The sequence below is a fragment of the Mobula birostris genome, chromosome 11 (genome assembly GCF_030028105.1).
Source record: "Mobula birostris isolate sMobBir1 chromosome 11, sMobBir1.hap1, whole genome shotgun sequence".
In the NCBI taxonomy this organism is placed as follows: domain Eukaryota; kingdom Metazoa; phylum Chordata; class Chondrichthyes; order Myliobatiformes; family Myliobatidae; genus Mobula; species Mobula birostris.
In genome coordinates this window covers 62,217,593-62,342,411 of record NC_092380.1, presented here as the reverse complement: position 1 = coordinate 62,342,411, position 124,819 = coordinate 62,217,593, and the positions used below count along the sequence as shown (strand labels likewise).

Sequence of the window (124,819 nt, the reverse complement as noted above, 5' to 3'; positions counted from 1 at the left end):
ACTCCTAACCGTCAGGCTCTTGGATAAAAGGGGATAACTACACTCATTCTATTTTGGTGTTCCCACAACCAATGGTCTCACTTTAACAACTCTTTATTTTGTTATTTCATACTTACTATTTATTGCTATTCATTTATATTTGCATTTGCACAATTTATTGTTCATTGAACCAGTTTACAGTTACTATTGTATAGATTTGTTAAGTGTGCCCATAGGAAAATGAATCTCAGGGTTGTATGTGGTGACATGTATGTACTCTTATAATAAATTTTACTTTGAACTTTTGAACTTTTTAAACTTTTGAGTGTTGCTGACAAAACTTTTTGACCAGTTGAATGTTCAAAGTTAAAAGTAAATTTATTATCAAAGTATGTATATGTTATACAACCTTGAGATTCGTCTGATTATGATGAGGTAGTCATAAAACAGGAAGCCAAAATGAACCCATTTTTAAGAATCCAACAATTACCCAATGTGAAGATAGAGAGAAAAAAGAAACCGTGCAAACAATAAAAGCAAGTATATAGTATTCAGAACAAAAGGGAGTCCATAGACACAAAGCCCGAAGCAGGCCCACGCCCGCAGCCTCAGTTCAGCACATAGCGAAGTAAACATCGCAGAGCCCAAAGACACAGAGCAGGCCCACAGACTTGGCCTCAGTTCAGCACGTAGCGAAGTAAACATCGCAAAGCCCACAGACACAGAGTAGGCCCACAGTCTCAGCCTCAGTTCAGCATGTAGCGAAGTAAATATCGCAAAGCCCAGAGACAGAGCAGGCCCACAGCCTCAGCCTCAGTTCAGCACGTAGCGAAGTAAACGTCACAGAGCCCATAGACACAGAGCAGGCCCACAGCCTCAGCTTCAGTTCAGCACATAGCGAAGTAAACGTCACAGAGCCCATAGGCACAGAGCAGACCCACAGCCTCAGCTTCAGTTCAGCACATAGCGAAGTAAATGTCGCAAAGTCCACAGACACAGAGCAGGCCCATCGCAGAGCCCAGAGACACAGAGCAGGCCCACAGACTTGGCTTCAGTTCAGCACGTAGTGAAGTAAACATCGCAAAGCCCACAGACACAGAGCAGGCCCATCGCAGAGCCCAGAGACACAGAGCAGGCCCACAGCCTCAGCTTCAGTTCAGCACATAGCGAAGTAAACGTCACAAAGTCCACAGACACAGAGCAGGCCCACGCCCGCAGCCTCAGTTCAGCATGTAGCAAAGTAAACATCGCAGAGCCCACAGCCTCAGTGCAGCAGAGAGTGGAGTGAACATCATGGAGCAGCAAGCTGAACTGGCCCGAACCTCAGCTCCGGTCTCAACATCTTGCCTTTTCAATCCATCCAGCCCGGTGTTGAAATAGTCTAAAAAAGGGTCATTCTTCACTTGAAGAACCGGGTCCTGTCACATCGATACACTCTGGCTCTGGTTCTGGACCCTGCCACCACGTTTTGGCCCGGACCTGACCTTTCCAAATCAGCCTGGTGCTTCGACCAATCAAACCTCGCTCTGGGTTTTGGTGGATGGGTTCCGATCCTCCAATCCGCACCCCCAACTCCATCTCCGATTCTGACTCTGTAGCGAACGCGCCCCGATCTCACTCCGACCACTTCTCCTTGACATGCCTCAACCTCGCTCGCACCCTCGAGTCAGCCTCGCCTTTGCTTGCCTCTTCATCGTTTGCCGTGATCATTTACCATAATTTTTTTACAGAAAAAGTGTTCTTAATAAAGTATTTAGTAGTATTTCTTGCTTTGAAAACAGCCAGTAAGTTGCCGTAAACACGAATTCTGCAGATGCTGGAAATTCGAGCAACACACATCAAAGTTGCTGGTGAACGCAGCAGGTCAGGCAGCATCTCTAGGAATAGGTACAGTCGACGTTTTGGGCCGAGACCCTTCGTCAGGACAAACTGAAGGAAGAGCTAGTAAGAGATTTGAAAGTGGGAGGGGGAGATCCGAAATGATAGGAGAAGACAGGAGGGGGAGGGATGGAGCCAAGAGCTGGACAGGTGATTGGCAAAAGGGATATGACAGGATCATGGGACAGGAGTCCCAGGGAGAAGGAAAAGGTGGGGGGGAACCCAGAGGATGGGCAAGGGGTAAAGTCAGAGGGACAGAGGGGGAAAAAGGAGAGGGAGAGAAAGAATGTGTGTATATAAATAACAGATGGGGTATGAGGGGGAGGTGGGGCATTAGCGGAAGTTAGAGAAGTCAGTGTTCATGCCATCAGGTTGGAGGCTACCCAGACAGAATATAAGGTGTTGTTCCTCCAAGCTGAGTGTGGCTTCATCTTTACAGTAGAGGAGGCAGTGGATAGACATGTCAGCAACACACATCAAAGTTGCTGGTGAATGCAGCAGGTCAGGCAGCATCCCCAGGAAGAGGTACAGTCGACGTTTCAGGCCGGGACCCTTCGTCCGGACTGTCCTGACGAAGGATCTCGGCCTGAAACGTCGACTGTACCTCTTCTTAGGGATGTTGCCTGGCCTGCTGCGTTCACCAACAACTTTGATGTGTGTTGCTTGAATTTCCAGCATCTGCAGAATTTCTTGTATGCGATAGACATGTCAGAATGGGAATGGGATGTGGAATTAAAATGTGTGGCCACTGGGAGATCCTGCTTTCTCTGGCGGACAGAGCGTAGGTGTTCAGCAGAACGATTTCCCAGTCTGCATCGGGTCTCGCCAATATATAGAAGGCCACATCGGGAGCACCGGACGCAGTATATCACCCCAGCCGACTCACAGGTGAAGTGTCGCCTCACCTGGAAGGACTGTGTGGGGCCCTGAATGGTGGTAAGGTTGGAAGTGTAAGGGCATGTGTAGCACTTGTTCCGCTTACACGTATAAGTGCCAGGAAGGAGATCAGTGGGGAGGGATGGGTGGGGACGAATGGACAAGGGAGTCGCGTAGGGAGCGATCCCTGCAAAAAGCAGAGAGAGGGGGGAGGGAAAGATGTGCTTAGTGGTGGGATCCCGTTGGAGGTGGCGGAAGTTACGGAGAATAATATGTTGGACCCGGAGGCTGGTGGGGTGGTAGGTGAGGACCGGGGAACCCTATTCCTAGTGGGGTGGCGGGAGGATGGAGTGAGAGCAGATGTGCGTGAAATGGGGGAGGTGTGTTTGAGAGCAGAGTTGATGGTGGAGGGAGGGAAGCCCCTTTCTTTAAAAAAGGAGGACATCTCCCTCATCCTGAAATGAAAAGCCTCATCCTGACAGCAGATGCGGCGGAGACGGAGTAATTGCGAGAAGGGGATGGCATTTTTGCAAGAGGCAGGGTGAGAAGAGATCCAGATAGCTGTGAGAGTCAGTAGGTTTATAGTAGACATCAGTAGATAAGCTGTCTCCAGAGATAGAGACAGAAAGATCGAGAAAGGGGAGAGAGGTGTCGGAAATGGACCAGGTAAACTTGAGGGCAGGGTGAAAGTTGAAGGCAAAGTTAATAAAGTCAACGAGGTCGATGTAGCGAAGGAAAAGTGGGGGACAGATACCCGAATAGGTTCGGAACATAGATTGTTCCACAAAGCCAACAAAAAGGCAGGCATAGCTAGGACCCATGCGGATGCCCATAGTTACACCTTTAGTTTGGAGGAAGTGGGAGGAGCCAAAGGAGAAATTTATTAGGAGTAAGGACTAATTCCGCTAGACGGAGCAGAGTGGTGGTGGAGGGGAACTGATAGGTCTGGAATCCAAATAGAAGTGGAGGGCTTTGAGACCTTCCTGATGGGGGATGGAAGTATATAGGGACTGGACATCCATGGTGAAAATAAAGCGGTGGGGGCCAGGGAACTTAAAATCATCGAAAAGTTTAAGAGCGTGAGAAGTGTCACGAACATAGGTAGGAAGGGATTGAACAAGGGGGGGATAAAACCGTGTCGAGGTATGCAGAAACGAGTTTGGTAGGGCAGGAGCAAGCTGAGACAATAGGTCTGCCAGGACAGGCAGGTTTGTGGATCTTGGGTAGGAGGGAGAAACGGGAAGTGCGAGGTGTGGGAACTATAAGGTTGGTAGCAGTGGATGGGAGGTCCCCTGAACGGATAAAGTCGGTGATGGTGTGGGAGACACTGGCCTGGTGCTCCTTAGTGGGGTCACGATCGAAGGGTAAATAAGAGGAGGTGTCCGCGAGTTGTCGCTGTGCCTCGGCAAGGTAGAGGTCAGTGCGCCAGACTACAACAGCACCTCCCTTAGTTGTCGTCTACCTTCAGCAGTGCCATCGCAAACCAGGATGTGCAGACGTTCATTGATGCCAAAGTAAAAAAATTCTTGACTGGAAAACCAATACCAGTAACTTGGTGTCTTTTCTCTCCAAAAGAAGTATAGCTGAAACTCTTTTCCTTTAACATGCATTCACCAGCATGTTTTGTCTCACTGAGAGCATCAATGGTATTGTACCTTTCGAGTTCTTAGGCAACAGTTGTCGTACTTCACGTTTCGTCTTTCAGTCTAGCAAGGTACAGAGGTTCCAAGTTACAAGGAGCATTTTTGTTTTGACTGCACTGGAAGTAAACCTGTTGGATGCTGTCCGGTCATTCGGTCAGCAATGCTTGAGGCATCTTTTCTAGCTGCTTCCATGCACATAGGGTGTGGTGGGATTCCGACAAAGGCCGTCTCATTTGTCGCCATAGCTCCTGATAAACCCCATCCAGCCCAATCCATGGGCCACAGGGCAGCCACAACTAGATGTGAGGGTGTATAGTGGACTGTCCAATTTATGTCAATGTCTTTTCCCTCCAAGACTTTAGGTAGAATGGGGAAATAAAAGGTTTCCTGGGAAGGAGTCCTGCATGTGAGTAGTTCAACACGAGGGGATCTGTGAACACAAGGAGTCAGGTGAGTCAGGTTTAACATAGGTGAATTAAACACATACAGTCTGATAAAACTGAGCACAGATCACCATAGAAGTCCAGAATTAAAAGCATTACACAATGGATGAAGCTAACATAACTTGACGGTCACAAGGTGGATTTTTTTTCGCATTGAAAGAGGTAAAGGGCTGAAGAGGAAGGAATCTGATAGGAGAGGAGAGTAGGCCATGGGAGAAAGAGAAGGAGGAGGATCAAAAGGATGAAGTGATGGCCAGGTGAAGAAGAGACAAGGAGGGGTAAGAGGGGAGCTGGAATGGGAATAAAAGAGAAAAGGGGAGGGGCAAGATATTACCAGAAGTTAGAGACTTTGTGTTGATGCTGTCAGGTTGGAAGCCGCCCAGATTGAGTAAGAGGTGTTGCTCCTCCAACCTGAGAGTGGCCTCAGCAGGACTGACATGTCGGAATGAGAATGGGAAGTAAAGTGAAAGAAGTTGGCCACAGGGAAATTCTGCCTTTTGTAGCAGATGAAGCAAGGCACTCGACAAAGTGCCTCCCCCCCCCTCAATTCATGTCAGGTCTTGTAGATGTGAGGAAACCACACTGAGAGCAGCAGATAGATAACCCCAACAGACTCGCAGGTAAAGTGATGCCTCACCTGGCAGGACAGTTTGGAGCCCTGAATGGTGGCGAGAGAGGCGGTGCTAGGGGCGGGTGTAGAACTTTTTCCATTTGTAGGGTTAAGGGCCGGGGAGATCAGTAGGGAAGGATGAGAGTGGATGTTACACAAGCTGTTATTGCAGCTTGAAAACTGCACCAGTTGCCAATTTGCTGGTCATCGTGTATTAGGGAAGAAGCAATCGAGACAACGAGGACAGACAGAAGCAAGTGATGAAGACCACACTGAATTCTGGCTATAAATTGGTACCATGCTGGCTCATGATGTGAAGGTGAAAGTACAGTGGAGGTACAGTGTTACCACTGAGAACAGGACTGCCACTGTTTGCTACGTGATTCTTCTTTTCTTGTTGCATAGTTAGAGCAGTGGGAACGCCAGGCAGGATAATTGAATGCTCCTCTTATGGGACGTGGGAAGGCAGGGAGACTCCAAGTATCCCTGTAAGGATAATAATAGGATGCTTGGTGGCTGATGAACTGCAGGAAGTGCATCCAGCTGCAGCTTCTTTCAGACCGTGTTAAGGAAATGGAGCCAAAACTGGATGAACTCTAGACCATTCGGGAGGCTGAAGGATTGATGGACCAGGCATACAGGGAGGTTGCTACACACAAGGTGCAGGATACAGGTAACTGAGTAACTGTCAGGAGGGAGAAAGAGGATAGACAGCCTGTACAAAGTACTCCTATGGTTGTTCCCCTCAACAACAAGAAAGTTTTGGATACTGTTGGGGTTGGGGGGGGGGGGAATGTCCAAGCAGAGGAAAGCCACAGTAGTCATGTCTCTGGGACTTAGTCTGGTTCTGTGGCTCAGAAGAGGAGGGGGAAGAAGAGGAGTGCAGTGATGATAGGACATTCCATAGAGGAGCAGACAGGAGATCCTGTGTATGTGATAAAGACACCCAGATTGTATGTGGTCTCCCAGGTGCCAGGGTCAGGGACATCTTAGATTGAGTCCACAGCATTCTAAAGGGGGAGAGTGAGCAGCGGGAAGTTGTGGTACATATTGGTACCAACAACATGGGTAGAAAAATGGAGGAGTTCCTGAAGAGAAGATATAGGGAGTTGGGTAGAAAGCTGAAAAGCAGGATCTCCTGGGTAGTATTCTGATTGCTGCCTGTGCCACACGCCAGTAAGGGTAATAATGGGATGATCTGGCTGATGAATTGGTGTAGAGCGCAGGGTTTCAGATTTCTGGATCATTGGAATCTCTTCTGGTGAAGGTATCACCTGTACCAAAAGGACAGTTTGCTTCTGAACTCAAGGAGGACCAACATCTCTGAGGGTAGGTTTGCTCGAGGTGTTGGGGAGAGCTGAGGATGGGGCAGTTGGTATACAAGTAGATGGAGTGTGTAGTGAGACTGTGAGGAAGGACAGGCAGATGACAGGACAAAATTGCAGTCAGTGAGATGGGTTGAAGTGTAACATGGGAACAAAATTGAAAACAGTGAATACAGGACTGAAGATGTTATATTTGAATGCAGGTAGTATACAGAATAAGTAGATGATCTTATAGCAGAGTTGGAGATTGGAAGATGTGGCTTAACCGGAGATCATACCTGGACCTCTTGTAACTTCCTTGGCCACCAAAGTTGAATTCCTCTGACCTGGTCCTCAAGAGATTGAGGATTTCATGGGCCATTCCAGGGCTTCCAGTTGGGGAAGACTCTGATTGATTTTGTGGGGACACACTCGTTTACAACTGTTTTTATAAAGTTCATGTATTCATTCAGTTCCACAGATGAGTTCTTGAACACGGCCCAGTCCACAGACTCGAATCAATCCTGTAAGTGCTCCTCTGCCTCCAGTAACCTCCCCTTTGTTGTCCTAACCTCTGGAGCTTTGCTCTTTAGCCTCTGCCTGTATGCAGGTAGGAGAAGGGCAGCAAACTGATCAGGTTTCCCGAAATGCGGTCTGGGCATGAAACGATAGATGTTCTTCGGATAATAGTGATCTAGTGTGTTGGGACCTCTGATGTTACAGATCGTCTGCTGATGGTAGTTAGGCGGGGATTTTTTTTTCAAACAAACCTGGCTGAAGTCTCTGATTATGATTTACAATATGTCAGGATGGATTGTTTCTTTGGAGTATCTCACGTGCTTGATTATAGTCGGCTGCTGGTGGTATGTAAATTCCAGTGAGTGTTGCAGATGAGGTCTCTCTAGAACAGATCGTTCTATGTTCAGGGTCGGGGAATATGAATTTGACAAAACCGCCACATCAAAGCACCACTGAGAGCTTATCATAAAATAGGCAGCTCTGCCTTTTGCCTTCTCCGAATTTGCAGTTCAGTATCTCCTGTGAATTGAGAATCCTTCAGGCCTGATGGCTGTATCTGGCGTGCTTGGCAGTAAGATGTGTCTCAGTTGAGTCGGGGGTGAGGATGGCAAATGCATTGTTAGCATTGATCTCAAGGGGACTAGAATATAAAAGCAAGGATGTAATGCTGAGGTTTTATAAGGCATTGCTTAGAGCACACTTGAAGTATTGTTAGCAGTTTTGGGCCCTTTGCCCAAGAACAGATGTACTGGCATTGGAGAGGGTCCAGAGGAGGTTTATGAGAATGATTCTGGGAATGAAAGGGTTAATACTTCAGGAACATTTGATGGCTTTGGGCCTGTGCTAGTCAGAGTTTAGAAGAATGGTGGAGGGGTGGGGGAAGAATCTCATTGACACTCTTAAATATTGTGGAGAGGGTGTTCCCCATGTTGGGGAAACCAGAGGGCACAGTCTCTGAATAGAAGGATGACTATTTAGAACAGAGATGAGAAGGATCATTCTTTAGCCAGATGGCTGTGAACCTGTGGAATTCATTACCACGGATGGTTGTGGAGGTCAAGTCATTGGATATACAGTTTTGTGCAAAGGTTTTAGGCACGTATAAAAAAATTCTGTAAAGTGGAGATGCTTCTGAAAATAATGAAATGTTTCTAAATATTAAAAAATTCTATATAGAACATTAAGCAATAAAAAATAAATCAATATTTTGTGTGTGATCACCCTTTGCCTTTAAAACTGCATCAGTTCTCCTAGGTATACTGTTGTGTAGTTGTGTAAGAAAAACGGCAGGTAGGTTGATCCAAGCATCTTGGAGAACTTGCCACAGTTATTCTGCAGAATTTGGCTGTCTCGCTTGCTTCTGCCTTCCAGTTAGTCCCGGACAGCCTGAAGATGTTGAGATCAGAGCTCTGTGGAGGCCATACCATCTTGTGCAGAACTCCTTGTAGAAGAAAGGGAAGGAGAAGGGGACCCAGGAGGATGTGTTAAAATGCTTGGCCACCTTGAAGTTCCACTTTTGGCCACTTTGTTGAGCACTTCATAGAAACATAGAAACATAGAAAATAGGTGCAGGAGTAGGCCATTCGGCCCTTCGAGCCTGCACCGCCATTTATTATGATCATGGCTGATCATCCAACTCAGAACACCACCCCAGCCTTCCCTCCATACCCCCTGACCCCCGTAGCCACAAGGGCCATATCTAACTCCCTCTTAAATATAGCCAATGAACTGGCCTCAACTGTTTCCTGTGGCAGAGAATTCCACAGATTCACCACTCTCTGTGTGAAGAAGTTTTTCCTAATCTCGGTCCTAAAAGGCTTCCCCTCTATCCTCAAACTGTGACCCCTTGTTCTGGACTTCCCCAACATCGGGAACAATCTTCCTGCATCTAGCCTGTCCAATCCCTTTAGGATCTTATACGTTTCAATCAGATCCCCCCTCAATCTTCTAAATTCCAACGAGTACAAGCCCAGTTCATCCATTCTTTCTTCATATGAAAGTCCTGCCATCTCAGGAATCAATCTGGTGAACCTTCTCTGTACTCCCTCTATGGCAAGGATGTCTTTCCTCAGATTAGGGGACCAAAACTGCACACAATACTCCAGGTGCGGTCTCACCAAGGCCTTGTACAACTGCAGTAGTACCTCCCTGCTCCTGTACTCAAATCGTCTTGCTATAAATGCCAGCATACCATTTGCCTTTTTCACCGCCTGCTGTACCTGCATGCCCACTTTCAATGACTGGTGTATAATGACACCCAGGTCACGTTGCACCTCCCCTTTTCCTAATCGGCCACCATTCAGATAATAATCTGTTTTCCTATTTTTGCTACCAAAGTGGATAACTTCACATTTATCCACATTAAATTGCATCTGCCATGAATTTGCCCACTCACCCAACCTATCCAAGTCACCCTGCATCCTCTTAGCATCCTCCTCACAGCTAACACTGCCACCCAGCTTCGTGTCATCCGCAAACTTGGAGATGCTGCATTTAATTCCCTCATCCAAGTCATTAATATATATTGTAAACAACTGGGGTCCCAGCACTGAGCCTTGCGGTACCCCACTAGTCACCGCCTGCCATTCTGAAAAGGTCCTGTTTATTCCCACTCTTTGCTTCCTGTCTGCTAACCAACTCTCCACCCACACCAATACCTTACCCCCAATACCGTGTGCTTTAAGTTTGCACACTAATCTCCTGTGTGGGACCTTGCCAAAAGCCTTCTGAAAATCCAAATATACCACATCCACTGGTTCTCCCCTATCCACTCTACTAGTTACATCCTCAAAAAATTCTATGAGATTCGCCAGACATGATTTTCCTTTCACAAATCCATGCTGACTTTGTCTGATCATTTCACCACTTTCCAAATGTGCTGTAATCACATCCTTGATAACTGACTCCAGCAGTTTCCCCACCACCGACGTTAGGCTAACCGGTCTATAATTCCCCGGTTTCTCTCTCCCTCCTTTTTTAAAAAGTGGAGTTACATTAGCCACCCTCCAATCCTCAGGAACTAGTCCAGAATCTAACGAGTTTTGGAGTTCCACTCCATTCATCAAAAGCGGAACTTCCCAGTGGCCAAACATTTTAATTCTCATTCTCATTCTTGCTCCAACATGTTGGTCCATGACTTCCTCTCGCAACAAGATGAGGCTACCCTCAGGGTGGAGGAGCAACATCCTTTATTCCATCTGGGTAGCCTCCATCCTGATTGCATGCATATCGATTTTTCCTACTAGTTAAAAAATTCCCTCCTACCTCACCTCTTCCTCTATTCCCCACTCTGGCCTTTTACCTCTTCTCACCTGCCTATCACCTCCCCCTGGGTCCACTCCCCCTGCCCTTTCTCCTATGGTCTCTCTCTTCTATCAGATTCCTTCTTCTCCGGCCTGAACCTTTCTCACCCACTTGGCTTTATCTATCACCTTCCAGCTAGCCTCCTTCCCCCTCACCCCCCCCCCGCCCTTTTATTCTGGCATCTTCCCTCTTCCTTTTTAGTCCTGAATAAAGATCTCGGCCTGAAATGTCGACTGTTTATTCATTTCCATGGATACTGCCTGACCTGCTGGGTTCTCCCAGCACGTTGTGTTTGTTGCTTTGGATTTTCAGCGTCTGCAGACTTTCTTGTGTTTAAATCTTAAACCTCCTGTCTGCCACAAAATTTCTACCTGGAAGAGACCTTGCTGGTGCAGGATGACCACCTTGTGTCTTGTTGCTATGGTCACTCTTACCATAGTATAAGAATTGACGATTTGAAGGTTAAACTGTTACACCTGCCACACCCTCACCTTTTAGTCTGGTTGGAGTTTGCCAACATCACTGTGTCTCTCCCAGACGAGCTAAATCTTCTTTACAGTTCAATGTTGCCAACACTGATGAGCCCCTGAGCAGACCTACAGCTGATGCGACCTGCAGCTCGGTCATCTCTGAGGCTGAAGGTGCAGGTGTTTCCAATGAGTGGACAGTCGCAAGGCTGCCGGACCGGGTGGCATCCCAGGGTGGGTACTCAGGATGTGCGCGGCACAACTGGCAGGTGTGTTTACAGACATTTTTAATCTTTCCCTCTCCCAGTGTAGAGTGCCCTCCTGCTTCAAAACATCCACCATTGCTCTGGTACCTAAAGAGACCAAGGTAACATGTCTGAACGACTGGCGGCCTGTTGCACTCACTTCAATAACAAGCAGATGCTTTGAAAGGCTGGTCGAGGACTACATCTGCAGCATGCTGCCACCCACACTGGACCCCCTACAATTTGCCTACTGAAACAACCGATTGACAGATGACACAATAGCCACAGCTCTACACACCATCCTTACGCATCTGGAGAAGAAGGATGATAACGTGAGAATGCTATTCTTGGACTATAGTTCAGCATTCAACACCATATTTCCCTCCAGGCTCAACAAGAATCTCAGAGACCTTGGCCTTCATCCTGCCCATCAGATCGCCAGCAGGTGGTAAGACTGGGCTCCTTCACGTCTGCCCCTCTGACCCTCAACACAGGAGCCCCTTTGGGCTGTGTACTAAGCCCCCTCCTTTTCTCTCTGTATGGCCATGACTGTGTCACCACCCACAGCTCCAATCTGCTAATTAAATTTGCTGACAATACTACACTGATTGGCCAAATCTCAAATAATAATAATGAGGCAGCCTACAGAGAAGAAGTCATCGCCCTGACACGGTGGTGTCAAGAAAACAACCTCTCCCTCAATGTCGCAAAAGCAAAAGAGCTGGTGGTGGACTACAGGAGGAAAGAATGACAGTGGAACCACAATGGCAGGTATTTCTGGGAATAATACAGAAGGTGCAGGATCAGTTCGTTCCAAAGAGGAAGAAAGATTCTAAGGGGAGTAAGGGGCGACCATGGCGACAAGGGAAGTCAAGGACAGTATAAAAATAAAAGAGAAGTATGGCATAGCAAAGATGAGCGGGAAGCCAGAGGACTGGGAAACTTTTAAAGAGCAACATAAGTTAAATTAAAGGGCAATACGGGGAGAAAAGATGAGATACGAAGGCAAGCTAGCCAAGAATATAAAGGAGGATAGTAAAAGCTTCTTTAGGTATGTGAAGAGGAAAAAATTAGTTAAGACCAAAGTTGGGCCCTTGAAGACAGAGACGGGTGAACTTATTATGGGGAACAAGGAATTGACAGACGAGTTGAACAGGTACTTTGGATCTGTCTTCACTAGGGAGGACACAATCTCCCAGATGTAATAGTGGTCGGAGGACCTAGGGTAACGGAGGAACTGAAGGAGATTCACATTAGGCGGAAAATGGTGTTGGATAGACTGATGGGACTTAAGGCTGATAAATCCCCGGGCCTGACGGTCTGCACCCCAGAGTACTTAAGGAGGTGGCTCTAGAAATCGTGGATGCATTGGTAATTATTTTCCAATGTTCTATAGATTCAGGATCAGTTCCTGAGAACTGGAGGGTAGCTAATTTTATCCCACTTTTTAAAAAAGGAGGGAGAGAGAAAACAGGGAATTATAGACCAGTTAGCCTGACATCAGTGGAGCGGAAGATGCTGGAGTCAATTATAAAGGATAAAATAGCGGAACATTTGGATAGCAGGAACAGGATCGGTCTGAGTCAGCATGGATTTATGAAGGGGAAATCATGCTTGACTAATCTGCTGGAATTTTTGGAGGATGTAACTATGAAAATGGACAAGGGAGAGCCAGTGGATGTAGTGTACCTGGACTTTCAGAAAGCTTTTGATAAGGTCCCACATAGGAGATTAGTGGGCAAAATTAGAGCACATGGTATTGGGGGTAGGGTACTGACATGGATAGAAAATTGGTTGGCAGACAGGAAACAAAGATTAGAGATTAATGGGTCCCTTTCAGAATGGCAGGCGGTGACTAGTGGGGTACTGCAAGGCTCAGTGCTGGGACCGCAGCTATTTACAATATACATTAATGATTTAGATGAAGGAATTAAAAGTAACATTAGCAAATTTGCAGGTGACACAAAGCTGGGTGGCAGTGTGAAATGTGTGGAGGGTGTTGAGATAATGCAGGATGACTTGGACAGGTTGGGTGAGTGGGCAGATGCATGGCAGATGCAGTTCAATGTGGATAAATGTGAAGTTATCCACTTTAGTGGCAAGAACAGGAAGGCAGATTACTATTTGGTGTCAAGTTAGGAAAAGGGGAAGTACAATGAGATCTTGGTGTCCTTGTTCATCAGTCACTGAAAGTAAGCATGCAGGTACAGCAGGCAGTGAAGAAAGCTAATGGCATGTTGGCCTTCATAACAAGGGGAGTTGAGTATAGGAGCAAAGAGGTCCTTCTGCAGTTGTACAGAGCCCTGGTGAGACCACACCTGGAGAATTGTGTACAGTTTTGGTCTCCAAATTTGATGAAGGACATTATTGCTATTGAGGGAGTGTAGCGGAGGTTCACGAGGTTAATTCCTGGGATGGCGGGTCTGTCATATGTCGAAAGATTGGAGCAACTGGGCTCGTATACACTGGAATTTAGAAGGATGAGAGGGGATCTGATTGAAACATATAAGATTATTAAGGGATTGGACACGCTAGAGGCAGGAAACATGTTCCCGATGTTGGGGTAGTCCAGAACCAGAGGCCACAATTTGAGAATAAGGGGTAGGCCATTTAGAATGGAGTTGAGGAAAAACTTTTTCACCCAGAGAGTTGTGGATCTGTGGAATGCTCTTCCTCAGAAGGCAGTGGAGGCCAGTTCTCTGGATTCTTTCAAGAAAGAGTTAGATAGACCTCTTAATGATAGCAGAGTCAAGGGATATGGGGAGAAGGCAGGTACGGGGTACTGATTGTGGATGATCAGCCATGATCACAGTGAATGGCGATGCTGGCTCGAAGGGCCAAATGGCCCACTCCTGCACCTATTGTCTATTGTCTATTGAATGGAGACAGGCAAGCCCTATTGACATCAATGGATCTGGGGTTGAGAGGGTGAACAGCTTTAAGTTGCTCAGCATAAACATCACCGAAGATCTCACGTGGCCTGTACATAATGGCTCCATGGTGAAAAAAGCACAACTGCACCTCTTTCACCCAGCCGGTTGAAGGAGTTTGGTGTGGGGCCCCCAAATCCTAAGAACTTTTTACAGGGGTACAATTGAGAACATCCTGACTGGCTGCATGATTGCCTGGTATGGGAATTGTACTTGCCTCATCGCAGGACTCTGCAGAGAGTGGTGCGGACAGCCCAGCGCGTCTGTAGATGTGAACTTCCCACTATTCAGGACGTTTACACGGACAGGTGTGTAAAAAGGGCCTGAAGGATCATTGGGGACCTGAGTCACCCCAACCACAAACTGTTTCATCTGCTACCAACTGGGAAACAGTACTGCAGCATAAAAGCCAGGACCAACAGGCTCCAGGACAGATTCTTCCACTAGTCCATCAGACTACGTAACTCATGATGACACAACTGTATTTCTAGGTTATGCTGACTATCCTGTTGTGCGTACTATTTATTATAAGTTACTATAAATTGTACATTTAGACAGAGATGTAATGTAAAGATTTTTACTCCTTGTATATGAAGGATGTAAGTCATAAAGTCAATTCAATTCAATTGTCCTTCACCCAGTTTAATTTCTCCTACACCCGTTTCTATTTCAGTTAATCAGTTTAGTTCGTTCAACTCATTATGTCATTGATCCTTAGCACCTGTTTGTTATCTTTGTTTAATCATGCACTGGGCTATGTATATACCTATAAAGTAATCAAGACTTTATTTGGAAAGTGGTCTATTACTTAATATGATACTTTATTTAAATAAATACAAAAAAGCATTTAATTTTTTGGGAAATGAATGTTTGGAAATCCAGAATTTGCTCTTTTCTACTGACACATTAATGCAGAAGACAAAAAATAAACATCTTAAACAAAATTTATATTTTAAAAAAATCGAGGGTGCCTAAGATTTTTGCACAATACTGTATTTAAAGTGGAGGTTGACAGGTTCTTGATTTGTCAGTGCATCAAAGGTTATGGGAAGAAGGCAGGAAAATGGGGTTGAGAGGAATAATAAATTAGGCACGATGAAAAAGTGGAACAGACATGATGGGACTTGAATGGCCCAATTCTGCTCCTATGTCTTTTGGTCTGAATTTGTTACTTTCTCCCTGAGCTGATGGCGTGTGATAAGGTAAATTGTCATTAGTTAGCAAGCGATGCTGAGAGTTGAATGTAAATTGGTGCCAGGATCTTGGCCTGACTGTTTACTTTATACTTTATAGTCGCCAAACTATTGGTACTAGAACATACAATCATCACAGCGATATTTGATTCTGCGCTTCACACTCCCTGAATTACAAATATTAAATATTAAAAATAATTATAATTAGTAAATATTAAAAATTTAAATTATAAATCATAAATAGGAAATAGAAAATTGGGAAGTAAGGTAGTGCAAAAAAACCGAGAGGCAGGTCCGGATATTTGGAGGGTACGGCCCAGATCCCGGTCAGGATCTGTTCAGCAGTTTTATCACAGTTGGAAAGAAGCTGTTCCCAAATCTGGCCGTACGAGTCTTCAAGCTCCTGAAGCTTCTCCCAGAGGGAAGAGGGACGAAAAGTCTGTTGGCTGGGTGGGTCGTGTCCTTGATTATCCTGGCAGCACCGCTCCGACAGCGTGTGGTGTAAAGTGAGTCCACGGACGGATAGTTTATTCCCCATCATAGATGTTGTCTGACTTGCTGGGTTCCTGCAGTATTTTAAGTGGGTTGCTCAAGACTTCCAGTATCTGTAGAACCTCTTGGGTTTGTGAGCATAGTGTAAACTTTTTACCAGCTTGGTCATATTGCTAACATTGTAAATTTAACTAAATTAGACTGATTTTGTTGACCGTTCCCTTAGTGGTGAGTTCTGGGACACATCAGCCAACTTTCACCTCTGCCAGTTGGTGGGTGATAATGCAGCAGGTGGCGTTGAGGATGTCACATTTTTCATCTCTCATGTTGCTTAAATCTATCATCCCTTTCAAGGACTGTCTTGTGCTATCTGCAGTCTCCACAGAATCAGAATTGGGTTTATTGTCACTGACATGCGTACGTCATGAAATTTGTTGTTTTGTTACAACAATACAGAGCAAGACATAAAAACTTCCATCAATAAATAAGTATTGCAAAAGAGGAAGAATGAGGTGTCAACATCTGAGGCTCTATCCTGGGCCCAATATACTGATGCAATTATAAAGAATGCACGGAAGTGTCTATATTACATTAGGACTTTGAGGAGACCTTGTACGTTACCAAAGGCTCTTAGCAATTTTCTACAGATGCACCATGGAGAGTATTTAACTGGTTGCATCACTGGCTGGTTCGGAGAAGCCACTGCACAGGAGACTGGGAGAAGAAGCTGCAGAGAGTTACACACTCAGCCAGGTCCATCATGGACACGAGCCTCCCCTGCACTGAGAACATCTTTAAAAGATGATACCTCAAAAAGACTGCAGCCATCATTAAGGACCTCCATCACCCAGAACGTGCCCTCTTCTCATTGCTACCATGGTGGAAGAGATACAGGAGCCTGAAGACATAAATTGCTTTCTTTTTGCACTAATTTATTTTAATTTGTAGTTTATTATTATTATGTATTGCACTGTACTGCTACCACAAAACCATTCTCATCCTCAACAATTTTAATTTTTCCTCCACACTTTAATTAGCTTGGAGTAATGGAGCCAACTACAGGTTCATGCCTTACCGTCAGGCATGAATGCGGCATCCATCCCCAGCGATGGACGGCACGTCCATACCTGCACTCTCGAGAGTCCAGTTCGCCAAATCCCCAGGGGATTGCAAAAGTGCCACATCATTTGGTCAGCTCAAGAGTACATTCTTAAAAAGAGAAATTACTGATGCCAGATTGCAGTGATCACAGCTCACAGGTATATCTAGAAGACAAAGCATATCTAGTAGTTTTGTGAGCTAGCTACAACGTGTTGCTGTTGGTCGCTGGCACCATATGTACAACATATGCCCGTGATATTAAACCTGATTCTGATAGTGTTCATTTTGCATCGATTGACCGTTCAGAAATATTGCATTAATTATTGGTGTAGAAAGTACCAGAAGCAGTGTAGCCTCATATAGTAATTTGTTTAGTCACAAAATGCCATAGGTAATTTAATGACCAAATAAGTCCTTTTTTTTTGGTGGTGTGGGGAGGGAGGCAAACAAGGAAACACAACATGGTCTTTTTTTCCTCAGCGAGGGGTTACTAAAAACAGGAGGACATCGGTTTAAGGTCATAAGTAAATGATTTAAAAGGGACATCAAGGGCAGCTTCTTTGCCTATTAAATGTGGTGTATTTGGGATGAACCGCCAGAAATAGTGGATGAGGCAGGCACATAGCGCATGGACAGGAGAGACGTGGAGTGCTATGGGCTGATGGGACTCGCTCACTGGGCAACACAGTCTATGGAAAGGCCTGTAACTGGAGGGAGGGTGCGGACTCCACGGCGATACCGAGGGGCGTCAATCAGGCGGGAAGCGCGGGAGGGGGAGGGTGCGGAGCGACGCCGGTCAGGCCAGGCGGGAGGAGCGTCCGGAGCGACGCCGATCCGGCAGGCGGCGCCGTGGAGGGAGGGTGCGGAGCGACGCCGATCCGGCAGGCGGCGCCGTGGAGGGAGGGTGAGACAAATTGCTGCTGGGTATCCACCGGAGAGTGGACTGATTCTTTTTATGTATATATTGCTTACGGTTAAAACGAAGATGAGAAGGATTTAGGATTCAGTCTGTGGTGAGTTTGATTCCACGCAGTCGGTGTGTGAGCGATCCTGTGCAATTGCCGCTCACCGTTGCCTCGCTCGACGGGAAGCCGGCGGTGACAAGCTGGAGGACCAACAGGCGGCCGTCTCCGCAGCCACGGCCCCGAGCCCTGTCCCTCTTCAGCCCGGCTGTGTGCAATGGGGCTGAGCCACGTGAAGTGTCAGCCCGCCGTAGCAAATTCGGTTGGTCTTTGAGCTGGACAACTCTGTACTTGGTCAAAGCTCGTCGGATTTGCCCCCGAAACCTGCGGTTCTTCCACCTGTCTCCGAATGACTGCATGTCAGGAATAACGTGGGTGCTGGTTGTTAGAAAGATGAGTTTAAATCGCGCAACTTTAAATTGTTGGAACCCAGTTAAGTTTTCACTTCCCACAGGCAATGTTAGAGACCGGTAGATCATAAACACAAGAGATCCCACAGAGGCTGGAAATCCAGAGTAACACTCAAAATGCCGGAGAAATTAGCCATTAAATATGGGGAGGAATAAAGAGTCGACGTTTCTGGGCAAGATTCTTCCTCTGGTTTTGGCCCGAAATATCGACTTTTTATTCCTTCGATGTCTGACGGCCCGAGTTCCTTCAGCATTTTGTGTTAGAAGACCGGTGATGGATTTCTGCACTCTGGAAACCCATGCAACCGGTTAAAATTTGATTAGATCCTGATGAATTTTAAAAAGGCGGTTAATATTTGCTTCGACAGAGGCTTCTTCTGGTCAGGTGATCTGTATGCTTGCTATGTGGGGCTGTTGTTCTTTATGGCAGCCGAGGTTAGGCATGATGTTCAATATGTGTAGACTCTCTTCCTGCATATAATAACCACCTTATTAATACGCCTTCCCTATGCTTCCTTTGGCAGGATTGTTTGAGCGTTTAAAGTACTGAGATGGATCGCAATCCATCCCCACCACCGAGTGATGAAAGTGACAGTGAGACCACTGGAGCCGATGCAATTGGAAACACAGTTTATAGCAAACACTGGTTGTTTAGCACACTCATGCAACTAATCAAGGTAACATTTGCGTCATGCCCTTGAATGGGGTGCATAATAATGCAACAGATAATATGGCATCAGAATAGATTTCTGTAGTTGGTTCTTGTTTGGAGACTAGGGTGCCAAATTAATATAGTGTTGTTTTCCAAGCCAACCCACAGCCTAAATCCAGAGGACTTGTAATTTTTTAAATGTATATCACTCCAACTTAAACCATGCATACACAAGTTGGGTCCTATTCTTTTAGTTCCCCAACTCATAATGCATTTAATAAGGCTAAGTATTTTATTAGTGAGGTGTTGGACCAGTCTTTTGGAACTCAATCTGAACCTAGCATGTGTTTTCACATGCTTGGGTCATTGTCATCTTCTAAGTGGGAAATGTTGAAAGTTCTGGGTTTTGAGAAAAAGCAATGTATGTTGTGTGGACACCAGAATAAGGTGATTATAATGTTCAGCATAATAGTGTCCTTTAGGAAGGAAACATATGAACAACTTAGTGAGGGAGCAGAAGAGCTTTACAAATTTCTGTCAGGCCAGAGAAACTTCAATTATTTGGAGAGAATAAAGAAATTGGGATTGTTCTAAGGAACAATCAAATAAAACGGAAAGTTCACTCTAAGTAAGTTTGTTATCAAAGTACATCTATGTCGCCATATACAACCCTGACATTCATTTTCTTGCGGGTGTACTCAATAAATCTAATAATCATAATAGAATCAGTGAAAGACCGCACTAACAGGGCAGACAACCTGTGTGAAATAGACAAGAAACTGCAAATACAAAAAGAAAGGGAAAAAAATATCGAGAGCATGAGATGAAGGGTCCTTGAAAGTGAGTCTACAGGTTGTGGGAACAGGCAGCGATGGGGTAAGTGACGTTATCCCCTTTGGTTCAAGAGCTGATGGTTGAGGAGTAATAACTGTTCCTGAACCTGATGTAAGCCCTGAAGCTTCTGTACCTTCCTCCTGATGGCAGCAGTGAGAAGAGAGCAAGTCCTGGGTGGTGGGGGTCCCTGATGATGGATGCTGCTTTCCTGTGATAACGCTCTGAGTAGATGCGCTCAATGATGGGGAGGGCTAGACCCATGATAAACTGGGCTAAATCTACTACTTTTTGTAAGATTTTCCGTTCAAGGGCATTGGTGTTCATATCAGGCTGTGATACAGCCAGGCAGTGTACTCTCCACCACACATCTATAGAAGTTTATCTATGGAAATGCACATTAGTATCAGTAAAGCAGAGGTTAAGTGTGTAATCTGGGAAAAAGTCAACCGAATGTGGCAAGAAAGATGGGACAGGGAGGGGAAAGGGAGGCATTTATATCAAATACAAATAGGGTAGGTAATGGAAACAAGAAGAGAGGAAATTGTGTGGACTAGGTTAAGGCTGGGGTATTGTGCATTAAACAAAACATTGAACATGATAGGGAAACACCAGACAGGATTGTGTGAGGAATGTCAGGAAGAGGAGTCAGTAGAACATGTAGTTTTGTGTTGCAGGAAGTATGGGATACAGAGAGAGATGATGCGAAATAAATTAAGGGAGTTGGGGATGCAGGAATTCACATTAAAAGGGTTGCTCGGCATGGGTGAGAGAGCACAAGTCCAGGTATTTTTAGTGTTTTTAAGGGGTACAGGGGTTTTTTTTTATAGGATATGATGAATAAACAGGAATAGGATACTAGGATGGTCAAAGATGGGAGGGTGAAGTGTAGGTTCGTGTGTGTGTGTGATTGGGTGAAGGGATTTAGAATGAATGTCTAGTGCACATCCCGGAGCAGAGGGTGGCGGTAATGCACCATTAAGCTGGATGCCAACCGCCGAAAAACAAGATACAGACAGACAGAAGTTTATCTAAGTTTTAGTTGTCATGCTGAACCTTCACAATTTCCTAAGGAGGTGGAGGCGCTGCCGTGCTTTCTTCGTAATTGTACTTGTGCACTGGGCCCAGGACAGGTCCACTGAAATGATTACACGAGGGATTTAAAGTTGCTGACCCTCTCCACTTCTGATCCCCCGAAGAGGACTGGCTCATCGATCTCCCGTTTTCTTCTCCTGAAGTCAATAACCAACCTCTTGGTCTTGCTGACATTGAGTGGGAGGTTTTTGTTGTGGCACCACTCAGCCAGAGTTTCAGTCTTCCTCCTGCATGCCGATTCGTCACCACCTTTGATTCGGCCCTCAAAAATGGTGTTGTCAGCAAACGTAAATAATGTATTGGAGCGGTGCTTAGCCATGTGTAAAGTGAGTAGAGTAGGCTGAACACACGGCTTGGTGGTGTATCTGTGCTGATGGAGATTGTGGAGGAGATATTATTGCCAACTGACTGGGGTCTGCAAGTGAGGAAATCGAGGAGCCAATTGCACAAAGAGGTAATGAGGCCAAGGTCTTGAAGCTTTTTGATTAGTTATGCGGGGTGATGGTATTGAATGCTGAGCTGTAGTTGATAAAGAGCATCTTGATGTATACGCACTGGGATCTGTTCCAGGGTGGAGTGAAGAGTCAATGAAATTGCATTTGCTGTGGACTTGTTGCTTTGATAGGGAAATTAGAGCAGATCCAATTTTCTTCTCAGGCAGGAGTTGATGTGTTTCATCACCGACCTCTCAGAACACTTCATCACTGTGCTACTGTACAGTAGTCATTGAGGAAGGTCACCACGTTCTTCTTGGGCACTGGTATGCTTGAAGCAGGTGGGTACCTTACACTGCGGAAGTGAAAGGTTAAAGATCTCAGTGAACACTCGGGCCAGTAGATCAGCACAGATCTTTAGTACTTGGCCAGGTACCCTGTCCGGGCCGGATGCTTTCTGTGAGTTTACCCTCTTGAAGAATGCTTGCACGTCAGCCTCAGAGACTGAAATCACAGGATCCTTGGGGGCTGTAGGAGTTTGTAATGGTTCCTCCCTGTTTCAGTGGTCAAAGCGAGCATAGAAGGCATTGAGCTCAGCAGGAAGTAAAGCCCTGTTGTCACCTATGTTGCTTAAATTCATTTTGTAAGAGCTGATAGCATTGAAGCCCTGCCACAGCTGTCGAGCATCCTTATTGAGCAAGATCTGAATTCTGATCTGAAGTGCTATGAAAAGAGTCATAAATGATAAATGATACAGCACAGAAGTTAATCATTTGGCCCAGTGTGTCTGTGTCAACCCACCTCATTTCCTGCTTTCTTTACCTTGTGCACTACAAATTAGTTTTCCTTTGTGACAATTCATTTCCCCTTTTTAAAGCCCTGATTGACTTACTTACTATCCCGAAAGGGAGAGGTGTTAGATTATTCCACACTCAAAAAAAAAGTGCCTTTCATTCCCTCTATATATTCATTATCACTTTATATATCCTATGATCAAATTTGTAGTATCTCCTTTTAAAAATAATTGTAAATCTGCATGGGGGATAAAAGAGAAAGGTCAAAGGAACATGCAAGGAAGGGACCTAATCACACTGCTTGTTCTATCAGAGAGATAATGCCAAATTTGCCATTTGGTGTTGTCAGCTGAAATTCGTCAAACAAATCATTTTCTGAGCTTGATTGCAGTTTCCTGTGATGATCAAATGTTCATTGAGGCTGATTTGTCATTTTTATTGAGTGAAACTAAGTAAACTATTCTCTTTATTGGCATATGAGTTTGTACAAAAAGGGAACTGACCCACGAAGGTTTGATCTCTTTGTATTGAGATAATAGATGCCAGTAAGGATAACATTTGAGGGGCAGTGTGCGTGCTGATTACTGAATTGCCCTAAGTAAGGGGAGGAAAATCAGCTTAGCTTTATTTTCTCATTGACTGTTCACCTAATCTCTCTTTTGAACATCCCCTCTGGTTAAAATGAATTGGTTAATTCTTACTAGCTCCTGCCTGATCTTGGTGAGCAAGTGCAGAGGATGCAGTTTTGCATAATTTTGCTGTTCTATTTTGATATAAACAGAAACCTAGAAAGTAGTAACAGGAATAGGCCTCTAACTCTGACTCCTCATCTTGTTTTCTCCAGTCCTGCTGAAGGGTCTCGGCCCAAAAAGTCATCTATACTCTTTTCTGTAGATGCTGTCTGGCCTGCTGGGTTCCTCCAGCATTTTCTGTGTGTTGCTTGGATTTTCAGCGTCTGCAGATTTTCTCTTGTTTGTGGCAGGAATAGGCCATTTAGCATGGTCAGTGCATATTCTCTAATTCAGTACCATATTCCTCAGCTCTTCCCTTGAGCCATCAGTGTTTAAAAATATTTTTACCTCTTCCTTAAACGTATTTAGTGACTTGGCCTTCTGTGGGAGAGAAGCCATAGTTCAGTTCAACTGAACTGATTTCACCACCCATGGACTCGCTTTCAAAGACTCTACAACTCATGTTCTCAGTATTATTTATTATTTGTTGTTTTTCTATTTGCACAGTTTGTTGTCCTTCACATATTGGCTGTCAGTCTTTGTGTATGTGTAGTTTTTCATTGATTCTACTACTTTTTTTGTTTCTGTAAATGCCCGCAAGAAAACAAATCCCAGGGTTGTATATGGTGACATATAAGTAGTTTGATAATAAATTTACTTTCAACTTTGTTTTCAAGTAGCCATTCCAGAAGATGAAAATGTTAATGCTTTAATTAGAATCCATTACAAATATTAAATATTAAAAATATTAAAAATAGTTAAAATCAGAAAATATTAAAAATTAAAATTATAAATCATAAATAGAAAATAGAAAAATGGAAAGTAAGGTAGTGCAAAAAAAAACGAGAGGCAGGTCCAGATATTTGGAGGGTACGGCCCAGATCTGGGTCAGGATCTGTTCAGTAGTCTTATCACAGCTGGAAAGAAGCTGTTCCCAAATCTGGCCGTACGAGTCTTCAAGCTCCTGAACCTTCTCCCGGAGGGAAGAGGGACGAAAAGTGTGTTGGCTGGGTGGGTCATGTCCTTGATTATCCTGGCAGCACTGCTCCGATAGCGTGTGGTGTAAAGTGAGTCCACAGACGGAAGATTAATTTGTGTGATGTGCTGCGCCGTGTTCACGATCTTCTGCAGCTTCCTTCGGTCTTGGACAGGACAACTTCCATACCAGGTTGTGATGCACCCTAGAAGAATACTTTCTACGGTGCATCTATAAAAATTAGGGAGGGTTTTAGGGGACAGGGCAAATTTCTTTAGTTTTCTCAGGAAGTAAAGGTGCTGGTGGGCCTTCTTGGCAGTGAACTCTGCTTGGTTGGACCAAGTCAGGTCATTTGTAATATTGACCTTGAAGAACTTAAAGCTTTTGACCTGTTCCACTTGCGCGCCACCGATGCAAGTTGGGTCGTGTGGTCCGCTACTCCTTCTGAAGTCAACAACCAATTCCTTTGTCTTGCTGACGTTGAGGGATAGATTATTGTCTTCGCACCATGCCACCAGGTTCTTAATTTCCTCTCTGTACTCAAACTCATCATTACCCGAGATACGGCCTACAATTGTTGTGTCATCAGCAAACTTATATATTGAGTTTGATAGAAATTTGGCTACACAATCATGGGTGTATAGTGAGTACAGCAGGGGGCTGAGTACACAGCCTTGTGGGGCACCGATGCTCAGAGTGATTGTAGAAGAGAGCAGGGTAACTTGTTTTAAAAAAAAAATGCATATATAAAGCCTAATGTCAAGTGCCACATAAATTAATTATCCCATTTTACTTTCTTAGTTTGTCTCTGCGGAGGATGAAAAGGCAGAACTTTTGAAAGCAGACACACAGCTGGATGAGGATCTGGAGAATGAGATCTGTAAAGTCTGGGACATGTCTATGGATGAGGTAACTAAAGAACAATGTGGAGCTTGAAGGCAATGTTGATTAACATCTGTTTGTTGATGGTTAGTGTTGGAGGCATTGTTCATCTAAAATGCAACCAGACCATCAGCTGTGTGTGGTTGTCCACTTAGAATCACAAATGTTTTGCTACAGGTTGCTCCATCTCTACAACTTCCTTTCATACTCCACATCACATCACTGAGAGAACCAGAATCTCATTTTGTATCAAGCAACACACATCAAAGTTGCTGGTGCACGCAGCAGGCCAGGCAGCATCCCTAGGAAGAGGTACAGTTGACGTTTCAGGCCGAGACCCTTCGTCAGGACTAACTGAAGAAAGAGCTAGTAAGAGATTTAAAAGGGGGAGGGTGAGATCCAAAATGATAGGAGAAGACAGGAGGGGGAGGGATAGAGCCAAGAGCTCGGCAGGTGATTGGCAAAAGGGGTATGAGAGGATCATGAGACAGGAGGTCCAGGGAGAAGGAAAAGGGGGAGGGCGGTGAAAAGCCCAGAGGATGGGCAAGAGGTATAGTCAGAGGGACAGAGGGAGAAAAAGGAGAGAGAGAGAGAGAGAGAGAATGTGTGTATATAAATAAATAACGGATGGGGTACGGGGGGGAGGTGGGGCATTAGCGGAAGTTAGAGAAGTCACTGTTCATGCCATCAGGTTGGAGGCTACCCAGATGGAATATAAGATAAAGATGAAGCCGCACTCCAACCTGAGTGTTGCTTCACCTTTACAGTAGAGGAGGCCGTGGATAGACATGTCAGAATGGGATGTGGAATTAAAATGTGTGGCCACTGGGAGATCCTGCTTTCTCTGGCGGACAGAGTGTAGGTGTTCAGCGAAACGATCTCCCAGTCTGCATCGGGTCTCGCCAATATATAGAAGGCCACATCGGGTGCACCGGACGCAGTATATCACCCCAGCCGACTCACAGGTGAAGTGTCGCCTCACCTGGAAGGACTGTCTGGGGCCCTGAATGGTGGTAAGAGAGGAAGTGTAAGGGCATGTGTAGCACTTGTTCCACTTACAAGGATAAGTGCCAGGAGGGAGATCAGTGGGGAGGGATGGGGGGGACGAATGGACAAGGGAGTCGCGTAGGGAGTGATCCCTGTGGAATGCGGGGGGGGGGCGGGGGGGGGGAAGATGTGCTTAGTGGTGGGATCCCGTTGGAGGTGGCGGAAGTTACGGAGAATAATATGTTGGACCCGGAGGCTGGTGGGGTGGTAGGTGAGGACCAGGGGAACACTATTCCTAGTGGGGTGGCGGGAGGATGGAGTGGGAGCAGATGTGCGTGAAATGGGGGAGATGCGTTTGAGAGCAGGGTTGATGGTGGGGGAAGGGAAGCCCCTTTCTTTAAAAAAGTAGGACATCTCCCTCGTCCTAGAATGAAAAGCCACATCCTGAGAGCAGATGCGGCGGAGACGGAGGAATTGCGAGAAGGGGATGGCATTTTTGCAAGAGACAGGGTGAGAAGAGGAATAGTCCAGATAGCTGTGAGAGTCAGTAGGCTTATAGTAGACATCAGTAGATAAGCTGTCTCCAGAGATAGAGACAGAAAGATCTAGGAAGGGGAGGGAGGTGTCGGAAACGGACCAGGTAAACTTGAGGGCAGGGTGAAAGTTGGAGGCAAAGTTAATAAAGTCAACGAGCTCAGCATGCCTGCAGGAAGCAGTGCCAATGCAGTCATCGATGTAGCAAAGGAAAAGTGGGGGACAGATACCAGAATAGGTACGGAACATAGATTACCAGAATAGGTACGGAACATAGATTATCTTGCTTCAGAGGTGAATAATAACATTACATACTTAAAACACCTGATTTGCACCTGATTTTTTAATTTTCATGTTTTTTTAGATTCCCTGTAGAAAGGGGATCTCAAGAATTTGTATTTTTCTCTCAGTAATGTAGCACAATGAAATGTCAAGGAGTTTTATTCTGAATGCAGCAGTAATGTAGAAAGTTTATTCTGCTATTGCAGCACACTTTTCATTCAAGCAAAGTTTAATGGCCGCTAAGTTGAGTTTTCCAATTGTATGTCTTCAGTGCCTCTGACTTTTTATGAAGTGTAATTAATGCTAGCAAAATGTGCTGCAAAATCTGCCTCAGCAAGGACCTGGACCCACTGCAATTTGCCTGTTGCCACACTAGGTCAAAGGGAGACGCAATCTCAATGGCTCTTCACACGGCCTTAGACCACCTGGACAATACAGACACCTTTGTCAGGATGCTGTTCATCGACTATAGCTCAGTATTTAACACCAGCATTTCCACAATCCTGATTGATAAGTTACAGAACCTAGGCCTCTGTACTTCCCTCTGCAATTGGACTCTCGACTTCCTAACCGGAAGACCACAATCTGTGCGGATTGGTGACAACATCTCCTCCTAGCTGACGATCAACACTGGTGCACCTCGGGTGTGTGCTTAGCCCACTGCTCTACTCTCTTTATACCCATGACTATGTGGTTAGGCATAGCTCAAATGCCATCTATAATTTACTGATAATACAACCATTGTTGGTGGAATCTCAGATGGTGGCGAGAAGGTGTACAGGAGTGAAATATACCAACGAACAGAATGGTGTTGCAGCATCAACCTTGCACTCAACGTCAGTAAGCCGAAAGAGCTGATTGTGGACTTCAGGAAGGGTAAGACGAAGGAAAACATACCAATCCTCATAGAGGGATCAGGATTGGAGAGAGTGAGCAGTTTCAAGTTCCTGGGTGTCAAGATCTCTGAAGACTTAACCTGGTCTCAACTTACCGATGCAACTATAATGGAGGCAAGACAGCGACTATACTTCATTATGAGTTTGAAGACATCTGGTATGTCAACAAAAACACTCAAAAACTTCTATAGGTGTACCGTAGAAAGCGTTCTACAGGCTGCATCACTGTCTGGTATGGGGGTGGGGAAAACACTGCACAGGACCGAAAGAAGCTACAGAGGGTTGTAAATTTAGTCAGCTCCATCTTGGGTACTAGCCTACAAAGTACCCATAACATCTTCAAGGAACGGTGTCTCAGAAAAGCAGCATCCATTATCTAAGGGCCCCAGCAACCAGGGCATGCCCTTTTCTTATTGTTACCACCAGGGAGGAGGTACAGAAGCCTGAAGGCACACACTCAGCAATTCAGGAACAGCTTCTTCCCCTCTGCCATCCGATTCCTAAAAAGACATTGAACCCATGAACACTACCTCACTTTTTAAATATATATTGTATCTGTTTTTGTACGATTTTTAATCTGTTCAATATACATATACTGTAATTGATTTACTTTATTTGTTCTTCTATATTATGTATTGCATTGAACTGCTGTTGCCAAGTTAACATATTTCACAACACGTGCTGGTGATAATAAACCCAATTCTGATTCTGGCCCTTGTTATATTAGTCTGGCTATTTAGACAGAAAAGCATCAAGCGTAGTTGTCACACTGTTTCACGTTGTATAATTGCTTACTGATTTTTGAGTGTGTGGTCATCTACATTTCAATGTTGGACACTGGAAGACTACTGACATGGATAGATAGTGGATTCTGGTTAATTGAGACTTTATCGGGACCAGTACATTTTGGCCCAATTAAGTGGCTGTTCAAATTAGCCAAAGTTTCATGCAAATAGTCAAAAACATATAAAAATGACAAGCTACTGTTTAACTGAGTAACTAATTGTGTATTTAAATGAAATACAGAACAAATTGGAGCACTAACGTTATTACTACAGTACTATAAAACTGTTGTTCCTAATTGACAGAGAAATTCATCCAGTGTATACTGCCATGTTCTTTTGATTAACTGCAAACGAACAAAATCAATTCAGACACCTAGTGGACTGATTACGCAATGTTTTTAGAGTCATAGGGTTATAGAAAAGTACAGCACAGAAACAGGCCCTTTGGCCTATCTAATCCATGCTGAACCATTTAAACCGCTTAGTTTTACTATACCCAGACCATAGCCGTCCATACCCCCACTATCCATGTACCTATCCAAACTGCTCTTAAACATTGAAATTGAGCTCACCTGCACCACCTACACTGGCAGCTTGTTCCATGCTCTCATAACCCTCTGAGTGAAGAGGTTTCCCCTCATGTTCCCCTTAAACTTTTCAGCTTTCACCCTTAACCCATGACCTCTAGTTGTACTCCCACTCAGCATTAGTGGAAAAAGCCTGCTTGCATTTACTCTATCTATACCCTTCATAATTTTGCATACTTCTGTCAAATTTCTCCTCAGTCTTCTATGTTCCAAGGAATAAAGTCCTAACCTACTCAATCTTTCCTTATAACTCAGTCCTCCAGACCTGCAACATCATTGTAAATTTTCTCTGTACTTTTTCAACCTTACTTGCATCTTTCCAGTAGGTAGGTGACCAAAATTACACACAATACTTTAGGTTAGGCCTCACCAATGTCTTACACAACTTTAATATAACATCCCGTCTCCTGTTCTCAGTACTTTGAATTATGAAGCCCAATGTGCCAGAAGCATTTTTTATGACCCTATCTACCTGTGCTGCCACTTACAGTGAATTATGGACCTGTACTCCCTGAACCCTTTGTTCTGCTGCACTCCATAATACCCTACCTTTCACTGTGTAAGACCTACTCTGGTTGGTCCTACTAAAGTGCAACACCTTGCATTTGTCTGCATTTAATTTCATCCGCTATTTTTCAGCTTACATTTTCGTCTGGTCCAGATCCTGCTGCAAGCTCTGACAGTCTTCCTTGTTGTCCATTGCACTGCCAATCTTGGTGTCATTCACAAGTTTGCTGATCCAATTAACCACATTATCATCCAGATCATTGATCTAGATGACAAACAACAATGGACACAGCACCAATCCACATAGCACTCCACTAGTCACAGGCCTCCAGTCAGTGAGGCAACCGTCTATTACCACTTCTCCCACAAAGCCAATGTCTAATTCATTTTACTACCTCATCTTGAATGGAAAATGACTGAACTTTCCTGACCAACCTCCCATGCAGGAACTTGTTAAATGCCTTGCTAGTGTCCACGTAGACAACATCCACTGCCTTGTTCCATCACTTTCCTGGTAACTTCCTTGAAAAAATCTACATGATTGGTTAGATATGATCTACCATGCACAAAGACATGCTGACTATCCCTAATCAGTCCCTGTCTCTCCAAATACTTGTATATCCATTCCCTGAGAGTACCTTTCAGTAACTTTTCCACTACTGATGTCAGGCTTACTAGTTTATAACTTCCTAGCTTATTCTTAGAGCCCTTCTTAAACAGCGGAACAACATTAGCTATCTTCCAGTACTCTGTTGCTAAGGATGATTTAAATATTTCTGCAAGGACCCCTACGTTTCTGCACTTGCCTCCCTCAGGGTCGGAGAGAACACTTTGTCAGGCCTTCTGAATCTAACCACTCTAATTTGCCTCAAGACAACAAACACCACCTCTGTAATCTGTATAGGGTCCATGACCTCACTGCTTCTGTGCCTCACTTCTAAAGACTCTGTGTCCATCTCCCTAGTAAATAAAGGAGCAAAAAATCCATTTAAGATCTCCCCCGACCTATCTCTTTTCACTCCGTGCATAGGTTACCATTCTGATCTTCCAGAGGACTAATTTTGCTCTTTAACGTAATGGTAGAAGCCCTTCACCTTGTCTGCTAGAGCAACCTCATGGCGCCTTTTACCCCTACTGATTTCATTCTTAAGTGTTCTCTTGCATTTCTCATACTCAAGTACTTCATTTGCTCCTACCTGCCAATACCTGCTATGCACCTCCTTTTATTTCTTAACCAGGACCTCAATATCTCTTGAAAACAAAGGTTCCCTAAACCTCAAAGTTGCTGGTGAAAGCAACAGGCCAGGCAGCATCTCTAGGAAGAGGTACAGTCCTGACGAAGGGTCTCGGCCTGAAACGTCGACTGTACCTCTTCCTAGAGATGCTGCCTGGCCTGCTGCGTTCACCAGCAACTTTGATGTGTGTTGCTTGAATTTCCAGCATCTGCAGAATTTCTGTTGTTTGCGTTCCCTAAACCTATTATCTTTACCATTTATTCTGAAAGGCACATACAAGCTATGTACTCTGAAAATTTCACTTTTGAAGGCCTCCACTTACTAAGCATATCTGTGCCAGAAAACAGCCTGTCCCAATCCACACTTGCCAGATCCTTTCTGATATCATCAAAATTGCCCTTTCTCCAATTTAGAATCACAACCCACAGACCAGACCTATCCTTTTCCATATTTACTTTGAAACTAAAGGCATTATGATGCAAAGTGTTCCTTGACACAAACTTCTGTCACCTGCCCTTTCTCATTCCCTAATAGCAGATCTAGTATTGAGCACACTCTTGTTGGGATTTCTACGTACTGGTTAAGGAGACTTTTCTGAACATATTGGACCAACTGTATCCCATCTAGTCCTTTTACAGTATGGGAGTCCCGGTCAATATGTGGAAAGTTAAATCATCTACTATAACAACCTTCAGTTTCTTGCAACAGTCTACGATCTCTCTACAGATTTGTTCTTCTAAATCCCGAGGGCTGTTAGGTGGTCCATAATATAGGCCCATTTTGATGATTGCACCCTCCAGTTCTTCATTTTCATTATAACATTCAAGATGATTGTCGATACCTTCAAATTCTTCATGGTCCCGAGCTTGTTGAAGTAGTGTAATTGTTTCATTTTCACTCATGGCCATTTCCAGCATCTCCCAAACCTGAATGCTTAAAACCACAGTTAGCAAAGCAGTTCCAAGTTGACTTACTGCTTATTTCTTGCCAACTGTTGGTGAGAAAAATCACTGCTTTTTGAACACAAACACACACAACTGGTGCTAATTAAAAACTTTGCAGTAAGCACAGTATGGCTTTTAATGGCCACACAAGTGCACACAACTGACGCTAGTTAGAAACTTCTGCAGCAGTCTTCTCTTCCATTTAAATGCCATAGTGTCCCAAAGAAGCGAAAGGAATCTTGACTATTTTTTGATTGGATTTTAATTTTTAAGTGTTGTCCCAAATAAGTGGCTGCCCCGATTAACCGATGGCCCTATTAACCAGAATCCATTGTGTTTCACTACAGCCTGCTAATGTAAAATTTGTTGTTGTGTTGCAGGAGGTTGCTCTATTTCTTCAGGAATTCAATGTTACAGGCATCTTATTAGGGATCATTGGTAAATCTAAGTGTCCTCGATTGACGGTAAGTGAATTGTATAGAAGGTTCACGGTTAATCCCAGCGTTGTATCTTGCTCTATTACAACCTTACACTGAATTCTGTAGGCAATTGTGCACACTCACATTATTGGGTTTGTTATAGTTTTGTCAGTTTTGCTGTGGCTGAGTAGGTGACTTGGCAATTAAAATACAGTAATGAAGGTAGCTATTATACTATTACTCACAGCATTGTGATGTAGTTTATAATGATACTCACTCCAATCATGTTAGTAATAATTATCATTTAAGGGTACAGGTTTCTACTTTATAATAAGATGTAATTCCCATTTCACTGTTCCATGATTAGCTAATTGGCTGATGCAAAATGACAAATTGGTGTTCAGGATCAGAAAGAAGTCTGGTTTGCCCTTATCATGGAAGCGTTCAGAGGGCAATCTTGGCTGATGCATGATGAGCACCTCTTCAAGTTCTTTCAGTAAGCAGATAGTTATGGGCAGAATAATGTCCACTGTAACTATCTTACTGTCAAAGTATCTTCTCTCTGTAACAATCTTGTCCTTTAAAATATTGATAGGATTATATCCATAAGTGACTCATTAAAAGATCTGGATATAAACTGAATGCCTGTCAGTCTCATAGCATTTCAATGGAGTAGGCTCCCAGAAGAAAAAGCTGCTTAAAATGAGTCACACGTTTATCTCATTGGGAAAATAATTAATGATATTGGGCAAATATTGTATGGGTATTCTGTTTTTGGTGATACTGAAGGTAGATGGTATTGCCTGAATTTTGTACTATTGCCTAAATTTGACTTAAGGTGACCTGTGTCTCAGTTATGTCCCCTGTGGTAACACTTATCTTTTATAGTGAAACACCCAGTGTTTTCGGGGCTTTGCTATTAAAGCTGTCCTATGTATCAAAGTAGTTTGTGAGCAGTGTGGTGATGAAACCTGAGGCCTTGCCGTGGGCAGCCCTGAAGGCCCTCTGACAGTTCATGCTGATGAAGAATTTTTCAGTTGCCTCTAAATATGCCTGATATCAAAGGTGTTCTGAAACATTTGAAATACATATAATTGCAAGTAAATACTTTACAAATACATTAAACTGCTTTAAATTAAAATGAAAATAAAAGAAGTCCCAAATCACTTAACTTTTGAATGGGTTTGTGACTAGATAGGAATTCTGACCCTGACCCCTCAGCCCAGGATGATGCACAATCAATTTTGAACTTGGTGGTGTGCTCAGTGTGTTCCATACCTCTGCAAAGTAATGCGCAACTATTGAAGTTACAAATGTGCTGATTTGCAGAAGGACATAGCTGACCTCTTGAAACAGCTAGCTAAGATAGGTAAGTATGACTTGCCCCATTGTCTTTACTGCATTTATACAGATTTTTTTCTTCAGAGATAAATGGTGGAAAAAGTTGTACGTATTCTGTAGAAAGAACGGCTATCAACTAAATGGCCATGTCATACTTACTTTTTATCAGTAGTACTGTGAAATTTGATAATATGACTTTTCTTTGAGATTAGGAGATCTGTGTTGGTATCCTGGGCAACATGGTTTGTTACAAGGAAACTTGTCAGTCAGTCACCAACAATGATAATCTTGTGTAAGTACTGGTAGGCTTACAGTGCTGCATTTTATTGCAACACATCACTAATATTATTAATCCTTGCTGTCATAATGGGGTTTTGGGGAAACTGGATAAATCCTCATTTTAGTGCATCCAATTCCTTTCCTGTGTTCCTGTCTCCTTGTATACAAAGTAGATCATAGGTATTTCTGATAAATGGAAGCCTCATGGAATGATTGATTGTACACCAAATAAATTGTTCTTTACTTTTCAGCAGTCATATACAAGTCACTTTATGAAGTAACATGAACTGCATGGAGTTGTATTCCACATATCCACCCAAAAAATGCCTTCTACATTATGGATAGACTGTGCATCAATAAATTCTGCTACTGTTGTCCAGTTGAAAAATGTCATTAAATTTGGTTGCGTTGTAAGGATTTCCTTCATAGTTATGTTATTTAAAACAAAACTACTTTGTGAAAGCAACATAACATGTAAATACCTTTTTAAAACTCAACTTGTCCACTTTTGGGACAAAACTTCATTTCTAGCCCAGATAGGATAAATTTTTTGTGGCATTCTTTGCCTTTAGAGATTGAGTTGTCGAAATCCATTTACTGGTAGGTATGTTGTGCAGAATAAAAAATGCACAAGCAATTTAGCATGGGCTTGGGAAGACCCATATCTGCGTGAATGTTGTGACACAATGTTGGGATGGAATAGGAGGATCTGTAGTCCTAATTTATTTCTTTTGTCACATCTGGGAGTTCCTGGTGGCTAGTGTATAGTGACAATTGCATGTAATTGGTTGATTTTGAAGAGTACAGAAGTATTAATAGTGACTATTTTAGTGTGTGGTATGACACTGAAATAGACTCGATGAGCTTAATGATTGAGCGTGTACCATATTAAATTCAATGAATCTACATAATCTTACAGGATTATGGCATATTAACCTAGTCAGGCTGGCGTTCTATAATATTGCACTTCCAGTTTGAGAAATGATGCATAGAAGCACTGCATTTTGTACGTAGTTGATAAAACTTTGTGACTTGGTGTTTCAACTTGATGGGATGACTGTTCTGCACAGGCAGGAACTCCCTTTCGGAGAAATGCAAAGGAGATGAAATCTGTGTGTACTGTACATTAACAAAGGTTGATGCACAAACTCTTGAATGCTGGCCACATTATCTGCTCAGGGAGTTTACTGTTGTGTTCATCACCACTGTCTACATACATACCCGCCGAGCTCGAGTCCCAAGGATGCATTGGAAGTGCTTTACATTATCATCATCTTTTTACAAAACAAGCAACTAGACAGTCTCTTCATAATTGAAGGAGATTTCAATCATGTTAACCGGCAGGCCATTTTACCCAAATTCCACCAATATGTTACCATGGCCACTAGGGGATCAGACTGGACCATGTTTATACAAACACACACGGTACTTACAAAGCCATCCCACACTCTTATCTTGGCCTCTCTGACCACATCTCCATAATGTTAATCCCAGCATACTGACTGCTGCTGAAAATGAAGAAACTAATCAACCAATCACTGTATGGCCTAATGAGGCAATCTCTATGCTTCAGGATCACTTTGAACGGATCATCTGGCAGATGTTTGAGGTATGCAAGACAGCGTCTGCCACGAAAGCTACCTCTCTCGCAGGTGAACAACCTCCAATCTGTCACAGCTGTAGATGTGAAAAGGAATCCGCAGAGAGTAAACTCAAATAAGGCAGCTGGGCCAGACAACATCCCAGACAGAGTACTCAGGGAGTGTACACAGCAACTCACTGACACCTTCACAGACATCTTCAACACTTCACTCATTCAGGCTGCTTGAAATCAGCCACTATTATCCCTGTACCAAAGAACCCTACACATTCAGAACTAAATGACTTATGACCAATGGCACTGATGTCAATCATCCTGAAGTACTTAAGATGGTTGATAATGGCACTTACCAAAACATCCGTTCCTGCCTCATTGGACACTCACCGATATGCTTATTGGCAAGACCACTCTACTACAGATGGCATAGCATCTGTCATTCATCTGGTCCTGACACATCTAGGAAACAAGAAAACTTGTGTCAGAATGTTGTTTCTGGATTTTAATTTGGCATTCAACACTATTTTCCCACAGTTCCAGGTGAACAAACTCCTACTCGTCTGTCTATACACACAAGTGGGTGTTGGGCTTCCTAACCAACGGATCTCAGATAGTCAGGATGTAGAACTGCTCCTCTCTCCCCATGATTCTCAACATGGGTGCCCCCCCCCCCCCAGGACTGTGTACTGAGCCCATTGCTGTACACTTTCTTCACACTTGACTGCATGGCCAAACACCCAAGCAGTCACATCGTCATTGAGCATATCTATATGAAACATTGCTGTAGAAAAGCAGCATCCATTGCCGAAGATCGTCACCACCCAGCCATGCTTGTTTCTCGTTGCTGCCATCAGATAGAAGGTATAAGTGCTTCAGGACTTGCACCACCAAGTTCAAGAACAGTTGCTACCCTTCAAGCATCAGGCTCTTGAACAAAATAGGATAACTACACTCATTCTACTTCTGGCGTTCCCACAACCAGTGATCACACTTTAAGGCGTCTTTATCTTGTTACTTCATGCTCGTTATTTATTTATATCAGCATTTACCCAGTTTGATGGCCATTGATCCTGTTGACAGTTACTGTTCTATAGATTTGCTAAGAAAAAGAATCTCAGTGTTGTATGTGGTGACATGTATGGACTCAGATAATAAATTTTACTTTGAGCTTTGAAATTTACTGATGACATGACTGTAGCTCTTCACCAACAATGAGGAGGGAGCCTACAGAGAGGAGGTGGAAGAACTTGAGGCCTGGGGCCAGGCAAATAATCACTTCCTTATTGTCAACAAGACAAAGGAGATGGTTATCGACTTCAGGAGGACTCGCACCCCTCTTTACCTTGGAGACGTAGCAATAGAAACTGCAAGCACTTTCAAACTCCTGGGAATTAACACCACATTCAACCTTGCATGGTCCCAGAACACATCCTATGCAGTCAGGACAGCTCACCAACACCTCTACTTTCTGAGGGGGCTGAGAGAGCTGGACTTTGCACATCCATACTTGTGTCATTTACAGATGCACAGTGGAGAGCATCCTAACAAGCTGCGTCACTGTTTGGTAATGGAAACTGAACTGTGGAGGACAGGAAGGCTCTGCAGTGGTTAGTCAAACCTGCACAATACATCACTGGCACCAGCCTACCTGCCATCGAAGATGCTGGGAAAGGGCCAGTAACATCATGAAGGATCCGGCACACCCTGCTCATGACTGTTTGTCCCACTCTCATCTGGGGGGAGGCTATGTAGCATCCATGCCAGGACCACCAGACTTAAAAACAGTTATTTTCCCCAAGCCATAAGACAGATCAACACCTCCACTCAATAACTCGACCACTACTTTATTATTTCCTATCAGTCACCTTATGTACAGTCTAGTGTCACTTTATAGACATAGAATCAATCTATGTATATAATCTATCTTATGTATTTATATTTATTGTGGTTTTTTTTTAGTATTATTGTGTTCTTTATCTTCCGTTTTTTTTGTGCTGCATTGGATCAGGAGTAATAATTATTTTGTTCTCCTTACACTTGTGGATAGGAAATTACATTAAACAATCTTGAATCTTGTTTATTTTGAAGCTGCCTCTTTGCTGCTTTGGATCTGAATTGGTTTTTGTAATCATGAAGCCAAGGTAGCAAAATAAGCCTAGCATTGCCTTTGATGTTAAATTCATTTATGGAAAATTATATGCTCCTTTGATTTGAGGTTAAGGGGTCTGAACTGGTGGTCTGTTTCTTACATGTCACAGAGAGGTACTACTGTTGCTACTGGGAGATTCTGACCCACCAACTCTCTTGGAGACCAGCAGGTAAGTAGCTATATGTTGCTGTATTATTCTGAGTATTAGAGTTACAGAAATTGTATGTTGCTTAATTACTTCATAGCTGAATAATTTTTTACAAACAAGAGAAAATCTGCCTCTCCCCCCATCCCCCACTTTCTGCTTTCCACAGGGATTGCTTCCTACATGACTCCCTTGTCCATTCATCCCTCCCCACTGATCTCCCTCCTGGCACTTATCCTGGTAAGTAGAACAAGTACTACACCTGCCCGTACACTACCTCCCTACACACCATGCAGGGCTCCAAACAGTCCTTCCAGGTGAGGCAACACTTCACCTGTGAGTCTGTTGCAGTGATATACTGTGTCTGGTGCTCCTGGTGTGGCCTCCTGTATATCGGTGAGACTCAAGGTAGATTGGGAGACAGCTTCGCCAAGCACCTATGTTGGTCATATTGGTCAATGGCCACCTCTTCCCAGCTCTTTACTTCACCCCTTCTTCAGATTTCACCTATTACCTTGTGTTTCTTCCTCCCCTCCCTCCACCTCCTGACTCTGACTCCTCATCTCTTTTTTTCCAGTCCTAATGAAAGGTCTTGTTCTTTTCCATAGATGCTGCCTAGCGTGCTGCGTTCCTCCAGCATTTTGTGTGTGTGTTACTTGAATCATTTCTTAATTTACCTTTGCACATTGGATCCAGTGTCTGACTGTTCTGAACCTGTTTGCCAGTTGTTTTATACGTTCAGTTTCAGGATCTGGGTATTGCAGGCAAGACCAGAATTTATTCCCCACCGCTAATTGCTTTTGGTAGTTGGTAGTGAGCGCTGATCTTGAATCACTGCAGTCCTCCTGGCAAAGGTACTTCCACAATGCTGTAGGTAGGGAGTTCCAGGATTTAAACCCAGTGACAATGAAGGGCTGGGGGTATTTCCAAATCAGGAGGTGTATGTCTTAGAGAGAACTTGGAGGAAGTGGTGTTTTCATGTGCCTCCAGCCTTTGTCCTTAATCGGATTCAGATTTAATCACCACATGTACATCAAAACAAATGACAGTGAAATGTGTCGCTTGTGTGTTAACAGCACACAGGATGTGCTGGTGTGGGTAGCCCGCACATTCTGGCACCAACATAGCATGACGTTGATGTCCAGCAGAACAACGCAACCAACACGTTTGTGGGTTGGGAGGTACTGTTGAAGTACCCCGGGCATTTTGTAAGTGATAAACTCTGCAGCCACTTTTGACCAGAGGTGAAGGGAATAAATGTTTAGAGTTGATGGGATACCATTCACAGGCTGCTTTGCCCTGAATGTCAAATTACTTGAGAGTAGCATACTCATTTTACCAAGTGGAGGATATTCTGTCACACTTCTGAATTGTTCCTTGTTGATCATGGAAAGGCCTTTGGGTGTTAGGAGGTTAGTCACTCGACGCAGGTCTCTGACCTGTTCTTAAGCCTTTGTATTTATGTGACTGGTGCAGCTGAGTATCTGATTAATGGGACCTGCCCCCTCGCCCTCCCCAGGATATTAAAGATAGGGTATTTGGCAATGCCATTGCCAGTATGCTTTTCAACTTGTGGCAGCTGCCGTGATTTATTCATTGCAAGTGGTTGATGGTTTTTATTGATAGTGGTTCACACAAAAATTCTATGAAATGTAAAAGTGACTGCACTGTTAATTGTTATACACAAAAACAGTGAAATTAAATTCCTTCCTTTCAATAGATGGTCCGCACCTTTGAGCTTTGCAGGGAGTGGTGATATTTACACATTTACCATTAATTACAGTAGGCTGAAATAGTAGGGTGCATTGACAGAAAAAGTGGCTTTTCCACGATGGTAAATAGTAAGGTAACCATTTCTCTTTGGCAGGTTAATACTAACCTGTCTTTCTCAGCCAGATGTTGCCACCATCTGGGTTGACCGAATCCGTAAGCAACCTGCTGTTCAGGACAATGTATGCTTCATAATGCAGAGCTCCACAAATGGTAAGTGGTTGTTATTACTTGCACACAAACTAGCAAGAAAGAATGCAAAGGAAGAATTTGTTATCATTAGTCTTGTTTTTAGTTTCTCACAGCTTAAGAAAGAATATACACCCTTGGCTGAGATTTTCAGAGTGGGGTGGTAAAATAGTTGTTCAGTAGGAGAATATGATGCATTATTTGGATGCATCTGAAATTGTAAAATGGAGAAGGATGGTCTAATGCAACTTTTGCTTGAGAAATTCCCAGCATCAGTGAGCTGTAGTTCAATGATATTGCCCAATCACTATTATGTTTACATTTTAATCCACAGACCACAAAATCTAAGCTGACATTTTAGTGCAGTGCAATGTTAGAGTGATTTCTTTTGAAAGTTGTATTTAAATCCAAGCTGCCTCCTCACATGAAACACAGCGAGGGAATTCTGCCAAGTGTCCCTCAGGCAGTACCTGGAGGTCATCATTGTATGTGAGACTTCTTATGGGCAATCAAATTGATGCAGTTCTTACATTACATCAGTTATGTGATTCTTGCACTTCATCATTGACTGAATTTCAGAAGTACTTCACTGGCAAAGTGTTTGGGATGTCCTATGAAAGATATTGTTTAGGTTCAAGTTTTTCCTGAGTGTTTGGGTAAAAGAATGATGAATGGAGTTTAATGTGGGGAAGTGTGAGGTTCTGCACATTGGTAACAGAATTCAAAAGGTACATTATTACATAGGTGGAGAGAAGCTGCAAGTGAGTGAAGTATAGAGGGTTTTAGTGCTTGAGTCACGAAAAGCTAACAGGCAGGTCCAAGTAGTTCAACCCATCTCAACCCCATTCTCCTGCCTTCTACCTGTAACTTTTGGCACCCTTAACCTTTGAGTTAAGCATTTTGACTTGTTTTATTGCTGATGTAAAGCATTGTTGAAGCATCTCCTGGCATGCTGCTTTCAGTTTGGGTACTCCCTTTTAAAAAAGATACAGTAACATTGGAGGCTGTACAAAATGGTTTCACCAGGGATAACATGTAGTTGGACCTGGATTCCTTGGTGTTTAAAAGAATGAGGGACAACCCAGTTCAAACACGGAAGATCTTCAGGGGGCTTGACAAGGTCAATGTTATGAATTTTTCAGTATTGGGATAGCTAGAACAAGAGGCCATTACTACAAGATAAGGGCCAGCTATTTAAAACTATGTAGAAATCTCTTCTTGCAGAGGATGATGGATCGCTAGAATTCTCTGCTCAGCACTGGTGGAAGCTAGTTCTTTGAAAGTGTTTAAAGTGGAGGTGGATAAATACTTCTTGCATCAAAGGATGGAGGGGTATGGGACAGAAGAGGAGCTGAGACCGCTATCTACCAGTCACAATCATAGTAAATAGTGGAGCAGCTTTGAAGGGCCTAATAGTTTATTTCTGCTTCTATTTCTCTGAAGATGTAGAATCCTTATGGGTAGAGTTAAGAAACTGCAAGGGTTTAAAAAAAAAACCTTGATGGGAGTTATATACAGGCTTCCTAGCAGTAGCCTGGACGTGGGATACAAATTACAACAGGAGATTGAAAAGACATGTAAAAAGGGCAATGTTACAATAGTCATGGGGGATTTCAATATGCAAGTAGTTGGAGAAGATTGAGAAGATCAAGAAACCTGAATCCCAAGAGAAGGAATTAGAGTTGACTTTTTCAAGCAGCTTGAGGTTGAGCCTACTAGGGGAAAGACAATTCTGGATTGGTTGTTGTATAATGAACCAGATTTGATTAGGGAGGTTAAGGTAAAGGAACCCTTAGAAGGCAGTGATCATAATACAATAGAATTCACCCTGCAGTTTAAGGGGGAGGAGATAAATTAATTTAGTAATACAGTGGAGTAAAGGGAATTACCAAGGCGTGAGAAAGAATCTGGCCAAAGTTGATTGGAAGGCTACACTAACAGGGATGATGGCAGAGCTGCAATGCTGAAGTTCTAGGAGCAATTTGGAAGGCACATGATGATATATCCCAAAGACGAAGTATTATCCTAAAGGGAGGATGAGCAACTGGCTGACAAGCAAAGCCAAACGATAGTATAAAAGCAAAATACAGGGCATATCATTTTGCTAAAATTAGTGGGAAGTTGGAGAATTGTAAAGCTTTTCAAAACCAGCAGAAGGCAACCAAAAAAACATTAAGGAGAAAAAAGATGTAATATGAAGGTAAGCAAGCCAGTAATACAAAGGAAGATGCCAAAAGTTTTTCTCAGGTATATAAAGAGTAAAAGAGAGGCAAGAGTGGGTATTGGACCACTGGAAAAGGACACTGGAGGCAGGGGGAATTTTAGGCCAGTTAGCATGACTTCAATGATTAAGAAGATGTTGGAGTCCGTTATTAAGGATGAGGTTTCAGGATACTTGAAGAAACATGAAATAGGCTGAAGTCGGAAGGGGAAATTTTGCCTTACAAATCTGTTGGAATTCTTTTGGAACTAACAGTCCGGAAAGACAAGGGAGAGTCAGTGGATGTTGTTTACTTGAATTTTCAGGCGGCCTTTGACAGGGTGGTGCACATGAGACTGCTAAACAAGATAAGAGCCAATGGTATAACAGGAAAGATACTAGTATGGATAGAAGATTGGCTGACTGGTAATGAGTAAAGAGTGTGAATAAGGGAGGCCTTTTCTGTTTGGATACCTGTGACTGGTGATGTTCTGCAGAAGTCAGTGCTAGTACTGTTTCTTTTCAAGTTATATGTCAGTGATCTGTCTGATGCAATTGATTACTATTGTGGCTAAGTTTGTAGACAATACAATAATCGGTGGAGGGGCAGGTGGTGTTGAAGCAGAGAGTCTGCAGAAGGACTAGGGCAGATTAGGAGAATGGGCAAAGAAGTGGGAGATGGAATAGAGTGCAGGAAGGTGTATGGTGATGCACTTCATAGACAGAGTAAAGGTGTAGACTATTTTCTAAATGGAGCGAATTCAGAAATCAGGTGTACAAATAGACTTTGGAGTCCTTGTATCAGATTCCCTAAAGGTTAACTTGCAGCTGATTTTGTGATAAGGAAGGCAAAGACAATGTTGGCATTCATTTCAAGAGGACTAGAATATAAAAGCAAGGATGTAGTAATGAAGCTTTATAAGGCATTGGTCAGACTGCACTTGGAATATTGTGAGCATGTTTGGGCTCCTTATCTAAGAAAGAATGTGCTGGCACTGGAAAGCGTCCAGAAGAGGTTCACAAGAATGATCCCTGGCATGAAATGGTTAACGTATGAGGAGTATTTAATGGCTCTGGACCTGTACTTGCTGGAGTTTAGAAGAATGAGAGAGGGATCTCATTGAAACCTACTGAATATCGAAAGGCCTAGGTAAAGTAAATGTGGAGAGGTTATTTCCTATAGTGGGGAAATCTAGGACCTGAGGGCACAGCCTCAGAATCCAAGGACATCCCTTGTTATTGAGTATGTTCAGAGCAGAGATTTAAATGTATCTCTGATTGATAGGTTCTTGATTAGTAAGGATGTCAAAGGTAGAAGGCGAGAGAATGAGGTTGGGAGGAATAGTAAATCAGCTATGATGGAATAGTGGAGCGGGCTTGATGGACCAAATGGCGTAATTCTGCTGCCACATTGTATGTTCTTATAGGCTTGTGTTCTTCTCTGTACAGTGGTGGTATCACACACGGTCTAGTGTGTGATACTCAGATCTTAACATTTCTAGGTTATCATTACCATATGTTGACCAAGACTGTGTTGAGTGTAGTTACAATGGAGTAATTTGACTCACAAAGTTTTGTAAAACTCATGTTTTTTGATTTTGTTTTGTGGTCAGCTGACTTATTGGGAAAGATCGGTGAGGTGGTTGATAAACTCTTTGACTTAGACAAGGAGCTCATGCTGAGCTGGATCACAGAGTCAAAGGAGTTGCCTGATGCACAAACAACAGAGCAGGAAAAAACAGCTCAGATTTCATTGGTCCCTTGTTTACTGGAGGCAGCCAGACAAGTCAGGTAAGTCTTCAGAATATGAATTTATCCCCTAGAGCATAGTTGGTTCATTTGCACACTTAGGGTAAGTACCCATTTAATTAAATGGTGAGTCCCAAATTGGAGACTTGCAAGGTGGAGACAAAAATTTGAAAAAGAAACAGACATTGTTGGAAACATTACAGGGTGACAACATTTGTTGACTGTTGCCAGGCATCGTTAGAGGCGAGGAAACAAAGTGAACACTTTGGGTTGATGACCTTTACCAGAACTGAGAAAAGTTTAAAAGAAAACCAAGAGAAATTTCAAGGTGCAAAGAAGGGGAACATGTGGAGAGAACAAAGGGAGTTTTGCAATAGGATGAAGACCAAGAAACATTGGACATTCTGTGTCTTTCAATGAGGGAAGTGTCTCGTAGGACATACCCAAGGCAACAAAATTTATTGACTGTTGCCAAGCCAGATATTGGGGAAGAAGCATTGCAATGCCCTTTGTCTACATTTTTTTTCTCACTTAGAGTGAGAAAATAATGTGCTACAGACCTGAGAAAGAAGGTCCCCGTGTGAGCATTGATCTTCTATCTGCATAAATAGTGCATTATCATCAGCATGAAGGATGTCTCTTGACAAGGTTTTCATTCTGAACACATTGATAAACTTTGCTTCATCTTATATGAAGATAGATCTGCCCATATCTGCAGAGAAATTCAGAACCAGAGGAAAAAAAAGCGTGAGTCTGGACTGTGTTGTTGTTGTTGTTCGTCCTTCATAGTCGAAGATGACCATGGCTTCAAAGTCAAATGGGAGATTGGTGGCTGTGGGTCCGGAGGTGACTGATGAGGCCAATCCGGGCCTTGAAGGCTCGCCCACATGTGGGACACAAGTGGGTGGGTGCTGTCGTGGCAGTGGATGCTGCTCAGGCCTTGCGCACAGCACGCTTTCGTTGCGCCTCGATGATGCGCCTGACTTCAGCTGCACGGGCTCCTGTGGTGATCTTGCTGCGCCAAGCTGGACGGTCGAGGGCAAGCGTCTCCCACATGTTGATGTCGACACCCAGGCCTTTGAGGGACACTTTGAGGCAGTATTTGTAACGTTTCTTCTGCCCCCCGACTGTGCGCTTGCCCTGACACAGTTCTCCGTACAGCAACTGCTTAGGCAATCGGCTGTCTGGCATTCTGACCACATGTCCAGCCCACCTGGCTTGGGCTTTCAGCAGGAGGGTGTAGACCTTGCAGAGCCCAGCTCGTTCCAGGATTTCCGTATCGGGGACTTTGTCCTGCCACCTGATGTGGAGGAGTCTGTGGAGACAGCTCAGATGAAAGTGGTTGAGCTGTTTGGTGTGTCTGCTGTAGACAGTCCAGGTCTCGCTGGCGTAAAGGAGGGTGGTAAGGACCACTGCACAGTAGACCTTCAGCTTGGTGGTAAGGCTGAGTCCTCTCCGCTCCCAGACGTTCTCACGGAGTCTCCCAAAGGCGGCTCTGGCTTTGGCAATCCTGTTGTTGACCTCAGTGTCGTATGTTCACTGCGCGAGCGAGTATGCTGCCCAGGTAGGTGAAGTTGTCGACTGCCTGGAGGTTCTGGCCCTTCACCGTGATGCGTGGCTCCTGGTATGGCTTTCCTGGGGCAGGCTGGTACATAACTTGGGTCTTTTTAGTGCTGATAGTGAGACCGAAGTTGTCGCAGGCTTGTGAGAAGCAGTCCATTTCACGCTGCATCTCCTGCTCTGTGCTGGTGTTGAGTGCGCAGTCATCAGCAAACAAGAAGTCTCTGATGACAGTCTTTTGCACCTTTGTAACTTCCTGAAGGCGCCTAAGGTTGAACAACCTGCCGTCAGTCCTGTATCTGACATGGATTCCTTCTTCATAGTTACGGAAGGCATCTGTCAGCATGGCAGAGAATACCATACTGAACAGAGTCGGGGCAAGAACGCAGCCTTGTTTGACGCCATTTGTCACTGGGAAGGCCTCCGACTCGTCGCCATCATCCAGAACTTTCACCATCATACCGTCGTGGAACTGCCAGACGATTGTGATGAACTTGCTGGGGCAGCCAAACTTCTCCATGATCTTCCACAAGCCTTCTCTGCTGACCGTATCGAAAGCCTTGGTTAGATCGACATAGGTCACGAAGAGGTTGCTGTGTTGCTCCTGGCATTTTTCCTGGAGTTGGTGCGCAGCAAAAATCATGTCCGCGGTCCCACATTCAGCACGGAAGCCGCACTGGCTTTCTGGGAGCAGACCTTGCTCAAGATGTTGGAGAAGGCGGTTGAGCAGGACGCGGGCCAGAATCTTCCCCGCAATGGACAAGAGGGAGATGCCTCAGTGGTTGTCACAAGACTGGCGGTTGCCTTTCCTCTTGTAGATGTGGACTATGCTGGCATCTTTCAGCTGTTGCGGGACCTGTCCCTTTTTTCACATGGACTGGAAGAGTACAGTCAGCTTTTGCATTGTGACAGGGCCTCCTGCTTTGTATACCTCAGCAGGGATTGCATCGGGTCCTGGTGCTTTGCCACAGAAGAGTTGCTTCACTGCCTTCCTGACTTCATCTACTGTGGGGAGGGTGTCGAGGTTCTTGTTGATCTCTACCTGGGGCAGGCGGGCAATGGCCTCGTCGTTGATGTCGGCAGGGCGGTTAAGGACGTTGTTAAAGTGCTCAGCCCACCGATCCAGAATCTGCTTCTTCTCTGTCAGCAGCTGCGCCTCATCTGCGTTGAGGAGGGGTGAGGAGCCGGAGGACTGGGGTCCGTATACAGCCTTAAGTGCATCATAGAAGCGCTTTATGTCGTGGCTGTCTTCATAGCCCTGGATTTCATCGGCCTTCTTGCTGAACCAGCTGTCCTGCATCTCGCGAAGTTTTTTCTGCACCTTTCTTCTTGCGTTGGTAAAGGCATCTTTCTTGGCTAGCGACGTGAGGTCGTTCTGATGCGCTCTGTAATGTTGATGTTTCTCCGTTAGTAGTGCCTGTATTTCTTCATCATTCTCATCGAACCAGTCTTGGTTTCTTCGGGTTGCTGGTCCGAGATGTTCGAGGGCGGTAGTGTAGACAGCGTCTCTGAAGGCCGTCCACTGTTCCTCAATGCTGGTCCCGTCATCCTGTGGTGTGTCTGGCAGTCTGCCTTCAAGGTCATCGACGAATTCTGCTGCAACCCTGCTGCTTTTCAGCTTGGAGACATTCAGCCTCTTTGCAGTCTTCTGCCCTTGGGGTCTTCTCATGGGCAGAATGCGAAGCCTGAACTTGGACACAATGAGACGGTGGTTGGTCCGGCAGTCGGCGCCACACATGGCTCTCGTCACTCTGACATCCATCCTGTCCCTCTTCCTGGTGATGATGTAGTCAATCAGATGCCAGTGCTTCGAGCGTGGGTGCATCCATGACGTCTTCTTACGGGTGGGTAGGTGGAACAGGGTGTTGGTGATGACAAGGTCGTGTGTGGCACACGTCTTGAGGAGCAGAAGGCCGTAGTTGTTACACTTGCCAGTGCCGTGTCTTCCAATGATCCCTTCCCAGGTTTGGTAGTCTGTCCCTACTCTGGCATTGAAGTCCCCGAGAACGATGAGCTTCTCTGACTGTGGGATTGCTGAGATGAGGGCGTCGAGTTCTTCATAGAACTTGTCTTTAATGTCATCTGGGTTGGTCATGGTGGGAGCGTAGGCACTAATCAGCGTAGCACTCTTGTTTGCAAGAAAAAACATAGCTCGATTTCACTCCATTCTTTATCGCAAAACTCTATGAAGCTGTGCATTTTGCCATGGGTATACTACATGAGATTTCTGTGGATTTTTGCCATTGTTACCCAATACAATTTAACCCTTAATTCTAAAAGAAATGTAAGATGTAAAGCTGGCAAAGGCAATTGAATGTGATCTAGTAATTCATTAGATTATTCCTGTAACTTCAGATTACTTGTTACAATAGAACAGGGGTCCCCAACCTTTATTGCACCATGGACTGGTTTAATATTGACAATATTCTTGCAGACCAGCTGATTGACGGGGGGGGAGGCGGTGTTCAAGTAGGGTTGCCAACTTTCTCACTCCCAAATAAGGGACAAAAGTAGCAGTCAAATACGGGACACTTGTGTTTGCCTCGAGAAAGACTACCATGACCATGAAGCTTTGCGTGGGCACCTGTGTGCGCATGCGTGTACGTGCCGATTTTTTTTATTTCTACAAATCGGTTTTGGCTTAATCTTCCCGATTCTGTTAAGTGAAACTCACTGTACATACATTATTTCTACTTTATATAGGCTGTGTATTTATCATATCATTCCTGCTTTTTCTATATGTTATTTGGTATGAGTTAGTAGGTTATTTCAAGTTCAACAGTGCGTGACAGGGAATGAGTAAAGGTGCAGCTAACTCATATCGTTTCATATCGCCAAATCATATCGTTTCCTCACGGCCTGGTACCACATGCTTTGCGGCCCGGTGGTTGGGGACCACTGCAATAGTAATCACTGCATGATCCTAAGATAACACTTGGCCCTGCCATTACTAAAATTACACCTCAGCAATCTGCAGATGGTGAAGTACCTACTGGACAGAGCAATCAAATGAGTTACTGGGTAAAACACTTCTCTAAGCTATACATGCATGTGATGTATCTCTCACAGTTTGTGCTTGATGCTTTTCCTGCAATTATGTGTCATGGATGAACTTGTCTCACCTTCTGCTCTTGAGCTTGGAACTACTATGGATTTGTTTGCTGATATGAAGGTACTTACCAAAGATAAAATCTTAACTGATGCTTTTTAAGATAGAGAAAATCTTCACTGGAGAGTGTTCCAGAACATCTTCAATCTCTCATTGTTGTAATTACTTCTAAAGAAGAGCAGGGTGAGCTGCCTCATCAACTATCACCTGATAGCATTCACATTTACTGTGATGAAATACTTTGAAAGTTGGTCATAGTTAGAATTAACTCTTCCCTGAGCAAGGACTTGGTCATAGTTAGAATTAACTCTTCCCTGAGCAAGGACTTGGACCCACTGCAGTTTGCCTCTACGGTGGACACAATTTCACTGGCTCTCCGTTTGGTTTTGGAGCACCAAGACAACAGAAATACGTATGTCAGATTGTTGTTTATCAATTACAGCTCAGCATTCGACACCCATCATATCATTATTCCCTCAAAGCCTGGGCTTGTGTACCTCTCTCTTAACAGGATCACTGACTTAACCATTGGGAGACTGCAGTCAGTGCGTATTGGTAATAACTTCACCTCCTCACTGACATTCAGCACAGGCACATCTCTAAGGATGCATGCTCAGCCCACTGTTCTATCCTGTCTATGCTCATAACTTTGTGGCTAGGCACAACTCAAACAGTATCTATAAATTCACTGATGATACAGTTGTTAACAGAATCTCAGAAGGTGTCAAGGAGGCATATACGAGCAAGATAGATCGGTTGCTTGAGTAGTCTCGCAACAACAATCTCTCACTCAACATCAGATTGACTAATAAAGGCGAAGTCAGGTGAACACATCTAGTCTCAGGGGTCAGCAGTGGAAAGCATAAGCAGCTTCAACTTCAACAGGTCAGAGTATCACATTAATGTAATTACAAAGAAGGCATGCCAGCGGCTCCACTTCATTAGGAGTTTGAGGAGATTTGGTATGTCTAGACTTGGAAATTTTCACAGATGTACTGTATGGTGGAGAGCATTCTGACTGGTTGCATCACCGTCTGCTTTAAAGGCATCAATTCACAGGATCAGAAGAGGCTGTGGAGGGATGCAGACTCAGCCATTCCATCATGGGCACGAGTTTCCTCAACATCGAGGAATCTTCACTATCCTGATCATGCCCTCTTTGTATTACTACCATCATGGAGGAGGTGCAGAAGCCTGAAGACCTATTATTTTAAGAACAGCTTCTCTCTGCCATCAGATTTCTGAAAGATCCGTGAACCTATGAGCACTACCATCTTTTGAATGATTTTTATTGTAAATTTTGTAAATTTTAAGTCCCGCATTGCACTGCTGCTGCAAAACAACACGTTTCACCATATATGTCAGTTATAATAAATTTGATTCGGATTGCTACTTTCCACAGGAAGAAATTGAAGGAAACTCTTTTAAGTTGGGGTCTTTTAAGAGACTTTTGGATAGGTACATGGAACTTAGAAAAATAGAGGGCTATGGGTAACCCTAGTAATTTCTAAGGCAGGGACATGTTTGGCACAACTTTGTGGGCCGAAGAGCTTGTATTGTGCTGTAGGTTTTCTATGTTTCTATGTTTTCAAACATCATGTTGTATAAAACCAAGATTACTTAGGAAGATTCACATCAATTACTCCTTGATGTCACCGTGAAAAGAATTTAAAAAGTCTCCTAATAGAATACTTAATTGACATTGTTACCATTGAAAATGGTTAAGTATATTTTGTGAAATTGGCCTCGGGTTGGACTGTTGCAATTTTACACTGAATCTATCCTGTGTGAGATCTGGGAGTTTTGTGATAATGCTTGAAATGGAAAGCATTCCATTTCCCAGGACCAACATTATAGATTTTTTTTTTCTTGGTATCCATCAAGATGAGTAAAGAGCTGAAAGTTGCAGTTGGTAGGAGAACAAAATTTCACAGGGCTTATGGCAGTCCATTTATCAGTTCTGAGAGATCTTGGAAGATCAGTAGCTGGTAAGTTTGGAAAACTGCAAGTTGGGAAGTTGCATGTTGAATGTGAAATTTGGTTGGGTGTGTAATGAATGTTTTGGGTAATAGAATAATAATCTTTCAATCCATTTACAAACTTTGTGGTTTCTGCAAAATGTATCAGGTACAGGCCAGCATTGTTTGACCTCATTGCATTTTCCTTTTGTTTAGGTCAGACAGTCTTGAGGGGTTTGAGGTTTACATTCATATATTGCAGCTTCTTACTACAGTGGATGAAGGAATTCAGGCAATAGGTAAATAGCTTATTTTGTACATACTTAACTGTAATTCTTCTGCAGTCCAATATTTAGAATTTTGAAAAAAGCAATGAAATTTCACTTTATATTGAAGGTGCATCATGATCTTCCCTTTGACACTAAATGATGTGCATACTTCCTATTCAGCCTGTTATGGTATACAAGTTTGTCCAGTCTCTTGTTATAGCTACGCCTTTCACTTGAGATTACAAGAATGAGAAGGAATCTCAGAAACTCATAGAGGTTGCCTTCTACAATTTGAGACCATAAGACATAGGAGCAGAATTAGACCATTTGGTTCTTTGAGTCTGCTCCGCCATTCCATCGTGGCTGATTTATTATTCCCCTCAGCCCCTTTCACTTACCTTCTCACCGTAACCACTGACACCCTTATTAATCGAGAAACTATCAACCTGAGTTTAAATATACCCAATGACTTGGCCTCCACAGAAGTCTATGCCAATGACTTCCACAGATTCAACACATTGTGGCTAAAGAAATTCCTCATCTCTGTTCTAAAGGGACATCCTTGTATTCTGAGTTTGTGGCCTCTAGTCCTAAACTCCCCCACTACAAGATATATTCTCTCCATGTTCAGCAGGTCTAGGCCTTTCTCTATTAAATAGGTTTCAGTGGGATCTCCCATCATTCTTCTAACCTCCAGCATGTATAGGCCCAGAGCAGAGCCATCAGTCTCTTCTCATATGTTAACTTCTATTCCTGGGATTATTCTCATGAACCTCTTCTGGGCAATCTCCAATGCCAGCACATCCTTTCTCAGATAAAGAGAACCAGAACTACTCACTATATTCCATGCATTTTGACCAATGCTTTATAAAGGCTCAGAATTTCATCTTGATTTTGATGGAAGATAGAACTTAGTTATTTTTTAAAGAGGACACTTCAAGCAAGATGTTTGTTTAAAAAAAAGTGGGTATTTGGAAAAATTACTGGACAGATTTTACTTTCCAAATTATGTCTGAAGCAGAATTCTATTTGCTAATTGCATTATTGTGAATCTTTCTTGTAGTTAAACCTCCAGACAAGGGAGAAGCTACCTGGACCCTACTGAATGATATAATTTGCACTGACCTTTGCCAGGATGATGACCCATCGATTTTCATAGAGGAGCAGGCAAGTGTGCTGTCCTCTGCTCTGGCTATCTTATCAGCGTTATTTGCTTCACACGTAGAGAAATACAGCGAGATTGAGCAAAGTGAGTACAACAACTTCTGGGAATGATTGAGGTTGGGATCCAACCCTTGTATCTTGTGAGCATTTATGATATTGTTCATTGAGATTGCCAAGCATTAATTAAAGTGAAAATGTAGGCTTATTATTTCAGAACAAACCAATATTACTTCGTTCACTTAAATACAGTTTCCTCCTGAATCCTTATAAACTCTTGCAGCTACCTGAAATTCTAATTGGTATGGGTTTAACAATCACATGCGGGGCATCCAAAAGTGAGTTAATTGCTCTAATGTAACTATATCATTTTGATAAATTTAGATCGATTGGGACAAGTCCAATTAGTTGTGAATGCTTATTTCAACAGGCTAAAGAGACTTTGCCTGAAGTACGATACCAACGTATGAATAGACAACAGTGAGCAATTTGTCTATAGAATATTCTTATCAAATTACATTTAATATATTACCTGGGTTGGTAGGTGGCTGAGCATAGATTAAAACATTTCATTTTAATTATTTCATTGTCATGCCACCTAATTAAAATCATTCAATGGGTTTGTTCAAATGTACTCTGATATGAATGTTCTTTTAAAAAAAAGCAATAAACATAGGAAATAACTTCACAGATGGTTGTATATTAAGACCACATGCTTCATTGTGTTGGATTCTGATGTTTTTGATCAAGGTTTCTTTCAGAAGTCAAGAAAAAAAGCATGAAATGTGTTTCTTCACAATCGTTTGTTATGTTCTAAGTGAAGAAAGCAATTGGTAATGTAGAATAGCAAAAGTCTAGTATCTAAGAACAAGGAAACGGAAAAACTAAAGATGGTGGGCCAACGTGCTCAGCCCTTCTTATACCATAGATGAGATTGTATACCATGATATCTATACCACAGCTAATTCCATTCAAATTTGTAGATTAGAGTTCACCAATCAAGTAGCCCATACTCATATAATGGGACTCCAAAGAAGCATTCAGGATGCAACAACTAATTGTAACCACTAGGGGGACACACTGAACAATTGCATGTATGTAGGTAATTATACAAGTAGGCATAAAAGTTAAACTGCAAAGAAAATAACATTTATGTGCTCTAATCCAACATCCCCCCTTGGATTCTAAATCAATTTGGAATCATTATTAAAAAATTCAGAGGAATAAAAACTTGTGTTATTGACATTAAGTATAAAATAATCAAACACTACCTAAGTTATGGAAATATCAAAAGGTATTCATGGGATTATATCATTGTTAGTTTGAACTACTCTAATAATGATCACCTTTAAGCAAGTAAAGAAGCTGTAAGTTTTGTTAAAGCGTATCAGGACAAATATTAGTACTCATTGTAAGTAGGGATAATTGGCAAAAATATAATAACAACAACAATAACTAATATTAGAGTAAACTTTATAATGTCCGGTAGCTGTCAACTCTGCTTGAAGTCTTCTGGCTGGTTAGTAATTTGCTCACTGTAGCCCAGCAGCATAGGCAATGAGTCAGAGGTTACCAGCACAGTAACCACAGTGCTTGTTGTCTTTGTCATATACCCCTTTAGATTTCTTGCAGTGGCTGGAATGTATTCACTTATTTTTATCTTCTACTTTCACTGCTGAGTTAGTAATTAGCAGCCCTTGATAAGGACCTTCCCATCAAGCTGCAGTGCTCCTTTTGCAGATTCTTAATAAGGACCCACTCACCAGGAATCAGGGTGTGTCCTCCCTCTGTTGGATCACTCCAAGCAACAGAAACCTGTTGAGAAGCAGACTGGGCAGCTTGGGTTCACTTCACACAATAGTTAACTAAACTGTCTATCATAATGTGTACATCAGTCTCACTGAGATGGAGGGCTCAGAGTGACATCCCTGTATCACCACGAAAGGACTTAATTTAGTTTTCTTGTTTGGGGTTGCTCTGATGCTACACAAAACCATGGTATGCCTTCTTCATGGTGCTTCATCAGTCATTGTTCGATATTTCTATTAATCCGTTCAACTTTTCCTGATGACTGGGTGATATAGACAGTGAAAAGGCCATTCAATGTTCATCAGTCGACATATTTCCTGATAAACACTCCCACTGAAATGTGTACCTTGATGTGACATGGCAATCCCCATCTGAGATAGTCCTTGACCAGAGTTTTTGCTATGTGTGGCAGTGGCTTTTTTTGCTCGAATAGCTTCCACCCATCCTGAAAACTTGTCCACTATTACCCATACATCTGAGTATCCTTGACACTCTGGAAAAGTAATGTGGTCCACCTGTATGTGCAGAAATTAGACCATATGCGGGAGCACTTAATTATGGTAGCTTTTCCACTGCTCAAGAATTTATTTTCTAGCATGTCATACATCTTTCAAATGTTTGTCAAGCTTGGGTCCTGAACTTTGGATTCCATCACCAATGGGAAAATCTGTTAATTATCTTTTCCACTCCAAGGGAGTGTCCTAGGGAATGTATCTGCTGTGTCAGTTAAGGAAGCAATATAATTGGAGCTGCTGGGCTATGAATAGTGCCATATTTCCATGCCCCATCGCACCATTCTCCATCGAAAACTACTTTTCCTGGTTAGAGCATTGAGCTTGCATCTCTCAAATATCTTGTATGTTCATCTGTGATACAGAGTACAACTTTGTTTCAATAACTGCATTTGTCGGTTCTCTGCCCATGGTCTTGAAACTTACTTTAATTTCTGACTTTTTTTTTGCTTCTTTCATTTCTTTGACCCCATTCCCCTGCTGCCTTTTCGCAGTTTCATCCTGAATGCATTTCCATGGCTTTCCATTATAGTCATTTTAGAGTGGCTTTTACATTTTAATACAGCACCTTCTGACAGCAATTGTATCTTGTACACGAGTTCCTGTACTAGTTGGCCATACTTGTTTGGGTTTCCTACAGCCGCAAGAAATCACCTTTGTCTCCATAGGTTTCCAAAATCATGAACAACTCAAATCACATTGAAAATCAATGGAAGTATTAGCTGATCTTCTTTCTGCCAACTTACAGACTTCAATCAGAGCTTTCAGTTCTGGCTGTTGTGCAGAGGGACCAGGGGTCATGCTTCCTGATGCTAGCTCTTTAGTTTCAGAAACAACGGCCCATCCAGTCATCTGAATTCCTCACAAAATGCTGGTGGAACGCAGCAGGCCAGGCAGCATCTATAGGAAGAGGTACAGTTGACGTTTCGGGCCGAGACCCTTAGTCAGGACAAACTGAAAGAAGAGATAGTAAGGGATTTGAGAGGGGGAGGGGGAGATCCAAAATGATAGGAGAAGACAGGAGGGGGAGGGAAGGAGCTAAGAGCTGGAAAGTTGATTGGCAAAAGGGATACAAGACTGGAGAAGGGAGAGGATCATGGGACAGGAAGCCTAGGGAGAAAGAAAGGGGGAGGGGAGCCCAGAGGGTGGAGAGCAGGCAAGGAGTTATAGTGAGAGTGACAGAAGGAGAAAAATGAGAGAGAGAGAAAAAAAAGGGGGGGAATAATAAATAAATAAGGGATGGGGTACAAAGGGGAGGAGGGGTATTAACGAAAGTTAGAGAAGTCAGTGTTCACACTATCAGGTTGGAGGCTACTCTGATGGAATATAAGGTGTTGTTCCTCCAACCTGAGTGTGGCTTCATCTTTACAGTAGAGGCTGTGGATAGACATGTCAGAATGGGAACTAAAATGTGTGGCCACTGGGAGATCCTGCCTTCTCTGGCGGACAGAGCGTAGGTGTTCACCTGCGTTGGGTCTCGCCAATATATAGAAGTCCACACCAGGAGCACCGGACGCAGTATGTCACCCCAGCTGACTCACAGGTGAAGTGTCGCCTCACCTGGAAGGACTGTCTGGGGTGCTGAATGGTGGTGAGGGAGGAAGTGTAAGGGCATGTGTAGCACTTGTTCCGTTTACAAGGATAAGTGCCAGCAGGGAGATCAGTGGGAAAGGATCGGGGGGACAAATGGACAAGGGAATCGCGTAGGGAGTGATCCCTGCAGAAAGCAGAGGAAGCGGGGGAGGGAAAGATGTGCTTAGTGGTGGGATCCCGCTGAAGGTGACGAAAGTTATGGAGAATTATATGTTGGACCCGGAGGCTGGTGGGGTGGTAGGTGAGGACAAAGGGAACCTTATTCCTAGTGGGGTGGCGGGAGGATGGCGTGAGAGCAGATGTGTGTGAAATGGGAGAGATGCGTTTGAGAGCAGAGTTGATGGTGGAGGAAGGGAAGCCTCTTTCTTTAAAAAAGGAAGACATCTCCTTCGTCCTGGAATGGAAAGCCTCATCCTGAGAGCAGATGCGGTGGAGACGGAGGAATTGCGAGAAGGGGATGGCATTTTTGCAAGCAACAGGGTAGGAAATGGAATAGTCCAGGTAGCTGTGAGAGTCAGTAGGCTTATAGTAGACATCAGTAGTTAAGCTGTCTCCAGAGACAGAGACAGAAAGGTCAAGAAAGTGGAGGGAGGTGTCGGAAATGGATCAGGTAAAGTTGAGGGCAGGGTGAAAGTTGGAGGCAAAGTTAATGAAGTCAACGAGCTCAGCATGCGTGCAGGAAGCAGCACCAATGCAGTCTCGTCAATGTCGCGAAGGAAAAGTGGGGGACAGATACCAGTATAAGCTTGGAACTTGGATTGTTCCACAAAGCCAACAAAAAGGCAGGCATAGCTGGGACCCATATGGGTGCCCATTCACCTGTGAGTCGGCTGGGGTGATATACTGTGTCCGGTGGTCCTGGTGCGGCCTTCTATATATTGGCGAGACCTGACGCAGGCTGGGAGACAATTTCGCTGAACACCTACGCTCTGTCCGCCAGAGAAAGTAGGATCTCCCAGTGGCCACACATTTTAATTCCACGTCCCATTCCCATTCTGATATGGCTATCCATGGCCTCCTCTACTGTCAAGATGAAGCTACAATCAGGTTGGAGGAACCACACCTTATATTCCATCTGGGTAGCCTCCAACCTGATGGCATGAACATTGACTTCTCTAACTTCCATTAATGCCCCTCCTCCTCTTCGTACCCCATCCCTTATTTATTTATTTATTCCCCCCTTTTTTCTCTCTCTCTCTTTTTTCTCCCTCTGGCCCTCTCAGCATAAACTCCTTGCCTGTTCTCCATCCTCTGGGCTCTCCTCCACCTTTCTTTCTCCCTAGGCTTCCCGTCCCATGATCCTCTCCCTTCTCCAGCCTTGTATCCCTTTTGCCAATCAACTTTCCAGCCATCCCTCCCCCTCCTGTCTTCTCCTATCATTTCCCCCTCCCCCTCCAAATCTCTTTCAAATCTCTTACTATCTCTTCTTTCAGTTAGTCCTGACGAAGGGTCTCAGTCCGAAATGTCGACTGTACCTCTTCCTATAGATGTTGCCTGGCCTGCTGCATTCCACCAGCATTTTGTGTGTGTGTGTGTGTGTGTGTGTGTGTGTGTGTATGTATTGCTTGAATTTCCAGCATCTGCAGATTTCGTTGTGCTTGCGTATCTGAATTCCTCCCTCAGTTATTGAGGAGCCATCAGTGTACAGAATCAGATCTGGGTTCAATACAAGCATTTCTTTGTAATAAACTGCTTCTTCATGGCACATTATTATTCTGGCACAGTCATGGTCATCATAGTCTTCCATATCTGACGGTAACAGTTTGCTGAACTCGCTCATGGAATGATGATATCAGGGGTCTCAAGATCTGTAGACCACTTGGATCACCGGGCAGTTGTTACTTGAGCATTTCCATTCAGCCAATAAAATGTGTACTGACTGTAGACATCAAACATTTAAAACTTGATCAAGCAAGATGCTGGAAACAACTGTGACTGCCTGCACTACTCGTAAACATGAACCCCATCCTAATGCTACATTATCCAGTTTAGCAGAGTAATTGACAACAGGGCACTGTCGCTTTCCATGCTCTTGAGTTATCTGTGTCAAGAATTCCTAAGGCAGGTGCAGTGCACAATTTCAACTTTAAAGTTTGAAACACTTTCACTTGTTCGTCTTTAAGAGTCACGGGGTCATCTGAATGCTTACTGTCCTTCAGCAGATTGTTCATTGGCAGTTTCAGCATATGAATGAACTCATGCTCTTTTGTAGTTACACAAACCCAGAAATGATTGGAGTTGCTGGACTGTTGTAGGTGGTTTTGCTAACATAGCGGCCTTTGCACGATCTTCAGTTTACCCTGGGAAATTTCTGTCCCAAGTAAATCACTTCTTTTTGCAATTGTGCCTCGTCTAGATTTACTTTGTGACTGTTGAAGGATAGATAATTGAGCAAATAAATCACATCATATTCATGCTAGTCTGCAGCTTCAGATGCTATCAGGATATCACCCACATATGGTATGTTAGTCGAATCAGTGGCTGGTAAGTCCTTCAGATGTCTCAAAGCCATGTGATAGACAGTGGAACTGTTGTGGAGTCCTTGTGATAGCCTTGTCCACTGGTATTGTTGACCATCAACTGAAAGCCAACCATGGCTGACATTCAGGTGCCAGTGGTCGTATCAATTGGCAGACATCAATAACTAGAAACCACTTGTGTGATGGTTTCACGGCATTGAAGATAATCGATGGATCTGCCACTAGAGATGTTAGCTTGTTAATACATTGATTGACAACCCAGTAAGTAGCTAGAAAAAGTAATCACATACCTGCTATCTCCAGTTTCTAGCCATACCTTGTCTGCCGGGGAGCTCAGAGGCACCAGGGCTCACCCAGGAATTCCTTAGACTTCTTGTACTTCTTTACACTTTTCTCAGTATGTTTATTTTCGGAGCCTTTGTCAGTGGATTGGCAGGCCTTGAGCTTGTGTTCCTTCTCTTTGGTATGGCGCTGGTAGCCTTTGTACATTTACTTTCATTACTACCCATTTCTTACCTGTTAGTTTCAGGTCAACCTGTAATCATATTTAGTTAGTTTTCAATCACAATACAATTCTCTTACCCTTTTCTGGTCAGAATATATATCCCAGTCTTCAAAGTCCCTTTCTTTAATTTGATTATGCAGACTCCCTGTGGGTTTTGGACCATGTCTTCCATTCGCCATCTTGCCCCTTTCCAGGAGCTCACCGTTGGTCACCATCCGGGCGGGCACCTTGTCTGCACTGACCTTGTCCCTCCCAGAGCCTCACAGCGGCTCAGTCAAGCATTCCTCACGATTTCCTTGTCTACTGGTCTTGTTCACTGATCTAGCAGCTCAGGTTCACAGTAACGGTTCATTGGAGCCTGTATATATATATATATATAAAAAAAGTCCCATCAGGGTAGCCAAATTTGTTATGGAAATTAATTTGCTAAGGAAATTCAATTAAAGTTAGTCACAAGTAAATTGGACACAGACTTTGAAGTGGCTAGAAAATACCTTTATTCCTGAAAATGGGAAGAGTGACTTGCTAACAGTGCAGTTGGAAGTTTTCCAAAAAGCAATAGTCATAGCTTCTTTATACATGCACACAGAAAGTCAATTACATCAGCCAAAGTTTAAAAAACAAATCAATCCTGTGTAACTTATCACAGTTTACAATTCTCAGAATCGGCCTGTTATTCATCCTTGAAACTTGCTGAGAACCCAAGGCCAAATGGTGAATCTTTCTTTATGATATTATGGAAAGTTCATTAAATCCTTAAAGTAGAAAGGTATAAGTTGTTTTACATGTCAATACCTGACATGTGAAGGGAAATCAGGACACCCCTTAACAGTTCGAGACTTGACAACCCCCAGAGTCCTCCCCACAATGTATGAACTTCACTGTCTTTGTCTTGTTTTTGCAGCTGAGTTGTGCACTAACACAACTTAGAAGCTTCTAGGTAGATAGTTTGTTAATTGAAGTAAGGTGTAGGGTGTTAGCAGCTCAGATATTTTAACCCTTTATTCAGAATTTTCTTCTGCATGTGGTCATTTCATAGTCAGTCTAGAGATAACAACATTTTATCGATAACAATTAACCTAATTAATGGCCAGATTCAAGTGGCATGAGACCTGCTGCAGAAAAAACAGAATCTTTTAGAGGCTATAATACAATTTCTAGAAAATTTACTGAACAATTACATGTATATAGGTGATTATATAAAAATCATAAGCATAGGAAAGTTAAAGCTACTAGGAAAATACAGGAAAAATAACAATTTTACACTCTAATCCAACACTGTGCAGTGTGACTTCCCAGTAGTGCGCATTGTGAGCACAGCCTTTCCTAAATCATACAAATTATTTCACACTGTCAGAAGGAATGTGAGGAACATAATGATGCATATTTTATAAAACTGAAGCATTACATCAAGTTCTGGGTGCTGCACTTCAGGGAAACCCTAAGCTTTTAAATAAGGTGCATATGAGATTTCATACCGGCAGTACCAAAGATCAGGATTGAGACTGAACAACCATACCTGCTACACTACTGTCCCACGCAGCATGTAATTTAATTAAAATTTTCAAAGGATTTTGATAGAACACAAAATGACAAGCGACTACAATTGGTGGTGAAGTTGGTAACCTATTTAGTGTTAATAAGGGAAGAGCCAGAATTGGAATTTTATCATTTTAGCATAATGATGTAGGTAATATAGATTGTATTAAAAGACAGAAATGCAAAGCAATGGAAAAAGAACAGATGATCTGGACTACTGTCGTTTCAATTTTGTTGCATTACGCTGTTAAGAATTTCCTGAACATCTACGTACTTTTTGGGCCAGATCTTTGAGAGTCTTACTCAGTGTCTCCTTTTGCTTGGTTTGCTTTTTCTTTTGGTCTCTTTCTCTTGCATGCTGTAAACTTTTTCTTCCCATCATGGTAATGACCTTTAATTAATTAGACAGTATTATGTATGACTGAGAACTGCAATTTCAGCTTACTGTTGATTTCCAGGTTGACAAGTGTTAGACATCCAAACTGATTGTTGTATCTGTGGTGGTAGGTCAATATCCTCTCCGACAGATATATACAGTACTGTTCAAAAGTCTTAGGCACATATATGTAGCTTAGGTGCCTAAGATTTTTGCACAGTACTGTATTTGTCAATGTGGAGCTGAGAGCGAGTTTGTAGATCTGTCAGGAGCAAAGGATGTTGGGAATTCAGGGTGGACCGCATGGAAGGGATGTGGGATGGGTGGCAGAGAAGGAGTGCTGGGGACATGGGTGGAGCAGGTGCAGATACACCCAGCCCTGAGTCACCAGGCAACGTCACTTGATTCCAAATAATTGGTTTATTGATCATTACGGAATGTAGTCTCTGGTGTTTCCTGCTCCTTCCCCTCTCTCTTACCCTTTTCTCAACCATGATTCCCCCCTCCCTGCCCCTTCCACTTAGTCCACACTAGAGACCGTATCAGAATCAGGTTTGTATATATAATGCTTAAGACTTCTGCACAGTACTGTATATTCAGCTCAATTCATTTAGCCGTTGCATTCTTTGCTCTACTTTCTTTTGGGTGCAGATCTTCCTTTGCTTGGTATGTTGCTACGAGTTCTGTTCTATGCAGAAGGTGGTCAGAAGAAACCAGCAGAAGGAACAAGAAGACCCAGTGCAGACAAATGGTCTGCCCCATCTCCAGCAGGTGCTCAGAAAGGGAAAAGACAGGAGCGAGACTTCCCATTGAAAATTCTACTGAATATCTGTTGTGAATTCCTCTCTGAAATTTTTATGGACATTTCTGAGGTATAACTATAAATGGGGAACATCCTAATGATGAAGGATAAGTGATCATTTTATTTTGATTGGAGAGAGGGGGAATCAAAGTCATTAAGATTCCTCATGGAGAATGAAAATTTATTCGGGGTTCAATAATTTAATGGAGGCAGTGAGGTGTTGATATGCAAGAAAATGGTAGAAGTTGCTGCTGAAATAGGTTTGTTGGGTAGGCAAGAACCATACGGAAGCTAATGAAGGAGTACATGTTTAGAGTATCTTTTCTAAGAATTGCTCATTAACCAATGACTGACCTTAGTATAGCTGATATTAACTTGCTTAGGCTTGATTCGGATTTAATCATGGTGCACTTTGTTAACTATCATTCTCTCTGCTGTAGGAGCTTGTGTCAAAAAGCTTTAAAGAAGGTTATTTAAATCAGGAGATGTTAATTTGTGCTGTTCATCACCTTTTCCCTCTGTATACCTCTACGGTGAGTATTTTTGTTCTCTCCCCTGAGATTCCTGTGAACTTTTAGCTTCAGGCTGGGAACTTAGGCATAATAAACCTTAATTCACACTCACAAGTTCACCAGACAGAAAAAGAAGAATTAAAATTTCAATCTTGAATCTTTATCTGGAGGGGTCTTGCTACCTCAGCTAGATTTTAGGCTTCATAGAATCTCAAACATGCTTTAGCATGTCAGATGACAATCCTTCATCAGATTGACATTTGAGCATGTCTGCCCTCTTTCAGAAGTTGTCATAGTTGTATTTTCCAACATTAAGTGGTTTTTCTTATGACTGATCAGTAATATGTGAGTTAGTACATTTACTGGTTAGGTCAAGATTTTTTCACCTCACTGAAAATAGCTGTTCTTAAAGAGATTGAAATTAGTAAAATGAGATGAATGTGATGGGTGGAGGAGAGATACCATCTTAAATCTGGCACTGATGAGCAATGTTACTCTAATAAATCTATCTGACTTTATAATAGAAGGGTTAATAGAGCATTTTCGAACAAACTTCAATCAGCTTTCAACTGTATTGCATCAAGCTTGGGAATTTGCTTATGTCTATGAAGGAAGATGTTCCAATTCCCAGGAACAATATTCCTCAACGTAAATTGTACATTTTCATCCAATTCTATGTTGTCACAACTGATGAATTAATTTTACTTTCTTTCAGGTTAAAAGGTTCCATGATATCTTAAAAGAAGTGCAACCAGAAACTGCAGAACAATTACAACTGAAGTTCCCTAGTCTCAGTTCCTGACTGAGAATTGTTACCAATACTGAGAGGAAAACTATTGTTCTGGAGCTTTGCTGATGGGGAGCAGATGTTCAAGGGTTACTAAAACTCTGGCTCCATAAGTGCTTATTTCTTTTGATGGAGCATAAGCTGGTGACTGACAGAAGGCTTGTCAGTTTGAGACATACAAAATGTATGGAATTGCATTTACATATAATATTAACCTCAGTTGTTAGGACCACTGATGCCCATAGTTGAAGTAAGACTTTTCTATTGAAATATATCTGAATTTTTTTCTGTTAGTGTCAAACATGTGGGAGACTAGCAGTCACTGAAGTTTCTTGACAGGATATCTCTTTAGCCTTTGGAGATGTGATGGTGGAACAGAAACTTCATCTTGTACTTTTGATGGGCATGGCATGGTAACAGGGCTAGAAACTAAAATAGGAAGGTTGTAGCTTCCATCTGTCCCCAACATTTCTGAAGAAGGGGCACATTATTGAGCTAGGTAGTTGCACTAGTAGCAGCAGTTTGTGAATGATTGTACCTATGGTATACTGATAGACATTACATAAAGCACAGAGCAGTGTTGCACCCCCACTTCTGCCTAATAAATATTTTCAGTCCTGTTTGATTAGTGTTTCCTATATATAAGTTATAAGAGTATTTTTATCTCGATGTATCTCAATGAGCATAAGTAGTTGAGAATAGTTTAAGAAAACAACCGGCTTCCATCTACATCAAGGTTGTTTTACTATGGGTAAGGATATGAAGGCAAAGAGATCAGAAGCTTCCAATATCCAACCCTTGTCACTTATTAGACAACTGATCTCAGGCAGACAAGTATATGAATTACTACATTTGGCTTAGCACTTTGGGTTAAATGGGCCAAAAACCTGCTTAATTTTTCCCCCTTGGGACTCTTCAATTATTTGGTTTAAGGAACTTTTGTTTAAATAACAGTTAAGAATGTGGTTGTACTTACCAATGATGCACGCAATAATAAATAATTTGGTGGTAATTTGACTTTTTAAAGATTTATCTCTTTTTAATATTTATGGAACACACCTTAAGATGTGCTTCTAAATTTTTGTTTTCCTCATTGATAAATCTTGATGCTGCTAGTATGTAGAATTTAAATTTAATTAATTAGTTTTAATGATGCTGTATGCTAGATTACCATACATGTCAATTTTGTAATTTCAGTTCAGTTGTATTTTACAAAGGCCAAATTTATTGCATGTTTTTATAACTAAAGCGTTCAGAAAGAAAAATCCTTTAATCATACCAAAACTAAAAATGGAAAAATGCAAGTCCAACTTGTGAAAATGATTCAGAAAGGGAAAGAAGTATATTCCTAGCTTATGCTGATTATAATGTGTACCTAAAGACAGTAAGGCATGGTAATGTGGACAAGTATACAAGATATGTCAGAGCCTGCTCTCTCCAATGGAGTACATCAAAAGTGAGATCTCCAGTTCCATTTACAATTTTTGTTGGTGTGGTTCATTTCAGACTTAAAAGGAACAAATTCTGAGGCATCCGCATGATAAATCATTTTTTATTTTTGGATGTATTTTTAGAATGTACAGTACCTGCCAGTTCTTTGCTGGTTCTTCCTTCTGCAGACTCCTGGTTTCCTCAGCACTACCTGCGCCTTCACCTACCTTCGTATTGTCCATAAACTTTGCCACAGAGTCACCAATTCTGTCATCCAAATCATTGATGTGACATGAAAAGAAGCAGTCCCAACCCTGACCCCTGTGGAACACCATTAGTCACTGGCAGCCAACCAGAAAAGGCCTCCTTTATTCCCACTCTTTGTACCCTGCCAGTCAGCCAATCTTCTATTCATGCTTTTATCTTTCCTGCAATACCATGGGCTCTTATTTTGTTCAACAGCCTCATGTGCAGCACCATGTTGATCCAAGTAAACAACATCCACTGACTCTCCTTCGTCTATCCTGCTTGATATTTCCTCAAAGAATTCCAACAGATTTGTCAGGAAAGATTTCCTCTTAGGCCATACTTACTTTGGCCTATTTTATCATGTGCCTCCAAGTATCCTGAAACCTCATCCTTAATAATGGACCCCAACATCTTCCCAATCATTGAAGTTAGGCCAACTGGTCTATAATTTCCTTTCTTCTGCTGTCTGCCTTCTTAAAGAGTGGAATAACATTTGCAATTTTCCAATCCTCTGGAACCATTCCAGAATCTAGTGATTCATGAAAGATCATTACTAATGCCTCCACATCTCTTCAGCTCCCTCTTTCAGAACCCTGGGGTGTAGTCCATCTACTTCAGGTGACTTATTTATCTTAAGACCTTTCAGCTCTCAGAGCACATTCTCCTTAGAAATAGCAACTACACTCCATTCTGCCCCTGACACTCAAATTTCTGGCATTGTGTCTTTCACAGTGAAGACTGATGCAAAATACTTAATAAATTCATCCACCATTTCTTTGTTCCCCATTGCTACCTCTCCAGCATAACTTTCCAGCGGTCTGATATCAAAGGTTCAAAGGTACAATTTAATGTCAGAGAAATGTGTACAATATACATCCTGAAATGCTTTTTCTTCACAACCATCCACGAAAGCAGGAGTGCCCCAAGAATGAACGACAGTTAAATGTTAGAACTCCAAGGTTCCCCCCCCAGCTCCCCTCCCTCCCACGCGTAAGCGGCAGCGAGCAACAATGCCCCTCCCCCTGTCCACTTTCGTCTTCCTTTTGCTCTTTATATATCTGAAAGACATCTTTTTTCTATCCTCTGATATTAATGGCCAACTTACCTTATACTGTATTTCATTTTTTCTCTATATATGGCTTCTTTATAGAAGGTCCAAATTCACTCTTGCCTCTCTTTTATTCTGTATATCTGAGAAAAAGCTATTGATATTCTCTTTGATATTGTTGGCTAGCTTACCTTCATATTTCATCTTTTCACTCCTTATGGCTTTTTTGGTTTTTAAAAGTTCCACAGTCTTCTAATTCCCCACTAATTTTTGCTATAATATATGTTCTCTTTTCCTTCTATGCTGTCTTTGACTTCCCTTGACAGCCATGGTTGTCTCATTTCCTTTTAAAATACTTCTCCATCTTTAGAATGTATCTATCCTACGCCTTCTGTATTACACACTGTATCTAGTTGTATACTAACTGCCCGATCTTCAGTCCTATCACTATGCTTTCCACCTCCCTACCAAATTAAATTAAACCCTTCCCAGCAGCTCTAGCAAACCTGCCTACAAAGATACGGGTTCCTCTTGGTTTTGGATGTAACCCCTCCTTCCCCAAAGAGATCCCAATGATTCAGAAATCTGGAATCCTACCCTCTGCACTAGTTGCTCAGCCACTCATTCATCTTTACTATCATCCTATTCCTGCCCTGACAAGCATAAGAGATTACTATCTTGGAGATCCTGCTCTTCAGCATCTTCCATAACTCCCTGTATTCACTTAGTAGGACCTCTTTACCTTTTCTACTTAAGTTATGAGTTCCAAAGTGCACCACGACCTCTGAGTGCTCTCTCTCCCTCTTGAGTATATTCTCTAGCTGCTCTGAGACTTCCTCGACCTTGGCACCTGGGAGGCAACAATCATCCTGGTATCTCTTGCAGTCACAGAATCTCCTGCCTTACCCCCTTGCTATTGAGTCTCCTATCACTTATCGCTCTACATGACTTTACCCTTCCCTGTTGAGTCTCAAGAGCCGACCATAGTGCCATTGGCTTGGCTACTGCTGCCATGATCTGATGGGTCACCCCTCCCAGCAGTATCCAAAGGGGTATACTTATAGCTGAGGGGAATGGCCACAGGGAGCCCTGTGCCACCTACTTACCCTCCCCCCCTCCAACTTAAAATGCTCATATGTAGCCTGGTGAATTTGCACCTGAAGTAACGACATTACTCCCTGGAATTTAGAAGATAAAAAGGTGATGGTATACTGAACTGATAAAAGATGGATTTATTTTTCTAGTGGTTTGAGGATCCAGAACTGGAGATATTGTATAAATATTAGAGCTGAATTCTTCATGAGTGATATTAGCAATTACTTTTACATGTAGACATTGGCAATACTTTTGAACACACATTCACAAATGACAATGCAAAGTCATTTATTTATTTTAAATGCTAATACTGAAATTGATATGGAGAAAAAAGTGGATTTTGCTCACAGATCAGCCATGTCATCGGACTGCTGACAGGGCTTGAGGAAATCATTTACCTAGTCCAGTACCTAGGAATTCGGTTTATACTGGGTCTGCAGATTTCATAGTTATGGTAGTTGGGGTCATCTTGGGCAATCCCGCAGACTCAAGAATAACTTTGCTTCTGCTCCAGTTCATAGGAGTGAAAAATAGCCATGCATGAAGTCTTTCAATATGGTGTGGCTGTTGCATACCAGCTGCCACATGGCCTTGACAGAGCAAGCCCTAACAGCAGGAAGGTTTAAGAAAACTGGAGGCATGTTGAATATGAACAGAATTGGTGTGTGCGCACATGCGCACACACACACACACATACACACATACACACACACACACACACACACACACACACACACACACACACACACACACACACACACACACACACACATTAAGTAAAGAGATATACTATGGCCATGCACACATGCATGAGGACAGCCACATCATCTACCCCGACCTGTTTCCAATCCTTCTCCTCCCTCACATAATCTCGACCATACCATGGAGATGGGATCACAATGTACATTGTACTTTGATAAAGTGGTTTTGAAAGTATTGCAACCCATTGTCAGAGATAAAATTGAATGTAGTTGGGGTATCTATTCCTCTACATTCTCATACTCACATTATAGCAACTCAATTAATTCAATTATCCTCAATGTGAGCCATATTTTTGGTCATAAAGGTTCTGCTTTAGTATCTTTTCATATTATGTCATTTTATAAATCCTGTTGTATTCAGTTAGCTTCAGTGTTGTTCTGGGAATGAAATATTATGTAGGATCCTATTTCTTGTTATAACTTAGGCACTTAAATTCCTCACCAGGGTGACTGGAAAACTAATATTGCAGCCTTAACCCATTTGTACTGATTTGTCAGCCACAGTCTCGATATTTTACTGCACTGGCCACTTTTACCTCGGCATTCATGACCCTTACTACAAAGTTTGAGGCTAACGTGCCACTTGGGGGCAGTATAAGTACAAAACATTTATATGTAACTGGAATACTGTGTGTCACCAGCCAATTTTGTTTGTACATTGGTACTGAATTGTGAGTTGCATTTCTGCCACACATTCTTTTTTCTTGTTCAGTTTTTTCCTTGAAGAAATTGTGCTGCAATCAAGAGCTGTTGAAAATAAACAGAGAATTGTCATATTCCTAGTTTGACTTATGAAATTGGTACCAATGCCATATCACGACTTAAACAGATGGCATTCAGTTTATCATCTTTTGAAAAACTGCCCATAAGCCCAACTTCTCTGTTGTTTCAGTAAAAGCCAGCATTTTGCTTATTCCATGTAATGTCCAATTTGGTTTACTACAGAAGTCCAATTCCCATCCAGACCATACACCTCTTATCTATTATGATTCATTCCAGCAGGATGGGCTCTTTGCATGGGGACCAGGTAAGTATGTGTTTGGGAGCGCTGCAAGTGGTGATCCCATGTTGGTGGCAGGTAGTGGGGGAGGGGACAGGAACCAAATGAGCAAGAACTGTCCCAATTTGTAGCTCAAGTATTGGGAGCACATCACTTGATTCTGGTTGAATCTGCTCAGTGCACCTAGTTCTCTCTGGAGGATTGTTGATCATTTTCATGTGCAGCCACTTTTCTGAAAGTTCAGCAGTGTCATGTTCAGGGGGTAAAGAGTGCTTTAGAACATAGAATATTACAGCACAGGAGCAGGCCTTTTGGCCCACAACGTTTGATGAATGAAATAAATTAGTAATCAAATGGCCAACTAAACTGATATCTCATGCCTACACCATGTCCACATCTCAACATTTTCCTCACATTCATGTGCCTATCTAAACATCTCTTTAAAAGTCCCTAACATATCTGTCTCTACCACCACCACAGGTGCAGCGCATTCTAGGAACCCACTTTTTTGGTGTTTTTAAAAAAAATATTGCCTCATGTCTCCTTTAAAATGACTTCCCTCACCTTAAATGTATGCCCTCTGGTATTAGACATTTCAACTCTGAGAAAAAGATATTGTCTGTTTATGCTTTTCTTAATCTTATAAACTATCAGATCTCCTCTCAGCCTCCGCCACTTCAAAGAAAACAACCAAGTTTGTCCCTCATTATAGCACACGCCCTCTAATTCAGGCTGCATCCTGGTGAACCATTTCTGCAACTTCTCCAAAACACAACAACCTTCCTATAACTGGTTGACCAAAACTGTAGCAATACTCTACATGTGGTCTAACTAGAGTTTTATAAAGCTGCAACAGCATAACTTCCTGAATTTTGAACTCAATGCCTCAACTAATAAAGGCAAACATGCCATATGTCATCTCAACCACCCTATCAACTTGTGTAGCTACTTTCAGGAAGCTATGAACTTGAACACTAAAATTTCTCTGCTCATCAACTCTGTTTAGAGTCTTGCCCTTAACAATGTACAGTCTTTTTTCATTTGGCCTGAGAAGGTGCAACAGCTAACATTTGGTCAAATTAAACTTCATCTACCATTTCTCCACCCATATCAGTAACTGATCTATATCCCACTGTATTCTTTGCTAGTCATATATGCTATCCATAGCACCACCAATCTTTAGGTCATCTGTAAACTTACTAACCAACCAATCTGCATTTTCATCTGGCTCATTTACATACATCATAAATAGCAGAGGTCCCAGTTCAAATCCCTGCAGGACACCACTAATCACAGACCTCCAGCTAGAATAAGTCCCTTCAACCACTACCCTCTGTCTTCTATAGGCAAGCCAGTTTTGAATCCAAACGACCAATTCAGTATTGATCCCATGTATCTTAATCTTCTGGATGAGCCTCCCATGAGGGACCTTGTCAAGTGCCTTACTAAAATCCATGTAGACAACATATACAATTCAACCTTTATCAATCACCCTCATCACCTCATCAAAAAAAACTCAAGTCAGTAAGACACGACTTGCCCTGCACAAAGCTATGCTGGCTCTCCCTAATTAGACCATGATTTTCCAAATGCTCAAAAATCCTATCTCTAGAAATTCTCTTCAGTAACTTCCCTACCACTAATGTGAGACTCACTGTTCTATAATTTCCAGGATTATCCCTGATTTCCTTCTTGAATGATGGAACAACATTAGCTACTTGCCAGTCCTGGTTAGAGAAGGCTCAAGTATATTGTCAAAGGCCCAGCAATCACTTCACTTGCTTCTATCAATAACCTGGCTTATATCCCATCAGGCCCTGGGGACTTATCTACCTTAATACTCTTTAAGAGACCCAACACCACCTCCTGTTTTACTTTGAAATGCCCTAGCATACTAATACTCTAGGCACTCATCTCTCTATCCTCCACGTTCTCCTTCTTGGTGATTACTTATGTACTCAATAAGGACCTCATGCACATTCTTTGCATCTATACAAATGTTCGCCATTTGGTCCCATCTTCTCCCTAGTTATCTTCTTGCTCCTGATCTATATATAGAAGGCTTTGGGATTCTCTTTAATCCCACCTGTCAAGGGTGGTGAATTTGTGGAATTTGTTACCACAGGCAGCTGCAGAGGCCAGGTCGTTGGGTGTATTTAAGGTAAAGCTTGATAGGTTTTTGATTGACAGGGCATCAAAGTTTACAAGGAGAATGTCGGGGAGTGGGGCTGAGGAGGGGAAAAAAGATCAGCCATGATTGAATGGCAGAGCAGACTGGATGGGCCAAATAGTCTAATTTTGCTCCTATGTCTTATGGTTTAATGGACTTTTCATGGCTCCTTTTGACTTTCCTAATCCCCTTCAGTTCTTTATATTCTGTGAGTTTTCTGATTCTAGCCTCCTAAGCTTTGCAATCTTCTTGACTAAATTCATCACTTCCCTTGACATCTAAGGTTCTCTTAACTTGCCATCCTTGTCCTTCCTCCTGATTGGAACACACCTGTCCTATTTTCTGTGTAGTTGGACCTTAAACATCCTCCACATGTCTGAAGTGGACGTCCAAAAACAGCTGTTCCCAAATAACTCGCCCTAGTTCCTGCCTAATGCTCCCGTAATTTCCCCTGCTTGTTTAATACTCTCCTGCAAGGTCCATGCTCATCCATATCTATAGCTATTTTAAAGCTTAATGATTCGTGGTCACTGTTGCCTAACTGCCCGCCCACTGAAAGGTCGGTCACCTGGCCAGCTTATTACCCAATGCCAGATCAAGTACAGTCCCTCATTTTGTTGGATTATATAAATATGGATTTAATAAATCCTCCTGGAAGCACCGAAAAATTACTTCCCCAACAAGACCACTTGCACTAAGAAGGTTCCAGTTTATATTAGGGAAGTCCACCATGACAGCAACCCTATTGTTTTTACACCTTCCTTAGTCTACTTGCACATTTGTTCCTTAATGTCCTGCTGACTACTGTGGGCTCTGCAGTGCGATTCCATCAGAGTGATTGCATCCTTCCTATTTTTGAGTTCTACCCATACAGGCTCAGAGGATGAGCCTTCTACTATGTCTCCTCAGACTGCAGCTGTGATATTGTCCCTGATTAGTCGTGAAACTTCCCACTTTAACTCCCCCCACTTTCTAAAACATCAAACCCTAGCACACTAAGGACACATTCCTGTCCCTCTCTCAACTAAGTCTCTGTAATGGCCCCAACATTATAGTTCTATACTCTGAGGTAATCAACTTTATCCATAATACTCTAGCATTAGAATACACACACTTCAAACTATCCATCCTATCATATCTATTCCTTTGCTCCTACCTGTTTTACTGGCCCTGACAACTATCTTCCTCCATCCCTGCACTTTCAGTCCGGGTCCTCTGGTTCCCATCTCCCTGCCAAATTAGTTTAAACTCTCCTGAGTAGTATTAGTGAACCTCCCGGGCAGGATACCGGTTCCTTTCCAGTTTAGGTGCAGTCTGTCCCTCTTGTACAAGACACCCAGGACAGATTCCAATGATCCAAGAACCTGAAACCCTGCCCCGTGCACCAGTTTATCAGCCACTTATTCATTTGTACGATCATCCTATTTCTGCCCTGACTAGTATATGGCACTGGGAGGAATCCAGAGATAACTACCTTGGAGGTCCTGCTCCTCAGCCTCTTTAACTCTCTACACTCTGCACAGGGGCTCTTCCTGCTTTCTACCCATTCATTTGTGCCAAAGTGCACCATGACCTCTGGCTGCTCAACCTCCTTGAGAATATTTGGCAGCTACTCTGAAACATAGTAGACCCTAGCACCTGGAGGCAACACACCATCTCGCTGTGTCTGTCACAGCCACGGAATCTCCTGTCCATCCCCCTATCGACCCTCCTATCACTATCACTCTGCCTGACTTTACCCTTCCCTGCTGAGCCTCAAAGCCAGCCAGAGTGCCATGTCTGACTGCTGGCACTGTGCCCTGTTAGGTCAGCGCTACCATATTACCCAAAGGGATATACTTGTTGCTGAGGGGAATGGCCACAGGGGAACCCTCCACTGACTGCTCACTCCCATTACTTCTCCTAGTGGTCAGCCATCTCCTATGCGAATCCTGCACTCTGGATGTGACCACCTCAGTAAAAGTCTCATCTATGTGGTTTTCATCCTCCTGGCTGATCCTGAGTATATCCCAACCTTGTCAGGCAGGAGCTGAAGTTGGTTGCACTTCTTGCAGATGTAGTCATCAGGAAGATTGTTGGGTACCCTGAAATATTGCACAAGGTCAGTGAAATATTGCACCTTATGTCCCTACAGTACTGACAGGTATTACAGTAAATAAGTACTGACCTATCCTCACAGGAGGGGATCCTCACAACCATCCTGCCTACATTGAACTAAAGTTTAAGGATTTGCGGATGGTTGAAAACTTGCCTGTTCTTTCCTGTGCCTTTTCCCTGTAACCTCTGAGTTCTGCACTCACCTAGGTCACTTACTCAGAATCTTCTTGCCAAGCTTGTTATACAGTCGGCTCCAAATTCTTAATCAAAAAAAAAATGTAGCAAATGGCTCAGCAGCCTTAGCCGCCATCTGTTCTTGCTGAAGGTTGTTGAACCCAAATCTGACCAGTCTAACACTGGCACACACCCTCAATGGCTGCTCCACTTTCATGTACACCACACTTCTTTGTATTGGCTCAAATAAAACTCCTGATGAGATTTGTTCTTTTCAAATGTGTCCCATCCTGCAATGATGTTTTCTTTGGATAGATACTGTATAAATATATGTGATTATGTGCCTATAAAAAGTATTCCCTTCCCTTGGAATTTTTCATGTTTTATTGTTTTACAACCTTTATTTAATTTGACACTGATCAACAGAAAAAGACCAGCATGCCAAAGTGAAAACAGATCTCTACAAAGTGATCTAAATTAATTACAAATATAAAGCACAAAATCATTGATGCATAAGGATTCACTCCATTTAAGTCAGTACTTAGTAGTTGCAACTTTGGCAGCAATTACAGTCTTGATACTGTGTGGATAGGTCTCTATCAGCTTTGCACATCTGGACACTACAATTTTTCCCCATTCTTCTTTACAAAACTGCTGAAGCTTATCAGATTGCATGGGGATCACGAGTGAACAGCCCTTTTCAAGTACAGCCATAGTCCTCAATTGGACTGACATATGGACCCTGACTTGGCCACACCAGGACACTAACTTTGTTGTTTTTAAGCCATTCCTGTGTAGCTTTGGCTTTATGTTTGGCTTCATTGTCTTGCTGGAAAACCAATGTTCTCCCAAGTCGCAGTTCTCTTGCAGACTGCATCAGGTTTTCCTCCAGGATTTCCCTGTATTTTACTGCAGTCATTTTACCCTCAACCTTCACAAGTCTTCCAGAGTCTGCTGCAGTAAAGCATCCTCACAGCATGATGCAGCCACCACCATGCTTCATGGTAGGCATGGTGTGCTTTTAATGAAGTGTGGTGTTTGGCTTATGCCATACATAGCAATTAGTCAAAAAGCTCAATTTTGGTTTCTTCTGACCATAGAACCTTCTTCCAGCTGACTTTGGAGTCTCCCACATGCGTTCTAGCTGATATTTCATGAGTGGCAAAGAGTGGCTTTCTCTTTGCCACTCACCTATAAAGTTGTGACTGATGAAGCACCCAGGCAACAGTTATTACATGCATAGTCTCTCCCATCCCAGCCACTGAAGATTTCAACTCCTCCAGAATTGTCATTGGTCTCTTGGTGGCCTCACTAATCCCTTTCTTGCATGGTCACTCAGTTTTTGAGGACAGCCTGCTCTAGGCAGATTTACAGCTGTGCTATATTCTTTCCTTTTCTTGATGATTGACTTAACTGTACTCAAAGGGATATTCAGTGACTTGGAAATTTTCTTGTATCCATCTCCTGACTTGTGCTTTTCAATAACCTTTTCACAGAATTGTTTGGTGTGTTCTTTTGTCTTCTTGGTGTAGTTTTTGCCAGAATACTGATGCACCAGCAGTATCCTCCCAGATACAGGTGAATTTTTACTACAATCAATTGAAATATCTTGACTGCAGAAAGATGATCTCCATTTAACAAATTATGTGACTTCTAAAACCAATTGGCTGCACTAGCGATTATTTGGTGTGTCATATTAAAGGGGGTGAATATTTATTCAATCAATTATTTTGTGTTTTGTATTTGTAATTAATTTAGATCACTTTGTAGAGATCTGTTTTCATTTTGACATGAAAGAATCTTTTTATGTTTATCAGTGTCAAAAAAGCCAAATTAAATCCATTGTGATTCAATGTTATAAAACAATAAAACATGAAAACTTCCAAGGGTGTGTAAATACTTTTTATAGGCACTGTATATTATGTCAAGGTTTTATGTGCAGATGCATACAATCAGAAGTGCCATATATTTTATTCAAGCTACAAACTGGTAATAGCTCCAATCCCAGTGTTAATGAAAAATTTGCTCTGCTCCAAATTGGAGCTGTGATGATGTCAGAGCAGTTGTTCTTTAGTAAATCACTTTTCTCGTTCTCAATCATGAGAAAACTTTTCTATTACATCGTGATCAAAGGTAGGAATACAAAAACTCAGACATTTTGGCTATGATTACCTTGTGAGATGATGCTAGACCAGTGTGCTGGAATGTTGCTGTGAAGCTTTGGATAGACTGAATATGAAAGAGGAACTGTAAATATAAACTGGGTAGCTATTAGCAGTGCATCTGAACAGTAATTTGATTGTTGTTAACTGGTTGAACAGATTCATGAAGTGCAGATTCCCAATGGACCACCTTGTCAGTGAAATATTGCAATCTATGTCCCTACACTACTAGCAGGTATTACTGTATATAAGTACTGACCTTCCCTCTGTGTATCTATTGATTATAGATGTATCTTCTTTGGTTGTCCATCGAAATCCGATGATGACATCCACTCCTTTAATGATGAGATCTTTGATGACTATACAGTTCTATCCTGCACCCACAAGCTCTATTGCAGGTGGGACAGATATATGTAGCAGTGGTGGCAACCATGGCTGCATTTCTCCTGGCTCTCTTCTGCTGTCTTCTGGTTGTTCTTTCCATCTCCAGAACACGAACCCCGTCCCTACACAGCTGTCGCCAAGTGGTACGGTCAGCAGCAACATCCTCCAGGTCCTCTGTTCTGATCTTGCACTTCCTTAAAGCATTCTTCATCTGATCCTTATAGCGCTTCTTCGACCCTCCAGCTGTGCGTCAGCCATGATGTAGCTGGCCGTATAACACTCTGCAGGGTAGCTGACATGGGGGCATCCTTATCACGTGCCCCAGCCACTGCAGCTGACGTTGGGTGATCATGGCCTCAATACTTCTGCAGTTGGTCTTTACAAGTATTTCAGTGTGAGGTACCCGCTCACGCCAGGTAATTCCCAGGATGCGCTGGAGGTAGCTTATGTGGAAGAGCTCCAAGGACTTGATGTGATGGCTGTAGGCTACCCAAGCTTCACAGTTATAAAGGAGGGTGGTGACACAGACCGCTTGGTACACGGTGACCTTTGTGGAGGGATGAAGGCTCCTGTTCTGAAAGACTCTACGCCAAAGTCTCCCAAAGGCAGCTGATGCCTGTTTAATGCGGCTCTGGATGTCGTTGTCAATGCCGCTATCCTCAGAGAGAATGCTCCCCAGATATTTGAAAGATGGCACTACTGACAGCTCTTCATCACCAACAGTGAAGGCAGGTAGAGTGGGTGGGACACTGGTACTCCATTGGCAAACCACTTCTGTCTATACACACACACACACACACACACCTTCCTTACAGGCTTTTTCATTGTAGTTTATGAATATTCAGGGTACCACAGAAGATAACACAGGGAATTTGATCATTGCAAATCATTCACTTAAGTACCCTGTTTCTACCTTCTCCCCATATCTCCCCTTTAGCATGAAGATTTTTTTTCCTAATTACTTGAAGATATTTCATTACTTGGCCTCCACTGTTTTCTCTGGTAAAGTGCACCATTGATTCACCAATATCTGGATGAAGACAATTCTCCTGATTTATGTTCCAAATGGGATACTCCCTATTCTGGATTCCCCAGCCCTAGCAAGTCTTTTATACTGCTAGAGATGTGTATGTTTCTGTGAGATCCCCTCTCATCTAAATTTGAGTGACTATAGGTCTAATTGATATGATTTCTCTTCACAGATCAGTCTTTCCATTTCAGTAATCTGTTCAGTTGTGCTCCCTCACTCCATGGGAAGGATATCCAACTGTACACAATACTCCAGATGAGGTCTCACCAAGGTTTTGAACACTTGCAGCAAAACATTCTTGCTCTTTTATTCAAAGCCTCTAGCAATGAAAACCAACTACTATTTGCCATCTTACCCGCTCACTGTACTTGAACACTTCCTTTCTGCAACTTGGGTACACGGTCGCTTCGCACCTTTTTCCTTCCAAACTGTCACCACTCAGATAATAATATCTTGATATTTTCAGACCAAAGCGAATGACCACACATCCACATTTTATTGCATCTACCCACTCGCCGATTTGTCTAAGCCACCTTGGAGCATCTTTGCATTCTTCCCACACCGTGCTAAAAGCCACCTTCTCCTCCCCTCCCCTGCACCTTTATGTCAATCTTGAAACACTGTATTCATTTCCCTCCCCCAAATGATTGATGTATGGCATCCATTACTGGGGTGCAATTTCTGATTACCGTGGACCCTACCCAGAGAAAGACGAGCGGGATCGTAAGAGATGAAGCTGAGGATTTTGCTGAGGGCTGATAGTTCAGGATCAGTAGGGCATAATGGGCGAGACAGGAAGAATGAGGAAAACATGGTAGGGGGTTAGAACTGGTAGAGAGATGGGATGGAAGGAAAGATGAGAAGGGCACTGGATCCAAGAGTTGTTGAAATTTGTGATCTTTGATGTATGAAAGGAAGAATAAAGTTTTCCATTTATTCCTGTTCTATTTTTTTCTCTGTCAACCAATGCTCAATCCTTGCCCATTATAATACTCCCAATCAAACATGCCTAAATTTCGCACTCTTGCCTAAATACTTGAACATAAACAGAAGGAAAAGGAGTAGACCAGTTGGCCTCTTGAGTCCTTTTTGTTATGCCTGTCATCTATCACAAGCACCATTTTCTTAGCCTATCGCTTAATTCCATTAATATCCAGAAATTACCATTCTGCTTTAAATACAATTAACAGCCAAGCCTCTGGAATTCCATGGGGTTGAGAATTCCAAGGAGTCAGCACCCTCTAAATGAAGGAAATTTTCACCAGTCCTAAATGGCCTAGTGACTCCCTTGTTCTAGTGTCCTTATCCAGGGGTGAATGTTCTCCCTACACGTACCCTATCAAGTTTTCTAAGAATTTTGTACATTGCAGTGAAGACAACTCTCATTTTCCAAATAATATCTCTACCTCCTGTTTATATATTCATTTGAGGGATATGGAATTTGCAGGCACCACAGAACTGCTGAGTGCTTTCATCATTGTTTTCATTTTTGCCATCCCAGAAACCACTGTGATGAATCCTCAGTACAAATTGTATCTTTATTCAGCAAAGCGGATGACACTCAGCTTGTCCAATATCCTGTATAATTCTAAATGGTGTTTAACTTGCAGAGCTGATAATGGAAGAATTTAACTGGCGGTGCTGGCAGTGTAAACTTGCAAGAATCCGCCTGATAATTAAGTACATTGATGGAAAAATTCATTACTTTGTTAAAGCTATCTCACAAAGTACAGAGCCAGCACTCTAAAGACACCTTCACAGCATACACTATTTTTGTCAGCTGAGGTTTTAATAGTTTGAACAAGTGAACCTGCCTCACCATCACTAAACACAGTCTTACAAATATTTTTAAATCCGACCTACTGATCATACTGCCCTGATCCACTGTTAGACTCTCTGTTCTGAAAACACAATGTCAGTCAACTTCTTTCAAAATGCCTCCTCCCCTCAGGATAAGCCTCCCAGTCCAGAAAGTCCCTTCCACTCAGTGTTAGCTCTTCTCAGTGTGGAATTGTTAGCTGCTGTCATTTCAGAATAATGTCTCTCCCACCCATCCTGTACATGAATGACAGTCTCAGTGCGGTTATTGCAATTCTTTATCCACCATTGAGTTTTCCATTTCATTAACCTTTCAGCATCCACTTTGTTTATCTGCATCACAAAGCGCACAGTCTATCAATTCATCTTTAATTAAGCATTTCATTTTTCCATGACTTCAATTAAGGTTGCATGTTGTTTGAAATGACACAGCCATATAGCTACTTGTGTGAAGCTTAGTCAATCACCTGAAAATATAAAGGAATAACTAGGTACAAATCCTTGTGTATCTCATGGTGCTTGGAAACAGCTTTACCTGAAAAGTACATAAGGGTCTGAGTAACCAAATTAGCTTTACTTAAATATGCCTACTCCGGTCTAGATCTGATTGTATACTATTAGATTTTACTGAGTTGTGCTGGTTCAAATCTGCTGTTTCATTGGCTTGGATGTAGTGAATTTTGGTTTTAAAATGACATCTTCTACGTCACAGTAATTGAATTTCAAGTTACAAGAGCTTACATTGGGTGATCATATCTCTCAGAAGCATAACAACAGCACTAGCTGTACAGAAAATAATTTTGAACAGCAGATTAACAAAGACCAGTAGTGCCTGGTGCTGAATTTTCAACCCATTTTCAGAAACAAGAGGACCATGCTTAAAAACTTCAAGAATATGTTGTGAGGGGAGTTTCAGAAATGGATTTCATTTGACCAAGACAGAGCATAGATTCGGAATGTTGGAATTTTAAATTTCCCTTCTATTGATCTTGAAATAGAAAGGTCATAAATTCTACAAAGAAGATCTAACTTCAGTTAAAAAAAAATCATGGGGAATATGAAACGAATGTAGAATATTCTGCAAATATATTGCCCTCGAGATTAGTAAATTGGGGACTTCAAAGTTATAAGATTGGAGGAGTAAAAGCAGAAAATATTCAAAACACTCAGCTGATCAGGCAGTAACTGTGGAAAAAGAAGCAGTGAAGGTTTAAGCTCAAAGACCCTCTATCAGAACTTGGAACGGTCATTGAGAAGGAATTTGATTCTGAGTGTTCCATCTTCCAAACTATTGAAACTCCCGAAGCTGCCATATCTCTTGCAAATACAAAGTATTAAGACATAAGATATAGGAGCAGAACTAGACTATCAGCCCACTGAGTCTGCTGTACTATCCAGTCTTCAACCCCATTCTTGTGCCTCTCCCAGTAACATTTGACACCCTTACTAATCAAGAACCTATCAAAGTCTGCTTCCTCCTTAATAAAGTGAAGGTGCTTGGGACACATGAACGGTCTGAAAGTAGAAACGTTATCTGGACCAGGTGGACTGCATCCTAGGGTTCTGAAAGTGGTAGCTGAAGAGATTGAAGATGTATTAGTAATGATCTTTTAAGAATCACTAGATTCTTGAATGGTTTCGGAGGACTGGAATATTACAAATGTCACTCCATACTTTAAGAAGGGAGGGGAGCAAAAGAAAAGAAATTATAGGCCTGTAGGCCTGACTTCAGTGTGGGAAGATATTGGTGTCCTTTATTAAGATTGATGTTTCAGGGTACTTGGAGGCATGTGATAAAAAAGACTAGTGTCAGCATTGTTTCCTTAAGGGGAAATCTTTCCTGACAAATTTGTTGGAATTCTTTGAGAAAATAAGAAGCAGGATAGACAAAGGAGAGTGTGGATGTTGTATACTTAGATTTTCAGAAGGCCTTTGTAAAGGTACTGCTTATGAGAGTGCAAACAAAATTAGAGCCCATGGTTTTACAGGGAAGATACCAATATAGATGGAAGATTGTCTGACTGGCAGGAGACAAAGAGTGGGAATAAAAGGGGTCTTTTCTGGTTGGCTGCTAGTGACCAGTGGTATTCCACAGGGGCCAGTGTTGGGACCACTTTTTTTCACGTTATAGGTCAATGATTTGAATAATGGAATTGGTGGCTTTGTGGATGATACAAAGATAGGTGGGGGGGGGCAGGTAGTGTTGAGGAAACAGGGAGTCTACAGAAGGACTAAGACAGATTAGGAGAATGAACGAAGAAGTGGTGGATGGAATACAATGTAGGGAAGTGTATGGTCACGCGTTTTTGTACGAGGAATAATGGTGTAGACATTTTTCTAAATGGGGAGCAAAATCAGAAATGAGAAGTACAAAGCGACTTGGGAGTCCTCATGCAGGATTCCCTAAAGGTTAACTTGCACGTTGTGTCTGTGTTAAGGAAAGCAAATGTTAGGTCAGCATTCATTTTTAAAAGACTAATATGAAAACAAGGATGCTGAAGCCTTATAAGGCTTTAGTCAGACTGCTCTTGGAATATTGTGAGCAGTTTTGAGCCTCTTTTCTAAGAAAGGATGTGCTGGCATTGGAGACGGTCCAGAGAAGGTTCATGAGAATGATTCCAGGAATTAAAGGTTAACATATGAGGAGCATTTTATGGTTCTGGGCCTATACCTGCTGAAGTTTAGAAGAATAGAGTGAGGGGGGAGGAATCAGATCTCACTGAAACCTATTGAATATTGAAAGTCCTATACAGAGTGGAATGGAGAGCATGCTTCCTACAGCTGGGTGGGATTGGGGGGGTGGGGGGTGTGTCTAGACCTAGAGAACATAATCTCAAAAGAAAATCCCTTGAGAACAGAGATGAAATTTCTTTAGCCAGAGAGTGGTGAATCTGGCTATGGAGGCCAAGTCATTGGTATATTTAAAGGGAGGGTTGATAGGTTCTTGATTTGTAAGGGCATGAAAGGTTATAGGTAGAAGGCTGGAGAAGGAGATTGCGAGGGATGGAGTGGCAGAGCTGACTCGATGGGCCAAAGTGCCTAATTATGCTTCTGTGCCTTATGGTCTTATCATCCATCTCAGCTGTTCTGTCTGGCATTTGAGCAGCCTATTTCTACCTCAGCACATAACTGGATTCACAAGAAACAGGATGAAAATTCACTAAGATTAGGCCCACAGGAGCAATGTTAAATTACTTTTTATTACAATATGAAATGTACTGATTAAAAATAGTTGCCTATAATTGCATACAGCGTTTTGTCCTGTGTTTTCATATTGAATAGTGGACAGGCTTGAGGGGCTGTGATTGTCTGTTCCTACAGGCCCTGTTTTGAATTCCAGAAGCTGACCCTTCTGAATTGGCTTTGAAAAGTAGGCACTGGCTTTTGTTTTCAAGGTTTTGATGTGCTGCCTCAGAAACAATACCATACAAAGTGAGATCAGCAGAAGAAAGAGGAAGATTGTGGAAGAAATGATCAGCCAATGAAATTGAACGGATGTGAAACAACCTCCATTGTGTTCCTTTTGAAATCTTTATTCTGTCATTCAAAGATGAAGTATTATCTGAAGAGACAGGTCCTTGGGGAATCTCCCCAGGCTTTTGGTGCTCATTTTTGACATATTGGCAGTTATTTGTATTAGAATGGTAAAAATCCTTCTTGTGTGAAAAGCGTACTGTAGTCTGCGGTACCTCAGATGCACCAAGACTATGGAAAACCCTGACACATAATACAGTTTGACATCTCCATTATTGAAACTCAACAGTCCTTAGAGCAAAAATCAATAGCAAATACTATGTAGGTATAACTGCTGATGATAAAGGAAGCTTCAGGTTGCTGTTCTATTGTTAATGTGCTCAGTGGATACTAACATGCTGACTGGTGCTCTCACATTTCAGAAATTGTCTGACCTATATTGGCAGGCCATTTCTATTTCTTGGGGCTTCTATTTTTATACCATTTAGTTTTTTTTTGTTTTTATTTCCCCTGTTTGGAATTATATTAACATTACATAAATCCGTGGTGTTAGAAGATAATGTAGGAGCTACCTATGTATTTTCTGTCTGTCTATATTATATTTTGTATTGTGTGTTTATTGTGGGTAATCTGTCCTGTGGGTTGGTGCAGAAGCAAATGAGTATAGTTACGTATTCACGCTTTGTCTAAGTTCAGTTTAGTCTGGTTCGAGCCAGGAAGTAGACCGGGCATGACATCTTTTTGTTGAACGTTAATGCTTGGTTATTACACTAATGCTTAAGATCACTAAGACCACCATTAGCTCGTTATCAGACCGCTTTATTTTGTTATAGTTTTAGTTTCATTAGCTTTTTATTGTTACAAGATTGTTTGACTTTTGTGGCTTAGTAATAAAGGATTGATTGTACTTTCTTTGACATAGAACTTTGTTATTGTGGATAGCACACCACACAGTGCCAACCCCCGTGCTTAGTCTCTGAGTGGTTTTGGTTAGTCTTCAAATAGCCGCTACAGATAACATGGAGCATTTGTGGAATTCTGTTTTTGTTCTGCACATTAAATGACATCAAAATATCTCCACTCATCATATTACTACAAATTTTAGTAACTCCAGTAACTCCTTTATGTCTGATTTTGAAACCCAAAGAGCATGTGAGCAGCCAAAAAGCATGCTATTGTTTGCAGTTTCACCCTATAGTGTTCAATAGGAATATCCTGCTATAGACACACCAAGGCCAAATACAATTTCAAAATGATTGCTTTGAATTTACACGTTATCTACACTCCTGTGTAAAGGGAACAGCACTGGCTATATCCCTGCACTGTGCCATTGAAAGTATATGGTTCTTTTTCCCTGATACTACGATTGCTTTTCCTTTCGAGCAGCTACAATGCAGTCTGTTAGAGGCTGAGCTCCTTGCACAGGCTTTCCATGTATTTGTTTTAGGGAAATAAATCCAATTATAGTGGCAAACTTGGATCTATCTACCTGATTTCATGATCTTGCAGGCCTATCCTTTTTTTGTGCCAGATTTGTAATATATTCATCAGTTTCTCTGCACCCCAGCCCCCCAACCTCGGTAACTTTATTTCCATAGAAACGTAGAAACATAGAAAACCTACAGCACAATAAGGCCCTTCAGCCCCCAATGCTGTGCCGAACATGTGCTTACTTTAGAAATTACCTGGGGTTACCCACAGCCCTTAATTTTTCTAAGGTCCATGTACCTGTCCAGGAGCCTCTTAAAAGCCCCTATTGTATCCGCCTCCACCACAGTCGCCGGCAGCCTATACCATGCACTCACCACTATCTACGTAAAAAACTGACCCCTGACATCTCCTCTGCACCTACTTCCAAGCACCTTAAAACTGTGCCCTCTCATGTTAGCCATTTCAGCCCTGGGAAAAAGCCTCTGACTATCCACATGATCAATGCCTCTCATCATCTTATACACCTCTCTCAGATCACCTCTCATCCTCTGTTGCTCCAAGGAGAAAAGGCCAAGTTCACTCAACCTATTCTCGTAAGGCATGCTCCCCAATCCAGGCAACATCCTTGTAAATCTCCTCTGCACCCTTTCTATAGCTTCCACATCCTTCCTGTAGTGAAGTGACCAGAAATGAGCACAGTACTCCAAGTGACACACATAAAAGTTGCTGGTAAACGCAGGAGGCCAGGCAGCATCTCTAGGAAGAGGTACATTTGACGTTTTGGGCCGAGACCCTTTGTCAGGACTAACTGAAAGAAGAGCTAGTAAGAGAGTTGAAAGTGGGAGGGGGAGGGGGAGATCTGAAATGATAGGAGAAGACAGGAGGGGGAGGGATGGAGCCAAGAGCTGGACAGATGTTTGGCAAAAGGGATATGAGAGGATCATGGGACAGGATGCCTAGGGAGAAAGAAAAGGGAAGGGGGGAAGACCAGAGGATGGGCAAGGGGTATAGTGAGAGTCTGACCAGGGTCCTATAGAGCTGTAACATTAACTCTTGGCTCTTGAACTCAATCCCATGGGTGATAAAGGCCAATGCACTGTATGCCTCCTTAACCACAGAGTCAACCTGTGCAGCAGCTTTGAGTGTCCTATGGACTCGGACCTGAAGATCCCTCTGATCCTCCACACTTTCAAGAGTCTTACCATTAATGATATATTCTGCCATCATACTTGACCTACCAAAATGAACTACCTCACACTTACCTGGGTTGAACTCCATCTGCTAATTCTCAGTCCAGTTTTGCATCCTATCGATGCCCCACTATAATCTCTGACAGCCCTCCACACTATCCACAACACCCCCAATATTTGCGTCATCAGCAAACTTACTAACCCATCCCTCTGCTTCCTCATCCAGGTCATTTATAAAAATCACGAAGAGAAGGGGTCTCAGAACAGAACCCTGAGGCACACCACTGGTCACCGACCGTCATGCAGAATATGACCCGTCTACAACCACTCTTTGCCTTCTGTGGGCAGGCCAATTGTGGATCCACAAGGTAATATCCCCTTGGATCCCATGCCTCCTTACTTTCTCAATAAGCCTTGCATGGGGTACCTTATCAAATGCCTTGCTGAAATCCATATACACTATATCTACTGCTCTACCTTCATCAATGTGTTTAGTCACATCCTCAAAAAATTCAATCAGGCTCATAAGGCACAAACTGCCTTTGACAAAGCCATGCTGACTATTCCTAATCATATTATGCCTCTCCAAATGTTCATAAATCCTGTCTCTCAGGATCTTCTCCATCAACTTACCAACCACTGAAGTAAGACTCAATGACCTATAATTTCCTGGGATATCTCTACTCCCTTTCTTGAATAAGGGAAAAACATCCGCAACCTTCCAATCCTCTGGAACCTCTCCCGTCCCCATTGATGATGTAAAGATCATTGCCAGAGGCTCAGCAATCTCCTCCCATGCCTCCCGCAGAGGTCTGGGGTATATCTCGTCCAGTCCTGGTGATTTATCCAACATGATGCTTTCCAAAAGCTCCAGCGCATCCTCTTTCTTAATGTCTATATGCTCAAGCTTTTCGGTCCGCTGTAAGCCATCCCTACAATCGCCAAGATCCTTTTCTGTAGTAAATACTGAAGCAAAGTATTCATTAAGTACCTCTGCTACTTCCTCTGATTCCATACACACTTTTCCACTATCACACTTGATTGGTCCTATTCTCTCATGTCTTATCCTCTTGCTCTTCACATACTTGTAGAATGCTTGGGGTTTTCCTTAATCCTGCTCACCAAGGCCTTCTCATGGCCCCTTCTGGCTCTCCTAATTTCATTCTTAAGCTTCTTCCTGCTAGCCTTATAATTTTCTAGGTCTCTATCATTACCTAGTCTTATGAACCCTTCATAAGCTTTTCTTTTCTTCTTGACTAGATTTTCAACAGCATTTGTACACCATGGTTCCTGTAACCCACCATCCTTTCCCTGTTTCATTGGAATGTACCTATGCAGAACACTACGCATATATCCCCTGAGCATTTGTCACATTTCTGCTGAACATTTCCCTGAGAACATCTGTTCCCAATTTATGCTTCCAAGTTCCTGCCTGATAGCTTCTTACTTCCCCTTACTCCAATTAAATGCTGTTCCAACTTGTTTGTTCCTATCCCTCTCCAATGCTATGGTAAAGGAGATAGAATTATTAGATTAGATTAGATTATGAGGACACGCAGTCCTCTTTTATTGTCATTTAGTAATGCATGCATTAAGGAATGATACAATGTTCCTCCAGAATGATATCACAGAAACACAAGACAAATCAAGACTGAAAAACTGACAAAAACCACATAATTATAACATATAGTTACAACAGTGCAAAACAATACCGTAATTTGATAAGAACAGACCATGGGCATGGTAAAAAGTCTCAAAGTCTCTCGGAAGTCCCATCATCTCACGCAGACGGTAAACCTCCAGCGCAGCAAACTTGCCGATGCAACATCCTGGAAGCAACTGACCACAGTCTGACTCAGAGTCCTTCCGAAAACTTCGAGCCCCCGACCAGCTCTCCAACACCGAGCACCAAACACCATCTCTGCCGAGCGCTTCGACCCTGGCCCTGGCAACAGGCAATAGGCAAAGCTGAGGATCTGCGGCCTTCCCCTCTGGAGATTCTCAATCGCACAGTAGCAGCGGCAGCGAAGCAGGCATTTCAGAAGTTTCTCCAGGTGTTCCTCCGTGCTTCTCATGGTTGTCTCCATCAAATCAGGATTGTGCACGGCCCCCTAATTAACACATACGATATCATTCGGAACGGCCGTGCGCACTGCATCACGCCACCATCTTCTTCTCCCTCCTAATAGAGATAGAATTATCATCACTATCTCCAAAATGCTCTCCCACTGAGAGACCTGACTCCTGACAAGGTTCATTTCCCAATACCAGATCAAGTACAGCCTCTACTCTCGTAGGCTTATCTACATATTTGTCAAGAAACCTTCCTGAACACACCTAACAAACTCCACCCCATCTAAATCCCTCGCTCTAGGGAGATGCCAGTCAATCTTGGGGAAATTAAAATCTCCCACCACGACAACCTTGTTATTATTGCATCTTTCCAGAATCTGTCTCCCTATCTGCTCCCCTATGTCCCTGCTACTATTGGGTGGTCTATAAAAAACACCCAATAGAGTTATTGACCCCTTCCTGTTCCTAACTTACACCCACAGAGACTCAGTAGACAATCCCTCCATGACTTCCTCCTTTTCTGCAGCCGTGACACTGTCTCTGATCAGCTGTGCCATGCTCCCACCTCTTTTGCCTCCTTCCCTGTCCTTTCTGAAACATCTAAAGCCTGGCACTCAAAGTAACCATTCCTGCCCCTGAGCCATCCAAGTCTCTGTAATTGCCCCAACATCATAGCTCCAAGTACTGATCCATGCTCTAAGCTCATCTGCTTTGTTCAGAATACTCCTTGCATTAAAATAGACACATCTCAAACCATCGGTCTGAGCACATCCCTTCTCTATCACCTGCCTATCCTCCCTCTCACACTGTCTCCAAGCTTCCTCTATTTGTGAGCCAACCGCCCCTTCCTCCATCTCTTCAGTTTGGTTCCCACCCCCAGCAATCCTAGTTTAAACTCACCACAGTAGCCTTAGCAAACCTCCCTGCCAGGATATTGATTCCCCTTGGATTCAACTGCAACCCATCCTTTTTGTACAGGTCACTCTTGTCCCAAAAGAGGTCCCCAGTGATCCAGAAATCTGAATCCCTGCCCCCTGCTCCAATCCCTCAGCCACGCATTTATCCTCCACCGCACTCTATTCCTATACTCCTGTCGCATGGCACAAGCAGTAATCCTGAGATTACTATCTTTGTGGTCCTGCTTCTCAACGTCCTTCCTAAGCCCCTGTAGTCTGTTTTCAGGACCTCCTCCCTATGTCATTGGTACCAATACGTACCACAACCTCTGGCTGTTCTTCTTCCCATTTCAGGATATTGTGGACGTGATCAGAAACATCCTGGACCCTGGCACCTGGGAGGCAAACTACCATCTGAGTTTCTTTCTTGCGTCCACAAAATCGCCTGTCTGCAGAGCACAGTTATTCCTCGATCAAACCGCCAAAGAAAAAAATGATCTCCTTTTAAACTCTTCCCTTCCGATTTGAACTTTTATTTCCACAAGATTTCCATTCTGTCCACTTTTCCTCTTCTCTGCCATCTAAACTGTATTCTCATTTCAATGAAGTTTGTTCTCAGCAATAATCTTTTGGGGAAATGCCCTGTACTTGCTTTGTCCTAGATCAGTTGCATCTGTTCTGCTGAAAAGTAATCTCTTACGTTTCTTTCTCTCTCAGTGATGCTGAGCTTTTCAAAGTTCACAGTAAGTCTGTTATCAAAGTACATCTGTGTCACCATATACTACCCTGACATTCATTTTCCTGTGGGCATTCATAATAAACAGAAGGAAACACAATAGAATCAATAAGAACACACGGCAGAAATGGACAAACAAACTAGTGTGCAAAAGACAACAAACTGCAAATACTGTAAGAGAAAAGGAGATATAAATGAGCAATAATTAGTGCAAGCATGAGTTATAGAATCCTTAAAAGTGGTTCAATCCTTAAAAATAGGTTGTGGAATCAGTTCAGTGTTGGGGTGGGTGAAGAAACCCCCTCTGGTTCAAGAGCCTGATGGGTGAAAGCTGAGGGGTAAATATTGCTCCTGATGGTGTGGCATTTGGGATTCCTGTACCCCCTCCTTAATGGCAACAGTGCGAAGGGAGCCTGGCCTGGACGGGGGTTTACTTAGTGATGGATGCTGTTTTACTGAAACAGCGCTGCTTGTAAATGTGCTCAATGACGGGGAGTTCAATATTAAAGGAATTCTTTATTTAAAACTTTCAACTTTTGCAGTATTTTGCTTTTATTGTTTTGCAGAGCTTGTTGGGTGCATGATTTCATTGACATTAAATTCTTCGTATACTCACAAGAATTCTTTAACAATGATTCTTTGCGAGATCAAACAATAGGAAAATGTTAGCTGCAATTACAAGTTCCTACTACGGGTCACATGAAGCTTAGTCAACATTTAGTAATGACCAATACTTGAAAACTACTTTGTTATTAGCCATATATTTCCCCCTGCTTATGAAACTGGTGAACATAGAGCTACTGAGCTGAATGGGTGAATGCTCTGCTGTGGGGCCTTCCAAGTTGTAAGACCAGAGGTTTGATGGCAGCTGCAGTTCAGGTTCTCTGATGAAGCAGAACTGGTATTTGAGTTGCTACAATTACCTTCTGTTCATTATCTAGGAAGGAACGAAAGAAGTCTTCTGGCAAACATCAGGAAATCCTCCTGGAAGAAAATTGGATACAGTTGAATATCTTGTAACTTAGTCAGCACCTGAGTTTTACTCATGAAGTTTGAAAGTAGTGTTTCTTAAGTGAGAAATGAATAAACATGGGGAGAAACAAAGGAGTGAGATACTTGTAAAGTATCTTTCAGGCCTCACGACAAAGCAAAGGACTTTGCAGCCAACTGTAAAGTTTGGTTAGTATTGTAGCTTCAAAAGATGGGATACAGAGAGAGATGATGAGAAATAAATTAAGGGAGTTGGGGATGCAGGAATTCACATTAAAAGGGTTGCTGGGCATGGGTGAGAAAGCACAAGTCCGGGTATTTTTAGCGTTTTTAAGGGGTACAGGGGTTTTTTATAGAATATGATGAATAAACAGGAATAGGATACTAGGATGGTCAAAGATGGGAGGGTGAAGTGTAGGTTTGTATATGTGTGTGTGTGTACGCGTGCGTGATTGGGTGAAGGGATTTAGAATGTATGTCTAGTGCACATTCTGCAGCAGAGGGTGGCGGTAATGCACCATTAAGCTGGATGCCAACTGCCGTAAAACAAGATACAGACAGACAGTAGCTTCGAAAGTGTGTTGTGCACAGAAAGGTACCACAAAACGAGCTGAAGATGGACAGATTTAAAAAAAATGTAAATACAGTATTAGCCAGCAATCTAGAGAATGTGAGACTTAAAAAAAACATCCTAGCTGTAACGGCAGGAGGGCTCGGTGTACAATTTTTTTTTCAAACAGTTTTGTTCTCTCAGGGTGGTGAATTTTTGGAATCCCTTGTCCCAGAAAGCTGTGTGGAGAATAAATTCTTAATTCAAAGCTGAAAATAGATAGATTTTACTCTTTAGGAAAATCTAAAGCTAAGGGGGCAGGGTGGGAGAAGTAATCAATGGCACCTGGGAGGCAATAATCTCTTTCATGTCCACAGACAGGAGACACCTGTATTGGATGTGAAAGAGACACCTGTATTGGATGTTGCCTACCATGTTCCAGGGTCAAGGATGTCTCAGATTGGTGCCACAGATTTCTAAAGGGAGGAGGGTGAGCAGCTGCAAGTCTTGGTACACATTGGTACCAATGACGTAGGTAGGAAAAGGAGGTACTGAAGAGAGAATACGGGGAATTAGGGAGAAAGCTGGAAAGCAGGACCTCTGGGGTAAGAATCTCTGGATTGCTGACTGTGCCACACATCATTGGGGGTAAGAATGGAATGATTTGGTAGATGAATGCATAGCTGAGGAACTGGTGCAGGGGGCAGGGTTTCAGATTTCTGTATCATTGATATCTCTTCTGAGAAAGGTATGATGGGATGGGTCACACCTGAACCTCATGGGGACCAATATCTATGTGGGCAGGATTGTTAGACCTATTGGGGAGGGTTTAAGCTAATTAGGCAGGGAGATGGGAACTGGGGTGATAGGGCTGAGGATGCTGCAGTTGGTGTGCAAGTAGATGCAGTATGCAGTGAGACTGTGAAGAAGGACAGGCAGATGGTAATGCAGTCAATGGGATGAATTGAAGTGTAACATGGGGCAAAATCGAAAAGGGTGATGAATACAGAACTGAAGGTGTTATATTTGAAAGCATACTGTATATGGCATAGGGTGGATGATCTTGTAGCGCCATTTGGAGATTGGCAGGTATGACGCAGACATCACTGAGTCATGGGTGAATGAAAATCATAGTAGGAGTTTGAAAGTTGAAGATACATATATCAAAAGGACAGGCAAGTAGATGAGGGGGTCAGTGGCTCTGTTGGTAAGACAATGAAATCAAACCCTTAGAAGTAGGTGACATAAGACTATAAAATGTAGAATCCTTATGGATAGAGTTAAGAAACTGCAAGGGTAAAGATGCTGAGGGGGAATCTCGTTGAAACTTATTGACTATTGATATAGGATGTTTCCTATAGTGAGAAATCTGGGACGAGAGTGCACAGACTCAGAATAGAGAGATGTCCATTTAAAACAGTGATGAAGAGGAATTTCTTTAGCCAGAGGGTTTTGAATCTGTGGAATTCATTACCATAGTGGCTGTGGAGGTCAAGTCATTGGATACATTTAAAGTAAAGGTTGACAGGCTCTTGATCAGTCAGAGTGCCAAAGATTACAGGAAGAAGGCAGGAGAATGGGGTTGTGAGGATAATAAATCAGCCATGATGGAATGGTAGAGCAGATTCAATGGGCCGAATGGCCTAATTCTGCTCTTATGGTTGCATTGAAAGATGGAACAGCCTTGAGGGTCCAAATGGCCTGCACTGATTCCTCTTTCTTCTGGTGTTAACAAGAGAAGCTCAGAATTCCACCAGCACGGTACTGCAACACCAGGATATTGTACTTAAGTCTCTGGTTTGGGACCTGGATATTTAACCTACTAACTCTTGAATTGCTGTAAGATTACAATTGCATTGTTTCTGCTTTAGACAACTTAATAGGGAATTGGAACAAATCTAAGATCTGACAGATTCAATGAAGTTAAGTTGGCATTAGCCATTGTGAATGGCATCCACTCATCAGCTGGCATTTGAGAGGACTATTTCAGTTCAGTGGCTGTCCATGCAGTTGATGAAAGCATATCTTCGTTCTTTGATAAGTGAATTGAATATAATCGTTCAGACAGATCCCTCTTGTTTACTTCATTGTCAGCCGCTATGACCTAAGTACACTTCCTTGTGGCTGTTAGAGTTCTTTGGACCTTCACATTAAATATTTGCTCATGCATTCAGACAGCCATACCTCCAAGATAAAGCATAGGGTCCTATCAGGCCAAGCTAACACCAAGTATAACAGCCTCTCTATAAAAGTGTCTACAGAACTTTCCTTTTGTTTTTCTCTGTTTCTTCAACTTTCATGAGTTTCCAGATTGTCTCCAGTTAGTCATTCTTTTACTTGTGTGCTTAAGGTGCCCTCTGCTTTCCATATGCATTTAGTGGCCTCTTTATTAGGTACACCTGTTGTAATGTGGAAGCAGGTTCCTGGGTTTGGTGTGTGACACTGACTATAAATAAGCATGATAATCATTTATTTACAAATAGTAAAAGACTCGACCAAACATTTAAGTTTTCCCAAGTTACACAAGCTACAAAACTAAATGTTAAGCAAACAGATAGTTAGCTGAGAGTACAAGCAGGCCTTCTAGGTCTGGAAATACTTTCCCAACGGCTCTGTGAAATGTGTCCTGGGGACAAAGGAAAGAGAGGCCAAGCCTCCCGCACGTGTTGTTCTTATACCCCTGAGTACCAGAAATTGGAACCAGAAATTGGTGCTGTGGTTTGCAAGCCAACTAATGGGAAAGAGCAGCTGCGAATTTAAACGGACTGAACAGTGGAAGCTGCTCTTGTCTGGCAAATAAGCCAGCCCCCAAGTGACATCTGTACACCTGCTCATTAATGCAATTATCTAATCAGCCAATCATGTGGCAGCAGTTCAGTGAATAAAAGCTTGTGTACATGGTCAAGCGGTTCGGTTGTTGTTCAGACCAATAATCAGAACGGGGAGGAAATGTGATCTAAGTGACTTTGACCGTGGAATGAATGCTGCCTCAGCAAGGACCTGGACTCATTTCAATTTGCCTATCGCCACAATAGGTCAACGGCAGACGTAGTCTCCGTGGCTCTCCACACGACTTTAGACCACCTGGACAACACAACCACCTACGTCAGGATGCTGTTCATCAACCATAGCTCAGCATTTAGCATCATCATTCCCACAATCCTGATTGAGAACTTACAGAACCTGGGCCTCTGTATCTCCCTCTGCAATTGGATCCTCGACTTCCTAACTGGAAGACCACAGTCTGTGCAGATCGGTGATAACATCTCCTCCTCAATGATGATCAAAGCTGGCGCACCTCAGGGGTGTGTGCTTAGCCCACTGCTCTACTCTCTATATATACATGACTGTGTGGCTAGACATAGCTCAAATACTGTTGCAGATAAATCTCAGGAGCAGCAGACTGAATAGATCAGGCCGACTCAGAGAGTTGTTTCAGACTAAAGGATTTTATTTACATGATATCATGGAGAGCCCAAGCACCTAAAAGCGGGATCTTGGAACTCTGCTTAACAATAGAGTACACTCTTATTTATACTCCAAAAGTACGTGACAAGAAACACTTAAAGCTGTAAGGAGGAACCTAAACTACATCAGGCTTGCTCAGTCACAGACGTGATAATTCTTAGAATAAAGCAGCACAGATATAGTTATTTCTACATCCCGCCTACAGTGCACATTTTAGTCAGACAGTGTACATTAGTCAGATAAATGATTATAGCTTTTGAATTTTCACTCTTAAAAATCATTAACCCCTTAACATCTGTCACAAGATCTTAGTATTTTTCTTCCACAAATACCATCTATAAATTTGCTGACGATACACCATTGTTGGCAGAATCTTAGGCGGTGACAAGAGGGCATACAAGAGTGAGCTATGCCAACTAGTGGAGTGGTGTCGCAGCAACAACCTGGCACTCACTGTCAGTAAGATGAAAGAGCTGATTGTGGACTTCAAGAAGGGTAAGACGAAGAAGCACATGCCAATCCTCACAGAGGGATCAGAAGTGGAGAGAGTGAGCAGTTTCAAGTTCCTGGGTGTCAAGATCTCTGAGGATCTAACCTGGTCCCAACATATCAATGTAGTTATAAAGAAGGCAAGACAGCAGCTATACTTTATTAGGAGTTTGAAGAGATTTGGCATGTCAACAAATACACTCAAAAACTTCTATAGATGTACCGTGGAGAGCATTCTGACAGGCTGCATCACTGTCTGGTATGGAGGGGCTACTGCACAGGACCAAAAGAAGCTGCAGAAGGTCGTAAATCTAGTCAGCTCCATCTTGGGTACTAGCCTACAAAGTACCCAGGACATCTTTAAGGAGCGGTGTCTCAGAAAGGCAGTGTCCATTATTAGGGACCTCCAGCACCCAGGGAATGCCCTATTCTCACTGTTACCATCAGGTAGGAGATACAGAAGCCTGAAGACACACACTCAGCGATTCAGGAACAGCTTCTTCCCCTCTGACATCCAATTCCTAAATGGACATTGAACCCTTGAACACTACCTCACTTCATTAATATACAGTATTTCTGTTTTTTGCATTTTTTCAAAAAAATCTATTCAATATATGTATACTGTAATTTATTTATTATTATTATTATTTTTATTTTATTTATTGTTTTTCTTTCTCTTCTAGATTATGTATTGCATTGAACTGCTGCTGCTAAGTTAACAAATTTCATGTCATATGCTGGTGATAATAAACCTGATTCTGATTCTGGTGCCAGAAGGGGTGGTTTGAGTATCTCAGAAACTACTGATCTTTTGGAATTTTAACACACAACAACCTCAAGAGATTACAGTGAATCATGCAAAAAGCAAACAAAAAAAATACCGTGAATGGCAATTTGGTGGGTGAAAATGCCTTGTTAATGAGAGAGTTCAGAGGAGAATGGCCAGACTGGTTCAAGCTGACAGGAAGGTGACAGTAACTCAAATAACCACACATTACAATAGTGATGTGCGGAAGAATATCTCTGAACACACAGCACTTCAAAGCTTGAATGTGGGCCGTAGCAGCAGAAAAGTCCTCTGGGTTCCATTCCTGTATCTAATGAAGTGGCCACTGATTGTATGTTCCTTGTTAATCTTTCTACCTACTTCTAAACTAGGTACATCAAAAGGATTGGCTTCTTACCTTAACCAAACAAGATTTCTATGTTGTATGTTCGCTTTTGGGATTTAAGACCCCCAATAAAATTTTAAACCTGCCTTCCCTTTCAGTGAAGCCTCACCGATGGTAAATTTTGCTTTATGTTTTGAATTGTACCAGTTTAATGGACCAGATAGTTTATAACATATTTCTAGAGCAGGTTTTTGGTTCAGGAGTTTACAGATCCCTTCATCTAATACAAGGAACATCTATTCCTCAGGTGCTTCAACTCATTCAGTATTAATCATTTACCTTGTGTAGGGCCTCTATTTTTTTTTAAGAAAGCCTTTTATTCTGCCAAAAAAAAAGCTGGTTAATTGGGCTACACACATCAAAGTTGCTGGTGAATGCAGCAGGCCAGGCAGCATCTGTAGGAAGAGGTGCAGTCGACGTTTCAGGCTGAGACCCTTCGACCCTGTTGTTTGTGGTTAATTGGGCTATTTTATCTCCTACCTGATGTATGTGTCTAATTTTTGAACATTACCAGAAAATTTTTTTTGGAGTGTGAGAGGGAGACTGAGGTCCTTGTGTGGGAAGGTGGAATACACAATTTTCCATAAAGGTTTATTAATAGGAAATGTCTTATGCATGGGAGGAATTGTTACACCCCAAATGCAGAGAGAAAACTTAAAAACTAATTCAAACTCAAGACCAACTTGGCTTAGTCCTCCGTACTTTCAGTTTTAAAAGATGATCTTGTTTGTGTTTTAATGACATTGCATGACTCAAAGCTTTTCTCTTTTAACCATAACGAGGTGGCATTGATGAAGAAAAGACAGTGGACATTGTCTACATGGACTTTGACAAAGTCCTATATGGGAGGCTGGTCCAGAAGAACAGATGCTTGGCATTCAGAATGAAGTAGTAAATTGAGCAGCGAGAGAAGCCAGAGAGTGGTAGTATATGGTTGCCTTTCTGACTGGAGGCCTGTAACTAGTGGTGTGTCATAGGGATCAGTGCTGGGTCCATTGTTGTTTGTCATCTATATTAATGATTTGGATGATAATGTGGTAAACTGGAATAGCAAATTTGCAGATGACACCAAGATTGGGGGCATAGTGGACAGTGATGCAGACAATCAAAGCTTGTAGCAGGATGTGGGCAAATGGAGAAATTGGCTGAAAAATGGCAGATAGAACTTAATGCAGTCAAGTGCGAAATTTATGAGGACAACCAGGGTAGGATTTACACACAGTGAATGGTAGGGTACTGAGAAGTGTGGTAGAACAAAGGGATTTGGGAATACTGATCCATTATTATTTGAATATGCCATCAAAGATGGATAGGGTCATAAAGAAAGCTTTTGGCAAATTGGCCTTCATAAATCACAGTACTGTATTGAGTACTGGAGTTGAGATGTTATGTTGAAGTTGTATAAGATGTTGGTGAGGCAAAAGTTAGAGCAGTTCTGGTCGCCTATCTTCAGGAAAGGTAAATAAAATTGAAAGAGTACAGAGAAAACTCACAAGGGTACTGCCGGGTTTTGAGGACCCAAGTAACAGGGAAAAGTCAAATAGGATAAGATTTTATTCCCTGGACTGTAGGAGATTCAGGGGAGATTTGTTATAAGTATACAAATTTATGAAGGGTATGTGTAGGGTAAATGCAAGCAGGCTTTTTCCACTGAGGTTGATTAAGACTAGAACTGGAGGGGGAAAGGTGAAATATTTAAGGGGAACCTGAGAGGAAACATCCTCACTCAAAGGGTGCGTGAGTGTGGGACAAGCTGCCAGTGGAAGTGATGGATATGAGTGGGATTGCAGCATTTAAGAGAGGTTTGGTTAAGTACATGGAAGGGAGGGGTATAGGGGGTATGGTCCAGGTGCAGGTCAATGGGACTAGGCTGAGGAACAGTTCAGCATGGAAGAGATGAGCTAGAGCCTGTTTCCGTGCTGACATGCTCTATGACTTTATGGCAGGTTTTCAAGGAGGAATCACCTGCTCCTGAATATGGCCAAAACCAGGGAGATGGTGATTGATTTTAGGAGGAAGAGGACTGTGACAAGTCCTGTATACATTCTGGGAGAAGAAGATAGAGGGTACAACCACTTGGGTGTTCACCTCGACAACAGACTTGACTAGAAAACCAACACCAAGGCTGTTTAAAAGAAGGGGATGAGCAGACTCTATTTTCTAAGAAAGCTGAGTTCCTTCAATGTGTGCAGCAGGATGTTGGAGGTCCTTTACCGGTCTGTTGTAGCAAGTGCAGTCTTCTTTGCGGGTTTACATTGGGGCAACAGCATCGGTGCTAGTGGTGCAAGAAGACTAAATAAACTCATCAAAAAGGCTGCATTTGTCCTTGGCTACAACCTGGACTCTTTTGAATTAGTGGTGTAGTGGAGGTCACTGAACAAGCTATTATCCATTCTGGGGGGTGTATGGGGTGTCAGGGAGGGGTAGCACCTCTGATGGAGGAACATGTCGCATCCTTTTCAAGGCGGTTAGTCCACCTTTGGTCCCCACCTGGCACTCAGCTCTCACCTGTGGCTCCTCGTAGCTGTTTGTATGCGACAGCGGCCACACCCCGGGCAACGGCTTCGACAAGCCGGCTAAACCAGGTGAGGGTAGCTGACGGGTCTCAAACCCTCGGTGAGATAGGGAGTTGTCTATCCTGGGATGTGAAGAAAGACTCCGGCAGATTGAGCGGACGAGATACCAAATACAATAATCATATACAACACTTCATCTCTGGGCAACAGGAGAACACACGTCATGGTACAATAGTCTCTGCTTTATTATTTTGTACATTATTATTTCACAGTATTACACATTGGTAAATTATTATTGTGAGTATTATTATTCTGTACTTTATTAGTTAAAATTATTATTATATTTTTATTATTGCTTAGTGTGGTTTTAAATGTTACTGCTGTAACAAAATAATTTCCCACTTGCGATCAATAAAGTACTATTATTATTATTATTATTATTATAACAAGCATTTTTTGGTGCTCTCCAAAATAAACACCCCTGTGCATTCTTTCCCTTCCCTGTAACCCCACTATGTTCAAAATATATTACAATACTTCTATTTATTAATTTAAAAGAATGCCAAAACTGCATTAAGTCCTTTCCCTCCTTAGATTTTACTTTCTCCAGCAAAGAATAACTTCTAAACACTCACACTTTCTCATTCCTCTCTAAAGTATTTCCTTGTTTTCCTTTTATTGTTACAACTCGATTTCTTAGTTCAAAAAGTGATGCTGGATTTAAGTGAGCTTTTGTTAGCTGTCCGGGTCTTGCTGTACTGTTATATGCTCAGCCCTGACAGTGAACAATGTCTCTTAGCAATTCCTAATCACGTTGGATTAGTTTATATTGCAGTATTCTTAATAAATCTCCACACTTACACGATAATTAAAACACTCCACCCATGAATGATGTCACGTACAGACAATAATACTAATCTCGCAACACATGATTACACAATATATCCTCACACTATTTGTACGATGACTGTATATGAGCTCCTGACTGATTAGGACATTTTGTTGGTGTCATCGTGTCTTTTCCAGTAATAAATCCTAAAATCTGGCTGGTGCATCTTAACAAACGAATCTAAAGATAGAAATAGTGTCTTGGTGTCTGTCTGTCAAGGCAAGGTGACAGAGTACTTGCACACATCACTGTCAGCTGGACAGCCTCAATATCTGGAGAGAATGGTTTGTTGCCAAATTTCAGCACAGGGGTTTTTCTGAGGGAAATTAGGGCAACTTCTATTCGCAGGTATCTATTTTCTGTTACCATTTATGAAATAGTGAGAGTTGGATCTTGCTGTGTCCAATTTGCATTTATCAAACTGGTCTTACCTGCAGCACCACAGGGCTTGGCGATGGGCAAATCAGCCAGTTCCAATCCTAACCACATTCCAGTGGCTCCACTTCAGCTGGAAAGCCCATACGTGCAGACAGGGGAGAGCACAGACTCTGAGTTCAATGACATTCTCCTCACCCCTGAAGGGTGAAACCCCATCAATGCTCACTAATCTCTGAAGGGAGATCAAAGCATCCTGTCATGGTCAGCCAAGTGAAGAAGACGGCTGGCTATGGGATGGAAAAGCCAGGTAGAACAGGATAGAAAGGGAAAGATCTGGGCTCTGCGACAAGGTTTCTCGTAGCCCAGCGACGCTTGTTTTAAAGGAGAGTTTCATGGATGTTTGGACGTTCCAGAGGCCCAATCGGTGACGGGAGCTTTGGCTCAACGGGGCTTCAGCAATAACTGTATAGAATACAGACAGGAAGTATGTGTGTGAGGCCGGTGTTCTGTGCTTGCTGTCAGATGTGGGAAGTCTGGGTGACTCCCAGCCTCCCGGACGGCCACAGGGACCAGGTTACGGAACTGGAAAAGCAGCTCTATGACCTTCGTTTGGTCAGGGAGAGTGAGGAGGTAATTGAGAGGGGCTATAGGCAGGTAGTCACATTGGGGCCTGGAAAAACAGATAAGTGGGTCACAGTCACGAGAGGGAAGGGCCGGAGTTAGAGTCTAGAGAGCACCCCTGTGGCTGTACCCCTTAACAATAAGTACTCCTGCTTGAGTATTGCTGGGGAGGGGATCGGCTTATCTGGGAGAAGCAACAGTGGCCATGCCTCTAGCACAGAGTCTGGCCCTGTGGCTCAGAAGGGTCAGGAAAGGAAGAGGATGTCAGCAGTGATAGGGGATTCTATAGTTAGGAGGTCAGACAGGCGATTCTGTGAAAGTAGGAAAGAAGCGCGGATGGTAGTTTGCCTCCCAGGTGCCGGGGACCGGGATGTTTCTGATCGCGTCCACGATATCCTGAAGTGGAAAGAGAACAGCCAGAGGTCGTGGTACGTATTGGTAACAATGACATAGGCAGGAAAAGGGAGGACGTCCTGAGAGCAGACTACAGGGAATTAGGAAGGACGTTGAGAAGCAGGACCACAAAGGTAGTAATCTTGGGATTACTGCCTGTGCCACTTGACAGTGAGTATAGGAATAGAGTGAGGTGGAGGATAAACGCGTGGCTGAGGGATTGGAGCAGGGGGCAGGGATACAGATTTCTGGAACATTGGGCCTCTTTTGGGGCAGGAGTGACGTGTACAAAAAGGATAGGTTCCACTTGAATCCCAGGGGGACCAATATCCTGGCGGGGAGGTTTGCTAAGGCTATTGGGGAGAGTATAAACTAGGATTGCTGGGGGATGGGAACCAAACTGAAGAGAAAGAGGAAGTGGCAGTTGGCTCACAAATAGAGAAAGCTTGGAGACAGTGTGAGAGGGAGGATCGACAGATGATAGAGAAGGGATGTGCTCAGACCGATGGTTTGAGATGTGTCTATTTTAATGCAAGAAGTATTATGAACAAAGTGGATGAGCTTATAGCGTGGATCACTACTTGGAGCTATGATGTTGTGGCCATTACAGAGACTTGGATGGCTGAGGGGCAGGAATGGTTACTTCGAGTGCCAGGCTTTAGATGTTTCAGAAAGGACAGGGAGGGAGGCAAAAGAGGTGAGGGCGTAGCAGAAATAGTGTCATGGCTGCAGAAAAGGAGGAAGACATGGAAGGATTGTCTAAGGAGTCTCTGTGGGTGTAAGTTAGGAACAGGAAGGGGTCAATAACTCTACTGGGTGTTTTTTATAGACCACCCAATAGTAACAGGGACATTGGGGAACAGATAGGGAGACAGATTCTGGAAAGGTACAATAATAACAGGGTTGTTGTGGTGGGAGATTTTAATTTCCCAAATATCAATTGGCATCTCCCTAGAGCGAGGGGTTTAGATGGGGTGGAGCTTGTTAGGTGTGCTCAAGAACGTTTCTTGACACAATATGTAGATAAGCCTACAAGAGGAGAGGCTGTACTTGATCTGGTATTAGGAAATGAACCTGGTCAGGTGTCAGGTCTGTCAGTGGGAGAGCATTTTGGAGATAGTGATCACAATTCTATCTCCTTTACTATAGCATTGGAGAGGGATAGGAACAGATAAGTTAGGAAAGCATTTAATTGGAGTAAGGGGAAATATGAGGCTATCAGGCAGGAACTTGGAAGCATAAATTGGAAACAGATGTTTTCAGGGAAATGTACGGAAGAAATGTGGCAAATGTTCAGGGGATATTTGCGTGGAGTTCTGCACAGGTACATTCCAATGAGACAGGGAAAGGATGGTAGAGTACAGGAACTGTGGTGTACAAAGATTGTTGTTAATCTAGTCAAGAAGAAAAGAAGAGCTTACGAAAGGTTCAAAAAACTAGGTAATGATAGAGATCTGGAAGATTATGAGGCTACCGTTAAGGAGCTTAAGAAAGAAATTAGGAGAGCCAGAAGGGGCTATGAGGAGGCCTTGGTGGACAGGATTAAGGAAAACCCCAAGGCATTCTAGATTAGATTAGATTCAACTTTATTGTCATTGTGCCGAGAACGGAAACAAAGCCAATGAAATGCAGTTAGCATCTGACCAGAAATGCAAAGAATAGTGTATGTGAAGAGCAAGAGGATAAGACGTGAGAGAATAGGATCAATCAAGTGTAACAGTGGAAAAGTGTGTATGGAACTGCAGGAGATAGCAGAGGTAATTAATGAATACTTTGCTTTAGAATTCATTATGGAAAAGGATCTTGGCGATTGTAGGGACGGCTTACAGTAGACAGAGAACTTGAGCATGTGGATATTAAGAAAGAGGATGTGCTGGAGCTTTTGGAAAGCATCAAGTTGGATACGTCACTGGGACCGGATGAGATGTACTCCAGGCTACTGTGGGAGGCGAGGGAGGAGATTGCTGAGCCTCTGGCAATGATCTTTGCATCTTTGAGAGGTTCTGGAGGATTGGAGGGTTGTGGATGTTGTTCCATTGTTCAAGAAAGGGAGTAGAGATAGACCAGGAAATTATAGACCAGTGAGTCTTACTTCAGTGGTTGGTAAGTTGATGGAGAAGATCCTGAGAGGCAGGATTTATGAACATTTGGAGAGACATAATATGATTAGGAATAGACAGCATGGCTTTGTCAAAGGCAGCTTGTGCCTTACAAGCCTGATTGAATTTTTTGAGGATGTGACTAAACACATTGATGAAGGTAGAGCAGTAGATGTAGTGTATATGGATTTCAACAAAGCATTTGACAAGGTACCCCATGCAAGGCTTATTGAGAAAGTAAGGAGGCATAGGATCAAAGGGGACATTGCTTTGTGGATCCAGAACTAGCTTGTCCACAGAAGGCAAAGAGTGTTTGCAAACACAAAATACTCTGCAGATGCTGGGGTCAAACGTTGACTGATCTTTTCCATGGATGCTGCCCGACCTGCTGAGTTCCTCCAGCATAAAGGGTGGTTGCAGGTGGGTCATATTCTGCATGGAGGCCGGTGAGCAGCGGTGTGCCCCAAGGATCTGTTCTGGGACCCCTACTCTTTTGTGATTTTTATAAATGACCTGGATGAAGAAGTGGAGGGATGGGTTAGTAAATTTGATTATGACACAAAGGTTGGGGGTGTTGTGGATAGTGTGGAGGGCTGTCAAAGGTTACAGCAGGACACTGATAGGATGTAAAACTGGGCTGAGAAGTGGCAGATGGAGTTCAACCCAGATAGGTCTGACTATGCTCAGCAAGATACATAAGTTGTTATCTCAGAGCCTACAATGCATTTACATTGAAAGTGTCAAAATGACCTGTTCATTTTGACAGGTCAAATATGATGGAAGGATATAGTATTAATGGTAAGACTCTTGACAGTGTGGAGGATCAGAGGGATCTTGGGGTGCGAGTCCATAGGACACTCAAAGCTGCTGCACAGATTGACTCTGTGGTTAAGAAGGCATACAGTGCATTGGCCTTCCTCAATTGTGGGATTGAGTTTAAGAGCCAAGAGGTAACGTTGCAGCTACATAGGACCCTGGTCAGACCCCACTTGGAGTACTGTGCTCAGTTCTGGTCGCCTCACTATAGGAAGGATGTCGAAACCAAAGAAAGGGTGCAGAGGAGATTTACAAGGATGTTCCCTGGATTGGGGGGTATGTCTTATGAGAATAGGTTGAGTGAACTTGGCCTTTTTTTCTTGGAGGGACAGAGGATGAGAGGTGACCTGATACAGCTGTATAAGATGATGAGAGGCATTGATCGTGTGCCTCAGGGATCTGTACTGGGTCCAATGCTATTTGTCATATACATTAATGATCTGGATGATGAGGTGGTAGATTGGATGAGTAAGCATGCAGATGATACCAAGGTAGGTGGAGTTGTGGCTAATGAAGTAGGTTTTCAAAGCTTGCAGAGAGATTTAGGCCAGTTAGAAGAGAGGGCTGAAAGATGGCAGATGGAGTTTAACACTGATAAATGTGAGGTGCTACATTTTGGTAGGACTAGTCAAAATAGGACATACATGGTAAATGGTAGGGCATTGAAGAATGCAGTAGAACAGAGGGATCTAGGAATAATGGTGCATAGTTCCCTGAAGGTGGAATCTCCTGTGGATAGGGTGGTGAAGAAAGTTTTTGGTGTGCTGGCCTTTATAAATCAGAGCATTGAGTATTGGAGTTGGGATGTAATGTTGAAATTGTACAAGGCATTGGTGAGGCCAAATTTGGAGTATTGTGTACAGTTTTGGTCACTGAATTATAGGAAAGATGTCAACAAAATAGAGAGAGTACAGAAAAGGTTTACTAGAATGTTACCTGGGTTTCATCACTTAAGTTACAGAGAAAGGTTGAACAAGTTGGGTCTTTATTCTTTGGAACGTAGAAGGTTGAGGAGGGACTCGATAGAGGTGTTTAAAATTATGAGAGGGATAGATAGAGTTGGCATGGATAGGCTTTTTCCATTGAGAGTGGGGGAGATTCAAACAAGAGGACATGAGTTGAGAGTTAAAGGACAAAAGTTTAAGAGTAACATGAGGGGAAACTTCTTTACTCAGAGAGCGGTAGCTGTGTGGAACGAGCTTCCAGCAGAAGTGGTTGAGGCAGGTTCAATGTTGTCGTTTAATTGGATAGATATATGGACAGGAAAGGAATGGAGGGTTATGGGCTGAGTGCAGGTCAGTGGGACTTGGTGAGAGTGAGAGTTCGGCACAGACTAGAAGGGCCGAGTTGGACTGTTTCCATGCTGTAATTGTTGTATGGTTGTATGGTTATATAGTCAGAGGCTTTTTTCCCAGGGCTGAGTTGGCTAGCATGAGAGGGCACAGTTTTAAGGTGCTTGGAAGTAGGTACAGAGGAGATTTCAGGGGTAAGCTTATTACGCAGAGAGTGGTGAGTGCGTGGAATGGGCTGCCAGCGACAGTGGTGGAGGCAAAAATGATAGGGTTTTTAAAGAGACTCCTGGACAGGTACATGGAGCTCAGAAAAACAGAGGGCCCTGGGTAACCCTAGGTAATTTCTAAGGTAAGGACATGTTCGGCACAGCTTTGTGGGCTGATGGGCTTGTATTGTGCTGTAGGTTTTCTATATTTCTATGTTTCTAATCGACCTGCATGTTTAAATCTCCCATGACTGTCATGACATTGCCCTTTTGACACTCCTTTTCTATATCCTGTTGTAATCTGTGGTTCACCTCCCAGCTACTGCTGGGAGGCCTGTATATACCTGTCATCAGGGTCCTTTTACCTTTGCGGTTTCTTAACTCAACCCATAAGGATTCAACATCTTCTAATCCTATGTCACATCTTTCTACAGATTTGATGTCATTCTTTACCAGTAGAGCCACACCACCCCCTCTGCCTACTTTCTTATCCCTCCGATATAACATGTAACCTTGGACATTCAGCTCCCAACTACAACCATCCTTCAGCCACGATTCAGTGATGGCCACAACATCATACCTGACAATCTGTGATCATGCAACAAGATCATCCACTTTATTTATGATACATTGTGCATTGAGATATAACACTTTGAGTACTGTATTTGCTACCCTTTTTGATTCTGCATCCTAATGCACTGATAATCACCCTGCTGGCTGCAAATTTGTCCTATCATCTGCCTACCCTTCCTGATGGTCTGACTGCATGCTATATTTGCTTTTTTACCATCTGTCCTATCCTGAGTCCCTTCATTCTGGTTCCCACCCCCTGCCAAATTAGTTTAAACCCTCGCCAACTGCTCTAACAAACGTGCCCACGAGAATATTGATCCCCCTTGAGTTCAAGTGCTACCTGTCCCTTTTGAACAGGTCATACCTCCCCCGGAAGAGATCCCAATGATCCAAGAATCTGTCCCCTGCACCAGCTTCTCAGCCATGCACTTATCTGCCAAATCATCCTGTTTCTACCCTGACTGGCGTGTGGCACAGGCAGCAATCCAGAAATTACTACCTGGGAGGCCCTGCTTCTCAGCTTTCTACTTAGCTCTCTAAGCTCTTTTTTCAGGATGTCTTTGCTTTTCCTTCCTATGTCATTGGTACCAATTTGTACCAAGAGATTGGCTCCCCCCCACCTCTCCAAAAGGTTGTGGACGCGATCTGAGACACCCCTGACGCTGGCATCTGGGAGGCAACATTCCATCCAGGTGTCCCGTTCATGTCCGCAGAATCTCCTGTCTGTTCCCCTGACTATTGAGTCCCCCATCATTACTGCTCCCCTCTTCTCCCTCTTTCCCTTCTGTACCACGGACCCATGCTCAGTGCCAGTAACCCAGTAGACATGGCATTCCCCTGGGAGGGCATCCCCCACAACAGTATCCAAAAACGGTATACTTATTATTGAGGGGAATTGTCACAGGAGGGCTCTGCGCTAACTGTCTATTCACATTTCATTTTCTCCTGACAGTCACCCAGCTACTCTCCTCCTGCAATTTCGGGGCGTCTCCTTCCCTGTAACTCAGATCAATTATATCCTCACTCTCCCATACAAGCCAAAGGTCATCCAGTTGCTGCTCCAGATCCCTAACACGGTCCTCAAGGAGCTGCAGCTGGATGCACTTCACACAGATGTAGTTCCCTGGGAGAGTCTGGGTCTCCCAGAACTCAAACATCCGGCATGAAGAACACACAATGGCCATTTACTACACTAGGTACAGCAAGAGAGAGAGAAAAGAGGGAACTTTAACAGAAGCTTTCCCAGAGTTTACGCCTCTTTCGAGCCGAAGCCTTCTTTGAGCCAAAGCCTGACACTCCTTCTCTCACCACCGGCCTACTCCAAACAATGGCTGCTCTGACGCTGGTCCTTTCTGTACTTTTATTTAATTCGCTGTATTCTGCTCCCATCGCTGACCGGGCCTCTGGAACATCCAAAAACGTCCACAAAGCTCTCCCTTAAAGCAAGCGTCGCTGGCCTACGAGAAACCTTGTCGCAGATCCCAGATCTTTCCCTTTCTATCCTGTTCTACCTGGCTTTTCCATCTCATAGCCAGCCGTCTTCTTCACTTGGCTGACCATGACAGGATGCTTTGATCTCCCTTCGGAGATTAGTGAGCATTGATGGGGTTTCACCCTTCAGGGGTGAGGAGAATGTCATTGAACTCAGAGTCTGTGCTCTCCCCTGTCTGCACGTATGGGCTTTCCAGCTGAAGTGGAGCCACTGGAATGTGGTTAGGATTGGAACTGGCTGATTTGCCCATCGCCAAGCCCTGTGGTGCTGCAGGTAAGACCAGTTTGATAAATGCAAATTGGACACAGCAAGATCCAACTCTCACTATTTCATAAATGGTAACAGAAAATAGATACCTGCGAATAGAAGTTGCCCTAATTTCCCTCAGAAAAACCCCTGTGCTGAAATTTGGCAACAAACCATTCTCTCCAGATATTGAGGCTGTCCAGCTGACAGTGATGTGTGCAAGTACTCTGTCACCTTGCCTTGACAGACAGACACCAAGACACTATTTCTATCTTTAGATTCGTTTGTTAAGATGCACCAGCCAGATTTTAGGATTTATTACTGGAAAAGACACGATGACACCAACAAAATGTCCTAATCAGTCAGGAGCTCATATACAGTCATCGTACAAATAGTGTGAGGATATATTGTGTAATCATGTGTTGCGAGATTAGAATTATTGTCTGTACGTGACATCATTCATGGGTGGAGTGTTTTAATTATCGTGTAAGTGTGGAGATTTATTAAGAATACTGCAATATAAACTAATCCAACGTGATTAGGAATTGCTAAGAGACATTGTTCACTGTCAGGGCTGAGCATATAACAGTACAGCAAGACCCGGACAGCTAACAAAAGCTCACTTAAATCCAGCATCACTTTTTGAACTAAGAAATCGAGTTGTAACAATAAAAGGAAAACAAGGAAATATTTTAGGGAGGAATGAGAAAGTGTGAGTGTTTAGAAGTTATTCTTTGCTGGAGAAAGTAAAATCTAAGGAGGGAAAGGACTTAATGCAGTTTTGGCATTCTTTTAAATTAATAAATAGAAGTATTGTAATATATTTTGAACATAGTGGGGTTACAGGGAAGGGAAAGAATGCACAGGGGTGTTTATTTTGGAGAGCACCAAAAAATGCTTGTTATAATAATAATAATAATAATAATAATAATAATAGTACTTTATTGATCGCAAGTGGGAAATTATTTTGTTACAGCAGTAACATTTAAAACCACACTAAGCAATAATAAAAATATAATAATAATTTTAACTAATAAAGTACAGAATAATAATACTCACAATAATAATTTACCAATGTGTAATACTGTGAAATAATAATGTACAAAATAATAAAGCAGAGACTATTGTACCATGATGTGTGTTCTCCTGTTGCCCAGAGATGAAGTGTTGTATATGATTATTGCATTTGGTAGGACAGGTTTTCTGTAACGATCCTTGTGATGGTGGAACTGAATGAGTTTGTTCAAAAGGGTGCTCCGCTGCTTATTCAGTAGGTCATGGGGTGGATGCGCCTGATTGTCCATAATGGATAATAGCTTGTTTAGTGACCTGCACTACATCACTAATTCAAAAGAGTCCAGGTTGTAGCCAAGGACAAATCCAGTGTCTTTAATGAGTTTATTTAGTCTTTTTGCATCACCAGCACCTATGCTGTTGCCCCAATGTAAACCCACAAAGAAGACTGCACTCACTACAACAGACGGGTAAAGGACCTCCAACATCCTGCTGCACACACTGTAGGATCTCTGCTTTGTTAGAAAATAGAGTCTGCTCATCCCCTTCTTTTAAACAGCCTTGGTGTTGGTTTTCTAGTCAAGTCTGTTCGAGGTGAGCATCCAAGTGTTTGTACCCTCTATCACTGCAACTTCTTCTCCCAGAGTGTATACAGGACTTGTTACAGTCCTCTTCCTCCTAAAATCAATCACCATCTCCCTGGTTTTGGCCATATTCAGAAGCAGGTGATTTCTCCTGCACCATGCCACAAACTTGTCCGCCAGTCCTCTGTACTTCAACTCCTGCCCATCTCTGATACACCCAACCACCGCAGAATCATCAGAGAATTTCTGCAAGCGACTAGACTCAGATTTGTACTGAAAGTCTGAGGTGTACAGTGTGAACAGAAACAGAGACAAGACAGTCAATTGTGGTGCTCCAGTGCCACTCACCACCAACTCAGACTGAGAACTACCCAGCTGTACAAACTGGAGTCTATCTGTCAAGAGGTCAGCGATCCAGGAGATACTGGATTTGTCTACGCCAGGGGTCCCCAACCTTTTTCGCACTGCAGACCGGTTTCATATTGAGAATATTCTTGCGGACCGGCCGACCGGGTGGGGGGGGGGGGGGGGTGGTGGTGGTAGGGTTGCCAACGGACAAGAGTAGCAGTCAAATACGCTGGGTTTTCCCCAAAAAGACTACAATGACCATGAAGCCTTGCGCGGGCACCAGTGCACATGCGTGATTTGGCATGCCTGTACGATTTTTTTCTGCAAATCATTTTTGGCGATTCTGTTCGGAGGAGGGTTTTATTCACGACCGGAATATCGGTGATAAGTGGCTAATACACTCAATTTCCTTTCTAAAAGGGTTTATCTAATGAATTTAATATTAAACACACAGCGTATATTTTCCTCGCATGAATATGGTGATAAGTCAATTATCAGGAGAGCTTGAAATAAGTGTTGAACGAACATCCAGTAGAAGTGGTAGAGGCAGGTTCAATATTATCATTCAAAGAAAAATTAGAGTAGTGTTAAAATTATAGGTGAGAGTGGCGTTCGGCACTGACTAGAAGGGGAGAGATGGCCTGTTTCCGTGCTGTAATTGTTATATGGTTATATAAATCAATAGCATCATAATATTTTAAGTAACATTTGGATATTAAACACACAGCACATATTTTCCCCGTATGAACATATAAAATCATTGCAACACACCAATATCGCTGAATCAGTGGGAACCCTGGGCTTGTTTTCCTGCAACAACACGGTCCTATCGAAAGGTGATGGGAGACAGCGATAGTCAAACGGGGTTCCTGATGTCCAGTCTGTTCTGCAGTTTAGTTTTCGTTGCATTCATTGCAGAGATATGTTGGAAATGGAAACAACGTTTTCAGTGCATTCGTGGCTATCTCAGGATATTCAGCCCTGACTTTGATCCAGAATGCCGGCAGAGATGTTCTGTCAAACATACTTTTCTGCCCGTCGTCATTTGCAAGCTCGAGGAGTTGATCTCCTTCCCGCGCTGACACGGATGACGCGCGGGTAATGACCTCGCATGCGTAATGGCTCAACAGTGGCCGTGACAGGGAACGAGGGAAGGCGCGGCTAACTCATATCACCAAATCATATAGCTTCCTCGCGGCCCGGTAGCGCATGCTTTGCAGCCCGGTGGTTGGGGACCGCAGGTCTATGCCCATTCTTTGCAGCTTCTTGCTCAGAAGAAGTGGGTGGATTGTATTGAGGGCAAAAGAGAAATCAAAAACTGTGATTCTCACAATGCCACCAGCATCATCCAGGTGGGAAAGAGCTGTCTGCAACAGGGAGATGACGGCATCATCCACTCCCACATGAGGTTGGTAGGCAAACTGTAGAGGGTCCAATGAAGATCTCACCTGCAGTCCAAGGTAAGTCAGGACCAGCCTCTCCAGCACCTTCACCACATGAGACGTGGGGGCAATTGGTCTGTAGTCATTAAGTTCAGATGGAGTTGTACAGGAACCGAGCAGTAAGCCTTCCATAGCACTGGTATCTTTTTCTGTCTCAGTGTCTGATTGTAAAGGTGCTGCAAAATACCAGACAGCTGGCTCGCACAGGCCTTGAGTACCCTGGGGCTGATACCATCCCGTCCCGCAGTCTTGCCTTGATGTAGCCTGTCCAGCTGTCTCTTAACCTGATCTACAGTCATAGGCAGGCAGGGGAGGGTGGTCATCCCCATGGAAACAGGATACTCCAAAATTGGGGTGTTTGGAACACGAGCACTCACCAGAGGGGAGGGAGTGGTGGTGGAAGAAGGCTTTGGGGGCAGGGAGGGTGTGTGATTTGGGCAAATGGGGGAGGGGACAGCAGGAAGTCTCATGCTGAACCTGTTGAAAAACAAGTTCAACTCATTGGCCCTATCCAGGCAGCCCTCGATCTTCCTTCCCTAACCTTGAATCCAGTGATCTGCTTCATGCCTGACCACACGTCCCTTATGCTATTCTGCTGGAGCTTGTACTCCAGCTTTGCAATCCCTCAGCTTTACCCTCAGTTCACTCTATATTCGCCTCACTACTTGTCTACCTGCATGCCTGAAGACTTTCTTCTTCATATTCAAAAGTTCTTTCAGGGTCACCGGTGATGCAGGACTGATTGTTGGGGGAGCAGCGTACAGTAGTGGCTGGCAAGGGAGTGTTCTCACAGAATTTGATATAGTCTCTAATACAGTCAGTCATTTTGTAAATGTCCACCCTGTGTGGCTCACATAACACATTCCAGTCCATCGTCTCAAAGCATTCCTGCTGTACCTCATAAACATCCTGAGCCCACCTCCTCACAATCCTTGTTGACATGGGCTGCCGCTGGACGAGAGACACGTAGCAGGACCAGGCTGCCACCAGATCTGCGAAGTGGGGGAAGGGCAGCAGCACAGTCTGCGTCCTTTACGTTTGCGCACAGAAGGTCCAGTGTTCCATTGTCCTGTGTAGAGCAGCTGACATATTGTTAAAAAGTTCGTATTGTTGCCTCGAGAGAAACATCATTAAAACCCCCAGTACTAGCTAGAAAAGCATTGGGATATCGAGTTTGTAATCTAACGATGGTTAAAAGAATAAATTCTGATGAGGTTTGGAAATTAGGTAAGTTTTTTTTAACGTGATATACTTCATGGTATAACAGAATTAGAAAAAATGTTCAGATATGAAATAATCAGATTCTTGGCCCTTTGCCAAAAAACTGCTTATTCCCCATCTTTCTTTTATGAACTCTATGATGGCTGATGGTCCTAACATTCCTCCCTGCTTTTAACGTTTTTGGAATGTTACAATTTCTGGACTTCTCTGAACTCCTCTAAAATGGCCAGTTGCATCTTTCCACTTTAGATTAATTCGCTATAGTTGGCTTAGCCACAGTGTGCTACCTGAATTCCTAAACAGTTTTATTTCACTGCTTCTCTCTTCTCTTTTAAGATTCTCCTGAAATTCAGCTCATAGACTAGGCTTTGATCATGTGTGTTAGTTTCTCTTTGTGGCATGCTGTCAGTTTCTGTTTAGTTGTAAGAAAAAAGTGCAAAACAGCATTTCATCTCTCTAAAAATAAATCTCTGTCCCTATCATCTCCTTATGTAGTTTAGTGTGAAATTGTGTCCAGTAATGCTTCAGTAAAGTGGTTTGGAATGTTTTAATGTTGTAAACACACAATTCTCTAGAAATATAATTCACTAACTAGGGATGTAATTGTGGTCATTTAGAGAAGTTGAATGAAGTTGTTATTGACTCAGTGGAGGAACAGAAGATTGAATTTGTGGACAGGACAGGGAAGTGCTTAGATACGATGTATTAATATTTGAGCTACAGTTATCTGATGGTGCTGTTATTAAATTATGTCTTAGTGCATGCATTTGTATTGGGATTTTCCTGTGATTACTTACAGGTTTTCAGTTGCCGTGCATTAAGAGCCATGCGTTAGTATCATATCTTTAAATAATAGCTAATGACTTGAGCAACCATCTGTCATCTCTCAACTAGAAGGAAATGGTTTACAAGATAGTACAATGAAACAGGAATGAGTACTTCCTGAAGCCAAAGTTCATTCAACTTCCACATCAGCTATTTAGCTTTGACTGGAAAGCATGTTACATTGCTCTTCCAATCTTAAATTCTCTAAGCTGAACAACATCAGGGTAATATTCTTCTTGATATTCAAGCAAATAATAAATATTATTCTGGCATATGGAATTCAGTAAATATAAGTACAATTTGGAGAACTTTAGAAACTGTGGAAACTTTGAAGCTTTGTGCAATATGATGGGAGACACAGGAGCCAAACCTGGGGCAGTAGTGTTTTTTAAAACATAGTAAGTTATGTGTGTGCGCATAAGAAAAATTGTGCGAAGGGGTTTCACTTTATTAAAAAAAGAACCTAGCAAACTTGTTTATATGAATTCAAGATGCATACCTCAAGATACATAATTTGGAAAAGAAGGGATTGAAGGATGGAATAATAAAGTGATATGAAGAGTTAACTTAGGATAAAGAAATGATCATAGTGGGCACGTACGGAGTGCAGTTGTGCTAAGTATATTTCTGTTTCTTCAACACATCAACTCTGATGAAATCTACATAGAATGACCTGCATTTCATATCCAAAATCCTCATACTGTATTGGCTGTATTAGTGCCCATTGATGTGTTTACCTTTTATGGCAAGAGTTGACATAATGATGACTTCTCATGTACAATGGGTCAGAACTTCCTCCATCAAAAGAAGACTCTATGCCCAGACATACTGCAGGAACTGTTTCCTGTCTTGTCATCTATGAAGAACAAGATTTCAGTCGGCTCAGGTCATCCAATGTACTCATGAAGGAGGTAGAACCCGAAAAAGAACGATCTCATCCTAGAGCTACACTCTCCATTTGAGGTTAAGGCCACTTTGTCTGCTTGCTCATCCAGATTATTCCGAGCAGCCATGGAAGATCTCTGTCATGTCTTATAATTGCTATTCACCACTGTGTTGAAGAGGTCACAGAAGCAGTCTATGTGTGGAATGATGACTGTTTTCAGTGAAGAAAAAGTTCCTTTTTGGGCAGTGGGATTTGCAAGACTTGCTGACTTCCCAACTTCAGACTGTCACTACCTGTGGATGCCCATAAGCGCTCCATTCAATAAGACTGATCTTTTCATTAATGAACATTCAAGTCATAGCAGAAGAAGGGGATATTCTTCACATACAGTGCAGTGCATCTTCACAGAATTACACACTCATCCTTGAAGAGTGATCTGCCAAATATCTACAGAGCTGCCACTTCCCAGAAGAACGAATCTTGGGGGATGAAGGATATTCTTCTCTTCCCCAGATTCTCATTTCTGTGTGGTTCTCACACTATTTCAGAGCACTGCTAGATTAAAAACTACATTAGAACCAGAATCACTTTAGAGAATGCGACAGACATCCTTGAGGTACAACGTGAAAGGCTGGAAGTTGCCAGCAGTCTACTTGCTCCAAGCAGATGCATGAATTTTATCAGAGTGTGATGCATAATCTAATCATAGGCTGCAGATCAATCTAGAGAAAGAAGACATTGGAGATCCAGAATCATGACATCAGAGAGAGATGAGGAGGCTGAGTCAGAGGATATGGAATCCCTGGCTGAAGAACTACGGTATTATTTACCAGTGCTGGGTTAAAGGAGGTGTGCCACTGCATGAAAAAAGGGATTTCCTTAGATACTGCACATGGATTACTCTGTGCAGGTGGTGGCACACTGGTCCCATGCATCTATATTTTGTAAACAAGGTCCTGTTCCTTCATAAATTAATACATGGATTTCAAAATGCTAGCACTATATTATGGTGTTCCTCAATTGCCTGCAGCATGCCATTGCTTCTTATCCATTAGAGTGTGAACATACAGGCTTAGAGTCATGTGAAGCTCCTGCAGTGGAGGGACTACCTTCAGATTGCTGTCACAGCCAGCTGAGGGTGCAGTCTGGGAATTACGGCCAAGGGGCAATGGTCAGCCTGTTCCCTTAAAGTTCATTTACTAGATGATGCGCTCGCTCGAGAATGATATATCAGACTTCCCCTGATGGTCATATTCATAGAGAGATACAGCATTGTGACAGGTTATCTGGGCAACCAAGTCAACACTGATCATCAACCACCCTGTTTTACAAATTCTACATTAATCCCATTTTATCCCAAACTCCTCAAATTCTACCACTCTCTAAAACACCAAGAGCAATTTACGGCGGCCAGTCAGTATGTGGGGAAAAGCCTGAGAAACTGGAGGAAGCTCTCATGATCATAGGGAGCATGCAAGTTCCACCCAGACTGGACTTGAGGTTAGGATTGAACCAAGGTCAATCAGATCTATGTCTCTGTGAGGCACCAACTCAGCTAGCTGTGCCACTGTGCTGTCTTTATATGGCTGGACCACTTCCCCATTTTTGTTTTGTGTTAGTTTAAATAGATAAACGCAACTTAAATAGATAAACTTCATTTGGCAGCATAAAAGTATGCAGACGTGGTCAAGAGGTTTAGTTGTTGTTCAGACCAAACATGAAAATAGGGAAGAAATGTGATCTAGGTGTCCTTGGCCATGGAATGATTGTTTGTGTCAGATGGGGGTGGCTTGATTATCTCAGAAACTGCTGATCTCCTGGAATTTTCATGTACAACAGTCTAGAGTTTACAGAGAATGGTGTAAGGAACAAAAAAAAAATCTAGTAAGGATTGTTACTGAGAGGGCTTAGTGGAAAATGACCAGACTAGTTCAAGCTGACAGGAAGATGAAAGTAATCAAATAGCCATGCCAATGAGGTACAGAATAGCATCTCTGGATGCACAACACGTCGAACCTCGAAGTAGATGGGCCACAGCTGCAGAAGACCATGAACATACACTTAATAAAGGAGGGACGAGGGTACTTAGTACAGTGCCACTGAGTGTATATATTACATGAAACTGTGATAATTCTTCAATCATTGCTTTTCCATTTTCATACTTTGCAATGTGGTTTCCCAGTCAAAGCCAACTTATTCCTCATACTTGATAGGTTTTTTTTCAGATATAAGACCCAGGTTTCAGAGAAGCTCAAATTTATCAGAGGAGGAAGGAATGAAGTAGAAAGACTAATCTATAATTGAGGAAAGTGTGGAAATTGATCCATATTTAGGTTTGATAATATATTTTCTTGAATAATTTGCCATTATATTTGAAGATGAGAAAGTGCAGAAATTGTACAGATTAATTGCATTGATTGATATAGAAGTATTACATTGATATTTAAATAATTCAATTATTTATTACAGAGCCCTGGTTACAAAATAACCAGGCAAGCTATAAAAAATGTTTCTCCTCAGTCACGATTTATACGTTGTTATTCTTTAAATAATTGTAATTTTGGGTTACTCTTCTTTCAATAATTTATTTTGGTAAGTCTTTAACCTGTTTTCATTAATAATCCTGTGCGCCCATGAATTAGAATCATTATTCAGAAACAGAGGCAAAAAAAAATCACTACAAAATTGGAATTTTTGCCATTTTTATTTAAGACCATCCCTAAGCTTCCTGGTCTTGCAAGGGTAGATGAAACTATTTGTGTTTTTTGGGAGCAAGAACCCATACAGACTTTTAAATGCACACAAGTTTTTTGCCCTCAGTGTTGGACGATCATCAATTAGAAAGGTAGGTTTAAGGTGAGAGGGGAGAAGTGAAGGGCGACCTTTGTACCCAAAGGATGGTCCATAATGGACTGACCTGCCTGAAGAAGTTAAAGGACACTTGAACAGGTACATGGACAGGAAAACTTTAGAGGGCTATGGAGCAGGCTAGGGCAAATGGGTCTAGCTTAGATGGACATCTTACTTGACATGGACCAATTGAGCTAAAGAGCCTGTTTCCATGCTGTTTGACTTTAAGACTTTGGGTAGGTATCAAATAAACTGGGTTTGCACATTTAAAGAGTTGCATCATCATTTTGTGGGTTACAAGATTGGATGAAAAACAGCCTGCTCTCTTGATGCAATGTCCCAATAGAGTGAGATAAAATTACCTATCAATTGGTGTTTTGCTGCCTTCCCGTAAGACCTTTTTGTTTAGCTGCCACTAAATAACAGAGGCTGATGCCTTGTTCTGATCGATTAGGAAGTGGTTGATTAAAAGAAGTGGATAGTGAGATTAATTTTCATAACGTTGATTACCTGCAGATAAGATTATCCGTCATCTGTGGAGAGAGTTGTATTGGAGGACAAGTAAATGAGGAATGGGCTTCTCATTTTACATGAAAGCAATGACCATTGAGATTGACTGGACATTTTTAATGGAGCAATATGTCATTTGGAGGAAGAAGAAGAACTAGAGGCATCAAGAAAAATTAGTATTGTTCAATGCCAAAATAAAACTAGATTATCCCACCAGTAGGATAACATAGCCGATTAGGCTGAAGGAGAATAGGGCATTGTTATAGGGCTGGACTGGTTTAATAATTTAGAGACAGCACAGCAGCTGGGGAATTTAAATCAAGTCAATTAAATAAACCTGGATTAAACATTTGGCATCAGTAGTTGGGCCCACAAAAGCACCATCTTACAATAAACCTACTATTTTTAAGGAAAAATATTAACCTTTTTTTTGACTTCATACTCACAAAAATGTGGTTGAGATTTAACTACCCTTAGAAAAAAGAATACCACGAAAAGCAATAAGAAGGAAAAAAAACATTTGTGCCACCTGGAGGCTTGGAGGTTAATCTGTCATAACTAACATCCTGCTTCACTGGGGAGATGAGCAAAGGACCCATGGAAATATTTCTGGTACAGGCATGGTTCTTGTTAGATTATAGGACCATCTGAGTGAGGAATATTTTCATCACTGAGGGCAGTGCTGGCTTCAATGACTGCCATCTGATTCTTTCCTTTATCTACATTAACCTGGCCCGAAAGTGCTGCAAAAAGGTTAATGCTGAAGCTCTCAAGGGCCCAGAAAAGTAGTTCTCCTTGTGAAGAGCATTTCAGGTACGATTAGCTGACTCACAACCAACAGAAACTTTAGGATATCTAAATATCTGGATTAATACGAAGTCCACTATCTTGAACATTGAGGGTAGCACATTAAACTTTGAAATCCTTTATATATATATATATATATATATATATATATTCCTTGTAGATACTTCGGTGAAAATTAACCACACTAACTCCTGTGCTAAATAGGTTGTGCTTTGAGTAAAGATTGAGCAGAATGGATCCGTGTTGCTTGGTATTTAGAAAATTAAGTGCTTATCCCATTTCTCAGTTGTACCCATACCTACATTACCATGGATATGAACTCATAATATTTGGACAGTTGTTATGATGCTTTTGTAACACGCTGTAAGGTTTCACAGCTAATGTAATGGCCGCTCTGCAATGTTTCACCGATAAGGTAATGGTTTCTCTGTAGCAGTAATGTTTGAGTTATGACTAGAGATAACGGGGCACGTTAGCCAATGAGCAGGATGTTGTTCTTTCTTGTGTGTCTGGGAGCCGGGAATTCACGGTCTTTTGCCAGGGAGAGATGAGGAGAGAAGACGTGAATGGAGAGAGTTGGTAGACCGTCAGACAGAGTAGACTTGAAGTGAGGGTCCGAAGGTCAGAGACGATTGGAGGAGGTCGATGGTGGAAGACCAGCTTATCAGTGAGCTCCAGCGTTGCGCATTAGACTGTTTCATGAGAATGGGCTCTTTTCTCTTTTTTTATTTCTTTACTAACCATAACGTCAAATTAAGAATTATAAAGTTCAATCGTTTAATCACATACTGTTTACTGCTTGTTATTTCGTGGCACTGATTTGTAACAGGGGACATATTGCACAGCATTCACCCAGACGAGATTTCTTAAGTTTGGTGAGGCTGGAGGCTGTCATCCTCTGTATTAAGCCACTAGCCAAACTGAGAGTTACAATTGTGGGGGCTTGTCCGGGATTGATTCCGTTGGATGCTGTCTGATTACCCTGGGCATTGAACCTGTCGGGTAGATATTCGTACTCCAGATGAATTGTTAATTCGCCTGTTAACTATTGTTAAGGTTGCGATTGTGGGCAGAGGTTTGATAAAATGGCTGGCACAGCTCTTGTTTTAATGCACACCAGCGCTGAGGTAGCAGTAGCTGGGGTCAGAGATTTCAAAGACAGCGTTCTCTCATTTCTGAGGAGTGAGGGGAAAGAGTGGTTGGATTTGGAATGTCTATTTAGTCCACGTCCCCCGGTGAAGAGTGAGAATTCTGAGTAAGTATCCGCCCTTACCTCTCTGGCAAATAAATGGAAAAATCAGATTCAAAGTCCCGGCTATGGTAGGCTTCGCTTATTCTCTGGAATTACACCCACCTCTAAAGGGGAAGAGGAGTATGAGACTTGGGCGGAGCGGACCCCTCAGTTGTTCAATGAGTGGCAGTGCTCTGATGATGAAAGCGACAGAGATTAGTTGAGAGTTTGAATGAGTGGGACGCTGATGTTGTGAGCTGTCAGGTTGTGGTATCCCGTAGAGACAGCTGTCAATCACATGCAAGCACTGGAAAGCTCTTTTGGCCCGACTGGGAGCCCAGTGGAGCTCATGGTGGGGTTTCAGAACATGCGTCAGGAGAAGGGGGAGAAGCTTTCTGCTTTTTTTTGGCTAGAGAGGCAGCTAAATTGCTTGCGGTGCAGAGGGCTCATTCAAGTGGCTGAGGTGGATCAGTTAAGAATGGATTAGATAGCCAGGGGCGCCCAGTCCCAGGACCTGATTGTTTGGGGTCTCCAACAGTGTCATAAAACGCGACCCCCTCCATCTTTTGTTGAGCTGATCAGAGAGATACAATCAAAAGCTGAGGTTCTCCCAACTCCTGCCAGGAGACTGAGTCCTCATAAGGAATTTGGGGCTACCTGGAAAGCGTAAGTTGGCTGACCGCTGGGCGGCTACACCCTATGTGGTGGAGAGTCAGATGCCAAACCTACTAGTTTTCCGGGTGAAACCAGAGGATGGGAATGGGCCTGTCAAGATTCTCCATTGGAACCACCTGCTGCCCCTGGGACAAGAGGTGCAGGTAGACCCAGAGCCCGACTTGGAGCCTACACCTAGTAAGAGGACTCTGTGGAAACCAGGCCCACAACAGGCGAGGTTAGGCCCGACCCCACCCCTGAGGAGGATACTGATTCGGAGGGTGAGGACCTGGATGTGTGGTATATGCTGCCTTTCGCTAACTCCCCATTGATAGAGGAAGAGACTCCCAGACCTTCTCCCACAGAGTCAGGTGAACTGGGGGGGGGTGCTATCTGTGGGCAGCCTGGGTTCCAGCGGAACTTTGTAGAGGAGGAAGTGGAACTTGGCCACGGGACAGAGGAGTCCAAGTTGCAGGTGGGCATGAGTGATAGGTCGGGAGAGGCCTCGTCAGGTAGACCGGAAGTATCCCCAGTAGTGCCTGAACCTGAACAGTTAGGTGAGGGGGTGTGGAGGTCTGGATTAGGAGACCACTGGATAGGCTGCCTACGTAGCACTCAGGGGAGCAGAGTGTGACACCTACCGTTTTGGGGAGCTATGTCACTGCCTTGCACACCTGGATTAGACTTTGTGTTTTGCAGGAAGGTTTGGCAAATTATCTCAACGTCATGAGGACAAGACTAAATTTGGTGGGGGGGAGAGTGTAACACGCTGTAAGGTTTCACTGCTAATGTAATGGCCTCTCTGTAATGTTTCACTGTTAAGGTGATGGTTTCTCTGTAGCAGCAGTGTTTGGGTTATGACTAGAGATAACGGGGCACGTTAGCCAATGAGCGGGATGTTGTTCTTTCTTGTGTGTCTGGGAGCCGGGAATTCACGGTCTTTTGCCAGGGAGAGATGAGGAGTGAAGACGTGAATGGAGAGAGTTAGTAGGCCGCCGGACGGAGTGGACTTGAAGCGAGGGTTCAAAGGTCAGAGATGATTGGAGGAGGTCGATGGTGGACGAACGGCCTTATCAGTGAACTCCAATATTGCACATTAGGCTGATTCATGAGAATGGGCCCTTTTAATTTTTTTTTTGTTTCTTTACTAACCATATAGTCAAATTAAGAATTACAAAGTTCAATCATTTAATCACATATTATGTACTGTTTGTTATTTCAGGGTACTGATTTGTAACAGGGGACGCATTGCGCAGCATCCACCCAGACGAGATTTCTTAAGTTTGGCTGGGCCAGAAGCTGTCAACCCCTGTATTAAGCCACTAGCCGAACTGAGAGTTCCACTTTTATGCCTCATCGTCCCAGTCTGTCAGCAGGATTTTACCGGCAAGTATGAGGAAGATGACTGCTGAGTAATATTGATACAGTGTGTACCTCTAGATTCTAGTTCTTATGGTGCTAATGCTTAGAATCTCTCAGTGTGAAGAAAAGCCCTGCTCACACTAAATCAAAAATCTAATGCTTGAAGGCTTTCCTGTGTCTCTACAGGTCCTAGAGTCATGCTGTAGGACCACCAAAGATCACTTAGTGAATTCAGACAGAATGTGTTCCATATAATTTTGTTACGCAGATGGTGGCTACTAGAGAACCTGTGGATTCATGTGATTCCAAAGTCCAGGTTTCTGGACAAATAGCAATTTTATCTTTGATCTCGAGAAAGAATTACAACCCTTCAAAGAATCAAACTAAATAAAATAGATAAAGGACAAAATACTAGTAAGAATGATTGAAAGCTTCCTTAAAGAAGTAGTCCTCATGATTGATGCGAGGATGCAGAGAGGTTATCAAATTTTAGAGTCTGACCTTGGCTTAATAAGGAATGGTTGTAAAGGTTGGATAAAAATAGAAAAGCAATAAGCCAAAATTGTACTGAGAGAAAGGGAAAGTTTGGATGATGTCTTAGAACTGAAGATGGTAAAGATGGTGAGAATGAAGCTCGGGAGTATTTTCATTGTAGTGATGAGAACTTTAAACTTGAGATGTAAAGAACTAGGAGCCCCAACAGTACATGAAAACAAGGGTAATAGGTGAGCAGCACTTAATGTTAAATAGGATGCACAATAAGAATTCAAAAGAATGGTGAGGTTTAGATTAAAAAAGTGGATAGAGGTCCAAGGATGGATCGGAATAGTCTAATGACCTTCAGTAATAGGTTGACTCTGAGCATGAATTTCCACAATTGTCAAAGGGTTGGGATTGAAAGTTTTTGGAATATTTTCAAAGAAGGCTGGAGCAGTATTTTGTGATCTCTAAGCCTTTTAAAAGATTGAAAACTTGAAGAAAGAATGTTCATCATTAAGCAAAATCTTTACAACTTGCAAGTAGTTGTCAATACTCACTGATCTAACGTTCTTCCCGGTACACATTCCTTGATATCACACATGGTAATTGAACCCCGAAGCAGTAATTTAATCAGTAATCCCATTGATTTAGTAGAACTGTTTACATTCTTTCTTCACTGAATCTGAGATTTGACAAATCCCTTTGCCCTGAAAGATGTTGCCAGAGTATAGGACAGGTGATATGATTGCTCTCCCAGCCCTATTTCCAGCTCTTCAAAGAGGTTGTCTCACAGTAAGGCCATCATCTGTTAGGATTACAGCCAGGGTCCGTGTCATTTTCAAATAATTTCATCTTCGCTTCTGCCACTATGTTCTCTGACAACCATTCCCTCTCATCCAAATCTCTGCATCTCATGTAACTCCTTATCTTTGATGAGTGGATTCTTCAAACTGTGGCTACAGATACAGTAAATGGCCAATGGAGCAGAAACCAGTAAAACTGGATCTAATTTGTGGATAGTTCCTAAGGTTGCCATAGCCGGGATTGGTAGTGGGGATAAGCTCTCACTACCTATAAAGTGCTCCAAATGGTGTGCGACTCTAACAGCCTCTGATAACCAAGTCCAACTCTTGGCCTTCACGTGTGGCTTAGCTACTCGGCCCGGCGGAACTGTTTCTACTGACAAGAGAAAGGGCAAAGGCGGACCACTGACGCCTCAAAACCAATTGCTTCGGGCAAGTGGAGCTCGTCAGCTTCGGACGGTAGCCCGCCTGGGAGAAGGAAAACTCTGATTTTAAACCTCTGCTGCTTTGCGGCCAGACCCACTCATGGGAAAGGCTTCAGGAGTAAACCACGAGGAAGAAATCTGGAGCCGCAGTCCCTAAGGCAGTGTGATGTTGTTTACAACTTCAGTCTGGTAACCTCTGTGACAACACTGGTGGCAAGCTGTATCGGCTCTTGCCTTTCCCTTGGACTACATCAGTGATGTGGAGAGGGGTGCCCACTGCATGGGCAACAGCTGGTTCTTCAAGTCTTCCTGCCCAGGCTTAGGCCTTGGAAAGGACACAGTCCACCAGAACCCATGATCCCCTGGGATCCACAGTTGCCTACTACTAATTTGTGGATACACAATATTGTTATGTTTTATGCACTTAAGTCATAATGAGACTACTTCTATGTTCTTCTAAAATGACATATTAATTATTGAGATAGTTGATGATGGTGTCTTGAGGACTGTCCATATTACTGGATGCCTTAAAGTGTATGAAGGTAGATAAATGTTCAGAGCCTGATCAAGTATTTCCAATAATATTATGGCAAGTTGGGGAAAAAATTGCAGGAGCCATGGCTGAGGTACATGTATCATTGTTGGTGATGGATGAAGTGCAAGAGGATGGCCAATATTCTTTATTTAAGAAGGGCTGCAAAGAAAATCCTGGGAATTGTAGCCCAGAAATCTATCATTTATGATAGGTAAAATTTGAGGGATAAGATATACAAGCATTTGGAAAGACAGGTTGACTAGGTATAGCAAGTGCAGTTTTGTGCATGGGATATAATGCGTCACAAATTTGATTGAGTTTTTTGAAGATATAATCAAGAAGGTTGATAAGGGGAGGGCAACAGACATAGCCCATATCGTCTTCAGTTAAGGTCTTTAATAACATTCCATATGGTAATCTGCTATGAAAAGTTAGATTGCATGGGATTCAGGGAGAGCTAACTAATTAGGCACATAAAGTCCTTTCGAAGGGTTTTGGCCGGAAATGTTGACTACTTTTTTCCATAGATGCTGCCTGGCCTGCTGAATTCCTCCAGCATTTTGTTTGTGTTGCTTGGATTTCCAGTGTCTGCAGATTTTCTCTTGTTTGTAATTAGATATACAATTGGCTTGATAGTATGAAGCACAGGGTGACGGTGGAAGTTTGTTGTTTTGGCTTGGAGGCCCAGGACTAGTGGCGTTTCCCAGGACTTGGTGCCAGGCCGATTGCTATTTGTCATCTACATCTTTAATTTTTAAGAGGATATACAAGGCATGGTTTGCAGTTTGCAGATGACAGTAAAATAGGTGGTGTCACTGAGAGTAAAGACAGTTTTCAGGATCTATAGAGGAATCTAGATCAGCTGAGCAAGTGGGCTGAGGAATGGCAAAGGGAGTTTAATCTGGAGATATGCAAGGTGTTGCATTTTGGGAAGGCGAATGAAGGCGAACAGTCAGCCTTGGGAAGTGTTGTGGAGCGGAGGGACTTCAGGGTATAAGTATACAGATTTCTAAAAATGGTGTTGCAGCTAGACAGAGTGGTTAAGGGGTATTTTGTCGAGCTACCTTTCATCGGTCAGGGCAACGAGTAAAGAAGTTGGAATGTTATGCTGCAGTTTTACAAGATGTTGGTGAGGCCATGTTCAGAATATTGTGTTCTGTTTTGGTCACCCTGCTGTAGGAAAGATGTTGTTAATCTGGAAAGAGCGCAGAGGAGACTTTACAAGGATGGTACCAGGACCTGAGGGTCTGAGTAATGGACAGAAGTTGAGCAGGTTGGATTTTTTTTTCACTAGCATGTAGGAGAATGAGGGGGGATCTTATAAATGTGTATAAAATCACAATTGGCATGGATAGGATGAATGTGTACAGTCTTTTTACCATTATGGGAAGCAAGAACTAAAAGCAATGGGCTTAAGGTGAGTAGGAGTGATTTAATAGGAATCCGAGAGGCAACCATTTCACCCAGGGGGTGATCAGTACATGGAATGAGCTGCCAGAGGCAGGTATGGTAACAGCATTTACAAGGTACTTGTACGGGTACACGGATGGCAAAGAATTGGAGGGATATATGCCAAATGCAGGCAAATGGGACGATCTTAAATGGGAATCTTGGTTGCCACAGACCAGCTGGGCCAAAGTGGCCATTTTCCTGCTGCATGACTCTATGATCTTTTGAATCAGATGTGGCAAGATGGTGCGGTACAGCTGAAAAGCATCTGCCTTCGACTAGAGATTTCATAGCTCACAGATCCATCAGAAATTTCCAGCCAGAGCACCTCTGTGAGAGGATTTGCGAAGATCTCGTAACCCACTTTCTCCAGAAAGCTCCGATGTCGCTGTAAATCAAATCCATTGCCCAGAGTGGTTTGATTCTTGATCTGTATTTGATAACTTGATTAAACTGCTTCATGATCTTTTGAAGGTCTGTCACATTAAAACAAATGAGCAAACTCATAACCATTCAAATAATGCTTTGGGAAGATAAGGATCATGTTAGTGCTTAGACTGAATTGCAGCTGGACTAATTTTATTGCCAATAGATTGACATTGATGACTCACCATTTAATAAATGTTAACATTAAAACCACTTTATCTGACAGGCACCAAAGCTCAGGTACGCATTAAGTGATTTTTGAGCCTTGTAAATTGTAACAGATAATCTTCAGGCTATCAAAAATGTGTATTTTATGAAAATATATGAAGAAGTTAATACATGGAAATACATATCTCTCTTCTACTCAAGCCCATAACCCATCCTCCCATACTTTACTGAATCCTAACTGGTTATCTGCATTCTGTACATGCAGCTTGTTGTCCTTTGCAACTTTTGTTTTGAAATGGGAAATTAAACTGATGAAAAGATTAGAACTAATGATTTTCATAAAAATATAAACGCATACATAAAACAATGAAATCAAATTTAAATACATTTAACTGAAAAGGTCATGGTATAAAATTGACCCCAGAATAGAATGCATATTTCATTATTTTTATTACTTAGCATACCCCATATCCTTGGGAAATATTAATGATCTGTCCCACTGACGGGATCACCTGAGAGAAACATATTTTTGCAGTTCTTTTTGAGCTAACAACACTGGCTGTTGATGAGAAATCTATTCCTTCGTTTTACTTTGGCAATCTATGGCCGGTCCGGCAGACAATACAGATGTGACAACCACAATGCTTGCTGCTGATGACAAATCCATCAATCCTGCTGAAGGGTCTCGGCCTGAAATGTCGACTATGCTCTTTTTCATAGATGCTGCCTGGCCTGCAAACTTCCTCCAGCATTTTGTGTGTGTGGATTTCCAGCATCTGCAGATCTTCTCTTGTCTGTGATTGGAACTCTATTCCTTTGTTTTATTCTGGCAATCTATGGCCAGCCTGGTAGGCAAGACAGATGTAACAATCACAATGCTTGCCGCTGATGACAAAATCTATTTCTTTGTTTTATTTTGGCGATCTATGGCCAGACTGGTAGACAATACAGATCTAACGATCTTTAAACAAGTGAAGGCAGAGAAAAGACAGTAAAGATGTTACAAGGTGATCATTTTCTGGATTAATAGCGACTGCATCACCTGCTTAGGCTTTCTGGAAACCCATTACATG

The 124,819-nt window shown here is 42.8% G+C and overlaps 1 protein-coding gene across 1 annotated transcript; it reads left to right on the top strand.

The window, feature by feature from the left end:
- The first annotated feature begins 17,884 nt into the window (after nucleotides 1-17,884).
- saal1 (serum amyloid A-like 1) lies at nucleotides 17,885-63,329 on the top strand. Its single transcript, XM_072272326.1, has 13 exons — nucleotides 17,885-17,996; nucleotides 18,880-19,032; nucleotides 24,670-24,777; nucleotides 31,888-31,971; nucleotides 33,480-33,559; nucleotides 37,402-37,461; nucleotides 39,305-39,420; nucleotides 43,210-43,387; nucleotides 50,189-50,271; nucleotides 51,305-51,490; nucleotides 60,868-61,088; nucleotides 61,459-61,551; nucleotides 62,246-63,329. The coding sequence occupies exons 2-13, from the start codon at nucleotides 18,907-18,909 to the stop codon at nucleotides 62,330-62,332; spliced, it is 1,422 nt and encodes a 473-aa protein (XP_072128427.1). The 5' UTR covers nucleotides 17,885-17,996; nucleotides 18,880-18,906; the 3' UTR covers nucleotides 62,333-63,329.
- Nucleotides 63,330-124,819: the final 61,490 nt, after the last annotated feature.

Coding starts and splice junctions, on each gene's coding strand:
- saal1 (XM_072272326.1), top strand. CDS start 18,907: ATGGATCGCAATCCATCCCCACCACCGAGTGATGAAAGTGACAGTGAG. Junction 43,388..50,188: donor GAGGCAGCCAGACAAGTCAG/GTAAGTCTTCAG, acceptor CCTTTTGTTTAG/GTCAGACAGTCTTGAGGGGT. Junction 50,272..51,304: donor TGAAGGAATTCAGGCAATAG/GTAAATAGCTTA, acceptor TCTTTCTTGTAG/TTAAACCTCCAGACAAGGGA.